This window comes from Rousettus aegyptiacus, unplaced genomic scaffold (assembly GCF_014176215.1).
Source record: "Rousettus aegyptiacus isolate mRouAeg1 unplaced genomic scaffold, mRouAeg1.p scaffold_m13_p_13, whole genome shotgun sequence".
Taxonomy (NCBI): domain Eukaryota; kingdom Metazoa; phylum Chordata; class Mammalia; order Chiroptera; family Pteropodidae; genus Rousettus; species Rousettus aegyptiacus.
The window spans coordinates 69,275,276-69,419,454 of NW_023416288.1; the positions used below are offsets into that span (position 1 = coordinate 69,275,276).

Here is a 144,179-nt window from a genome sequence, read left to right on the forward strand (position 1 = left end):
ATTGGAAAGGTCAACACAGAATCGTACATTACTACTGTCAGAAACACATAAAACATTAACATTTTTATACCGTATCCTCATCGCAGAAATTGTAATGGGAACTGAAAAAGACACAATATTCGTCCATTCTTATGACCAAAATAACTAAGTTGGAAATGGAATTACATAAATCTTATCTCAGGAGAGGTACCAAAGGGAAAAAAGTTCTATGCATTTTCTTTTACAGGATCTTGAGTTTTCATTCAAGTCATCCTGTATGTACTCATATATTTTTTTCACAAGAAAGACTCAAACTAACATATGTGTAGTTATGACTTACAAAATAACATCTCTGTTAGAAACAGACCAAGGCATAAAGGAATACCAAATAATAACATTTAACAAATAATACAAAAATAATAAACAGAATAATTAAGAAAGTTAATTAAGATGTACATTTTGCAGTGGGTTGCAATATAGAAATTGATGTAGCAGAGGAACTTGACAAGAAGTATGCATAAATATAAATAATCTACGAATACCATCAAATTTAATAGATGAGATTATGACATTTTAAAACATTCCTCCTGATCTATGTAATTGTATTATTTACAAAAAATTATGAAAATAAAATGTTTTTTAATAAACTTTGTACTAATGTAGACTTTGTATTGTATTATGTGAGATTTAAAAAATATATGCAGCATGTGCATGAGTTGTACATACCCACACACATATGACTAACCATGAATTGCATTAATGATTTAATATGATGGCATAAAACTAGTGGCTTAACAGAGCATATTTTTTTTAGAGATATGAATTCTAAGAAGCAGTAAAAATTTGAGGCCCTTCTTAGCTTTGAAGACAACTTGTGTTCTTTTTCTGCCTCCTGGCAGTTCAACTTAAGTCGAAATTTATGTAGCAAACGTTTTATCATAATTCCTACCTCCGAAGAGACTCGGTAATACTTGCACTATAGGCTTCATTGTTATTTTGAAATACTCTTACTTTGGAAAGAAATTAGACATTAAACTTAGCGTAATTACTGAAGTCATGATATTTATGAAAATAAAAAACATCCAGCAAAGTTTTTGTTTTGGAAAAAAAGATAATATTATTAAGTTGGCATTAAAAGTCAAATGTAAATCAATAAATATTTAAGTGACTATTAAGTACAGCACAGTTTGTTATGAAATAGACAGTAAGTAATGGGGAATACTAGAGAATACTCTCAAGGAGTTATAACCCAGTATAGACATAACAAAAGGCAGGATGCCGTAAATACTATAGAAGACATTAAAATATGCAGTGGAGAAAGTTAGAGGAAAATGAGGTAAACTGGGTAAAAATATCAGAAAAATCCTTCATGGAAAAAGTGAATCAGGCTTAATAAGCAGAAATGTCAGGAAAAAAACTTCAAGGAGATACCCAAAATGAGAAAATAAAAGAAAATATGCAAAAAAATAAAGGGGAGGGAGAGGGAAGAAATTGCGAGCAATCCAAATACATTAGAAAAAGTTTAAGCTCCTAAATGGTACTGAAATATAAAGAATGAAAAATATGATTGGGTGATATTGGCAATAGCCTGACTGTCAAGCTGTGTGTGCTACATTTTACTTGATAGGAAATGGAGAAACCAAAATTTTTTGGATAAAGATATGAATAAGAAAGTTTAATTTAGTAATTGTACATAATATAAATTGTGTGAGCCACTTTGCAATTCATTTATTGTCCAAAGGCTTTTATATGGATTAAAGAATCATCCTACCACGCAAGACTGACTCCTAAATTTGAATTCATCACTTTATACATACACCTCTCATGACACCTCCAATGCACTTATTTACAGAATTAGGTATAGTGTTGATGCCCAAAAGGGAAGCAAAGAAATGTTTTCTGAATGCTTGAAAGAGTGCAGTATATAGAAATGGTTAAACTAGTTTGAAGACTATTGTAATTATCTAATCAAGTAGAAATTAAGGCATGAAATAAGACAGAGCAGAGGGAATCACTACAAAGAAAAAAAACTTAAGGAAAAAAAATCAAAGTTAATTCCAATCGATCTGAGGACTTAAAATAATGGAGAACATGTCATAGACATACAAATGTGAAGAGAAAGTAGTTTAAAAATGAGGAGAGGCACTGGTGTTTGGGAACATGTTAAATTTCAACTGTAAAGGAAAGAATGAGGTAAGCTTAAGTAAAATAAAGTTATAGTCATGAGACAGGATTTCTAGAAAGAAAATTTCTAGAGGTGATGTTTCATCAATAATCTACAATACAGAAATGATTAAAACAATTGAAGTAAATATCACTCAAAGCATAAACTATAAAAGAGAAATTCAAAGATGTTACCAATTAGAAAGCCTAAATTTAAATAAAAGAGAGAAATTAGTAAAATAGAGAAATTAGACTGAAGGACAAAAATATTTGAATGATGATGAAAATGATTCAGATGATATTGCTGATGATGAAATGAAAATAATAGGACATTTAGTTTTTACTATATACTAATCACTGTGCCAGTTATTTTTATTACTTTTTAGATTTAATCTCTAGAACATATATATGATGCCTCTATTCTTATTTTTTCCATTTTTAAACCAAAATATGGGCATAGTGATGCCCAGAGAGTTTAAAAGAAGGGGCAACTTCAGGATTCAAAAAAGGTATTTTGAACTTAAGAACCCTAGATCTTAGCCTTAAAAATATTTCCTTTAATAATAGGAAGATCAAAAGAGAAGAAAAATTTACAACTCTACAATCACAAGATCCATCTTTAATGAAAGTAAACTAAATCTGCAAACATGGACCACAGTATTTGAATATATGAGGCAGAAGAATAAATAATAAATGACTTAGCAAAGAAGAAGAAGTCATACCTAATTGCCTTCAAGTTGGGGTTGTGGGTAAAGAAGTTCTAACGAAAACCCAGCATAACCTTTGGAAAGCTTTAGGAGCTGATGCATTCAACACTGTGAGAGTGTGAGTAGTGATATAAAAATGAAAGTTTGGTGGAAAGTTGGTTTAAAAAAATGTCAGTCTATATTTGTCCCCCAGGTCTGTGCTCCTTGTACGTGTACAAGGTGAAAGTGTATTTTGTGCATTAGATCATTCTCTGACTATTCACTCTTATGCTAAGCATATCCAAAAAAACAGCATCCAGATTTATACCACCCAACGAGACTCACTTGCCTTACAGTGAATTCAATATACATAGAGTTTCCAATCAATTTTTAGTGCCTCATTTATAAATATAAATGAGCTGCCAATGTTTAAGGACAAACGATATAGACAAAGCAAGGAAATAGAAAAAAAGGAAATTGTGACAATGATAGAAGGAAAAAAGATTAGTAGTATCTTTAGAGATACTGAGGAAGATACAACTATTAAACAATACTCAAAATCATTCAAATAAAAAGGAAAGCAGTCTTGGAAATTTTGAATATAATATCTATAAAAATAGTAAAATAATTGGAAGAAAGTCAAGTCTTATCTCTCCAGGAAAAGAAAAGAAGACAAGATGATGTTCAATAGGAGGTAATGTATAAAAAAATTACTAGAGAAATTGAAGTAATCCAAAATCTGGCTGACAGAACTTCAACAAAGGGAGAAAAGTGGAGCTAAAGGAAGTAAACTTCTGAAAGCAGTTAAAAGAAGAAGAGAAAGGATGAGGAGGAAGAGGGGGAGGAAGAAGAGAGTAAGAGGAGGAGGAGGAAGCTAACAAACAAACGAAACTCATCAACAGGTGCATGGGTGTCCTGGGTTCAGAAAATACCTGGCACAGAGAGTGAAAAATAGACTCTTATTAAAATATATTACCATGAAACTTTGCAACATAGTAACTAAAGGGAAGTTCTGTGGGGTGTAAATCCCAATATATTTCCCCTGCCTTGAGAATTGGTAACATGAAGACTTCCTCAAATTGCCTGTGAGTCCTTCCTCACTCCACTTTGCCCCTGCAGATGAGGTCTCCTAGCCAAACATCCCTTCTTATCAAAGAGATCAGGCATAATTCCTTCGTATTCCTGGCATTTCAGTTCCCTGTCAGCCCACAGAATTAATTCAAACAAGCCAATCACACACTCTCAAGGGAGCGGAGGGCACCTCAGCCTTTTGATACTACAGAGCCTGCCTCCCCCAGCCCCTGCTGCTCACTCCGTTCCTAAGTGGAGCACCCTCCTACCCTTGACTGTAAATGAATGTGACTAATAAAATACTGCTAATCTCCTCTGCTCAGCGTCAGGTGTCACATGTTCAGACATCCCTATAACTCTGGAGTGTAAGTCTTTCACTCACAAATGGGGTGAATGGGAGACAAAGCACTAAAATATTCGTTTCGCTTATTTTGTTTTTCAGATTCCAGTATAAGTAAAATCATATAGTATTTGTCTTTCTCAATCTGACTTATTTCACTTGGCATAATACCCTCTAGGTCTATCTATGTTTTCACGAATGAGAATATTTTATTCTTTATTTTTCTTAATTTTTAATATTTTAAAATATTTTAGGCGAGGCAACCCTTGGTGGATCTCACAGATTGCAAGAACCTTGTCAGTTTACAATCCCTTATTTTCTTTATTTTTTTACGCCTAAAGCACCCGGTCTTCCTAGGTGGTCTCCCATTCAAGTACTAACCAGGCCTGAACCTACTTAGCTTCTGAGATCAGACAGGATCAAGCTTCTTCAGGGTGATATGGCTGCAGCTTCATTCTTTTTGTATGGCTGAATAATATTCTATTGTACATATGTACCATATTTTCTTTATCTATTCATCTATCAATGGACACTTAGGCTGCTTAGCTATTGTAAATAATACTGTGATGATCATGAAGTACATATGTCTTTTCAACTTACTGTTTTGGGTTTCTTCAAAATACCCAGAAGTAAGATTGCTGGGTCATGTGATAGTATTATTTTTAATTTCTGAGGAATCTTCATACTGTTTTTCCATAAATTGGTTGTACCAATTTATAATCTCACCAAATCAAACAGACAAACAAACAAATAAAAACAGATACAACAGATACAGAGACAGAGAACATTTTGATGGTTGCCAGATGGGAGAGGAGTTGGGTAAAAAAGGAGAAGGGATTAACATGTACAAATTGCCAGTTATAAAAACAATCACAGGCATGTAAAGTACACCATAAGGAATATAGTCAAGGATATTGTAATAACTATGTATGGTGTCAGATGGTGTCAGACTTACTGGTTGATCACTTCTCAAGTTATATAAGTGTTTGATCACTGTGTTGTATTCCTAAAGCAATATAATATCATATGTCAACTATAATTGAAAAATAACAAAAAATGATTAACAAAACATAAAAATATTTCAAAGAGCAAGTAAGTCAAATACAAGGATGATGACTCAGAGTATCAGATTCTCAAATGCAGTAGGAAAATTTTTTTAATGTATGTTTTAAAAATTCCGAGAAAAACATGTGATAAAATTCTTTATCCATTCAGATTAATACATAGAAAAAAAGTATTTTTAGACTTCAAAATATAGAATATTTGACTCTCCTATATCTTTTTCCAGGAAGCTATCTGGCAATTATTTCTGTCAAAACACAGAAAGAAACCAATATAAAAGAAGTGTGATCCAGAGAACAGGAGACCCAATACCAATAGAGATGAAAAAAATTCCCAAGATCGTGGCAAAAAGGAAGTTTCCATGTGCTGTTTATATAGTAGGCTTAGAGTGTACAAAGACCATAGTAGAGTAAGAGATCAGATGTGTCCACCAGAAATATGGTTAGAGAGATAAAATATGCTTGAAAATGAGATGAATTCTGTGACCATATGGAAATTTTATAATGAGGAAATTTACAGAGCTTCTGAAGTGTGTGGGGTGACTTACTCATAAGTTCAAAAAAAAAAAATCGAAGTGGGAGGAGGGGCAATTTTCAACTCCAGTAAAAAAAAAAAATAATAACTGTAGAGGAAGGAAATGTAATCAGAGTACATTTCTTAGCTCAGCAGTGAACAATATTTGAAAAGTCATCATGGAAATACTAAATTTTTCTTAAGCAAAAATTGAGGCATAATTATACTGAGAGGAAAATCAAGGGTATAAGTGAGCCGAAATAATGAAATCTTACAACAAGAAGTCAGGTAGTGTTTAAATTGGTTATACACAAGATACAGCAATATATTCATATTCTTTGGACCTGTGGAGATAATTAACAAACAAAATATTTCAGTATAAAATGTGTTTGCCTTTGAGGGAGAGGACAGGTCTTAGAGAGTCACAGAATAAACTTTTTAAAATACTCATTTCAGAAAGAGTTTCATTTTAAACCACTTTTATATAATACATTTGTGAGAATAAACATTAATTTTTAAAAGTGATCTGTCTTTACATTTCTGATTTTTGAAAATGTGTCCTAAAGTCATGCTACTAACAAATCATTTTTTACTATTTTTTTTTTTTTGGTAAAAATATGAGCATAATTACTTTCACTATGACAATTTTTGCTACATTAATCCTAAAAAAATTTTGCTTCATTTTAGTCCTTTAATACAATCCCCTACAGCTCACATGGTAAATTAATTGGAATTGTCTTAAGAATCATTATGATGTTCTCATTAAGATTATTAACTTTTTGGGATCAAATTATGTTTAAAATAAAATGATTCTTCAGTTCTAATTTATCTTTAGTTTTTGGCAATTGGAAACCTAATTTATCCAATGATGACCATTCTGAATCACTAGGCCTTAAGTATTGATGGGTACCTAATCAATTTCTGGAATATTGTATTTCTGAAGATTCTTATTATAACTTGAAATACAAAAAGCAAGTTGATGATTCATTAAAAATCAATACAAAGATAAATTTAAAAGCTACTCCTACAGAAAGTCTTTTTTAAATGTCTGATAATTCATTTTGAGTCTAAGTGATATAATGATATAATGAAAAGTCATATTAGAATTGAGATTGTGTTTCTACATTTGGAAACTAAACATTATCAAGATCTGACCCTGCATCTTAATTTACATTTAATGTGATGTTTTAATTCTTTCTATTTTGGCTATTTAAAGATAATCCTACTTTTACTTACCTAAAAAAAAAAAAAAATCAGTATTACATTTGCAAGAACACAAAATTTGCTATGTAGTTCTAAAGTGATAGTCACATAACTTTATAAATACATGTGAGTTTAATATTATGGTTGAATCCAATATAAATCTGCAATTTGGCACTGTTTTTAATAAATGAGGGGTCTGCGTATAGCAGTACCTACAGAGATAATCATTGGTGGTAATATAAATTATGGTAAACTCCAGAGATCTGTGCCCCACCTGAGAATATAACAGAAAGATGATAAGCTGTGCAAGTAAACAAGTAAACCTAGGGGTATAAAATAGCAGTATATATTTGAGGCTGTTCAAGGGTAAAGAACATGTCAAAAATGAATCCTTTAACTAACATCTCATTTTCTACAGAGATTTCCTTTTTTCTGACTTTTTTAAATGATTTTTTAAATTTAGAAAATCAAAACATTTTATAAATTAGAAAACTAACACTTTAGTCATGAACACTTACATTTGAGCTATCGAACAATTCTCATTGATTTTCAAATTAGTATTTGCTAAGCTAAATGAATTGAGTTTCTCTTTAATGCTGATAGAACAGGCTATATACAAAATTGTTTGATCCTAGAGGAAACTCCTGTCAGATAATTAGATGAAGTAAATGAATACTTAATAAATATTTAAGATATTTATTTCACTCAATTTATCCTTGAGACAAGATGAACATTTAAAAAGCAATTCTGAGTAGCATAGCAGCTAGCAGACAAAATCTGTTTACAGAAAAACTTGAAAAAAAGTCATATAGATGAATCCATAACCTACATACAAATTAAGATATAAAAATATCTATTTGATATATTGAATTATTGATTTTGGTTAAATATTAAAAGAAATATTACAATATTGAAATCAAATATCAATAGAATATAAGTATACAACAAACATTTCAAAATAGCCTTTTAAAAACAAACACACTGAGAAGTACAGGTATAACAAATAACAATAATATAGTTCATGCATTTTACATCTATTAAATCATTCCAAGATCCATAGGACCTAATAAACTAATTCCAGATACTTCTATAATCTGTGTAGTAATTCTCATCACTTCAAATAAGATATCCAGGCATGCACGTTTAGCTTTATAAATGTCTAGATATGTTTTCCTTAAAACCAGTCATAAGTTGTATGAATGCTTTTTCTGATGTTTCCTTGTTTAGTTTCATCTATACTTAAGGTTACTAAACTCTAACAAGCTATAGTACAAAATAATTGGCACTCTGCCATAACAGATGAAAATAATGTGTACAAGAAAGACAGCTGATATAAAATTAACAGCTGAAATCTGAGATTAACACAGGAATCATCATAAAGCCTAGTGACTTTGAATCAAAGAAATTTATAGAGGTCACATGCTCTTTATGTTATTACATATATATTTCTGCAATTTGTGAATGAATTTAATAAGGATATTTGTCATATTTCTGTTTGAGGACATGATGGTGTCCAAGTATAATGAAGATATATCTATATATATATATCTATAGATATATAGATATATCTTCATTATATATCTATATATACATATATATACAAATATATGTATATATATGACATACAAATGGCCAACTGCCATATGAAAATATGGTCAACTTCATTGACTATTAGGGAAATGTAAATCAAAACCACAACGAAATACCACCACATACTTGTTGGAATGGCTATAATCAAAAAGACAATAACAAGTAATAACAAGTATTGGAGAGATGGTGAGGAGAAAGAAACTTTCATATAATGCTGGTGAGAATGTAAATTCGTAGAGCCACAATGGAAAAATGTATCAAGGGTCCTCAAAAAAGTAAGAATAGAATTATAAAAAGACCCAGTGATTCTTTTTCTAGATACCTACCCCCGAATATGAAAATATTTACCTGTAAAGGTATATGTACCCCAATGTTTATTTCAGCATTATTCATGATGGCCAAGACATGGAAACAACCAATGAGTCCTTCAAGTAGATAATCGGATAAAGAAGATGTGGTGGATATATATATAATGGAATACTACTCAGCGATAAGAAAAGATTAAATACTGTCATTTGCAACAACAGGAATGGAGGCATGGATCTTGAGAATAAGCTAAGCAAAATAAGTAAGACAGAAAAAGTTGAGAACCATATAAAATCATATACGGGATATCCCACTCATATGTAGGATATAAAACTGAAAGTAATAAACGAACAAAGCAAAAAAAAACCCCAAAAACTCATAGATACAGACAACAGATTAATGACTACCAGAGGGGAAGGGAAGATTGGGGAGGTAGATAAGGGTAAAGGGGGTCAAATACATGGTGACAGAAAGAGATTTGACTTTGGGTGGTGAACACACAATACAATATACATATGACATATTATTGAATTGTACACTTGAAACCTGTGTAATTCTATTAACCAATGTCACCTCAATAAACTTATTTTTAAAAACAAATAAATTATAAAAATAATCAAACAAGACATCTTTTTTACAGAGCATACAATGCTATATATAGCTAGAAAAAAAGACAGTGAAGAATTGAGGTCACTATTCAGATAACTTATTGATAATGTTTATCATTGGAAACTGGTAAAAACACATATAATACTTATGCTGCTTCTTTTGGTCCTCTACTTTTCATTTGGTGTATGGTCAGAAAGTAAATTTTGACCTGAACATCTATGTGACTATGTTTAATATATGGTTTGTTCTTTCCTTGAAAAAAAATTAAGCTAACTTTTTATTTCTAAATGTGTAGAACTCAGTTCTCTGCTAGGGCACATGCCCCACACTGGCTGCCATCTTACTACAAGAAGATGCCAGGTTAGCTGCCTGAAGGGATGAATAGAGTACCTCACTTTGTCCTTCTGAAGTATCAATCATCATCACTCAGAAAACAGGGGATGTGAAAATGATAGATAACACTACAACAGCAAATTGACATATACTGGCATTGTTATACTCTATCTTACACTAAACCTTTCCCTGTGATATTAAATATTAATTTTCTGTAGATAGAAATTATCTGCAAATAAAAATGTCTCAAATTATCATTCTGTGAATAGGTATGGAGTTTATTCATAGTTTCAACTGATGTGATCTTTAGAGGTTCTACAAATGGAATAATAAAGAGAAAGCATAGTAAATAATAGAACATCTGAGCATTTTATATTTCAGAATTGCTTTGTTTCTCTCAGACAAAGAGATTGTAGAGGTGAATTTGTGGAAACAGAGATGGCAGCGCCCTGATGGAAAGTCTGACTGTCTCTAGGTAGGCAAGATTTTGAGATTAACGACATCCTCATGATGAAGATTAGTTTGTTTTACAATCTATTGCTACCAAACAAACTTCGACACTCCTCAGGAGAGAACACTAGGAAGATGCTGAAAGGAAGAGGAGAGGAAAACTTATAGTATGAATTAATGCAGGTGGAAGGAATAAAACCTAAAGGCCAACATTCATCTTCAAATCTTACCAGAACTATGTTCTTAAAATGTGTATAAACAATGATTTATTTTTTTTAAGTATAGTACAAAATCCTACCGTGCAACTACTAAACATTACTACAAGCTAAATTTCTTTGTATTGTGGGTTACTAATTTAATAGGGTTTCAAGGGTAAAAATCTATCTTGGTAATGGATTGCATTGAACTAGTAGAGCTAAAGACCTAATCTATCTTTTTCTTGGTGATCATGCTATCATTTTGTTGGAGAACTAAACCTGGAAGATTTATTTTATTGTTCAAAATGTGCAAATATTCAGACCCCAAAGAGAACTTAAATATATTTACTTGAAATTTTGAAATTTTCAAATGGAATAATAGTATAGAACCATTCATATCAACCTTTCCACTCTTACCTGCCACTTTTTTCTGCTGTAATCACATGTACCACGCTTGTGTAAAGCTGAGAAAGTATCTAAAATGATGTCATATGACCTGATAATTTTGGAAGTTAGTATTTTAAAATATTAAGGAACATCCCATATTTAATTTCATCTGAATATCTGATGTCAGATACCTTTAAGTTTTTGTAAAGAAAACAGTAATCAGTCCTTTTTCAAATATGATACTCCTATTCTCATCCTAGTAATTTTGCTTACATAAAATGTTTGGGTGAAGAAGATAAAAAGGCCACCATTTCAAAACAATACAGTAGGGAATTGTGCTGATAAATAGCTTTTCAAAGACATGATGACAGATGCCATTAAAAGCCACAAGCTGTTAATCTAGAGTCTCATATGTGCTTTGTTCTTGATTTCTAAATTTATCCCAGGTTGTTTTCAGAACTTAAAACACAGTCATGGGAGGTTGGTGATTAGAGAAACTATTTGAAGTTTCACAATCAGAACAGCTGGTCCAGAGATGACAGAAGATGATGCTGAGTTTATGAAGCAAATGCAAAATAGTAACTGGGGAATGTTTTGGCAAGTAATAAGAGAAACCATTAGAGACTTACTGCAGGTGTCAAATCGCATTTAGGTTATGTATGCTTTTCAGACCCAAGGTTTCAATTGGCCCTCTTACCTCTTAGTGAAAACGCTGTGTGATTACTTGAGAACAAGCATAAAAGTAATGTATGGAATGAGTATTGAAAGGACAGGTCACAAGTTTTAAGGGCATAAGATCACTATAATCTCTTACCCAGACTACTATAATCACTCCCTAACTAGTCTCTTTGAATAAATCTTCTTCTCTTAAAGTTTATTATTCATAGAGAATACAGAGTGACCATTTTCGATTCAGGTGATCTCATCATACTATTCTAATCTGCCATGGCTTTTCATCACATTTAGAATAAAATTTAAACTCTTACCCTTCGCCTGAGTAGTCCTGTATGATTTGGCTCCTCACTGCTTTTCCATCAGCATCTGTTTATTTCTTCCTTAGAACACAGTGGACTCCTTACTATTTATCAAACTTGCCAATTATTGATCCATTTCAAGATCTTAGCTCTTGATGTTTCTTTCTTTTGGAATATTCTTCCCCCAGAAATTTAAAGGCTGGCTCTCAAATTTTATTCAAATTTATGTTCAAATGTCATCTTCATGCCACCCTATCTGAAACAGCATGTCCAATGGCTCTGTCTTCTTATACTACCTTATTTTTCTTCATATCTCATTACTTATATTTTATTATGCATCTGTTTTTTTTTACTCATTATTTGTCCTGTGCCCTTGAATATAACTCTATTAGGTTAGATTTTTGTCTGTCTCATTTGTTTTTGTAGCCTCCAGTGCCTAAAAAAGTGCCTGGTACATAATAATACTAAAAAAAAAAGAAAAAAAAATCCCAGTAAGTAAAAGTTAATAAAGATATTTTTGTATCATTTACTGTCAAATTATTCTATTTGGTTTTAAGTAGTTAGAGTAATTAAAGCTGAGCTTATCCAAATATGCCAGGCCCTTTAAGAGGTTGGGTGTGCATGCTGGGGGAGAGTTCTTGTTTTATCTTTGATGGTACCATTACAGAATATATTTATGGTCTGGGCTTTATCTCTTCACTTTGATGTGGCTCTGATCTATTAATATTAATGTCAGATATTAATACCTTCTCTTGGACTATTACTTGGCTATCTTGGTATCTCATTTTTAATTATATTCATTTCCCAGTGTTTGTTGTAGAAGATAATAGACTTCTAGTTGGGTCTCAAACATCATCTCATTAAGCAAAATGTATATGACATCAGTCCTCATTTTCACCACAGTTCTCCCCTAACTTCTGTCCAAAATACATACCACACCAGCTCCATGCCCTAATTTGAATGAAATCTTCAACTCTGTCCAGCAGAGCAGAACAGCTCCCAACTGGATCTCATCTGACTAGACCAAAAACAAGGCTTCATTCTTACTGGCTTATGCCCTTCTAAGACACTCCAAGAAGCAGGAAATTTTATTATTATTGGCATAATGCTTAATTTATTTAGAGTGACATCTACAAATATTTAATAATTAAAATATTTCTTACTCTCTTAAGCCAATTTGTACAATACTACCTCAAATTCACTGCATATTCTAAATATCATACCCATATTGAAACCGATCAAGTCTCTATGATACTTCTTTAAAAAAGAAGCACACCTTGACAATTCAGACAGATAGAGTGGTTCCTATAGCTGAAAGAGAAGAGGTTAGCCTGAGACATGTAAAATGCACAATTTCCTCTCCCTGGTTAGAGGTTATACTTTTGTTTTCACATTGTATTTCTTGAAAGTTTCCTCTTGGGTAAGTAGAAAGGCATGTTTCAATAGCCTAACTCTATTGTGAATCTATTTTATTAAGAGTCGAAGATATTTCTAAGGATGGCTTACCAAGAGGGTTGAATATAATGCAAGACCTTGAGGTTTACCTCTGGTTCAATATCATCAGTGTCCTCACTACCCTCTATTTTTGCTGGGGCATTGATATGCTGTCTCAAAGATGAACAGTTATTATATAGGACTGTCAGTTTTGAGGCTTAGTACCATTTCCCATGTTTACTATCATTCTTTCATGGTATCTCAGCTGAGTTTATTTTGATTGTCCCTCGAAATACAAGCTCACCCTTTTCCATTCTACTTAATGCCTTGGAACTAACCTTTATGGATTTCACATATGAGATCTTTTGTGCTCCAGTTAAGACTAGAGAATGGAGAGTACTGTTATAGCACCAAAAGTGGGCAGAGAATAAGGCAAGTCCTGGTTTTATTCTGTGGGGTCTTCTCTGGCAGGCTGTGTCCCATGAAAGTTCTTTCTCTTTGTGGGTTTTATAAATCCCTCCGCTCACCACTTGGGCCTCAGCATATTATCATTGAATCGTTGGTAGAACTAGGATACTCTTTACTACCTGTGTTTTTCTTATTTGGCTTCCTGCCCAGACCTTTGTAAAATAGTATATTTATTAAACTTTCCTCCAGTTACTCAATTTGAGGGTCATGTTAGAAACCTGACTGATACATCATCCAAAGTTAGAGAAATCATGGGGTGGTGGGGAGAGGGGGGTGAGGCGAGGAGAAAAAGGTGAGTCCTGTGCTTGCCATAGAGTTTTAAAAGATTATTTTCAACGATAACTTTCCCCTAGGAGTTTACAGTTGAATGTGAAGCAGGAATGTTTTCACATATGTATAACAAATATAAACTAGGTTTAAGGAAGTACAGATAAGTAACAGAGAAAGAGATTAGGATACTATTTGGTGAGATACGTGCTTTGGCAAATCTTAGCCAGTTTAATTTTTAATCATCTTTTGATATTCTATTGTCTTGCTAATTCCAAGCAACTTTGGGAAAGTGACCTAAAAAGTAGTAATTTGAAGGTATGCTCTTTCTCCTCTCTCTGTCTCTTCTTGAGGACTCTGAGTTTAAGATGAATTGTAATGTGAAATGTCTGGAAAGAATATTAATATTAATTTGAAATATTCAGGATGCACAAATTAGTGTGGAAAGGACAGTTTTCTCTTTAAAAATATTTTTATTCACTGGTTCAAATACTCTACATTCTGCCGAGCTGTAACAAAGTCATAAATTTATTTGTCAAAAATACTTTTTTCTTATTTAATAAAATTATCTATTTTCAACCTTTTTTATCGGTAACTTTTAATTTTAAACTTTTATTTTTAATTTCTAGATTTATTTCACTTAAGTGAAAGGTTTCTATCTTGGGGATTTCTCTGAGGTTATATTTGTCATATAAAATAGGATAAATTGTTACTTATTTTCCATGGAGGCAAACTTGTATGCTTATACTTTATGAAAAATAAAATAATTGAAAGAAGCTTATTCAATAACCCCTTTCTTCCTCCCTGAGTTTTGAACTAATTCAGACTAAGACAAATAGTAACCAGACAGAAAAGTACTGACTTTATTAATAGATACTAAATTAGAAGACATAAATTACTATAAACTCGATAATTTACTTGCTAATTCTTTCTTTGCAGTATAGATTATAGAATAATCTGTGGACTTTGAGTCTGCAGAGCAGAGAAACTCACCTATGTTCATGTCTTCTACAGGCCTAAGTGAATAATGAAAGTGTCTAAATTGGCATGGGGAATAAAAACATAAACATTTTATCTAGCTTCTCAAAGTAAGAGTTCTTCAAAACTTAAATTTACATTTAAAAAATCAGATAAAATCTTAAATTTAGTAGATGGTCCTTTTTTCCTATAGTATACCTATTAACTTATTTCTCTATTTTTATTTACTTTTTAAATAAATGAAAATTACTTTGTCTTATTAACAAAATAATAAAACCTATCATTAAAAACTCAAAAAGCATAAATTAATATCTTTCCACGTCAAATACACAAACTCACTCGCTCATCTTAAAAAGGTAACCATGGTGAATTTAATGTCTAAACTTTCAGATATTTTCATGTGTATTCATGTATTCACATTCACATGCATACATAGACATATGTAATCTTGCGTTGTATATTTTTCATATAAATTTCTTTGCAACCTATTTCTTAACACTTTGGTTGAGAGATTTAGTTGTTCATTGGAGAAACGAGGCACAATTTCTTCTATGATGTCCTTCTACAGTAAAGCAGAGCTCCCAGACAGTGAAGAAATGATGTGCATAGGTCTGGTATTGACTCATACATGGTCATGGAATTAGAAATTATAGCTATGGGTTGTGTTTCCTCCTAGAAACATGAACTTTCTGATCAGGCTGTTGAGATCAGCATTAATAACCTTTGCCACTGGTATTTGCTGTCCACAGTCCAGCTGCTAATGGACATGATGCCATGTTTATATAATTATTTCCTTTTTCTTTAAGTTTACTCTTTTTTAAATCCTTTTCTCTAATACTAAATAGAATTGCTCTCTTTTCCCAGTTACATTTCTATTATTTTTTATGGTTATGTAGTTATCACTCTTCGCCAGAGTAGTCCTTTGAGATTTCAGCAAATAAAACCAAGAAGAAAGAGTCAAGAAGGTTCAAATTTCAACTGCTTGCTTTTCAGCTAAGTGTTGTTTTCTATTTTGTTCTCGTGCTTTATTTGGCCTACACTGAAGAGGATCAAGGAGAAATAGCCAGCTCTCCTTTTCACCATCAGAAATGAAAGGTGTACCATTGTATGTGGTGGGGAGGATCAGTGTCTCTGACGTTCTCAATGTAAGGAAGTAAACAATTGCAACAAAACTTTAAAATAACCTAAAGATATTGTGAGAAAAAATATCATGCCTGGTAAACATTTTAAAGGGCTAATACATGGATGTAAAATAAAATAAAATTTGAAATCTTCTGATAAAAGCTAAAGGGGGGTTAAAGGTACAAACCTTTAGTTATAAAATAAAAAAGTCATGGGATTTAATGGACAGCATAGGGGATACTGTTAATAGTATTGTACTAACTTTGTACGGTGAGAGATGGTTACTAAATTTATTGTGATGATTACTTTGTAAGGTATATGTATGTTCTATAATGATATTGTACACATGAAACTCAAATAATATTGTAATTCAATCACTTTAATAAAAAATTAAAAATAAAAAATACATAAAATACAATCTTCTGATCTTTCAGTCTCACCTTTCAGTTTCTGTGGGTAGCCACTTTTTGTTTTCTTATATATTTCCAGAAATATTCTGAACATAAACAAGTATATGTAAACATATATTTACGTATAACACATCTTTTATACAAATAGTTATATATATACACATATATAATATACAGTTTTAGACATATATACATAACACTAGTATGCAATTTGCTCTTATCATTTTATCTTAGATTTTTTTCTCATGTCTATATGCCTAGATCTATCTTATTCTTTCTAATTAGTAAATGATATCTTATGTATGGGAATATTATAATTCAACAAGTCTATCGATTTTACATTGATTCTAGTTTTGCTATTAAAAACAATGCAACAGCATGCATATATGTGTAAATCTTCTCATGCACTTGGGTCAGTATCAGCTTTGTCAGACTTAGTAGTAATTCACTCTTCATACATTTATTAGAACTTCTGTCATATATAGTAGTCAGAAAAGGTTACTATTTATTAAAGGCTTCTCAGGTTTAATATATGGTTTGCAAAAAAACATACATCACTGCTTCCACCAGCTTTTTTTTTTTTTTAATATCTAGCATTTCTCATTGTCTTTTAGGAGATGTCTTTGCTTGATTGCTTTAACATATAAAAGAGAAGGCATTAAACTACTTATTAATATTCACACAGTTACCCCTGTGTGGACACCATTCTACTTCTATTTATTGCATTGAAACAAGAGAGGATTTTAGATAACAATGTCATATTTGTATCATGGCTATCTTTTTCAGCTCTAAAAAAGTTCTTCCTAAGGGATCATAATAATTTGTTTCCAATTATAAACTTTTTTGTATGAGAATGAATTCCCAGATTTCAATATAAATATTCTTGTAAAGTAAATATAAATATATTTAGAGTTTTTAAACATAATTCTAGAGAATTATTACTTAAACTCCCCTGAGTCATTCCAAAAAAGAAAAATGCTGAATTTGAAAATGAAGTTTCTTAAATTTTCAGCTTCTGTCTCTAAATTCTTTCTTCCATTCCTGGGCTCTTGTTTTTTAAGTGTGCATTCCCCAGGGGTATGTTTTCCCAGGCTCACCCTCAGATTAAGCTCTTGTTCTGCCCCTAACCTATATTGTTTGCACTATCTCCTTCCTCTCACAAAAGATTTTTTTCCTTTGGAGAAGTGGGGGAAATAGTGATTATGATAATTTTTATTTTGTGAAAATTTGTGTTTTTATTGGAGACTTATTATTTACCAAAAGCTTATTGCAAATATTATAGTATTTAATTCCTATCCCTAATTTGCCTAGGGAGAGATTTAAGCTTAGTAAAGTTGAATACCTTTGTTTAATGTTTCTATAGGTTCTCTTGTAAACACGAATCCTAACCCACAAGTTACCAATTGCCCTACTTTAACAGTGAGTGAGGACAGAGACTGTTGATTCAATTCTAGGGATTCTTAGAGGCAAAACTCTCATTTGATTCCTCTCTAGAAGTGATATATAGACAACTATGGCATTTCATAAAGATTCTGTTTCTGTTTGGGGAACAAGAAACTCCCCTTAGTTTTCATTCTCCGAAGGCCATAGTAGATTGTCTCTGGCTCACAGCAAAGTAAATGATCCCATACACAGACCATACATCAAGAACAAGATAAGCTCCACATGTCAGCCTTGATTTTGGCTTGATAAGCTAGTTTTGGGGAATATGTAATTTATGAAGTACGTATTTTCCCTGAAATAAAATAACAGTGTATGTTTCTACATGCTCTTCAAATTAAGCAAATACATATCCACATATATACTATATAACTATAGATAAATTGATAGGTATTAAACAAAGATATAGACATAGAAATAGACATAGATAGCATAGAACAGGGGTTCAGAGTTCGGTTTCTTGAGTCAGAATGCCTGGATTTGAATGTTGGCTCTGTGAAAGTTTTCTTCATTTCTAAATTGATTTGATATCCCATCTGAAGTGCAATCTAAAGGTAGAAATAAACATAACACAGTAAGAAAACAAATCAAAAAGAAAGAAAACAAAACTTTGATGCCTAATAGCTTGGATTCAAATCATACCTGCTGCTCTCCGCTTACTAGTGGATAACTTATTTTATGTCTTTGTTCCTCACTTTACTAATCTGTAAAGAGAGAATAAAATTCAAGTCACTTTATATAGTTTTAATAAATAAAAACTATAGAAATATTAGCTATTATTGACATTTAGTCTATTCAGAAACCAGGAGAAAGAAAAGGCTACTATTTATTAAGGGCTTCTCAGATTTAATATATGGTTTGTAAAAACCATAGATCATTACCTCCACTAAAATTGCTTTCTTTCTACTTAAGTATGAATGAACACACAAAGGCTTAAAGTTCTCTGAAATTCCAATAGTGAATAACATAACTACTTATACAACCAAAACCAAAAAAGATAAATGAATTATAATACCGATTGAAAGCACAAGAATAAGTATGAGCAGAAATAATTTACATGAGTGACTAAGATACTGTTTCTATGAAGTAGGAGAGCCAAACACTAAAAACAGATAAAGTTTTATGTCCAACTCCTGTATTAGTTAGTCTGGTTTTAAAATTTATGATTTGTGATATTCTATGGAAGCAGAATTTGGAAAGTTAATGTCAAAAATAAATGGTCTCCAATAAGAATGTGATTATCAGAAATAACCTAAGAGTTTATATGTTTTTGACTAAGTGATCACCATAGGGCTCCAATCAACTCCCACTGATAAGAATTCATAATAAACTCTATTAACTTTTGATCATTTTCCCCTTAAGTTAGCAATTCAAGATAAATTTTGAAAAATGTACATAATCATAGCATGAAAATTATAAGAACATAATATAATTTTACAAAGAAATGACATATCCAGTAATAGTAATTCAATACTTTTATTTTCCCATCATTTAAATTTTTTAAAAATATAACATTATGGAACTTATCATTGCAGGTAAAATTGCTGCTCTAAAATAAATTTTGGAATAATTTTTATGTCAACTTTTTAATATCTTACCTGTTTCAGAACTAAAATAATATAAGCAAACTAGCAACACACCAATATATTCTCATTTTATAAAGAATAGCTAAAAATTAAGTGGCATACATAATAAAAAATGAAAGCTCTGCTTTAATTCTAATCATTCAGCAAACCATAGATTGTAGTCATGAAAATTTAATATAAATATGCAGAATATTTTTATGCACTTTTTTTGTGTAGAGACATAGCATATATATTTGTTTTAAACACACATAGGGTGAAATATCTTTTCTTATACTTAATTTTTCAAATTACTATTTTTCTCTTTTCCTAGAACATAATTTTAGATCTCTGCTCTTAATAATTATATTTAAGTGTTCATAATTTTCTTTAATGTAAGTCATAATTTAATCATTTCCTAGTAAGTGTATAATTGTATTAAAAATATATGGCTATTTTAAACAATGTTGTAGTGAACATTCATATATATACAAAATATTTTTAATATTTCTGTAGAAATAAACATTTTAGATAAAATACCACTCTAATATCGATAGTACTGTTATTAATGTTATATCTTTAAATAATTTAATAGATGAACAATTTAATATTTTTTTCATTAAAATTTGGTTGTTTTGTTGAGTATCTTTTCCTGTTCATTGACAAATTATAGTTTACTTTAATCTCTCCTTTGTCCATTATTCTGATTAATTTTCTATACTCACTTTAGGAAACCTTTATACATTAATCTTTTACCTTATATATTTGTTGTATTTCTCTCAAAATGTTGCTTGTCTATTAATCATATTTGTGATATTTTTAATTGTCATTTTTATGAAGAAAATCTATTGGCCTTCTTGATAGCTTCTGATTTTCTTTTATTGGCTTTTCTAAACAAAATTGAGTTGGGCAGAGCTCTAAATGAAATAATTCAGAGAACACCTTTAGAAAGAAACTATAAATTAGTGAGTGAAATTATGTCTTGAAACATTAATATTATTTCAAAGGCATATCACACAGCTAGAAAGAATATGGAGACTGAAGGTGTGCTGTCAATTGTGTTATCATTGAGGATTAGACACTACTGTTTGAAGATATGTCTATGAAATCTCCTAATGGCTCTGCTTTACCACTTTGGAATAATAAATATACTTTTTACATAAACTTTATTGTGTTCTTTCTCATTTAAATTGATTCATCTTTTGATATGCTAAGGTTTACCAGAATTATAACCAAACTTCATTAAGACAATACCTTAGTTTTTAGAGACATCTCTTTACAAAATATTGGAGAATAATTTCTAGACCAAATTTATTCATATTCTTAATTATTCATCACCAAGTCTATCCTTTAGAAAAAAAACATTTTGATACGTGATAATGATAAGTAATTATAACGTGCTGGTTTAGTTTGTTTGAGTTGCTATAACAAAAATAGTGCAGACTAGGTAGCTTATCGAGAACAGAAATTTATTTCTCACAGTTCCAGAGGCTAGAGAATCCAAGATTAAGGTGTCAGGAGATTTAGTACCTGGCGAGAGTCCACTTACTGGTTCATAGAGGGCTGTCGTTTTTCTGTGCCTCCATGGAGAAGGCATGGGAGAAGAAATGAGATAGCTCTCTAGGATCTCTTTTATAAGGTCACTAATCTCATTCATGAGGATTCACTTTCATGACCCAAAGTTCCCATCCTTAAATACCATCACCTTGGGGATTAGGTTTTAGTATCTGAATTTTGGGAGACCCAAACATTCAATCTATAGGAAGTCCTAGTAAAATATATTGCTAATGTTTATTGGGTGATCACAGGAAAAAGATGAACTACATCCTTTAATAATTTGAAAATAGGGTAATTGAACTCAAATACAGGTTACCTTCTTTAAATCAGATATTTTTATTTCTCCATCTTTGTTTTCCCACTATGCAATAAAATAAGCTAAGTTAAAGTCTCCTTCATAAATTACTAAAATGACTTGAACATTGATTTTGTGAAAACAAAAATTATGCTGAACAAGTTAATCAGACAAGGAAGACTTTATTTCAAGGCTAATGCAATAGCAGGCTAGAACTAAGTCTAAACTCAACTCTGATGAAGTAGAGGGTTATAGGGTTTCTCAGGGCTAGAGTGTGCTAGTAAAAATTTACTGGAAGATTTTATAGGTCCTTTATGTTTGTCAACGAGCTTATAGAAAGGAAAAATAAGCTTGTCATATCTATATGACAGAAAGTAGTTTTACAACTCAGAGCACGGCATCTGCAGAAATTAGTTTCCTACTCCTCCACAGAAACTGAGAGAGAAGAGTACCATCATGTTTGATGATTACCTTGCAAATAAATGGTTCTCAGTTCCTTGGGGGAAAGAAACATTCCTGGGTTCTAATACCTACAAGAGGCTTTTAAAAAGATTTACATCTCAAAAGAGAAGAGAAAGAATTTACCATTACAAGTGTTCCAAAGTAGATGCTCTAAGTAAAGGAAGATCAGGGGTCTATGGTCAGGAAGAAGCTTGTCTAAAATTTAGTGAAGCTGAGGGAAACATTAAGGCCATCTTGATCAATAGAAATTGAAAATTTCAACCTAAAAGTAGATATTTGAAAGGATGCCACTTGTAGCCCAGCATGAGACTCAAATCCCTCTGACTGGATGTTCAAGTATTAGCTACATTCAGAGAAACACGTCTTGAATTTAAATAACTAGGAGAGTGTCAATTTTTTTCTTTTGGATTGAGTGATGTATTTTATTATAATTAATCTTTCGCAGTGATATATATATATATAAATTTGTATATATGTTTATATATATAAATTTATATATATAAATATATATAAATATGTTTATATATATATATATATAAAGTTGCAAATCATCTTTCAATGTCAAATTAAAGAGTAAAAAACAGAATTTACTTTTCCACCCCGGAGTTGTGCTTGGCCTGCAGGTCTGTGGCAAGCCACAGACACAGGTCTCTGTTCCTCAGAATGGAGTTTGCTAAAGTTGTCAAGAATAAAGCCTACTTCAAGAGATACTAATGAAATTTAGATGACGACGAGAAGGTAAAACTGATTACTATGCCCAAAAACGTTTGTTAATACAGGATAAAAATAAGTAAAACACATCCAAATACAGGATGATAGTTCGTGTAACCAATAGAGATATCATTTGTCAGACTGCTTATGCCTGTATAGAGGGAGATATGACAGTTTGTACAGTTTACGCTCATGAATTCCTAAAGTATGGTGTGAAGGTTGGCCTAATAAATTATGCTGCAGTATATTATACTGGCCTGCTGCTGGCCATAGGCTTTTCAATAGGTTTGGCATAGACAAAATCTATGAAGGCCAAGTAGAGGTGATGGGAGATGAATACAATGTGGAAAACACTGATGGTCAATCTGGTGCCTTTACCTGCTATTTGGATTCAGGGCTTGCAAGAATTAATACTGGAAATAAAGTTTTGGGGGCTCTGAAGGGAGCTGTGGACAGAGGCTTGTCTGTTCTTCACAGTACCAAATGATTCCCTGGTTATGATTCAGAAAGCAAGGAATTCAATGAAGAAGTACACCGGAAGCACATCATGAGTCAGAATATTCCAGATTACATGTGTTACCTAACGGAAGAAGATGAAGATGCTTACAAGAAACAATTCTCTCAATACATATAAAACAACGTAACTCCAGACATGATGAAGGAGATGTATAATAAAGCTCATGCTGCTATATAAGAGAACTCAGTCTATGAGAAGAAGCCTAACACAGAAGTTAAAAAGAAGAGGTGGAACCATCCCAAAATGTCTCTTGGACAGAAGAAAGATCTGGTAGCTCAGAAGAAGGCAAGCTTCCTTAGAGCTGAAAAACAGGCTGCTGAGAGCTAATAAACAAAACTGCAATTTTCTTTTAAGATTTTTTTCATATAAAGATAGTAAAAAACTTGTTGGGCAAGCGCCTAAAAAAAAAAACAGAATTTTTCTTTCTAAATTAAACAAATATTTTATCCTAAATTAATAATAACTTAGATAATTTATCCTAAATTACTTTTATCCTTTATGAACAGTAAAAACTAATTTATTATCCATTAAAGTCTTTGCTTAGTAAAACTATATAAGATCTGTCATTTGTATTTGCTTTGATAAACCAGGTGGCTGTAGAATTGTACTTTTAGTAATGTTAGCCTATTTTTTTCTTAAAATTGCTTTTTAACCAACTAAAAATCTTCAATTTATTTTAGGCTATTTTATTGTCATAGATATTAAAATCTAAGTCTCTATACTTTTTTATTAGATCTATACATTAGAATGATATTTTTTATTGATTATGGATGATTTAATAAATAATAAATAACTCTAGAAATATATACTCAATAATAAATTTGGCATTCACTGGCAAATGCCTAAGAGATGCCATATCAAAACTAATGTGTTAGAAATGACACCTCTCTAGGGCACTGCTTAACAACTGAAAGTTCACAGCATTCATTGTAGCAATTACCATAATGATTGTGCCTTTAAAGGTGTCTTCTCGTAAATCTTTGGGCAATTAGCTTTAATGCCAACATATTTCTACCTAACAAACACCTCCGCATTTTTCTAAATTATTATGAAATCCAAGCGCCTTAGAGTGAAATGATATATATTAAACCAGAAAGAAAGGACAATAAGTTGATACATTCATATCTTGTAATGTAAAAGAGATAAAGATAGTTAAAGAGACAACAACAATAATAATTAATATTTGAAAAGGAAGCCAAGAATACTTAAAGGACAAAAGACAGTCTAATAATTGGTGCTGGGAAAATTGGATATTCACATACAAAAGAATGAAACTAGACCCCTATTTATATCACTCAAAAATTAACTCAAAATGAATTAAAGACTTAAATGTAAGACTTGAAAGCTAGAGAAAAGCTTCTTGACATAGGTCTTAGCAATACATTTCTGGATAGGGGGCATGAGAAGGTACTCAAAATCACTAATTATTAGGCAAATGCAAATCAAAAGCACAATGAGATATCACTTCATACCTGTTAGAATGGCTATTATCAAAAAGCAAGAGATAATGTCACCTTTGGGGCTGAATGAAGTTCGATGTCGCCCCAACGGCATGGGAGAGGAGAGGGATAACGTTGGCGCAAAAGTGTAGTTAACATTTTCCCTCAATTCTTCCTCAAGTGATGCAGTGAAAAATCACAGGTCAGTGAAGTTTAGAAAAGATTTATTAAAAGTATATTTTAGAAAGACAAAGTATGCCCCAAGGGGCCATATGGTCCTAGTGCTGTAACTAACACCAAAAGGCCACAAAAGAAGGTGACCCAGAAGTGGGAATGTCTGCATTATATTTGGATCATGATGGGTGGTTCCAAAAGCATTCCTAGGTAAATGGCAAGTGAGGTCATTTTGATTGACATCTGGCTGCTATGTAACTCTTTGCCTAGTGCGCATGTGCTTACCCAGAATAGTCGGTTATAATTAGATTCATGAACTGCCGGCCACAAACATAGTATCATAATGACCTTCTGCGCAGACGTCTATAGCCAGATTAGGCCAACTAAGACTATGACCCTCCCTTCCTTTGTCTCTGGGGATGCAGGAGGGATTCTCTAACTATCAATAGGATGTTTTTTGGGCAGTCTCTAGGGTGGACCCCTATTCTTTTGTTCCCCCTATCGCTTATGTCTGACCAGCTACCTAACAATAACAAATGCTAGGGACAATGAGGATTTGTTATCAAAACTTCAATGTTGTTTTCCTTGACTCAGTCTGCCTGTTCACCCTGGTCCAAAGAAATGCAAGAGCAGGAATTTGCAGTATAGACAAAAAAAAAAAAAAAAAAAAGCTTAATATCTAATTGACCAATGCGAAGGTGAGAAATTTATGCTCTAAAAACTTAGCTCTCCGATGGCTTATAGGTTACACATTATAAAGGGCAAAATCACAAGACACCATGGCTTAGGAGTTCAGGATTGTGCTGGGAGCTGATTGGTTGGAGGTGAGGTAAGAATAACAAATCCTTTCTTCAGGTCTTGAGCAGTTCTGAGGACTTTTCTGGCATCTTTCTGACCAATCTCATGGGAAAGTAGTCCAGGAGTGGTTCTACCTTCAAGGTTAGGAACCAAAACATAATGTAGGTCAAGATGTTTAAGTTGAATGGCACATTAAAAAATAAATAAAAAAGAATTAATGGCTTTCAAAAAATAGTTTACAAGACGAAGTTAATGTAAAATTTAAAACATCGGCAAATTGAGGTGTCTTCATTCCTGAGCTTTTTATAAAAGAGTATAAATTCTCAATTAAATAAATGAAATACTCAAGTTTTTGATATGAATAGTATTAATAAGCAATAAAGAAAATATTGACAGAAGCATAACACCATAATAACTATCTAAAATGTACCATATGTCAAATATACAAAAATATGCATTAGATAAAACTGTCTTACCTATCAGATTGTGATGTTGATAAATGATAATATAAAATAATAACAAAATACATATTATTGCTTTAAAGATCTCAGCCAAAATTTGCTCCTGAACAGATGTTGGCAGAGTTGAACTATATCACAGTATCATTTTCTTTAAATATTAAAATAAATAAACATTAAAAATAAAATCTTTTTAAAAATGCCTGTTAAAGTAACACATGATTCTAGAAACTGGAAAAACCACCTAGAGTGCTGAAAGTAAAGATTACTGAAGCATATAAACTGGTGTGGAGGTGGGGAGGGCATAGGATAGGCAAACAGAGGCCATACGATTTTTAATAACTAGCCTCAAATATGAAGAATAACAATCCGAGGCTGTGTCCCGATACATTCATTAAGATTGATGAGTTCTAGAAAGGGCCACCTGCAGGAAAGGGGGTGGAACAGCTTAAAGTGTATTTTTGTTCGTATTTCTTCCCTTCACTCAAAGAGAAGTATATACCTCTTTCTACTGGTATTTCTAGTGCCTCCTCCATAATGGCAGATATATTTTTTCCTCAATATCAGGCTCTGCCAGGTGCAATGATTGAGCTAATAAAATATGAGTGAATGCAACAGTGTGCCAATTTCAGTTTTATGTAGCATTGAATGAGTCTGCTAATTCTAACTGGAGTATGAATTTCGAATTGCACAATGAATAGAGGAAACAATCTGTTGCAGAAGGGTAATAACTATCTAATTACATGACAGGTATTTTGATATTTATTCCTTCTTTCACTCAATAATCATTTATTGAGCATCTACTAAGTGCTAAGTTCTATGGAAAGCATTGAGAACACAGAGTGTAGGCATTTAACATCATTACAGAAACCAAGGCAGAGCTTGGGTTTTCTAATAACGATTGCATACTGCCTCACTCAAGCTTTCTCCTTTACCTGTCATGCGGTTAAAACAACAGTAAAATGTGGTTAAAACAACAGTAAAAATAAACTTGGTATTAAACAGTAACAAAGCAGGGAAAGCAAATGATATAGATATGGTGAGAATATGGTCAGGATATGTCAAAGAGCAAAGAAAAGATCTGGACAAAGTTGCATAAGCAGGAGAAAAAAAGAGAAACGAAGAAATGGAAATGGTAACAATGCAAACTAAAACCTGTAAATAAAAGCAAGGATTATATTATGCAGGATGGAGACTAGTTTATATAAGTTGAAACAGAAGAAAATTTGCTCAAACAATTTGAACACTGAAAATAGACTAACAATTTTTTTAAATTTAATAAAACAATACCTCTAAAACAGATTGTAAAGGGAAAAATGAGAGGTAAATTTAGCTTGCAAACTTAAATAATAATATCAAGGACAAAAATGTTATTTAAGAAAATAAAATTAATTTAAAATAGCAATAAATAAAATAGACAAGGCAGAAATAAAATTATATAGACTATGATCCTTTATATTATATTATAGAGAAACATTATAGAAATTCAAGTTTGAGGAAATAATTATTTCAGTCACCAAATGAAAAAAGCTTATAAAAGGGGGGATCGTCAGCACAGCCTCAAACTTTTCTCTAACACCATAACATTCTTGAAAACACTGTAGTGATGACTGAAAGGCTCTGAATGATGGGAAGTGTAACCTAAGAATATTGTACTCAACTTCAGTCTTTTTTAAATACAAGATGTAGACAAGTGTCAGCTCACGGATAACAGGATAACGACACATCTGAGCCCTGCTTGAAAAATCTACCCGAAGACAAAAATCAACCAATTAAGAAACGTCCTAGGTAAACAACTCGCAAAGAGAAAAGCTTATTATCTGCATGCATTTACAGTAAAAGTAATGTAAATGTTTACCTAACAGATTGAAAATGTTAAAAGGTGTTACAATATTATGGTACTAACAAACATTTTTAAATGAAGATAATTTACATGACATTTAAAAGTCCTAATGATTTAATCAAGTGATGATTTCTAATATTAAAACAAAGTTAAAAATTATCTAAGATTCCAGTCCTAATGTGTTCCACAATTAATTTCCTGATCCTTAGAATGATCTAGAGATCAACAGGTTTTGCAGTGAAGATTTTTTTATGAGAACATTTACAACATCTTTACTTTTACTTTCCTTTTTTTCTAATATTAGGTTAAAGATTAACGAATTTCTTTAAGTATAGCACAGAGATTTTGAACTATTTTAATAACAATTTATATAGATCAATCTATCTTTTGATCAATATACATGCATAGAATATAAAATGGATGATGTTTTCAAAAAATTAATGATGGCATGTTAGCAAACTGAATTTATCATTATATAAAAAAATACACATCACAAACAAGTGGGATTTACTGAAGATGCACAATGCTAGGTCAACATTTGAAAATCAAATAATGTAATCCACTGCATGAACAGTATAAAGAATAAAAACTATATAATCATATCAACTAAAGCAGAAAAAGTATTTGCCAAAATAAATATTCATGAGTACATTATGATATAAATAAATAATTGAATTTTAAAGATGGAGAAAGAGAGAAAAATCTCCTGGGCTGAAGAATTCTAAGTAATTTAAATCCATATTACCTTCTCAAGGAGTTTTAGCATAATTCTCCGCTCAAATGTGGGCTTCCCAGAGTGGCTTTCTTCCAAAGACTATAGTATGAAAAAGGGGAACAAGACTTATATAACAGTGGAGAAATCTGACGAATATAACCTCAATAAGGTAATCAAGGTCAATGTTAACAGTGATAATTAATGTTGATGGTAGGTATCCTTAATGTAATATAATGAAAATGGCACTTTACCTCGGTGAACTTTCTCCCCGCAAAATATTACCACAGTCTGATCATCAGAAAAAACATTAGACGGATTCTAATAGAGGGATGTTTTAAAAAATAACTGACTGCTAATTCTTACAACTTATTCAAAAGCATAGAAAATCTGAGAAATTGTCACAGCCAAGAGAAGCATAAGGAGATATAAAAACTAATTATAATGTGGTATCCTACCTAGATGGAATCCTGGAACAGAAAAGGGACATTAGCAAACAACTAAGGACACAAAATGAAGCATAGACTTTAGTTAATAATAATGTATCAAAATTCATTCATTAAATGAAATGGCTATGCCATACTAATAATAGGAAAAATCGAGTATGTGTTATATGAAAAGTCCTTATCACATCTTAAATTTTCTGTAAATTCTAAGACTATTCTAAACAATGAAGTTTATTTTAAGAAAATTAAGGATGGGTACAGCTGTGAAATGGATTTTAGGAAACTTTCCCCCATTAATGCTTTGCTAAGAGGATTTAACTTATATGAAAATAATACAGTATTTTCTTAAACAAAGACCTGACTTTGGAATTGTAGATAATTTTGTAATATTGTGTGCAGCTGTTCTCCTGATTCTGCCTTACATTGCTATAATTTATTTTCTTTATTTTATAAAGTATTTAAATGTATTTTATAATGTTCTATTTTATCAATCACTACAAACTAACAAATCCCTTTTTAAGAAAAGACATGATGTACAAACATAATTATTTTATTTTTTCGCTCATTCATAAAGTATCTGCTGAATACGTCCATATTTTTTAGTGTAGATGTTGAGAATGGAAATAGTGAAAAAACTTGAAAAATTTAAAAAAGAAAAATTATTGCCATTCTTATGGACTTTACCCTCATCATACATCCCTTGAACCTTTTTTGAATTTAATCTGCCTTTTCTTTATAATAAAATTTATTTAGGGCATACAAATTAGATTTATCAGGAGTTTCCCTACAATATTATATAGTGTATTTATTACACACAAACACCCACAACTAGGATTTCTTAAGGTTCAGGAAAGTCAGGTGTTGCACGTAACTACTTTAATACTCTTCAAATGTCTTCTTCTAAGACAACTTTAAGATGATTGGCAATAATTTTAAGTCTATGTGCTATCAGGTATTTTTCAAAACATGTTGGCATTGTTTTTGTCTAGTTTTTAGTCTATGGTATGAGAAGTACTGGGCTCTTTCCAAGTTGTGCTATTTCTAAGAGTATACGACTGATACTTTACGTTATTTAAACAAGTTAATGAAAGCATGATTATATAATATTAGTTGATTAACAAGATAATGTTTCTATAAAGTGCTGTCTTGACTTAGGTATTTTTCAGTCCATAGAATCATGCAGCTTACTTGTGATGTCACAGTTGTTTTCATTTATAAAAAAAAATTTTGCTCAAGCTTCATAAGTCTTTAACTGAGGTATGATATTTAAAAATTAGAGAAAATAAATATACTAACAAAGAAATCCAAAATTTTTGTTAAAAGTTTTGTCTTTTTCCCTCTTTTTCTTCTTTTCTATTCCGCTCTTAAACATGAACACATACAACTTACAACTTTACATTTTCTTATAGTCTAGAAATACATTGAATTATTGAACCTTGTGGATTAAAACAATACTTGAAGACAAATAACCTCGACTACAACATCTACCATTCCACTAAAATATCTATAAATTCATGCAAATGATGAAACTCAAAATTCTAAAAATCAGAATAAACAGAATTATATAATGTCACAATCTTGTAGTATGCTCCTATATCCAAGGCTTAGCAATTCTGTTGTGAAGAATTTACTGAGCTTTCCTTCATTACATAAAATATTTCTTTTGTTTTTCACTTCTCTCTCTCTCTCTTCCTTCCTACATAGGCAGCCTGGAAATGGTAGAAAATGCTTAAGATTTTTCTTACTGCCTGTCCACTGAGTCAACAAATCAGTCTTGTATGACATGAAAACTGAGCAACCAAACTTTTTGGCTGTTTGCTGATTCTCTTCTTCCAGAAAAAGTACTGACCTTTCACTTACCTACTATTTTGCAAAATCACAGAGGAAAGGATAAATGTGTACATATGTGTGTGTGTATATATGTGTTGGCCGAATACTAACAATGGCATTTTAAATTCTCAACTGTACAGTCCTCATAAATAAAGAACTAGAAAGAAATAGTAGAGAAGTAAAAAATAATAGTTCATGCTTGAACTATAGTTTAAAAAATCTTCCTCATTTCAGAGGTACAAATAATCAAACAGTAGGTTCACAAGAGGATGCTACCTCATTAGAGGAGAGATGTATAAGGTAAGAATTTGAGAGAAATTGTGTACTACACTTGTAGCTATAGATGATAAATTGTCTTTTATATATAAACCAAAAAAGGAAAGATGCAAATGAACAGAAAGCAAAGTATAATAATAGCAATTATATAATATACTTATATTTATATAAATTTGTTATTTATATAATATATAATTGTAAAAGTATTAATCATATAAGGTAATAATTATTATTATAAAACAATACCAACAATAACAACTACTAAAATTTCTAAATATTTTTCAAATCTCAAGTACTGTTTTAAGGACTTTACACATATGATATTATTTAATTCTCAAAATAATTGAGAAGCAGTTAGTATCATTTTCTCATTCTATAGATTGAGAAACAGAGATACAATGTTATTTTAATTCACCAGGGCCAGGCCACACAAATGATAAATAGCATTTGAAGTGTTAACATACTAGTATACAGGTCTTAAGTTTGTTGCAAAGACCTCAAACTGTAGGCCAATCCTGGATTATTGATAGGAGATGCGATTTTGATTTTTAAAAAACCCACTGTATAAAATATAAATAAATATTTTTATTAGGAATTATACTACATAGCCATGAATTATTTGGATATGAACTATATTCTAACCTGAATACTGCAGAAATTTGTTTCATAATCTCATTTTGTGAGGACAGAAAATTCTGTATTCCTTTCCTAAATACTTTATTTAAAATATTCTAAGAAATTGTACAAATCTTTACAATCCTAGGTCTTGATTTATTTCATCTTTAAATAGGGAACTGTTAATAAGCTTTCTCTCCCTGGAGAGTTATCTAACCTGAAACCCAAGAATGCCATAACCTTTCTGGAAGTGTTCTAATTGATTAGCAATTACAAGTAATTCAATTAACTGAGCTCATTTTTATTTTAATGAAGTTGTTACTGTAATAATTACTTTCTGAGCACTGTACCTTAAGCATCTAAGCTGCTACTTCTATTTGCCTAAATACTTCCTTCCTTTTGAAAATTAAAACAATTACTCTTTTAATACTTAATCTTCCCCTCACCAGGAAGATGTCAATAAATAATTCTTTTGGAAACTTTGCAACATTCAGACACTGCCATAATATTTTCAGATAAAAACAATTATTACTTTTTTTTTTTTTTTTTAATAAAAACGAGATAGTTTAACAGAGATGTGGAGGATTACATGGTTGTGTAGGAGAGCAAAATTTGTTATCTTGAAATGTGTCTCCCTGGCATGAGGATTTGGCTGACTATTTTTTAGAAACAGAAGTCTAGAAGTTTTCTTTGTAACCATTTAACTTCCTAAAAGAATTTAGATAAAAAGCTTGTTCTCAGAATAGAGCTATCACCAGAGATATCTGCAAAGAATATGGGCATAGTCTCGTAAGAGAGACTTAGCAAGGCTTAGAGATCAGAATACACTCTGTATCCCATTATCTCTGCATGGACCAACAAACATTTATTTACCAAACATTTGCTTTTTCATCTCCATGTGAATTGCCGTCCTCCCAAACCATTACCATTCTTTTTCCTTAGTTCAAAATGGCACATAAACCTTAACTATCGGATTTGTCCTTGGACCCATATTTTCACGAAACCATTATACCTATACATGTAATTATATTTATATATTTGGTTATTTTCTTCTGTTAATCTGTCGCTTGTCAATCTAATTCTAAGGCCAGGCAGAAGAACCTAGAAGGCAGAAAAAAATTTCTGCCTCTCAGGCAGTTGCTAGTGTCATTTCCAAAACAGTCCAGCTCCACTTAATAACAGGTATGTGTTCTAACAAAGGCATAAAGTGATTCTGTCATTGCACAAACATCATAGACTGTATTTAACAGAAACCTAGATGATACCAAACCTAGGTGATACTACTGTAACTGTATATGCTATACTTTTATATGGCTGGCAGCACAATAAATTTGTTTACATCAGCATCCCCACAAACACATGAGAAATACACTGCACTACGATGTTACAATGGCTATGACGTCACTAGGCGATAGAAATCTTTAGCTATAGTATAATCTTATGAGGTTGCCTGTCTTGCATGTGGTCTATTTTTAACCAAAACATCATTATGTGAAACACTGTATTAAAAGACTGTCTGTAATGATAACCCTAGCCATAGAAAAAAGAGCTGGGAAGCAGTTGAGATGTTAATTAGTATACTTATTTTCTATATAAATGTTATGAAGGACTAAAGAAAGAAAGCAAAGCGTGTCTTGATTAAAAGCAATTACAATACAAAGAGGAGAGGTAGGAATTTTAAAAATCAGAATGTTTCAAAATTAAAAATGTACAGTTAACTTACATGCTTTCTTTGAGAGAGAGTGATTCTAATTAAAGAGAAGAACTTAAGCAAATCTGAGAGTTAGAGCAGAGCTCGGGACTTTTAAGATATGTATTATATTTCCTACATATATCCATATCTCTCAAATATGTAATTATATAGGACACTAATATATTCAGGAATGCATTCTAATGCAAAGAGGGAGACCACAGTATGAAAAAAATCCAGAGATGCCATCTGAAATAAGAGAAGCAAGTTAAAGAACTGAATAACATGCTTATACTAGACCAAAGGAAAGTCTTATAACAGCTGTAGGTATTTCCAGGGGATTTAAGATGAATTGGTGATTCAGGTGATTGAAACAAGGTCAATTTCCTCTATTTATTGAACCAGGTAGACGAGAAAGAGTGATTAATGGATTACCTTTTCCAGACAAAGGGAGCTGAAAAACGGTATTGATGATGGGAAGAGAGATGGGGTGGTGATTTAACTCAGTTTCCTTAGCTTATTTCTTAGAGGATGAGGACAGAGAAGTTATCTTTCAAGAAAGGGTCATAAATATCTAAAAAAAAAAAAAGTTTCCTGGTCCTTTAACTCTTTCAGAAGAAATGAATTTCCTAGCACTTTTTGTACAAGGAGAAACAGTTCAGTGGACTAGATTTTTAGGAAAAGTTATCCAGTATGTTGAGTGTGTTCAATGATGTAAGACTGGATCATAGCCAAAGATGCGCAATACCTTCTCTGAATGATTTCCTAAAATTTGAATCACACAATACTTCATTGAAATATTCTGAATACTTTATCTGACTTCAAATATGAAGACAATTCCTGTGAAAAGGGAAGTATTTATGATTAGATATCGGAATATAGACATATTGCATATTGAAAATGAGAAAGGAAAATCTTTACAGAGTAATAAAGGAAAGATCTCCAAACAAAAATACTCAAAAATGAGGAGGAAAAAAAGAAAATATAGACAACCTTCAAAGATTAGATTACCTATAAGGGAATAACAGTTTGTCATTCATAAGAGGAAAGAAATATATATATATATATATATATTTTGATTTATCTAAGAGTACATAAACTTTCAGAGGCTGAATATTTTCAAGAAGGGAAATTAAAAAGTACCACAGAAAAAAAGTAATGAACTACAAGAACAGGTAAGCATGGAAATTGGTATATTGGTAATCCATATATCTATATTTTTAAAACACTGTAATTAGAATAATGCAACTTGATATATTAAAAAGCAAACTAGAATTAAAATTTTAGTTACTGATAATATAGATTTTAACAAAGAGAAAGTTATAAAGAAAATTAAAGCAAGTTTTTAATTTACTGAAAATATGCATGTATTTTTCCTGGTTGTTTAAATTTAAGGAAAAAAACTAGATGTGTATAGATGTATATATTATTCAAACTAATAAAGTAAGAGAAATGGAGTCAAATAAATCCAATTAGTTTAAGAGAAGTTAAGGAAGGTTAATGAAGGAAGCACAAAAGAAGAATGTTAAATACAAAACGGAATGGTATGTTTGAAGAAATTTCTAATAAATCAGCAATTATCATTGATATTAATAGATTAAACACTTCTTTAACAGACAGAGACTCCTTTTGGACTGAGAAAAAATGAAAGCTATCAAGTAATTCCAACCAAACCAGTAATCATAAAAAATATGAAGGTATTATAGATCTCTTAATAAGCACAGGTTCTTTTTCATTAAAAAAAAAAAAAAAAAACAGAAATAGATGAAATGTTTTGAAATGAATATGATCAATTAAATGGTAAGAGAGAAATTGAAGAAAATAAGTATAATCATTTTCTTCAAAGGAATTTTGCTGTAAGGTAGAAGAAAGAAGTAAAATATAGCTGGTGGGAAAGTAGGAATGAGAACTTTTTTTAAGAAGAAAGAACAGTAAGATTGTGTGTTCATGGAAATGATCCAGTAAAAAGCAAAAAAAATTAAGGATGAAGGAAAAAATATGGATAATTACTGGAGCAATGTTTTATACAGGAAACATGGGTTGTTTACAATTTACAAATCAATAAGTAACATTTTAATATAATAGTTAAATCATGAAGATAACCCTTATATATATATGAGCTAAGTAAGGAATAATGGTTAAGATGCAATGTGCTAATTCATGATGGTACATTACAGTACTCTTAAAAATTAATAAATTAATACATAGGCTCAAGATAAATAGAAACATTTTGTGCACGCACACACACACACACACACACGAGAAATATAAATACTAGCAGAGCTAAAAACAAACTTTTAGCCCTGGGTGTCTTTGTGAATGAAAAAGATTAAGGCTTTTATTTTTACTTCTATATCCTTTCAGGCCGTTTGAAAATTATTACCACATATTTTCATCATCAATATAGTAAGGAGAAATCCCTTATTTTTATGGTAACAGTTATGGTATATTTTATCAATGGAATATATAAAGATACAATTACATAGAAAATAATAAATCTGTACATGTTGAAAAAGCAAAATGTTTCAAGATATTATTATGAAAAAATTCCAGATGCAGAAAAATGTGTATTACATTTTAAATACACATATTTCGATATAGGATTAAATTGGAGAGGGAAAAGAAAATCTATTTTCAAGTCATACTTTTTAAAAACTATAAACATGAATTACTCAAATAATTATGTTCATAACAAATAAGACTTAATAACTAATAAAAATTGGAGAAATATAAGGTTTCTGAGAAATATTTGAATTGCAGTATAAGATTCATGCCATTTTGGAGGATAAAATTTTCTTCTTTTGATGCTGTTCGTTGTAAGGTCATAAAGCCTTCATTAATTTATATCAATTGGAACACTTTTAGTAACATCAATTACTGACCATTAAGGAATGAGGACCTACCTTTTCATTTAGAATTTCTAAAGAAATAAGGACAGTAGGTCCAATCTTACCCTTCTGCACTGACTCTCTGTGTAATATTTGCTATAATCCTGAATCCCTACACATGGATTATGAGTTTTGATTGTTTGATACAGCCATCACATGTATTTAAATGCCATTAGTTTGTAAATTTATATTTAACTTGTTTTTATTTTAAAAGATCAATGTTTTAGATATTCCAAATCAAAATTGTATAATTATTGCGATGCTATAAAGCTGCCCCATCTATTTTGAAGTTAAGTCTAGCTGTATAGCACAGACTTGGAAACCAGACTCAAGAGGCAGAGGAAAACTGAAATTTAATCTTTCTTCTAATATTTATCAGCTGTGAAATTTATATATATAAAAAATAACATACATGTGTGCTTCGGTTTCCCCCTGTGTAAACAGGAATAAAAATGGCACTTAATTTATAGGGTTATTTTGACAATCGAATTGGTCAATGTAAAGTGCTACGAAAAGAGCCTGGTAGTTGGTAAATGCTATATAAAACGTTAAGCAAATCAATTAAAATCTGAATAGGAAAAGTAAAAATTAAAGTCTAACAATGTAATACATGATATTAGACATGGTCCTCTTTTTATTTATTAGTCCATATCTAGTCACAGTTTTCAAATTTTTAAAAAGTCAAATTAATTTTATGACAGTATATATTGATTGAATGGAAACACACATACGTATTTATTCCCATGTGCCTTTATGAAATAAAACCACCATTTTCCCATCTCATGTTAGAACAATGCTGACAAACCCATGCTGTAGGACAATAGCTGTAAATTGAGAAAAGAAACCTAGTATATTCTAAATATCGAACACGTATTTGGATGAACCAAAGCATCAAGTAACTGGTTCAGAGTCGTCTTTAAAATATGGTTCCAAACCTAGATGGTCTCAAAGATGATATGAGGAGCTATAAAAACATAGCTACTCAGATCCTATCACAGTTACATGATCTGGAATCTCTAAATCTCTAGGGGTGGCGCTCCAGAATCCTTTTTCATTAAGAAAATCAAAATAGAACAAAACAAAAACAAACAAAGAAAACCCTCTCTAAACATTATAAGTACATGAAGGAACCTCAGGCTAAAATATTTTTTAAGGAGTCTTTCAAATATTTACTTCTATCTTCGTTTTCATGTAGGAGTGTGAATCTGTGTGTAAACTAACCACCCATTACTAGTTTAGTGCCAAAAAACTTAAATAATACTTTCTTTGCCTAGCTATGTTGCCCATTCTACCCTTAATGATCCAAGCATTATCAGTTCAAATCAGTGTATACAGTTGTCATGAGTTTGCCATATGCTCAATTTGCATGGTAGAAGCAATATGACTCAAACAGAAACAATGGGTTCAAGAAGAAGATAAAGGAAACAAATTTCCATTGCAGTCACAAACTAAAAGTATAGCTTTTTTATAGTTCAAAAATCAACATCAGATAATTAGGTCAGTATTATTTACATTTGGATATAGCTATATAATATTTTATATAGCTATATAATATATAGCTATATAATATATTAGCTATAGAATATTAAATTTTTTTAAAGGAAATAGGTTCAGAATGGGCCAGGTGGCAAAGCTCAAATGTGTTTGGGGACCATGCAATGAAAGGAGGAAAAGAATGCACACTTTTACATGATTTAGCAAATCATGATTTCATAGTGCTGTTATTTATTTTCTAGATTAAAAAGACACAGCTACATTGTTAATAAAAATAAGGTATGTATCTGTCCAGAGGTGATTTTTTAAAAGAAATATTAGGTACAATATCTCAGTAGGCAGATCATATAACTCCTCTTGCTTGTTGCATTGATTTGGCACAAATTACTGGTAATGTGATTCATGTAAATTATATGCAGATGTTTTACTGGGAGGAGTTCACACTGAAGTGTTGACAAACATTTCAAAAAGACTGCCAGGGTTCATTTAATAGTGAAATCAACTATAATTGTCTTTCATTAACCAATAATAGGTCTAATTAGTTTTAGATTATAATGTTTTTTTATCTCTTTTCCATGAAAGTTCTAGAAGTATCTTGAAAAGGAACATGGATAGTCCTTTCTTTCCTTCGGTCTTCATTCACATAGTGATGTTTAACAGTAACTCTACGGCTGCTACTGGTTTCTATGGGGATAATATGTGTTCACTAAAATGAGTATATACACAAATGGACATAGAGTCTTAGATGTTTCCATCTACTGCTCTAAGATGTTTGTCAAGCTAAATGAATTATTGTTTGTTACATGTCATATTCTATGGTTCAGCAATTTATCGAGGGTCAGAAATTTTATTTTTGTTCAGCCGTATGATTTTCTTGCCTCCTATCTAACTTTTCTGTTCAGAAAATATATATTTTTAAGTCAACGTGTTGGCTCCTTCTAAGTTGTATTTTCCAAATCACCAAATTAATTCAATAAGAAAATCAAAGATTCAAACTAGTTGTTTCCTGACATGTTTCAAAACAGTGATATGATTAGATTGTTCACACTTTACATCGACTATATATATGGCATGACAAAGGTAAAATTGACATGGGCACTTTATTATAGTGCAATTAACTTGTTTTGATACTTAGTTTTGATATCGCCCTTCTCATAGAGCAGCATGGAAAACAATGCTATTTTAATCTTCAAATACCTCACTGGGCTTACTCAAATTCGCTACTCAAGCTAAATAAAAGTCTGGGAGTCTCGATTAGGCAGAAGAGAATCTGGTTCCAATAGGCTCTCGAAAGTCAATCTTACAAAATTGTATATTTTGTTAACAAACATTCAATTTTTTAAATGCTTAAATGGTATAATTTTAGAAGACAGCTAAGAACCACTCATGATTGTTACATGTCTTTCATAGCAGAACAATGTATCTGTTCCATCATAGATGGACTGTGACTGTGGACATGCTCCCTACAAAATAAGGAAATAGTGATTATTTTATCATGAGAGGGCAAACTTGGGGTGATTCTATACGTGTTATAATAAATAAAAGGCATGTAGATAAACCCTAGGAAATACTTTGTTTAAATCTCTCATTATTTGAGCACCATATAGAAATTAGAGTTCATGAAATCTCTATCATTTATGTGATAGTTGAAGAAAATACCTATCAAAATATTTTTATTTTGCATTAGCTTGTAGCTTCAGTAAATAAAATGATCAATAATATATCTGAAATTTTAATAATCTAAAAGGATTTTATAATTATATCTTTTGGTTGTGAGCATACATATATTATTAATGCAACAGTAACTCTTTCAAATTTTCTCCTACTTAAAATAGTGCAGTAGATACTTCATTAAAAATAATGCAGTAGACACTTCATTTATTATTTACATATTTATTTATTTTGGGGCCTTTGATGATTTGCCAGAAGTGGATTAGTCAGTGAGTGGTAATTGTATAATTGCTTGCAATGTCATTGTTAATGCTCATGCTTTTTAAAATGTAAGTGATTAGGTACTCTGGCAAGTACCTTCTATATTATACACATGCTGTAGACCACTGTGAATTATACCAGTTGAGTTTTAAACACTGCACAAATATAACCTATAGGTAGGCCGAACTTGTGCTTGCTGTGGGAGCACAATAATAGATATGAAAACTGTTCTGAAATTCTAAAGATGAACAAACATGGAAAGAATATAGAACACCAACTAAAAAAAAGAACTGAAGAAAGCACATTTCTCCATTTCCCAAAAAAAGTTTAAATGCAAACATTCAGAGGCATCTATAACTATTAATATTTAACTATTTTAAGTAATAAGTAGAATATTAAAGATTCACTTAATTTTATTTATGTAACTAAATATATTTTCCTTGTAAAAACAGCTACATTCCTGAAAAGGCATACGTGTATCAATAGAAATCTAATAATATTTCTTGACATTTTACTATAATTTAAAATTTTCTGCAGAAATAATCTTATCCTATGATTTGTATGAAATCCATATTTCAAGTAAAACACACATGCTAAAGAGTAAATAAATATGCTAAGAATTGGCAATAAAATTAATATTATTGAAAAATTCATATTTTACATTTAATAACATTTGTATTTATCAATAAGTGTGTGAAAACAGAGATTTCACCTTAATAAAGAAAACCCCATAGTATCTTTTGGAAATGAACCAGGTATCTTGAATATAGGAGAAATGTATAATAATGAAATATGGTGTATATTTTGGTGCTAAAGACAAAAACTAGATCTAAACATTGAGTAGCAGATAGAGCTGTACCCTCATCATCTTGGCCCAAATCCCTAGAAAGAATTGAACAATATAAAAAGTAAGGTATATTTATATGAAAAAGCATATGGATTTGAATGAAACCGTGGCTCCAAATGAACAGGCCAAATGAACAGGACAAGACTAATAGAAAACATAATGGACATAATTTGCTAGTTACTCCTGACTTAACATTTGGATCAATGTTTGGAGTGTTGCTGTAAATCCACCAAGCAAATCAATAATTTGTTAAAAATGACAGGCAGGTAGTTGAGCTACTGATCCTCAAAAGTAAAATTAGCAAGTGTGAGACCCAGGGAAAGAGGCTAGCAGAGCTGGCTCAGTGTGTGACAGAATCTAGATGTATGGGGAGGCCCTCCCGGGAATAGTTACTGTCTGCCCAAAGGGACTAGCAACATGAGCTAAATAACAAAATGGTAACTACCTCTCAAAAAAAACACTAGTGACCCCATGAATCTGTTCAAATTATAATGTCCATTCTGTGACTGTTGTTTTGTTTTGTTGTTGTTTTCAAATCAGCACTCATACTCTCTATTGCTTTTTATAACAATATCTTAATTTAATTGAATTTAATTTTTTTATTACATTTGGGTATACAATGTATTCGTTAGACATTTATCTAGTTTATGAAATCATCCCCCTGATTACCCTATCACCCATCTGGCTCTACACACAGCCATTACAATACTATTGACTATATTCCCTATGTTGTACTCTACATCCCCGTGACTATTTTTCAACCACTAATTCGTCTCCACTCAGTTTGTGTTTCCCAAGTCTATAGCAACTCCTTCTGCCCTCTCGAGACCACAAGGACAGATATTTTTGAGAAAGGGAACAAGACACTAAAGATCTTAGCTAGATAAGCGATAATAAGAACCAAGTTCTAAGACTTTTAAAGTGCATCAGGTCCATCTGAATAGTCAGCATTACTCTCGACTTTCCATTTAGATGAAGTTATACATGCCCTTTTAGAATTACTTAACTTGCAACAGATGGATTCTAATACATAATATAAAGGAAATAGATAAAAAAAAGGAAAGTTCGAGGGACATGGGTCATTGATATGATACAGAATTTCCTACTTTGTTCTAATAAGAACTCCAGGAAATTATTTTATTTTAATGGAGGAGAATAGAAAATCAAAACTGGTAAAATGCAAAATGAAAAAAAATTAAGGTCAACTAGGCACTAAGTAGGATGAATAAATGAAGGCACAACATCTAGATGTGCCATGATAATACTTTAAACTGGCTGCAATTTAAAAATTTCAAATTTCCAACCGTGGAAATTTGTTTGCTTTGCCTGACTTTAATTTTCAAAGCTATCATTCTTTCTAAAGGATACTCCTGTTAAACTTCTTAGCTCAACAATGCAATTATCTGTCCTAGTTCTCTCTAATATTCTTTAAAGTTTTTTTTTGTTTAATGTCCTTGACTTACATATGCTGTTTGAGAATCTTCTATTCACGTGCATCTCCCCGCCTCAAATATTTGCAAAATTAGGATTCAAGCTCTAAATACCTACATCATTCCAATTTGATCTACTTGTTTAGATTAACAACCTCAGTCCACTCATTCAATTTTCATTTGTTATCTCCTTTTATTTTCAGGCTACTCACTGCTTTGGGTAACCCCCACCTTCCATTTAAACTTCTCAGGCCAGACCATTGGAACTATATTGTGGTTAGTGCATTATCTTATGTGGATAATTTAATTTCCTAAGAAATTCAACTTATTTGATTTCCATATTCTGAGCTACTGGAATCTATAACAACTGGCTTCTGTATATCAGAGTAATGAAGAGTTATTATAGTTTCCTAGTTTACTAGCAACATGTACATTAAACGTGTTTATGAGCATTTTAAGAAATTCTAAAGGTATATTCTGTAAAAAAAAAAAAAACAAAAAAACAAAACACAAAACTATAGGAACTCTGCCAGATATTCCATGATTTGGCCAATGTTCAAGAAGAGCTTTATGAGGTACAATTTTATTACCCCATTCTGCATGACATTGATTTGCCACCGAACCCAACTAAAGTCCATCACTCCATAACCCAAGTTAATGGGAATATAGATAGGAAATTTCCTTACCACAGCAACATGTCTCTCAATATTTTTATTTATAAATTTATTGAATGCTTAAAATCCATCAATATACAGGAGCACTTAAAAAGAATAATAAAGGATGATACTAAAATGTCTATATCGCTTCAAACTGAGTATGAAATAGACTATCAGGAAGTTTCCCACAGAATATAAGCCACAGAATTAAAAAAAAAATTTTTTGCTTATCTGTATTGCATAATTTTTTAATTACCAAGGCTAATACTTTGTTCAAAAAATTCAATAAATTAAAAATGCAATGGTGACAGGTAACTGACTTGCATGTGCTGGATGCCTTAGACTTCATATTCACATGTATTCAGTTATATTTGTGATTGTTTTATGATGCAACTGCTTTTCAATGAACTACCTGGAAGCAATACATTTAACCAAAAATAAGAGAGACTTAATGCTAGATAGTTGAGCAATGCTGCTAATAATTGAGAGCTTTAAAATGGTTCCTCTCCCTCTAATACTCATTTTTGAATGTCGATCTACTAATCAAAGCAGTGATTCTGAGAATAAACTGAATTACATAAGACAATCACAGCTGATATCCCAAGGGATCAGCAGAGTCTACTACAGCCCAACTAATCAACCTCTAGATAATGTGTCTAAGGTCTAAATGTTCTGTAAGAAATCTAAATTGAATTTTCTTCTACACTGCACACTACACTGCATCTTAGCTGACAAAAGAAATCGAAGGAGGAGGAAGATGAGAAAGAGGAGATGAATTTTCACAATTGAACACATCCATGGAATCATCCCTACGTTAATAAACAGAACATTCCTGTCACTCGAGAAAAACCCTGAGTGGTTCCTTTTCCTACCACCACCCACGAGAATAACCACTATGCTGTCTTCTAATAGCATAGATTAGTTTTACCTGCTCTTGCCCTTCATATAAATGAAATCATAAGATATTGTCATGTGCCTGGATTCTTTCACTTAACATTATGTTTATGAGATTCAACTCTGTTGCTACACATAGTGACTCTTTCATTTTATTTGCTATATATCATTCTATTATGTGGATATGCTAGAATTTAATTTTCCGTTCTACAGTTGATAGCCTTTTTGATTATTACAAGAAGTGTTGCTATAAAGTTTTTGATATTTTATCAGATTATTCTATTTTTATTTTGGCATTTCCTGTCAGTATGTACCTAGAGTAGAATTCTGAGCCTATAGAGTGTGCATACATTTAACTCTACTCAATACTGACCAACAGTCATACAAAGCATTTTATACTCCCCCAACAGTGCTTGATAATTGGGCTTGTTCTCCATCATCAGCAATATTTGGATTTTGCTGTTTATTTTTAATTTTAGTCATCCCAGGGTGGAGGTGGAGGAAAGTATATGGAAATATCACCATGAAGTTTTAATTTGCATTTCTTTGATGACTATATTAAGTGAAGCATCTTTGCATGTCATTTCACCACTTGAATATTCTTTTGCATAAAAAACTTTTAAAGGATCATGTCTTTTGCCTATATTTCTACTGGATTTTTTTTCTGTTTGACATTAATTTGTGAGAGTTTTTAAAAGATATTATGGAATACTAGTTGTATGTTATATTAGACTATCTCCTCTCATATTGCTTGTTTTCACTCTCAATGTTATAATTTAATGAACAGAAGTTCTCAATTTGTTTCAACACTTTTTTTCTTTTATGGTTAGCATTATTTGTATCTTGTTTAAAAAACTATCTTAGGTAATGAAGACATATTGGTCTTTCAGTAAATGTTTTCATGTTTATGTTTAATATTTAGACATTAAATCTACCTAGAATTTATTTTTTACAAAGTGTGATATTTACATATGTGAATTAAATTCTATTTTAGTAATTGTTTCCTAGTTTTCCATCTGTTTTTTCTCTTCCGCATTTTTTATTAATTAGTTATTTGTAACACTCCATTTTATTTCTTTCATTGGCTTTCTACGCCTATATCTTTGCTTTGATTTTTTAGTGATCATTTTAGGGTTTTACAGTATAGTATTATCATATTCAATGTTCAAATAATATTATGTCATTTCACATATACTATGTCACAGTATTTTTCAATTTCTCCAAACATTGTGTTTATGTTGTCATTGTCAAGCATTTTATAAAACATGAAGTACATATTTTATAAACTCCACAACGTCCTAAAGTAATTTTTGCTTTAAACTTCAAAATATTTAAAAAACTTTTTGAAGAAAAATATATGTTATATTTACCACATACCTATAATTTTACGTAATCATCATTCTTCATGTAGATGTAGATTTCCATATAGCATCATTTTCCTGCTACCTAATGCTTTCTAAATGTAAAGTTTCTTTCAGATCATGAAAATATTGCTTTACAACATTATGACTTACCTCATTTGCAAAAGAATTCTATCATCATCCTTTGTTCTTCTAGACATGTCTCTCTCTTTCGGACAATGTGTCTTTCCTCTCAGCTGCTTTTAAGAATTCTCTTCCTTCTAGTGCTAGTTTTAGTATAATGTGCCTTGGTGCAGTTTTTTCTTCATGTTTCTTGTTTTTGATGTTTATTAAAATTCCTGGTTCTGTGGGTTTAAAGCTTTTGTCAATTTTTGAAAATTATAGGCAATTATTTCTTATATTTTTTCTGCTGTCTCTACCCTAAACTTCTCTTTCTGGGACTCTATACAAATACTAAGGGGCTTGATGTTGATATTCAGCTCACTGATAGAACATAGTTCATTTATTTTTTTTATTTTGTTATTTGAATGCAACATTAAAATCTTTTTTTTAGTATAATCATTCAGTGCTGTTTTTTTTAATTTTATTCAATGGTGTTTTTAATTTTCTAACATTGTATTTTTATTCCTCTAAGTTTAATATACCTTTTTTCATACTTCTTGTTGTTTTCTTAAAATGCTATTCTATTTATTTAACTTTGAAATCTTTTTTAATAACTGTGATAATTGCTTTATCTAATAATTTTATCTGTGTTATTTCTGGGTCTAGAATTATTTGCTGATTTTCTGAATTATTAAATATTTTTCTGTTTCTTGGCATGTTTGAAAATTGAATATCATACAGTTTGAACTTTATATTGTTGGATGCTAGATTTATTGGGGAGAAGGGTAATATTCTTCAACATAATTTTACCATTTTTCTATGATTCATTTATGTTACCTGTAAATAGTTTGAGCCTTTCAATATGTGTTTTTTACTTTTGCTATGTTTACAATCCTACGGATTAGTATAACCTTTATACCAGGTTTAAGTTGGCTCGACTACTAAGGTAAAATACTTGTATTCCATGATTTGTAGTACACTAATAACTTTTTCAACTCTGGCTATGCTGAGCCCTACTGACTTCTGGGAAGTCAGTGGCAGTGATTGCCTTGGTTTTAGGTAATTTCTTCACAAGTGTTAGGCTACTTGTTATCTAGCAAAAAGCACAGAGTTCTACATGTAGATTTCTTCTCTTAAGTACTTTTCTCTGTGAATTTTTGCCATACTGGTCTCTCCAAACTCTGAAACATCCATACAACTTGGTAAACTTTCTTTGCTGTGGCCTAGACAGTCTCTCCAAGCAATATACTAGATAGACTCCACTGCTAACCTCATTAGCTTTCCTTCTCACAGAATTAATGTCTTTACTATCTATTGTGCAGTGTCTAAAAATTTACAGCATATATTTTTCTTCTTTTTAGTTGTTTTAAGAGTAAGTCTGTTACTTCATCATGACCAGTAGTTTAAATTGCCAGTACAGTAAAATAAATTTCAAAGATAAATCAAATTTTTAAGAATTATCAATAAAAAATATTTGATCAACTAAGTAGGAAAAAAAACAGGATAGGGTTTCTATATTCTCTATAATATTAATAAGAATAATAATAAAATAATAATAACATATTATTATATATAAGTTGATCAAAGAAAGAGAATGTGGAACAAATTAATGTACGGTATGACACATAATTAATATAAATATTTTGGATTTTATTGTGTTTTTATTGTCGACTTTTTGAAATTTATTAGTTGTTATCTGTTTTCTATAAATAAATAAGTACCTTTCATATTTTATGATTTTTAAAAATAATTTTGTTTTTATTTATTTTTTTTACCAAAAGATCTCTCCCAAATTAAGTTTAAGCTCCCACAAAACTTGGATTCACAATTGCCACTTTGTGGAACATATAAATAAACACTGAAAGAAAATTTTACCTGGGCAGCCATTCTAATTTAAAGTTCTGTGTGTGTGTTTGGTATCTTGACTCAATTAAAACTGTATCACATTTGACTTTTTCTTTCTTCCTGCTTTCTTTCAAATCTAAGGAAATTTTCAATGCATTTCTGTGACTTTGAAAAAGTTACTAGTGTTCTTTCACCTTGAACAAATTATCTCTCTGCTTTTAAAAATTCTCTTCTCTGAAATAATGAAAGACAAAATATTTTTATTACTACAGAATAAAACAAAAAATGACCTTGGAATAGGTTTGTTAAAAATAAGAAAACCCTTAGATCTATAATATCAAATAATATGATGATTTATTCAATCTCTATCTGAAATTCCTTCATAATTTATATAGAAACATCTTTATCAATCTACCAATTGTGACATTTTTCAACAATAAAAATGATGCTCTTAAACATACAGCCAATCCTATCTTTTCTCTACTGAGGCCACTTCAGACATAGACAGAACCTTCTTCATAAGAATTCAGTGTTTCTCATGAGTGATGAGTTCGATGATTCCTGATGATTTTTATAAATGTCGAAGCTTATGTTCCTGTGCATCAAAGTCACCAGACATTTCTCTTGTTCTATTTAAAAGCCCCACTATTATTATATGAGATTCTGTATTATTTGCTTTGGGTTGTTGAGCTCTATAAATGAACAACAACTAGCTTTCTGGGATCTCATAAATAATTCTCTTTCCTCTACTTTTATTCTTTCAACCCCCTCAGCCAAACTGTTTCTTCAACGCATCTCAAAATATATCTCAGTGAGTCTGTAAACATAACTCCTCTCCATCATGTAAATTATCACACTTGGGTGGTTTATATTTCCCACTTTACTACTTCTTTATTTTTTCTTTTATTCCCAACCAGTAATCTGAAAGGTCTGAATGGGCCAAAATGTTTCAGGTTTCCAGATAAATTGCTCTATGGTTCTGGCACTAACAAATGAAGAATCTGGTATGTCAAATACTTTGGAAACATTGACCAAACTATATTTGGGTACGGAGATTGAGCAATGCTAGGTAATAATTCTGAAAGTTAACAATCCTTTGGTAATTTCAAATGCCTGCATTTTAATGATGCAACATTTATTTGAATGATATTCTTCAAAATAAAGGCTTGTGCTTTGGAAAGCCCACTGTTTCCACAAACATAACCTAAAAGTAGTCATAAATGAGAAGGGATTATTGCAAAAATAGAAGAAATACTTGAAATATTCCTATTAAACATAAAAATACAAGTAACAAAGCTTACTATTACTTTTGCTATCATTTAATAACTTTTCTAGCAGTTATGAAAAGTTAAATTATTCAACTAATACAATATCTGTTGAAGAAGAAAAAACCCCTAAGTACAGGAATTCTACAAATATAAATGAATAAAATTAGCATCTTTCCTTATACTAGCAATAATAAGCTAGAGAAAATATTTGGGGAACCATTTTTTTAAAAAGGAACAAAAAATGCATATGGCTTATACACATTAAAATAGTATAGAGAAATTTAAGAAACATTTTATAAATTTAGAGATGCAAATCACATATCTTGCTTACAAATATTAATTTATAGGTTTAATATCATTCCCTAAATATCTTAATGTGATTTTTTTAAGTCAAATTAGATGCATTCTAAGAAATGTCTATAATAGTATTCAGGTTTTGATAAATCTCAAAATGTTAATAAATCATTGTGATAATGTAGGATATGATTAATGGATACAAAAATACTCAAAACTGTTTTAATTTAACCTGAATACATTAGAATCAAAGTTGGAATAATGAAACAGACCTGGGTGAGTGTGTAGAAATTAGATTGTACCATAAGAAACTGTAAACACATGCCACCTCTCATGCTTAAGTTAATAATTTCTTTATTCTTCTTGTTTACCTACTTTATTATGTAGTCCTATCGATGCTATATCACCAGATAAGTCTTAAATCTTTCAATTCTTTTCAACCTTTATTCTCACTACTCCAATTAAAAACAACCATTATTATGTAGAACATAAATTATTACAACACCCTTGCAAAAATCTGAAATAAGAGTAATCATGAGAGTCTTGATAAATGAAAGGAAATAATGATTTAAGCATGGTAAAAAGAGTAAGCTTTAAGAGGCAGTTAATATTCCCACTTTAAAAGTTTGTCTTAGAGTAGATATTCTAGTTTTAGACTATGATAGATTTAAAAAAATATGAATTTTTGCAACTCTCCTTTTCAATGGAAGATGGAGGGCTAGTAAGGCAGCAGAACAGAGAGGAAGAAAACATCCACGGTACCTCTGATAATAAGCAAATCAAGAATGAAATAACCACTCTTAGCCATCTTCTAGACTTCATATTTTAACATTATAATTTAGCATTTAGCTATTCTTTCTAGAGATGGACAAGAAGGTATACCTTCATGTCACTGCAAACATTAAAAACAAAGTGACACATTTTAGATTTTAAGGACAGACATAGTAAAATAATAATTAAAACTATGTATGTAAAATTTTTTTAACTAAATCTTCTATAGATTTTTTTTTTAGATTCTTGTTGAAGAAAAAAAATAGCACACACATAAAATAACAAAGGAAGGTAGAGAATCAGTATGTCTTCCTATGCCTCACTTTATTTTTTCTCACAGTTTTGGCTTGCACCTCTATCATAAAATATTATCCCCTGAATTCTTGTCTTTAGTTCTGTTTTCTAGAGGACCAGAGCTAAGAAAATAACCTTTCTGAAAGTTCAAGGGAGATAAAATAAGAAGAGGACATTTTATTCCCATGTCCTGTAATCCAAGATTAGATAATCCTACCTGGAAACTGGTAGCATTGGAGACAATACTGGAAATCAAGATAATATTATTAAAAGTCAAGGAAAATTATAAGATAATGATCAATAAAAAGCAAGATTTTCCTGAATTTATTTAATACAACTCCTCTCATGAACTCTCTGCCTAACATTGTAGAAGAGATGCAGTCTGTGTCCCCAACCCACTCGACCATTATTTTGAGTTTTTCAAGAAAGAGGTTAAAATGCATATAGAAGCCAAGAAGGAGCCAGTGGTCTAAGTGGAAATCATAACCTGAATTCTGATAGGATAAACAGAGTGCAGAAGCCTATTGATTAGAGAGAGAACTTCCTAGACAAAAAGTTAGATCCAAGGAGTATAAGTGAGCAAGATCGCCAGCATTGCTTAGTAGACTGAATTTTAAGCAAAATAAGTTATATTTTGGAAAAAAAAGTTTAAGAAAATTGTATTTTGTAGCCTCTGCCTGCCCATGTAAACCATGCTTACAAGATAGTGGCTGCTAAGGATCACATTTTGCAGAATGTAAGGCCATCTGCATGTTTACCTCAGGTATGTTCAAGATGGGTAAGAATAAATAAAGGAAGTACAGAGGATGTAAAAACAAAAAAAATAACAACAGGAACAAAAACAAATTTAGTTAATTGTCAGTTTAGGGAGTTCTTTCTTGTCTATGTTTTAGGATATATGTGGTCCGTATTAATAATGATGTCAATTACATTTGTTGCTGAATAAATATATAATTTATCAGAGGCAGATGATTTATATCTGAGCTTAACCTCACTCAAAAAACCTAGATATTAAGCTAAATGTTACGACTAAATGAGGATGTTATCAGTCCTATTGGAATCAAGTATATATAGGATATATAGACATGTATGTTTATGTGATATATGTGAATATAGTCATTCAAAAAGCATGAACCCTAAGTAGTCCTTTGATTTTTTGATTATTTCTGAGAGTAAATCCAGTTGAGCAGAAATGCCAAAGGGTCAGGAAAACTGATGTCAAGTAACAAAAAACTCAGCTGTATTTGAACCCAGTATTGTCTAAATTTCTCAGGCTGGCTGATGCTTAAGAAAATCACTGTAATCACTATCTTAGCAAGACAGAATTCTGTTATTGATCTAGCTGATGTGAATTAAAAGTCCTGCCACGGGCAACAAATGAAAAAAATAAAACAAGATAAATAATTTGGTATATTAAGTTTATTTGCTTCCATGGTAATTAATTTCTTTAGTCACTGAGGCTTTAAAAGAACAGTGTAATAATCTAGAAATATCCTCATTTTCCTGTGATCTCATTCATCACTTTAGCGGTAAACAACAATCCACCATGGCTCCCCCAAATATATAACTAATATATTACTTTTCAATGGCATTGTAAAAGTCGCAAAAATGTTTGCTCTCCTTTTATTATATAGAATAAATACTCGAGGGCAAATGATTTATTTTTCTTTAACGTTCACAGAGAACTTATGATAATAATGTGCTTATTTGAATATTTAATATGTTCAAATGATCACCTTTTACACCAGAACAGAAGGCTCCATTGAATAGATGCTGTTGAAGGCCAAGGAAAAAAACAAGATATCTTCATTACAACTTATAACTGTGTCTACCTAAGCCAGCTCATGACTATAACTGAAACTTCAATGCTTACCTTCAAACTCACTGGACCTCAGTTTGTTTTACAGTGAAGGGAGTTTCAGTATTTTCATGTTTACAATAAACAAATTTTAATACATTCTACAACTTGTGAATTATCTTAGGTTCATGAACCAGAAATACTATATTTTGGCAGTCTTCTAATCCCTGGAACTTCAGTTAAACAAGAAATGGTTCAAAAGAACATAAAATTCTAGGGTGAGAAAGGCCAAGAATTTAAATGATTTGCTTGTTTCAGATGCCTTCTCTGCAAAAGTTGGAAGAATGCAAATCTGATTTTTTTTTATTGAATATTTCCACTGCATTTGCTCTCTATCGTACACACACATACCTAGATCATTTTATAAGAATTTATCTAAGCAGTGATTGAAGAACACTTTGGTTGTTTTTATGTCTTGGTCACCATGAATAATACTGAAATGAACATTGGGGAGCATATATTTTTACGAATAAATGTTTTCAAATATTTTGGGTAGATACCCAGAAGAGGGATTGCTGGGTGATATGGTAATTTTATTCTTAGTTTTTTTGAGGAACCTCCATACTGTTTTCCATAGTGGCTGCACCAATTTACATTCCCACTAGCAGTGTATGAGGGTTGAGGGTTTCTTTTGCCCTACAACCTCTCCAACACTTGTTATTACTTGTCTTGTTGATGATAGCCATTTTAATAGGTGTGAGGTGATATTTCATTGTGGTTTTGATTTGAATTTCTCTAATAGCAAGTTGAGAATGTTTTCATACGTCTGTTGGCCATTTGTATGTCTTCTTGGGAGAAGTGTCTATTCAAATCTTCTGCCCATTTTTTAATTGGAACATTTGTATTTTTGTTGTTGAGTTGTATAAGTTCTTTATATATTTTGGACATCAGTCATTTATTGAAGGTGTTGTTCACAAATATCTTTTCCCATTCAGCTGGTTGTGTCTTTGTTTTATTAATGTTCTATTTTGCTGTACAGAAGCTTTTTATTATGTTATAGTCTCATTTATTTTTTTTGCTTTTACTTCCTTTGCCTTTGAAATCAAATTTATAAAATCCTCTCTAAAAGCACGGTCAATGAGTTTAGTACTTATGTTTTCTTCTATGCAATTATTGTTCCAGGTCTTATATTTAGGTCTTTAGTCAATTTTGAGTTAATTTTTTTGTGCGTATGGTGACAGAAAGCAGTCTAGTTTCATTCTTTTACATGTGGTTTTCCAATTTTCCCAGCATCATTAATTGAAGAGGCTTTCTTTTCTCCATTTTATGTTTTTTCTCCTTTGTCAAAAATGATTTGCCTATATATATATATGTGGGTATACTTCTGGGCTCTCAATTCTCTTCCTTTGGTTTGTATGTCTGTTTTTCTGCCAGTACCATGCGGTTTTGATTATTATAGCTTTGTAGTATAATTTGAAGTCAGGCAATGTGATAGCTCTGGCCTTGTTCTTTTTTCTCAGAATTGCTTTGGCCATTTGGAATCCTTCGTGATTGGATACAAATCTGATAACTTTTTGTTCTATTTATTTAAAAAATGCTATTGGAATTTTGATGGAGATTATATTATATCTATATATTACTTTAAGTAATGTGGCCATTTTAACTTTTTGTTCTTCTAATCTATGAACATGGAATATATTTCCATTTCTTTGAAATAAAGGTGTAGTATACGTATACAATAGAATATTACTCAGCCATAAGAAAATATCAAATACTCCCATTGCGACAAAGTGAATGAATCTTGAGATTACCAAGGTATATGAAATAAGTCAGACAGAAAAAGTTGAGAACCATATAATTTCACTCATATGTGAAATATAAAGCTGAAAGTAACAAATGAGCAAGACAAACAAGAACTCAAGGACATAGACAACAGTTTAGTGGTTACCAGTGGGAAAGGGAGTAGGAACGGAAACTAAGGGTAAAGGGGGTCAAATATTTGGTGATGGAAGGAGATTTGACTTTGGGTGGTAAACACACACGAAATATACATATGATGTATTATTGAATTGTACACTTGAAATCTATATAAGTTTATTAACCAATGTCACCCAAATAAATTTAATGAAAAATTGTCTGAAAAGAGAATTTTTAAATTAATAAAAATAAATATTTTCAAATATAGTTTTTACATGTAAAAAATTTTCAGTATAATATTAATTTTATACAAGATAGATATATACATACATAAACATAACAAGCAAAGTAGAGAATGAGTTAGCCACTTGCTAGAAACCTTTTAGTCATGTGCATCTTGGGGAACAAAACTACAAAATACAGGAAACTTTTTCAAGTCTCTTATGAAGCATGGTATATGTTGTTCATTTTTCTTCTATGCCATTAAAATAATATATTACCCCAATGGCACAAATGTTAGTATTATAAAAGTTCAACATTCAAATATATTCAAAGTAACTAATTGCTTTATATTTATATGAATCACAATTAATTGGGGCTGAGGGGGAATTAGAAATGATAGCAGACAGATTTAAGGCCTGCTTTATGACTTACTAGCTTTTAGCCATAGCAAATCACTTAACTTTTCCAATCTGGAATTTAAAATGTTTCCTCACTTGTGCATTTGGAATTAAAAATGTCTTCCCTACATCTTTCTCAGAATTTTGTGTGAAGCTTTCATGAAATTATGATTAAGAACACTTTATAAAGTAAAAATATCATATAAATTTTATGTTCTAATAATATAGAGCAAAATACTGTACTAGACATTATTAGTAAGTCCTCAAAACATTTTGATCATTAAGTATATTCTACTTCACAGATTGAAATAGGAATATTAATTAAAATCAGGAGCATATTTCCTTTTTATTTCCCTTTTTCTTCCCATATCCCACCCTTAAATGAAAGAAGGAGTCTTTCCTTCCCAAACCAAGTCATGAAGAGGAGTGCACAAAAATTGTTCATGGATTTTGAAGACATCAATAAAATTTTAGGCACCTCACTCTGGATCATAGGTCTACTGCAGGGCGGCCATAGGAGTAAGTGTAGTAAGAGATTTCTTGAGAAAGGATAACATATATTCCTGGGAGACTGGATAATGTACAGTGTAGAGAGAGGACCAAAGGTGGAGCCACTAGTCTTTTCTTTGGAATCGCCAGGGGATATGACTGTATGATGGGCTGCCCAGATACAGCAGAAAGTAGCTGAGTCTGAGCTCTCTTGCCAAAATTCTGTCCCAATTATCTGGTTATCAGGCAAAGTGTGCCCGAGGCTGTGCTGCATACTTTGAAGAGTGAAATCTGGAGGTTGTGTATAGTAAGCAGTCACAACTAACGGTATCTTTTGTTGCAGAAATGTTGCAAAAATCAGACTGGCGAGAAGCCAAGCACCACTCGGAGAGTTGGATAACTCAGGTTTATTAAGCCGGTGGTCCCAAAGGAGCTAGCACTCTGACGATCTGACCCCAGAGCTCAGGGACAACTTTGCTTTCATAGGGCTTAGTTAGCATGGGTCAATCGGTTAATTTGTCCTCAGGTGGTTACAAAGCGCTGGAGTTGCTATGGGTTGCAGGAAGTTTCATTTGTTACTTAGAACAAACAAAAGGGAGGATGAATCTTAAGTTAATTTCGAGGTTGCCCTGCCCTATGGCCTATGTGGCAAGCATATCTACAGAAGCAGAACAAAGAGCTGATTATAAGGTTAGCTTTTTGAGTGAAAAGTCCTCTTCACTTTCACGTAAGGAAACTCTTCAGTGTGGAAGCCCCTGCAGAGCCTCTGATAAAACAAACACACAAACAAAATACCTATGTTCTATGAGGGGCAAAATTCAGTACCTATCAGGAAAAAAGATTCAGTCTCTTTAATTTCCTTTCACTTTATTTTTTTCCTTAGCAGGTGAAGAAGAACAAAACAAGGTAGAGGGTGGATGAAGGGGAGTGAAAAATAAGGAGTGCACATACTAGTCCTCTTTCCTATTGCTGATATATTGGCCACAAATCAAGTCTCTGATAAAGTGAAGGACAAAACACTGAGTTCAGTATATGATTAAAGTGATGGTTTTTATACTGCAGTAAACTCAGTTTCATCATTTCAATTATAAAGTGAGTCTCAATTACTATAGGGATATTGTTCTTATTAGCAAACATAAATAGAATAAGAATAGCTGTAGAATAAGCTCAAGATGTCAAAAAAAAAAAAAAAAAACACAGAACACAGGAATGGACATCCAAGGAAGCTTGTTTGAAGGAGCAAAAAATAAAGATGTTTATTCTATAAAGTTCAAATTATTCATCATATTGGTTACCCTCATATATTAGATTTCCTATTACCGCCTTTTTTTTTTTCTTATTTTGGTTTTTCATTTCAGGAAAATTTTTCAGTTTTGAGTTCAACAATACTGATTTCTTTTCTCAATTTCAAAATCTTTAATTTATTATTTAAAAGCACTGGATAATTTCAAACCATAAATTTATCATCTCATCTGCCTTCCTTAATGTTTCTGATCACATATTAGTATTCTTTTCATTTTATTGTATCTTGTTTTAAAATCTTACTTTTAATTTACTTCCAATGATTTTAAAAATGGTCTGTTTTAGGATACATTACAATTTATTTTAGAGTCATTTGTTATGATTTCCTAAGTTTCATATATTTTGTTTTATAGAACCTCATCACAAGAATAACGAATACTAATAGTCACTTTTAATTCATCCAGATACCTTATAAACAGAAACCTACAAAACACAAACAAAACCACTCACACATATAAGTCATTCCTGCTGGGGCAGATGAAAATTGAAATATGCCATATTTTGTCCTATACATTAATTTATAAAATTATTATAATGTTAACATAGTCTAGACCATTGTCTAGGCTGACAGAAAAAATAACTGAAGGAGAAAAAGTAAGCATAAATTAATTGGGATATGAGAAATGCATGAAAAATGATTATATTCAGTTTGATTAAATCTTCAAAAATTCAGCTGTTTGTAAGATTGTTATATTTTTTAAGTTATGAAATGCAATAGAGGGTAATAGAAAAAATATAATTTTTTCAGATGCCCCAACCACAACCACCATTTATATACCATATGATGGTCAATTTTCACGGTAATTTTTCCAGATCCATGAGTGAATGAATTTATATATATTTTTAAATTTATTGCTATAAAAAATAATTTTTAATTTGTTTCTATACAACAAATATCAGTAGAATAGTAGCCATTTTTCTTATAAATAATCAGAACATGCAAAGACTCATTTTCTTACAGAAAACCATTATAAAATCTAGGATTTGTCATTAATGATGTTAAATGTATACTATATTAATAGTACATGTCAAACAATTTTTTTGATAAAATGCTCTCAAAACAATATAACATGCTTCCCAGTCGAATATGAAAATTAATATATTGTAAATGCAAAAATCCTAAAAATAAACAGTATAAGGAAGACATAGGTAAATAGAAATGCAATATTTGAAAAAAACGCTATTTTAGGTAAAGATCCAATGATGGAGAAAGATAAAAGTTATGGAAGTTAACATCTAAAAATACCTCAACAGAGAAAATTTCAATACTATTTACTCAAAGCTATTGATCAAACAACCTATTAATCAAAAGTTGTTATCTCATAAACAGTTTTCCCTGGCCTTCCAAAAAGTTTCCTTCTTCCATGTAGTCCTGCTCTATATTTCATAGTGGTATTTGGAGAATGCTAAGAGATGGCATTATTAATATATAAAATAATGAAAATAACTATTACATTAAGATACATTATTCTAAATATTTTTCTTGAACTAAATGAAAGAAAATGAAGTTTAATAAAGTTAAATGAACATTAGAAAATAAAAGTTTTATAAAGCAATTTATTAAATACTATTGGATATATACTTTAGAAAAAATGATAGTTCCATTCAAAAGGTCTTAGAAAAGAATCATGTCATATTCATTTTTTAAATTAATAATGGTTATATCCCTTGTCCTTTACCTCGTTATTAGAAAAGCTTGAATTTCTGTAAAGAGATGATATCTTGAAAGCTGAAATTTTTCCAAGTATATGCATATATTTTTCTTTAAAATAACTTTAGTATAGGAAACAATGAAAAAATATATTTTACACACACACACACACACAGTCTTTTGTATCCCCATTTTTTATGTTTGCTTCTCAGACTCTACAAAAGAGATTTGATTACTCAAATAATAGCATAATAAATCACCAAATATCTGGGAGCAGAAAGGATTTTAGGAAAATGTTTGGTTTTCCAATTAACTTAGTCTCCATTTCTATCCACCTCCATATTCTGTTCAGCACTGATAAACAAGTTTGATGAGAAAACGGGGTCGTTACTGCTCTACTTCAGGGAGACACTTGTGGTTCTTTATCCTAGATATTTATAGATCCACACCTATGATTCCAAACTTAAAGAAGTAGCTGAAGGTAATAAAATCGAGATTTTCCAAATTTTCAGAATTTCATTGTTTAAAGAAAATTTAGATTATGTTGCTGTTGACCATCCAAATGCAGTATTTGTATCTTTGACAGAGAGGGGAAAAACAAAAATAAGAAGAGCCTTGGTCAGAATCCAAATACTATTCAGTTGAACTCCTAGATGCATCTCTCTCTCTGAATGCTGGGCACCAGGCACATAATAGACACTATATAAAAGTTGAATGACTGAACAAATCAATGCCAACTTCACCTTTCTTTCTTCTTATAAACTTTAATTCTGTTTTCTTGCTTAGTAACTGTGCAAACAAAAGAAAAATTTTACATTTCTGTTCATTCCCAGAATTTAGTTCCATTAGACCTAGGTGGTTCTAATGTCTTGGTAGGCTACTGAAGCAAACCAGAAATTAAGCCAGACTCATAGTACTCAACTCCAGGGAAATAAACTTAAGAATCAATTACAAACTACCAACGAGGCTTTCCAAAATAAGGCAACTATTTAAGCTAAAGTTAATCAAATAATTTCCTTGCTTTGCTTCTATATCTTTTCTATAAATGTTCCTCTCCTAGTTCCTGACTGTAGAGAGCCCTCAACAACCTTTGGTTTGATGCTGCCAGATTAAAATGGATATACATACAAAACTCTTGAAAATTTTAATGTGGCAAAGGGGAATCAGAGTTTGCCACCCAAAATACGCCTTTTGGGATACTGATTATTCTGAGCTGTTTTTTTTTCAATAAAGACTCAGAAAAAAAACTTTGACCTTCTCTCTTATTGCCCAAAAGAATTTAAATAGAGAACCTGTTGCAGGAAGGGAGATATCATCATAAATAATTATATTAACATAAACTAGGTGTGCTAGGCAGGGAAGAACCTAGCAAGGCCTCTTTGATTGAAGTCCTCTCTATGTCTCATTGTTAAAGATGGTCCGTCAAACATTTATTTCCCAAACATTTGCTTTTTAAACTCCATGTAAATTGCCTTCCTGTCCTTTGAAATCCTAAACCACACCAATGTCCCTCCTCCTTAGCTCATGGTGACATATAAGTTTTACCTTCCCCAGTGTTTTGTCCTCAGGTCTCATAGTCTTATGGAAACCAGGTATCTGCATATGTAACAAAATTGGTAATTTTCTCCTGTTTATCTGCCTCATGTTACTTTATTAGTCCAGCCAGAAGAACTTAGAAGTGTACAAGGAAAATTGCTTTTTCTTTCCCGAATACCTCAGTTTTTCTTTTAACAGAGCACATGAGTTTCTGCTTAGGTTTTACACATAGTCAATACATATGATTTTTAAGTGTCCTTTTGGTTTTATGTTCAGACCTCTCTTCCATAAAACATACTTGTTAAAAAAATAGATATGTCTTTTTAAGAAGTTATATGAACAAATGTCTAAATATTAGATATATTTATTTCAAAAACACTTGCTTCAAAGAAATTTAAATTGTTTGAAAATTGTCATATTTTCTGGAAATATTGTCAATCTGTGATATTTTCATATTAATGTAATTAATACAAACAGCTTTGGAGCAGTATGCCTTGATATTACATAAAACTCATATAATAAAAGTCTTTGCATATGTGTTTAATGTCATGTGCATAAGTTTTATATTTAATGTCATATGAATATCATTTTTTACTTAAAATATAACATGTTCTTAACAAGTGGCATTTTGCCAAGATTTTTATTCATTTTGTAATTTCTAATCATGCTTGAATTTCCAGCTAATAAAATTTGCTTTTCTTTCACATCATGGACTATATTCAAATGTCATTTTGAACTAAAATATTAATAATAAAGAGTATTAATAGAGGTTGTATCACTTACTTGGAAACAGATTATTTCGATCTTACTATATTAGCATTGGTACTTGTTCAAAATTACTATGCTTTTACTCCTACTAAAACTGGTTTTGAAATTGAGCATTTGAAGACATGAAAAGGAAGGGAAGTAATATTCTTGATTATATCTTAGGGTCAGGGGTTTAACCCTGGAAGAAAATACTCAAGTTTCTCTGTAAGTCAATGTTTCATAGTAAAAAGGAAAAGCACTTGACTTTTTTGGAACAGGATGTGGAGATACACAAAACATTTGGCAATAATATAAGCAGAGCTTATTACAAGGTTCAGTTCATTGATACAACTCACATTAACTTCTGCAGCAGAAAATTAAAGTGTGGTGCCTGAGAGCAAGGGCAAAGTTGCCTCATAAGAAGTTTTCCTTTAATTGTGTGAAAACTGCTTCGATACTCAAAGCCTAAGGGCATTTTATCCTGGCAACACTTTGAAAATGCTTCCTTCTACTTCTGTTACCAGAGGAAGCCTAGGCTGATCCTAAAAGTATTTCTAGATATTGTTCTTAGGTTTACAATCTATCAAATGCTCTTGGTGAATTTTTGTAGATCTAGGTACTTCAGCGCAAAAGACTATGGGACTTTCTTCCTCAAGCTAAATGTTCATATTTTTATTATTTTAAATATTTATGAAACAAAGAACTTTTACAAAATAAACCATAAAGTAACATAACTGACCATTTGAATTAATATGTCAGAACTTATAGATTCAAATGGAGATTATGATATTGCCAGTAATTTATGAAAAAGTTTTAAAGTGCTCTTCAAATCGTGTTGAAAATCCTTTTACTTATCTTTAACAGAGATAAATACCTAACGTTGTTTTTTGGAAACAGCTGAGCTTAATTTGGAATCAAAATAGTATATAAGGGAAAAATTGAGTTAAACTAAATAATCTTATTTCCAATAATAAAATGAAATAGACTATAAGCTAACACGTATTTCTATTAGTTGTATATTTATTTTCTATGGTTAGGAAAAGGAAAATTAACATGATTCTGGAGGCTCAAATAACTCGACTGTGTCAAAATAAAAATATGTATCCAGGAATTTGATGGTCCAAACCATAATGCAAATGAAATCCAGCTTTATCAAAAGCCAAAGGAAATCAAAGAGTAGCGATGGGCCTATGTTTGTTTGCCAAGTACTGCATAAAACATACAAAATATATTCAGTAAGTAGTAGTTGTACTGAAATAAATTGAACTGAGGCAAAATAAAGGGTTTTTCTCTCCAGAGAGAATATTAGTTAGTATTTGATTAAATGTATCCTTGAATTATTTATTTCCCATTAAGAAATTCATAGGCAAATAAGATAAACTATCTCTTCTGCTTCTGAAATATTGCATTAGAACTCCCCACCTAGATGAATACTAAGGAGATATTTCATAATTAATAAGATAAAGGTTAATCTTACTCTCTAGGTTTCCAGGGTGCTCACTTGAATCTATTTATTTATCTCATTAGAGGACAATTTTTGTTTTCACTGAAAGTTCCTAAAGTAAATGACTCTTAAGGTTCTATGAAGAACACCACAAGATGGCAGTATTTCAGAAATTAATCCATAGAGAGAGCAATCATTTCTATATAGTACCTAAAATAATGTAAAACATTAAGCTGTATTTTTAGTGACTAAAAATATTTAAAGTCATCACTACAAGTGATTAAGAATTAATGATACTAGGATGTCTGTTTAGTAATAAACAAGTTGTTTCCTTTAAGCGGTGTAACTGTCAGTGTGATTGTTCCAAAACATTAGTAAGCTTCATCAACATATAAATGAGCTGATGCTAAAGCAATGCCAGTGGATTCATAAATCTTGTAATTGCTTACATATTGGTCTATAACTATAACCGTATTTCAAAAAATGTTTGAAAAAGTAACATTCTAATAAAACATCACTTATATTTTATTTCTGCATGATTGTTTAATAACCAGTTTTAGAACAAGAAATAGAAATTAACAATTATACCTATTAAACACATCATTTATACTCTATAAAACTATTCTGAATTGGGAAACAGCAAAATTTTTATTGGAACTACCCTCATAAGACTTAAAATTATGGCTTGTAAAACAATATAAACACCCCTCCCCTCAAAAAAAAAAAAAAACTTATCTAGAAAACTATAGGGAATACTTTTTCATAGAAATTATACTTTTCCATTGTTACTCCACTTGTACAGAAGGGCTGCTCTGGCTATCATCTACCCAAGAATCACATATAATTTTTGCCCTCTTGATTCAGGACAGGGCAAAATTTTCCCGAGCTGGGAGAAACCAAACCCTGTACTGAGTGAAGAGTATCATTTGGCAGAGAATGTAGAAAGAATTTAACACACATGCCAAAGTTAGAGTCAAAAGGGAAGTTTTTTTTTAGAAAAGGGGTAACACTCCATAGACAGAATGTGGTCCCCTCTTAGGCAGAGAGTGAGAGGGACACGGAGTGTTCCAAGAATTCAGTTTATATATCATTCTTTAGTTCCCACTTTTCTTGTTAGGTAGTTAGTCAAGCATGAGCAACAGAAGCGAAGGCTCAGCTCCATAACCATAGAAACTTTCCTTTAAGACCTTCCTTAAGCACCTCCCGGAACACACCTCCCTTTTAAGGTTATAAATTACCCCAAATCCCAGAGCACAAAGTCCATAAAAGCTGTTGGCCTAAACCAATGCATGTACAGAAAGTATTGCCCATAACTTCAGCCTCATTATACCATCATTATAATATCATGACTATTTCTGGAAGTTCATGTATCTATAACAGACTGAATTCTGGGTAAGCATATGCTCAGTAGGCAAAGCCTTGTATAGCTGCTGTCAGTCAAGGTGACCTCACATGCAGATCATCTAGGTCCTCATGGCTCAAATGTAAATAGACATTCCCATTTCTGCATTGTTACAGGTTCCTGGCCAGAAACCCACTTCTCCCTTTGTGGCCTGCTGTCTTATCTCTTGGCATCCTAATTTCCACAGGGCTACAGCCTTCTTTAGTACCACCAGTTTCCTTCTAAAAAGTATTTTCAATAAATCTTACTTTTTCTCAATCTCGCCGACCTGTAATTCTTTGCTGCGTAGGAAGGGAAGAACCGAGGAGCAACAACACGATGCCACCTTCCACTGTCCTCCTCCTCCTCACCCATGCCACTGGGGTGATGCAGGATGTCACCTCACCCCCGGGGTGACACTTTGATATGGATATACAGTGAGGAAGGGGAAAAGGATGAGTATGCAGAGTGAAGGGCCTGCTGGCAGTTACAGCCTTTAATCCATAGGTTCCCTCTTGGTTTCAGCCATAGAAACTGAAAGACTTTGTCTATGTAGGGTGCCTCTTAAGGACTCTTGTTTTCCTTCTTCCCCTTCCACAGGTGTGGGAAATGGGTTGTTAGTAATCCCAGCAGAAAGCTTCCTTTGTTCTGCAGGTGGCCTCTATCAGCCTGGCTGCAGGGCTGATCAGCACATTGCAGTCTCTGAATTTAGTTTGATTTAACATTTTAATTCTCTCGCCTCCTCTCTACATCACTTTAATTCATACTCTCTCTCCTTCTCTCTATGTGTGTGTATACATATGCATATGTACATACATACATACATAATACACACACACACACACACACACACACATACCTAATTCTTATTTTTTTTTAGGTGGAGTTATTCCAGGAGAATTTGGAAAATAGCTATCTATATCGAAGAAGGTAAATTTATGCTTTTTATATTTTCTTAACCCATTGAAATCTGGCAGTACTTATAATGTAAGGAGAAGGCAAGAGAACTAAAATGTTAAATCAAGCAATATTCAGGGACTCCATCGTGCTGATCAGCCCTGCAGCCAGGCTGATAGAGGACACCTGCAGAAGAAAGGAAGCTTTCTACTGGGATTGCTAACAATCCATTTCCCACACCTGTGAAAGGGAAACAGGAAAAAGTCTTGAAGTGGTGTCCTAAACAAAATAAAATCGTTTATTCCCTCTGGCTAAAACCATGGGGAATCTATGGATTAAAGGCTAGGAACTGTCAGTAGGCCTTTCACACTATATATTCTTACCTTTTCAGGCCCTATTCTCTTATTTTTTCTCACAGTATGTCCATATCAGAGGAAAATGGGTAAACAAAGTCTTTAAACAGAATTTCTGGCACTCAGGGTCCCTCTCAGTGACTTTACTCTGTCTCTCTCACTGTCCTTGTCTCTGTCCCTCTGAGTCTCTCTCAGGCTCTCTCACACTCTGCCACTGTCCTTGTCTCTGTCCCTCTGAGTCTCTCTCAGGCTCTCTCACACTCTGCCTCTGAGAGGAGGCTTCACCCTTCTTCAGCAAACTTTCCTTTTGATTCTAACTTTGGCACGTGTAGGAATTTTTTAACACTCTCCTCCAAGAACCCTCTTGCTCAGTGCAGGGAATTTGCCTTGTCCTGCATCACTTACATCAATTTTCCATTAATTTCTTTGAAAGATATTTTTTTCTTTATATCTGTTTTTAACAGTTCATTCCACTTCTCTATTACTTGCTTTGTGGTTAGAGGGTTGGTACAAGTTCCACATGAAATGAAACCAGGCTCTAACACTGAAACAAAATCATAATTGGTTTTTTTTTTTTGCGTGTTTTTTTGTTTGTTTGTTTGTTTTTGTTTTTTGGGTTTTTTTTTTTTTTTTTGACCTTTCAGGAGATAACAGCAGGTCTCCTCACAGTACTCCCAGACCACCAGACGAAGCCTGATCAGATCGATCTCAGAGGCTTATGCAGGCACAGAAAGTTGCCGAATGAACTCCAACTAAACCCCAAAGGTGCCTAGAACTAAAATTCCCTTTTCCCAGACCTCAGTAAGAACCTTTGTGCGAATACCCTGGTGGATAGTGTTTGGAAGTAGGAGATGCCTAATAATTTGTGCTTGGTGACCCAGATCTCACCCAATCAGACCCTGTTATCTTGATATTCCATTATACTTTCTCACCTTTCCCATCCCTTACCTTAGATGACTTAGTCCCAAGATTGTCCAATCAATGAATTAGAATTTGGTAAAAACAAGGTGTTTCCCTATATCTCTATTTTTACCCCCTACTTGACACAAGCCAAACCAAGTCAGATACTTACTAATCCAAAGTCTATAACATAGGCAACAGGAAAATGGGTTTCCTCTGCTTACATACAAGAGAAAGAGGTAGTTCCCTTCCAGTACCTGACTGAAGAGAGAAAAGCCTTTGTTTTTTGAAAACAGGATGGGTAAGCTCCTCACTGTGACAGTTTAGAACATAAGTACATTTCTCCAAGGACAAGGTAAACCTAGGCATATCCAGTCTTTAAGACCTAGGAAATGTCTTCCAGTAACTGCTCTCATTTTCTCTTGAAATGGAAACATATATATCTAGATTTAAGTACATCTCCCAAATTCTCTCTCTATGCAGTAGTAAATTAACTTCCCAAGGCTTGATCTTAAGAATTTAATCATATCTTGTGCCTCTTTTCCTACATGTTACTATATATTATCTTCTATTTTGTAGCCAGGCTTTTATTCTCTCCTCTTTCTTAATTACCTACTACTTATCTGCGCCTCCCACACCCCCATCATATTATCAATAAAATATTCTGCTATTAATACTTTGAAAAGCAGCAGAATTTGCCATCCCCAAATATGCCTCTTTGGTGTAAGAATAATTAAATTTTAGGCTGATTATTTTTAAGAAATAGCATACAGAGGAAAACCTCTGAAAATCCAGACGTTACCTTTTTTTTTTTTTAAGGGAAATCCCCACTTGTAAGGGTGTTTCCCTCCCTCTGACAGGAAGAGAAGAATGACTAAATCTCTTGAAACTTTTATCAATGGAGAAAACTAGGACCGAAATTTGCATAACAACTATACCCTTGTTTACTGTGTTGTTGTTGTTGTTGTTTTCTTTTTCTGACAGTCTCCTATAACTAGCTCCCTCATCTCTTAACATCTTACTTTGTGAGATGGCTTGGGCCATTTCAGGAAGTTACTCAGTTTTCCTGGGTCTCTTTCATTAATGTACATAGAAGCTATACGTGCTATTAAACTTGTTTTGTTTTGTTTTGAAGATGGCTTTTTATTACTGGAGTGTGCCAGCAAAGAACCTAGACAGATGGAAGGAAAATTATTTTCCATTCCCTACACCTTCCTTTAAATTCTGACTTAAATTCTGTCTATATAGATTCTTTGCTATTAACACGATGTAGTTATTGTGTATAATGCCCCTTTCTTTGTGAAAGCAAAGAGGACGTGCTTTTTTTATGCTGCCACTATTGCAAAAATCTTTATTGCTCAAATGTGTGATTAACATATGTTTTTGGTGCCTGTTTGAAATCTCATCCAATAATTATTCTTTGTTGTGAAATGAGACTATTTCAGTGACATTTTATATTTCATTCCTAAAGTCAATAGTAATCACCTCCTCTCCTTTCTCTTCAGTTGAACTATGACATTTCCAGTAATTTTCTGAGTTTTCCCCCTTTACCTGTTTGTTTTGGTTAAAAACAAACAAACAAAAACAAAAAACAACTCTATTCCCTGAAGATTTTCTTCGCTGTAACAGTGAAGCTCTTGGCCTCTCTGACTCCATCTTGTTCAAGCTTATTTTATTCCTATAGCCTTCAGGCTAATGGCTTCTGCTTGATCTTTGCATATAGACATGTTAATCATTACAGAAATTCTGCTTGAGATTTGAGTTTTACAAAAACAGCTAATTATCAGAAAGTACCTCTCCCAATGAGAACATAAGGGAAGTACATACAAAAATGGTGACTGTGTATCAAAATTTTTAGGAATCTCATAACTAGACTCACATCAACTACCACAATCTTTCTCAGACTCTGACTGGTGTCCAGATGTCTGCAGTGGTCAATCACCTTTTTGCCCCACCTATTTCCCCTTCCCATGACATAAAATAAGCCTGAATATTGTATTTCGGTAAGATAAATTTGAAAAATCACTAGGTCTCCCATCATCTTAGTTGGTGCCTTCTCAATCAATAAATTTTTCCTTACTCTAAACTGACGTTTTGAGTTTGGGCCTTTAGAAGGGTCGAGCATGCAGACTTTGCTTCAATAACATATTGTTTGTTTAATCAGAAATTTTTTCTAAAAGATATTGTATTATTTTATGATATTTTCCAATTCTTCCCTAATATTATATAAATGAGTATTTACAGGATCACATTTAGTTTTATGTATTTCATATGCTGTTAACTAGTATTAAATTTTCCTGAGTTATTTTCCCCCCTAAAATAGTGTTCTTTGTTATCGGACATCCATAAATTGCTGCTTTTACAACTTTATATTTTTAACAGCTATCCTGAAAATTGTCTCCATTATCCTATCTACTGTCACTTGGAGACTGCTCTTCAGAAAAACTTTTTTACCTCTCTTTTTCATCACTTTTTTTTAACCACTTCTTTTCAATACTGAACTAGTTCAGAATTAGTGTTACTGTTGAGTCTACATCTATCAATTATGCTTTCTTTTTTTATCATTTTGGGACTTATGTGTGATTGCTATGGTTGTATAAGAGCAATTGCCACCCACCTTGAGCAAAATCGGGAGCACAGCCAAAGGTTACATGTAAAGGTTTATGTGACTTCCAGTCTTTTAAATTAGATGAAAGCTAGACTACATTATATTTTCTCCCCTTATTTATTTATTTGTTTGTTTGTTTATAATCTAGGTCTTAGTTGTAATGTAAGACCCTTGGTTTTTCTACCAGGGCTTTCATAGCTTTTTCTGATTATTAATATTACACTAGTGTTTATATATTACTTGTAGAAAACATTTTTCAATTAAAGATATTTTCTTGTTTTTGTTCTCCCTTTTTTCTACTGGATTGTCACTTTTTATTAAGTCCAAATATTCTTTCATGTATATAACAATCATATTTTATCTATAGGGATATTCTTATGATGGATTTCATGTTTTTTTTTCATATATTTCTTCATAGATAATGGCTGAATATATACGTGTGCATATGCACACACACATCTGTGTATATGCATATGTAGTATTTTCTTTTAAATTTTTAAAGCATAATATTTATACTATGCATTTTCTCAGTCATTCTTAAGGCATCTATCAATCTTTCCATTTTTTCTTTTCTGTAGCAGCTATAATGCCACATAATCTAGTTTTGTCCTGTTGGTGGTACAGACATCACTGCTAGCATTTTTGTTTGCTCTGTTTCTTCTACATACAAAGGTAAGTCCTCTATAACTTTCTGCCTGTGATTAGTATATTCATACAATTTTTCCAATAAGGTTACTAATTCGATGGCTGCTGTTTTGTTTTTTGATGGCTTTATTAGACTCAGACCATCAATATTTTCATTCTTTGAACACCTACCTGAGTAGAAAATTGATAATATTTCTATGCTTGACTTACTTTTAATTTTAAATTATATCTGCCATCCCTTGTTTTACTTTTTGATCCACTAGAAAACCAATGTCTTTTTCCTTTAAATAAGTAGGAGCTATGGAGCTTCCAGTTTTCTTGACTCATAGCAGAATACTTTCCCCACATTTTGTAGGTTTGTCTTAAATTACGCTGTGGTCTCTTTGACTTCTATTTCTGGCATTCATTCTGCTTTAGATCTTTTCTTTAAAATCATTGCTGTAGCTACCAGAGACCAATCATCATTCTTTGTCTCAGGTAGACAATCTAGAAATAGGACCACATGGGTTATCATCAGTTGAGCAATTAAGCTTTTATAGTTTAGCCACATTTTCTTCACTACCTTTCTGTCTCTCAAAATTGCAGGGGGTTTCGAGGCTTAAGTTTAGGATACTAAAAGGCAGACAATATGCAGAGATGCCACTGATAACAAGCACACTCTCTTATTGGGTGTAACATTTATAATTATTTTTGTTCTACTAGCTGAGAAGGAGAAGAAAGAGCATTAAGGGCACACAACATTTATCAGAAATGGTCAGATTCTCATTCTCTTTGAATCATAACAACCTTTGAATCACAGCTTTACTAGCAAGATTTTCTTTTTTTTTATCCTGAAAAGGACATTGGATTTGTTTCATAGTTAACACATCACCATCTGCAGAATATCTAATTCTCTATGACAGACATAGGGAGATTAATATTTGGTGCTCAAAATTCAACAGCAGTGCGAATGGACAGGCTGTAATGTTAAAACTTTTACTAAAAGACAGGGTTGGGGTTGGGGGTTGGAGGGTGTTATAAGAGCCAGGCATCATAGCTTAAGTCCTTATTATGGTTGCTCCATGCTTTCTTTCCAATGCTAACATCTTGTTCACATTACACACTTTTCAAGTAAAAGCATGTCTTCTACTTTTTAAATTTCACGAAAACATGTTCAAAAACAACTTCTAAATAAACATGTTTATTACGTTTCTAAGAACAACATATTTACTTTGCAAAGTAAAGTAGAAACCCTACCAAAACTAGTTCACATTTTTTATGAGACAGAAGACAGCCCTTTATTGATGTTCATGCAAATTATACACAATCATATATGCATATGTTATCTATGCTAAATATGTATTTTCAAGATTTAATTTTTACAATTAGCAAAATGTATTTTAGATTTTTTGCATCCGAAAAAAGAAATGTAGTTGCTTTTTTAAGAAATCAAAGATAGATATAAAATATTGATCGACCTAATAGAAGTCATGAGCTCTGTTCTTATTCTCTATTCAAATATCAGCAATTCTACAATATGGAAATTCAAGTCGAGTGATAATTATAATAGTTCAAAATTTTGAAACAGAATTTAACTCAATGAGAAATATTCACATTATCGCAAATTTTAACTCTCATTTATTTTTCTTATTATCTTACTTCACTTACCTCATTTCAAATAATTGAAATTGGTGTGTGCTGTATTATGGTAAAGTTATGTTGGCTTCTTTAAGTAGTCCATATTAAAAAGTTAGATAATGTTATATAGTTTTATGGTAGCTATTTTCTTGGTAGTATTATAACAGATAAGTTTAGATTTAGCCTAACTTCAAAGAAAAAGATTAACTTATTTTTGGCATTATTATTTAAATGGTGGACTTTCATTTCCAAACTCATGTCATTTTTATACCTATAAATGATTTAATTCATTTAAAAAAATTAATTTAGGGACTAAAAATATTTAAGATTTAGTCTAAATTCAAATCCCATTTTCCTCACTTATATGCAAGTTACATAATCTTTAATGCTTAATTTTGTCTTGAAAAAAAAAGTAGTAATAGGTATTACTTTGTTTTGTTCTGAGAAATAAATAGGGAAGTATATGATAAAGTATATACTTAAAATATTCTTCTGTAATTTTAAAATGCAAAATGAAGACTCAGAGAATTTAAATGACTTTCCCAAGGACATTCAAGTCAGTGGTAAAAAAAAATAAATAAAATCAAGTTTTGTGTATTGCCGTATAGACATAATAGCCATCTGGTTGTATTTGCACAATAGAATGAATATTTTTATTGATAAATTTCTGGGATGAGATAAATGTTTCTTACCTCTCTATTGGTTAGCGAGACTGGGAAAAGCACATTCTATTTATCTATTTTTGATTACACAGTTTGTTAACATGACTAGAGAACTTCTGATCAAAGATACAGTAAATAGTGGAGCCAGTAACTGAATGTAGGAAAAAAAATATTGACTTTCAATACTCAGTTGTTTCTAATGCATCATTAGGTTCTATGTTATATAATATTTGGCACTATACCCAATAGTGTTTCTACTTAAAAATGACTAAGTCTATTTAGGAAAAAGAGATAAGAACACTAGCAATTACTGTGCAAGACATGTTATAAATGATATCTGAAGACAATATGAAAGTTCAAAAACAGTACAGGATTAGTTAGAGAGTGAATGGTGTAAATAATATAAATAGTAGAAATTTAAATAAGGAGAAAACCTCTCTGCCTTGCTTCTCCAGACTCAGCTAGCAGTTGGAAAAGCCTGTTTCACAGGCTCATACCAGTTCCCTACCCAGATTTAATTTATTTTATCAGCCATTAACCTCAATATCCTCTGATAATTTTTCCTATGTTTCTAAGAAGATGTTAAATGAACTATTTTGGATTTCAACTTTGATTATGTGCTGTGCAGTCTATGCACTATATTTTTTGAAAATATGCTGTCAATGTTCATCTGCTTTTCTCTCAGGACATTTCCTGACATGAATGTGGTCACTGATTGGCTGATTGTTTGTACTACCTTGTTTAAGAATTGCACTGATTGGTTTCATAACATTATTTGATTTTTGGATAAGATAATATTTGTTTTAAATGCTATCCAATTAATATACTAATAACAAACTATCAGAAAAAGAAATGAAAAAAAATCCCATTTACTATTGTATCAAAAAGAATAAAACACATAAAAATAAATTTAACCAAGGAGAAGAAAAATCAATATACTGAGAACCATAACATATTGATGAAAGAAATTAAAGAAGATACAAATAAATGGAAAGATATTTTATGTTCCTGGATAAAAAAGAATTAATATTGTTAAAATGTCAAAGCCACCCAAAGCAATCTACAATTCAAATGAAATCCTTATCAAAATTCCAATGGCATTTTTTTACAGAAATAAAACAAACATTCTAAATTCATATGGAAACACAAAAGACCTCAAATAGCTAAAGCTATCTTATGAAAGAAGAACAAAGCTGGAGGCATCATGCTTACTGATTTCAATATACATTTCAAAGCTATAGTCATCAAAACGGTATGATATTAGCATAAAAACTCATAGATTAGACACATAGATGAATGGAATAGGGAGTCCAGAAATGAAGCCATGCATGTATGGTCAATTAATTTACTCAAGAGGAGCCAAGATATACAGTGGAAAACTGACAGTCTCTTCTATAAAAGGTGTTGGGGAAACTTGACAGCATATGCAAAAGGATGAAACTTGACTAGTAGCTTACACCATACGCAAAAATCAACTCAAAATGGATAAAAAGCTTGAACATAAGACCTGAAACAATAAAACTCCTAGGAGAAGATATAGGTAGTAAACTTCTTGAAATTGATCTTAGCAATGATCTAACTAAAATACACAGTCAATAAAAGCAAAAAGCGACAAGTGGGAGTACATCAAACAAAAAGGCTTCTATACAGCAAAGAAAACCATCACTAAAATGAAAAGGCAACCTACCAAATGGGATAAAATATTTACAAATCGCATAACTGATAAGGGGCTAATAGCCAAAATAAATAAAGAACTCACAACTCAATAGCAAAAACTCAAACAATCCAATTAAAAATTTGGCACAGCATCTAAATAGACATTTTTCCAAAGAAGACATGCAGAAGCTAACAGGTGCATTAAAGGTGGTCAACATCAGTAATCATCAGGGAAATGCAAAACAAAACCGCAGTGCGATATCACCTCACACCTCTTAGACTAGTTATTATCAAAAAAGATAAAAAATACAAGTCTTAGTAAGCATTTGGAGAAAAGAGATCCTTTGTGTACTGTTGGCGGGAATGTAAATTGGCGCAGCCACTATGGAAAACAGTATGGAAGTTAAAAATAGAACCACTATATGGTCTAACAATTCCTCTCTTAGTATTTATCTGAATAGAAAGAAAATACTAACTCAAAAAGGTATCTGCACCCCCGTGTTCATTGAAGCATTCTTTACAATAGCTAAGACAGAGAAACAACCTAAGTGTCCATTGGTGGATGCATAAATAAATTGTGGTGTGTGTGTGTATTTGTGTGTGTTATTCAATTATTCAGCCATAAAAAAGAAAAAAAAAATCTTGCCATCTCTAACAACATGAATGAATTCTTAAGGAATTATGTTAAGTGAAATAAGTCAGAAAGAAGAAGAAAATACCATATGATCTAATATGTAGCATCTAAAAACAAACAAACAAACAAACAAAATTCACAGATACAGGGGATAGATTGGTGGTTGCCAGAGTTGAGGGGTGGATGAAATGGATGAAGGGTCTAAGGAACAAACCTGGCATTTATAAAATAAATAAGTCACAGAGAGACAATGTATACTATGGTGACTATAGTTAATAATACTGTACTTATATATGAAAGTTGTTAAGAAAGTAAACTTTAAAGTCCTCATCACAAGAAAAAAAACACTTTTTTTTTGTAACTGTATATGTGATGGATGTTAGCTAGAATTACTACGGTGCTCATTTTTCATCGTGTGCAAATATAGAATCTTTATGTTGTAAATCTGAAACCAATATGTAAATTACACTTAAAAAGAAAAATAAAAAATGCTTGCCAGACTAGAATTTTTGAAGTATATACTGTTTGTAAGAGGCATATATAAAATGTATGTATGACTTCCATTTGGGCATAAGCTCTTGGAAGAAAGTGTATAAATATATCTATCTAAACATAAAGATTATATTATCAAAAAAAAACCCATAAGTATCTGTGAGGATAGACGAAGTTATGTGGTGGTAAAAGCTAATCTGAGTGGTGTACTTATTTATTTGCTTTTCTAATATGGATCAGCAGGAAGGTTTTGCTCATCATAGTCTTTCAGATACCAGGCTGATTGAGCAGGCACTATCTCATATGTTGCTGATCACTATGTTAGCGGGGGAAAAAAAAGAGCTCAAGAGTGTCTGACATAAGAATTTACTGCTTCAGTTTGGAAGTGACACATAATTCAGATCACAAATGATTCATCACAATTAGTCACATGGACCAGCCACTAGGATACTAAAGGAAGAAAAAGGGAGATCAAAGCGAGATAGCATATCTGATGATCGGAGCCTCAATGTACAAGAGTGGTTTACCTTTCTCAAAGCTAATTACATCTAGAGATAGAGTTGAGCTAGAAAGCCCTGACCATTTCATATCAGGACCAGGCAACCTTACCTTACCAGGTAATAAAATGCTTGCTTCAAGTTTAACTTAGCCAAAGCTCTGACAAATTGCATCATAGACTGACTTCATCCCCTGATCAATTCTGCTTCCCTGGCCTCTCTTCAGAGATGTTGATCCCTAATAAACATCTCGTACCCCCCAAACTTTGTCTCAACTGCTACTTCTGGTGAAGCCAACTTGTGATAGTCTGAAATTGATTCAGACTTTGTAAAAGTCTTACTTTGTAAAAGAATTTCTTCTTTTATTGTATTAATTACCTAACTTTTCCTTTCCTATTTTTTTTTTATGGGCAAGGAAATACATATGTTTACTATGTATTTATGAAAATGAAACCAGATAAATTTTATTAGCTTAAGGTCAAAAGATCAGTTTTGCCATTTTTCTAATAATTATTTGTATAGCATTAATTAAAATATATAGTTTATATTCCTTTTTAGTATGGAGATTGGTAATTAGGGTTTAAATTATTTTTTGCTTATCCATATGTTCATGTGTGTGTGACAGACACCTAGAGATTTTGTCCCCTATCTTTTTTTCCTTCTTTTGCAGCAATAGAGGCTTTAGGATGGCCAATTTTTATACTCTCTCAATTCTTTTGTAGAATAAAAAACTATATTTCTCACTATTCCTTTAAGATGTGGACACTGACAAATCTATGTCCAATAAGATGTTAAAGAATGTGATATTTCAACTTCTAGGACAAAAAATGAAAATATGTAATTTTTTTCATTCTCTTTCATTCAATTTCTCAGACTATGGAAATAATGGCTTACATTTGTCTATTGTAGACAGTAAGGAGAAATATTATAATCTAGGAATTATAAGAAAAACTGGAAGTACTGGCCCCCAGATGATGCAGATGACATACCACCCTTGCAATGCTTAAATTTGGATTTGTTCAAGAGGGGAAATTATTTTAGTCGCTATTAATTTGAGCCTATTGTATGTACAGCCGAACCTAATTCTTACTGACATATGTAGTTTATTTGTGAGGTGTTTTGCATGAAGGTATCACTGATTCATGAAACTTGTTCAACTAAATGATCATTATATTCACACATAACAGCATGATTTAAAGGTTGATTTTATTTAGTCTATATGAGTTTGAGTCCTGATTCCAGCATCTACTTCCTTTCTAGCTTCAGACAAGTTACTAAGACCCTCAAAGTCCCACTCTTTCATTTGGTAAATTGGTGTTAGCAATTGTGCTTGTCTCACAGGTTTGGTGGGGGCATTGGATGTGGTAATATATGTCAAATATTGAACACTAAGCATAGCACATATTAAAAGCACATAATGTTAGTTACTATTGATTTTATTATATACTTATATAACAATAAACTATGCTCAACATAACTGATGGCCTACTTCAAGTATGGGAAAAGGATAAAAAGAAATAAACTTATCTATTGAAAGATATAGCCATAAGGCTATTTAGTACCAATACTTTTAAATCATGTGGGGACGAATGATTTATATGCTAAAATCAAGTTATAGACAATTCGTGATTTTTTAAAGTTTCTGTTCTCTCTAGCTATGATTGATCTTTTTTTTTTTCTTACTATATTCAAAGAGGTAGTATATCTTCTTTAGTACTCACAGAAACAGGGCCCTTGCTATTGTCAAGAAAAAAATGAGTTGACTCCAAGGGCACATAAAGACCTTTAGAGATTTCCTGATAAATTGTCTCACTTATTTTAATGTCCATGAATGTATGCAATAAGGATTCAGTTCTTTCTGTAATTTAAGTGTGACTAAACGTGAAGTAATCAATTCTGTTCTCTGAATGCTTAGCTTCTTGTCTGTTGTTCTGGAAGAAAATAATCCCGATTGTTCACACTTTATGTTGTTAAAAATAGAAATTTCTTAACTAATTTTGTTTTTGACCACTTTTCCTTATAGTACTCTATTTGCCCTTTAACACATATGACATGTGTGCCCTCTAGTTCCAATTTAAACTTAGTGTATTTTTATTTAATATATTCTTATTAGATATAATCTAATTAAAATGTTTAAATAAGACTCTAGATTACCAGGGGCTAAAATTTATCTTTGGATATATAATCAAGGGTAAATTAAGGCTATTTTTTGCTATTTGATGTAGCATAATAAGCATTGCATTGGGAGTCATGATTCTACCATTACATTGTATGAATTTGGAAAAATTAGCCCAAATTTTTAGGTGTGAAGTTTCTAACAGTAAAATGAGAAAGATTTTCTAACAAAAGAGATTCCAATTTATTACTTCGCTTATTAAATTACCTGCCAAATGTGAATCATCAATATTCTTTCCCAAATAACTGGTGTGGTGAATTATAGCATGCTAGGTAAGAAAATATCAATGTTTAGCATTATCAAAATAAATTCTTAATAGTTAAATAACTGCAGGGCTCTAATAGTAAGCTTTCTATCAATTTGAGTTAAGAAATTTAAATACAGTATTTTTATAAACTGAATTAGTCTCAGTCTATGTGAAGGGGCAGACACGGAATGTCTAGAATACATCCTGGAACTTTATTTTTTCTGTTTCTTGGATTGCACATCACTGCTTATGAACACAAGGCAACATATGTGATATGATTTATAATACAGCTGACTAGGCATTTAACATGAATCCCTGAATCAGCTTTGGCTTTAACTTTAAGTTATCAATTTTTTTTCACTTGTCACCAAGTATAAAAATAAATTCTACATTCATCAAATAATTTTTCCATGAGTAGTTGCTTCGAAAACTCAAGGAAAGTAACATGCAAAATGTGTTCCTATGTATATACGTGTGTGTTGTGTATATGTGCTATAAATTCTACAGAGCAAGCTTTTATGGGTAATAGTAGCTAAAGAAATTAGGGTACATTGTTATAGTCATTGTATTAGAACATCTTTCTTTCAAATAGCAAAAATTGCTTTTCTTTCCCTTTCATTTCAAGGTTAATTTCCATGTGAACTAAAGTGAAGGGTTTGGGCATCAAGCCAGCAACTGTTGTCTGATCTTTTCATTCTTTAAAGACAGAAAAGAGGCAGGTGGTGTTTTAATTTTTATTGAATATTTAGGGAAACTGAAACAGAAAACATGACCTTTTTTCTTGTTTCTCAAAACTCATAAAACTAGTCAACAGTGGCAAACATAATAATGCCTACTGTTTATTTTTATATACTATTTTATCAGAGGCACTTTGCATATATTGTAGTATATTTTAAAACACATTTTAAACCCTTAAATGCAAATCTTATTTTTCCTTAATAAAAATCATGAAACTGAGGCTGCGATATTCAATGACTTGCCTCAAGTCACACTGGTAGTAAGAAGCAAAGCTGGGTTCTTAACAAAGATAGCTGTTCCCACAAACTTTTGAATTCCTCCTCCCAAATAATTGGCTATATTCTTACTGAGAGTTACATTATGTTGCAAATGCTAAAGGAGGCATTATAGAAGTTTACTATTGAGAAAGATAATATCAATGGATCTCCTCTATGATATTTTTTAAAGAAAATGAAATTTTATCAATTTTGAGTTACACAGTAACCATGATAATAAAATATTTCTAATTGGAGCCTTTACATTTGATTAATAATGAAAAATTTCATGTCATGGTTTCCAAATACGCTAAAGTATGCATATTTAGGGGAAGTTTTTTTTTTAAGTGCAATATAACACGATATTATTCTATTTACAATTTTTTAATTTCATTTTAAAGTAATGAAAAGGTACACATTATGCCAACCCTCAGATCACATCATTACAGAGTTCTAACTATTGAGCAAAATTAATGGAATCTCATTTTTCTTTTCTATTCCTTAAACCAGTGTCTTATTCTCTAAAATACCACCTTTGGTTAAGAAGAGCTCTCTTCTGTGATATGAAATCAAGTGGAATAGCTGCTATTTAAGTATCTTATGGGTTACAAATAATAGCTGCTTCATGAGAGAGAAAATCTTTAAAATGTTTATTAACCATTGAGTACTTACACAATAATAACACTAATGATATTTTGCATTTACATTGAACTTCATAGATGGAGCAGTTTTTGTAGGCTACATCTGGTGTATATAAGGCAGCACACATTCTACTCTGTAATATACCAAGGTAGGATCATAAGTGTGTCATTCAAGTAGAAATTTGAATAAACAGAAAGAACTGGCAGCTAAAGTAAAGTTAAATAGCATGTAAACCTAAGCAGCAGAGGAACCATTTCCTATCTTTAAGGGAATATTTGCTAGAGTAAAGAGACAGTACAGTAGAAAGGGAAAAGCATTTCATTTGGATTCAGAAATCTTAACTAAACTCTACGAGCTTGAAGGCCTGATGCAAATCACTTAACCTCTCATCAATTCTGAAAGGAGAATAATCATTCTTGACCATCTTACCATCAGGGTTAATGCGAAGTCAAATATATGAATATGTAACAACACATTTTAAGTGGCAGAGCTGTACAAAATAAGATATTCTTCTGTTAATTGCTACATTTATTGGTCCTTATGGTCAACCAAACACCACAGGAAACTAGTGAAACTGTTAAAGTATTCTCTAATCTTACTATCATTTCATCAAACTCCTGGTAGTTGACCATATTCAAAGTTAGTCTACATGCCAACCAATAAAGAACTGCCAACGTGTAATTACAGTACCAAGATTCATACAAAAGAAACAAAGCAGATTCTGACAGTACACCATGGGCTCTGTGAGGCAGAGACAATTCTTTGGTCAGGACCCAAAAGTCTTGAGGTTAGCTTGTATTTAATATTGATTGAAATGTCTTTTTTTCTAAATGGAATTATTCTCTTAGTATTTTAAAGTTGTTTTGCTGTAATTGTGGACAGAATTAAGCACCCTACAATTGCTTCATAATACCCAGTTATAGAATTGTGCACATTTTCCTGAAAAAAAAAAGAAAATATCTAAAATACTCTTTGCATGATTGAGACTTTTGTCTCTGTAATTTATGTAGATGAGCAATGCAAGAATTATGATAATGTACCACGTACCAACACCCTCCATTGGGCCTGCATGTTAATGAGTCTTAAACTCTTCTCATAATACCAGATGTTTCTTCAGTGACCCTCTCAACACAGCAGCCCAGTAGGTACTGCCAATTAATTGTTATTAAATCCAATTTGCTCTCTCTGAACTAAAGTTTGCGATAGTTTTTAGAAGTAGGTCATGGAAGCATATTTTCCATTCTTAGAGAAACCACTCTTTTACCAGCATTCTTAAAAATCTTTCCTATTTGACTGCAATTCCCTATGTGCTATGGCATAGAATTAATACTGATTATTATTATTAACATAATTATCATTAATTAATTTAAAATTTTTGTTTATGTCAATGATGTCATCATTGCTGAAAACAGTAAAAAATTATTTGCTGGGTCAAAAAAAAGTATAAAAATGAACAAGAATTCCGCTTTCAATCAGAAAGGAAAAACTGGTATATGCAATATAAACAGTCATAATAGTGTTCAAAATTATGACTGTTCTGAAAACATGGACAATAGGTACTATGAGACTGTGATGTCTGCAAGAAGAGACAATAATGAGGTGAGCTAACAATCTCATTCCATGACTTAAGACAATTTCCCAATGTGGCACAGAGAAATAAAATCCAAGCAGAGCATAGTTATCCCGCTGAGCTGAAGATGCAGAAATCAGAATTTGGTGTTATAGTAAACATGTATCTTTAAATCTTATTAATATATCAGAGAAAATTTAGGAGTAAGCACCAAACCTCAGACCTTCCCTAACAAGGCCTAATTAAGCCATGAAAAAGTTCACAGGGAATCGAGTCCAGCAAAGGCAAAGGATCTTGGAAACTTCGAGAACACAAGTTGAAATCGATCGCCCATTATTTCAATTGCCTGCTATACTAAAAATCAAGATTCTTCAGAGGAAAATAACAAAACTCAGAGCTTCTACAATATATTATATAAAATGTTCAATGTTTCATTAAAAATTAATAGACTCATTAAGAAACAAAATTACAATTTATAATCAAAATAAAACACAGACAACAGAAGCTAAATCCAAGATGAATCAGATGATTGTGGATATAGCAGAGATTTTAAAGTACAAATTATATTTAAAAAATAATAAAATATGTTAAAATACATAAAAATATATTCTTGATGAAAATCAATAATCTCTGCAAAGTCATGAAAATTATACAAAGAATCGACAGGAAAATTTAGATCCAAAAGGTACAATATCAGAAACAAAAACTCCATTCGGATTGAAAATAGTAAAAAAAAAAAAAAAAAAAAAAAAAAAAAAAAAAAGGAGACATACCGATTATGAAAACTAAAGAGAAAAAAACTAAAGAGAAAAAAAATATGTTAACAGTGCCTTTGAGACAAATCAAATTGTCTACATACATATAACTGGTGTACCAGAATTAAAAAGTTAGAAAATCATTTTAAGATATAATGACTTATAACTTCCAAAATATTATAACTACCACTAATTTATATATATAAGCAAGATAAATTTATAAACAGAATCATACTTAGGCTCATCAGAATCATATAACTGGACACCAAATTTAAGGGAAAAAAATGTGGAGAAGTCAAAGATAAAAGATAGATGGTCTATCAGGAAACAAAGATAGCAATGACAGTTGATGTTTTATAAGAAAATAATGAAAATCTTTAAAACAGCTGAAAGAAAAAAGAAAAACTGTAATTTCAATATTATGTATCAATATTAAACCTTTTTAAAAATAAGAAATTTTTTAAAGTTAAAAAATACATAATAGTCACACAAAGGATTTGGGATATGTAAATAGGTTTATAGAGTTTAAAGGTTATTACATGTGTAATGTGGAAAATGGGAAGCAGTTAATGAAAACGGGAAGTGGATAATAGGAAGAGTCTAGTATGAATTGAGAAGGGCGAAATGTCAGATATGGATTGTAACTTTTGAAGACTTGATCAAAAATAGAGCATATGAAGGTAGATGCATATTTTTAGGTCTGGCGCAAGTAAAAAATAAAAAAAAATAGTTGAACTAAGGAGACTGTAGAGGAGACAAAATGGAACTGTAAAAACTTTCAATAAACCCAAAAGAAGGCAGGAAACCAAGAATGGAGAAACAAAACAATAAATGGAGAATTGAAAAGCAATTAGCAATATGGTAGAGTTAAACCTAAATATCAAATCTAGAATTAACTGTGTGAACTGAACATCCAAATTTGTAAACTGGATTAAAAAAAAAACATAACTACAAGCTGTTTATACAATGTTAATAAAAAGACAGACATGTTGGAAATAATTAAATGGAAAATGAAACATGTAGCAACAACCAAGCATAGAAGAACTGGCCTGGCTATAGACAGAGAAGACTTCAAAGCAAAATGTATTACACGACATAAGAGGAACATTATAATAATAAAAGGAGCAATTTAGTAGGAAGCTATAATATCTGTTAAAATACTGTAACTCATAAAGCATAAATGGACAGAACTAAAGGGAAAAAAGACAAATTTATATAAATTATATAAATGTTTAACCAATGTATACTTGAAAGTAATAAAATAAAAATTTAAAAAATATAGATTTTAATAGTCCTTTCTCAATAATTAAATCAATATACAAAAAAAATCATACAAAATCAATATCAATCCCTTGAACTAACATTCACAGATTACTACATTCAACATCTGTTAAATACGTGTTACTTTTTTTTAAGTACACTTGGAATGTTCGCTAAACTTGACATTTTCAGGGGTATAAAATAAACTTCAATAGATTTTAGAAGAGTTTCTCACAAAGACACAATCAGAAGTAAATGAACAACCAATAAAAATTTCATGTAAAAAATATTCTTACACATGTGAAAATCCTCACGGTGGGAAATACTACTAATTTAAAGAAACAATAGTCAAGGAGAAACCACAAGAACAATTTTGAAATGATTTTAAATAAATTATTTCAAAAGAAAACAATTTGTCAGTACAGCTAATGCAGTGAATAAAGAAAAACTTATAAATGTTAACATTACAAAGGAGGAAAGACTTAAAATTATTTGTCTAAATGTTTACCCTATTAAACTAGAAGAGGAAACTAACCCTAAATTAAATTGCAGGAAAGAAAAACTAATTATGAGAGCAGAACTCAAAATAATAGAAAAGAGACAAACAATAGGTAAAAACAAAGCTAAAACTGGTTATCAAAAAGATTAATAAAATTAATAGAACCCCAGAGATAATAATCAAAACTAGAACTTCATTAGTCTTCTTGAGCTGCCATAACAGAACACCAGAGAATGGATGGTTTAAATAATAAAAATTTATTCTCACAGTTCTGGAGGCAGGAAGTCTGAGATCAGGGTGCCAGCATGGTTCGGTTCTGGTAAGAGCCCTCTTCCTGGCTTTGCAGATGGCTGCCTTCTCACTGTGTCCCCATGTAGCTGAGAAAATTAGCTTTGGTGTTTCTCTCCTTACAAAGATACTAATCCCAGCAAAGGGACTTGATTCCAATAAACTCATCTAAACCTAATTACCTCCCAAAGACCCCACCTTCCAACGCCATTATATTAGGGCTAGTTATTTGCCTATGGATTTTTGGGTACTACATATAAGCCCATTACAGAAATAAAATACAAATTAACAATAATTGAAATGAAAGTATGATTATCACTACTTTCTGCATAAAAACAAATCTTAGTCATTAAAAGAATAAGGAAATATTATGAAACTTTATATCTATTAATTCAATAAATAGGTAAATTTTAAAAATTTCTTACAAAATACAACTTCCTGAAACTGACAAAATAAATAAAAAATTTGAATAGTATTATGTTAAAATTAAAATTTTGATTAAAGAAATTTCCATTGAGAAAATTCCAGGGCTGAAGTGTTTCAGTAGTCAATTATAATAATTAAAAGAATTAGTGCCAATCCTATACAAATTTTTTAAGACTATAGAGAAAAAGGGAACATATCCTAACTCACTTTAATTTTACAAGGCTAGTGTAATAACTGTAGTATTAAAACCTAACAAAAATATTACGGGAAAAAAGTAGTTCTGAGGAACATGCATACAAAAAGCCTCAATAAAACTGTTAACTCAGACTGGAAAATATATTAAATATAATACATCTTAATCAAATGAGGTTTATCTTAGGACATAAAGTTTGTTCGAACATCAGGAAGTTATCAGTATAGTTTTCCACACTGATAATAAGAAAAAATATGTGATGGATTTAGTAACTAGATATACTCAAAGTCTTTGACAAAATTTAATACACCCATTCAAGTAAAAAATTCAGAAATATTGCATTTAGAAAGTGTGGCAGTCAAACCAAAAGGTGAGACTCGTGGCTTGTTTCTACCCAAAAGAAGACAACAGTGATGAAATATCACTCTCGTGATTATGTTATATTTGACAGGACTTCATTTTGTTAGTAACTGGCTAGAAATTCTCATCGCAGGTTTGAGGTAAGAGACTAGTTAGGAAAATTGACATGTGCAAGGAATGCACGTGGCCTCCAGGAACAACCTGCAAGAAGGTGTGGCTCTAGGTCTATAGCCGCACATAAAAAAAGAATTGTGCCAACAAACTGAGTGAACTTGGAAGTAGATTCTTATCCATTCAAACCTTCAAATGAGGCCACAACTCAATTGAGTCCTTGACTGCAACCTTGTGAGACCCCTCCCCCCACAAAGCGGAAGGCTCAGCTAAGATGTCAGACACTCTCACAATCAGTATAATAGTGTGGTTGTTACAAACCATTATACTGGTGGTAGTTTGTTAGCAGTAATAGGAAACTAATGCAAATTCTGATACTAGGAAGTAGTCTTACTCCTGTAACCAATACCTAAAATGTGGAAATGACTTTGGAACCATGCACAGGGTGGAGACTGGCGGATGGTAGACATGATAGAAATGACCTAAATTGCCTTGAACAGAGTGTTAGCAGATATCTGGATGTGGAAGATACTGCTGGTGAGACTTAGGAAGGAAGTGAGGAAATCGTTATTGGAAAGTGGAAGAAGAGGAAATATTGTTATGTAGTAATTTTTTTTTTTAATTTGATAATACAAAGCTACTTTGTGTTCCCATTATCAACCTTATAGTGTCACAATATATTGTTTGGAACAGTTTTGTTAAACTATTATTTTGCTTAGGACTTTTACATGAATATTTCATGAGGAAAATTGACTTTTCTTATATTTTGGTTGCATTTTGTTTTCCAATTAGGCCAGCCTAATAAAACAAAATGGTAACATTTCCTTCTTTTTCTAATATTTAGAAAAGTTTGGGAAGAATTACGATTACCTATTTCTTCAGAAATCATTTTTTTGAAGAATCATGCCTTACTCATCTTTAACTTTCCCAGATTTTAGCATAAAATTTAACAGAACTAGGAGGTCAATAAATAGCTGTTATAAAGACTTGATATAAGACTCTTTCAGTTGTTCGCTTCATTGGGGAAATGAACTGGACTTCACTTAATTGATAAATAGTGCCTAATATTGTGAATGCAAATAAAGGCCTCACATATATTTAATTTTAGAAGAGCGTTTTGATAAGATATGAGTACTTCCATAAAATTAGAAATAATCAGCAGAAATTATAAAATATTGTTTGAAATTTTAAGTAGACTATATACTAGGGCATCAGAGTTTTCTTTCATACAATGTAGTATGCACAATAAGGCTTTGCAAAAAATAGAGATTCGGCTTCAGTGAACAGAGAAGCAGATTTTTTGGTAACTATGGATTAATTTAAAGATAAACAAACTTGGAATAATAAAATATATCTAAGCCTCGGTTTTATTTCTTAAGAGTAATATGATTTTAGGTAAGAATTAAACTCTCTAAATTTCTGATATTCTTTACCCGAAAAGGGCACAATTATGTATGTAACAGAGATTGAATTAGGTTGCATATTTTAAACACCTGTGAACTATCAAGTGTTATACAAATAGTGTTATTAGAGCTGATTAGATGTAAACTGAAACATGGCAGGTAGAAAAAAAAGTTGATGAGAATATCATGAGATTATAAAATCACAAAAAAACACAAATTTTCATATATGAAGGAATTAGATAATTATTGAAGCTAAATTTTCAAATGTACTGCTCATAAATGAAAAAGGGAAGACAGGCTAAATGGATATTTTAAAGCTATAGAAAAATATTTTCTAATGGATTTTCCATATGCATTTATCTACTGCTTGACTAGAGACAATATACAGCTTATTGGGCAATATTCGGTATAATCAAGTAGCATCCACTGGAGGATAAATGAAAATAAAGTATTAAGGTGATGAAAAAATCTCATCAAATCATAAAATGAGGAAAATTAACACAAAACCTCAAATGTAATAAAATATTCTAAAGCATTGAGTGACATTTAGAAAGCTCGCAAAACAAATTTTACTCAGTATATAAATTAATAGTAAACAGGAAAATAATTATGAAAGGGGTTATTGAACCAAGTAAAGAATATAAAAATATCAGAAAGACTCATATCAGTAGTTAAGATTAAATGAGAAGATATGCTGGGGAATTAAATTCATCTCAAATAATAGGAAATATTGAGAACAAAAATAAAACAACAGAGAAATCAAAAGAAAGGTAGGGGGGAAAAAGAGAGAAAATATAATAGATACTAATCATTTTAGGATATTCAAAATAAAAGATATAGAGAAGTGAGAATACAGGAATTGAGGAATTACATGATGGTGAGTTCCTTGGATTTTTTTGTTGCTTCCTACATCTCAGACTTCTCGGTGGAAGTGACCCAGAAACTTCACAGGTGGGTGGTATTTTTTTAACCTAGAGGGGCAACCCCTTCCCCCCAATTGTGTACTTTCTCTAACCAAAGGACCACTAAAGATTCAATTTAGCAAGATGGAAAACTTTTAGAAAATAACCACTCTATTCCACCCAAACACCAAAGATAAAAACATATCTTAATCCTTACTTATTCCAAGAAAGGCAGCTAGGATATGGTATTAGTCAAGGTTCTCCAAAGAAATACAACCAAGAGGATGCTTTTATATATATATATATATATATATATATATAGAAAGACAGAAATGGTGACAGACAGACAGACAGAGAGACAGAAACAGATTTAAGGAATTGGCTCATGCGATTGTAAAGACTTACCGAATCCAAAGTCTGATGGAGAACACTGGCAGACTGGAGAGTAGGGGAAGAGTTGCAGTCCAAAGCGGATTACTGGCAGAACTCCTACCTGCTTAGGTGAGGTCAGTCTATGTTCCAATAAGGCCTCACCTGATTGGCTGAAGCTCTCCTACACTACAAAGGGCAACCTGCTCAAAGTCCACCATTTAAATGTTAGCTTCATTAAAACAAACCAATAAACCAAAAACCTTCATGGAAGCATCTAGGATAATGTTTAACCACATAGCTGGGTACAGTGGCCCAGCCAAGTTTACATAAAATTAACCATCACAGATGCCTAGATTTTCACTCTTAACCAGGCTATAATGAAGTGAATCACCTGAGGTGGTTTCAAAGAGGCTGAGTAAGGAGCTGGGGTTGTCATCCCCCCAGTGGTAGGAAGATGCATATTTTACTGAAGCATCACATAAATACCTCATTTTACTGTGGGTCACCTTATTGCTCTTTATAGATGTTGTGGTTTTTACAAAGTAAAAGCAAGACCCACCACTAGCCAAAAGATTATGATGCTTTATTTCGATACTCAATACTCACTTTATTGTGGTGGTTTGGAATTGAACCCACAATACCTCAGAGGTATGCCTGTATATACAGAAAAGTTCACAAATTAGATGTCAACATGTATATAAATTCAGCAAAGTGTCTGTCAGTGTAGACCACAAAGAGAGATTGCATCTCTTCCTCAACCTGACAGTAATGAAGCATCTCTTTTCCTCCACATGGGTGCCAGAGGAAGCCTAGTGGAGAGCTGGGGTTGTCACCACCTCCCTGCAGTCATAAGGGGACTTCTCCAGTGGTCTCAGTACAGGTCCAAATGGGAGCTGGAATGTCCACTCCACTCAGGATTAATGAGGAGCTCTCCCTTTTTTAGTATATATGGAGGCTGGACAGGGAACCTGTGTTTCTACCCCACTCAGCCGTAAAAAAGACCACATTCCTTCCTTTTCCCTGCCAGGGTGGCATCAAAACAAACCAGCTGAAAATGTTTAAGTAAGATCAAACCTCTCATAGCATAATATCCAAAATGTCCATATTTTGCTTGAAAATCAGTCATCATACCAAGAACCAGGAAAATATTAAATGGCAATGAGACTATTAAACTACTGAATTTAGGTAAAAATTAGGAATTAAAACAAGAATGAGATTAAATTTTATGCCAATCAGAGAGATCCTCCATATTAATGTCAAACTGTAACACTGTACTCACCTGTTATTAGTTAGGGTCAGGTGAATGTGCTGAAAGTAAACTATCCAGTAGCAATCTCCTGAAGGCCCCATCAGCCTAATTATTTCAGTGAACATAAATTAATCATACAGCAAACTTGCCTTTTTTCTAATTGGTCAAATAATGAATTCACCAAATTTATCAAAATATTGTTTTTCTTAATATCTTAAGAGAGTATTCAAAATATTTAGCATATTTCTGGGAATTAGCATTTTTATGCATTTAGAATCTTAAATGCCAAGCATATCATGATTAGTTTGAAAATAGATTGGAGTTTATGTATTCCAACACATTTTCAATCCATTTTATAGCCTTTCCTGTTTTCTTAATGCTTGAATTTACATTCTTGGATGGGAGAAAAAAGGGAGAAGTTAACAATGTTTCTAAGAATTTTGGTAGCTATTTACATAAAGAATCTCGATAATTCACAACTTCAAATAAAATTAAAATGTGTCTCCTGTGGCATAATTTCTTTGAGAAGTTGGGACACATCTTTATACCTTCCCAAGATCTCTTAAGCCAGTGAGGGCTTACATGCATTTAACTGGTGAAAACATCTTTACCCAAGCATAGTCCACACCCATTTTATACTTCCTGGTTCCTCTTCCAATTCTTTCCTTTTTTCCCCCTAACAGGTGATTTATATTCATTTGGTGGTCAGAAACTAGCTCTTTAATCACTTTGAATTATTACCCACTCTATTTTTTATTTAAAAAACTAGTTTCTGGTTAAGTTTTAGCATTTAACATTTGAAACGGATATTAAGATTTAGAAAACACTTTTTAAAAAATTACTCTGAATAGAGAAAAATGATTCTTGTTTCCAAGACAATTATCTCAAAGTTTTGTTTATTTTTAGATGCTGCAGTAACTTAACTTCAAGTGTGTATGCCTGCCTATTAAAACAGTGAATATAGAAAGCTATCGATTCTTCCTAAATGGTAAAGGAAAAGATAGGAGAACAAAACTTTTTGGGAAACATCAGTCTCACTTTGTCAAAATATTACTCTTCTGAAAAATTATTTGAACAAATACATAGTTTTATAGTAGCAAAGGTAAAAACTAAGTGTCTCATGTCTTTCTTCTATGCAGAAAAGAAATTATCAACACCCAAGAAATCTTTGTGGTGACCAAGAACACTTTCACACCTGACCATCATTCAGTAAGCCAGTAAGGACATTACTACAAGGCATTGTGAAAGAACATAAAATCAAAAGTGCAGTTTGTCCCCCATGAGTTTATAAACTAAAGTGAGAGATAGACATATGTCTAAGTACTAAACATATTGCAAGTGCTTTGCAAGTACAAATACCATGCCATGTTAGATATTAATTCCAAGTGATGGGATTTGGAAAGAATTCTGAGAATCAACTAATATATAATTGAGTTTCAAGAGGACATAAAATACTATCCCCAAATTTCAGTTGAACATTAAGGATATAAATCACTTAAGGTTAAATTTAGGAAAACAAAAAATGTTGAGCAGAATGGGAACCAGTCTTGAAAATGCATTGGATGACAAAGATTCTTAAAATACTACTACAAGTAGCCTAACAAATATATTATAAATTATGTGTTGTATGGCTAGTTTTCAATTGAAATTCATTACCTTGCCACAAAATAAGCATTTCCCACAAGTGATACAATATATCAACTTAAACTATAACAAAGATTGGTTAAATAAGACTGGAAAATAGTATCTCCATTATAAGTCTTCAGTATTCTCACATAACTCACTCATACAAAAATGAGCAATCACAAGAATCTAGTTGCTATGACTAAGAGTGATCAAAAACAACAAACAAGAAATGTAAGCACCCATAAACTTTAGATTTAGTATGATCAAAAATAATATAAAATTTTAAATATATAGTTTCAAATTTAAATACTTACTGGATGGTCTGCACAGCAAACTAGATACAACTGCAGTAACTACTCAGAATTCAGTAGAGAGACACAGAGATTGAAAACATAAAAAAGAAGTTAAATGATAAAGTGACCAAGAAGACAAGAACAAAACTCAATATGCAAATTACTTAAGGTCAAGAAAGAGTAAAGAGAAACTATAGACAAGAGGCAATAATTGAAAACATAATGCTAAGAATTTTTCAATACTAAAATATGAACTAATAGTTATAGATATTATCTTTATTATTAAGAATGTACAATTGCTCAAATATTCAGAAACCAAATAAAAAGTAATTTTTAAAATTCAATAATAAGGACAGATTCATGTACCAAATACAGACAATTAGGCTGATAATATAATTCTCAATATTATGGTGAAAATCAGAAGATGATGTTGAGAAATTTCAATCAATGTACAATTGTGGACTGACCAAATTATCTATAAGACAGAAGGTAAAACATATTTTCATGTGACAAAAACTGATAAATTTGTTTCATACATTATAATGCTTTTAGATTATTTTGTCATATTCTGCCTTGTATCTGAAAAATTTCCTACATTTGTTTTTTTAACTTGTATACGTTAAGGTTTACTATTTTTTGCTGTAAAGTTCTATGTATTGTAAGCAATTAACAAATGCTTAATGTCTCGTGTTCACCATTATAGTATTATACAGAATAATTTTCCTGTACTAAATTCCCTGTGCTTAACATATGCAATGCCCCAACGCAACTCATGGCAACCACTGATCTTTTGGCCATTTTAAAATTTTGTCTTTTCTCAAAATTTTATGTAATTAGAATCAAAAGTATCTAGCTTTTTTTGCATTGCAGAAATAAGACCAGCAAGAAACCAAACACCACTTGAAGAGTTGGAGAACTCAGATTCATTACACCGGCGGTCGTAGAAGAGCTAGTGCTCTGAAGATCAAACTCCGAGCTCAGGGGTAACATTACTTTTACAGGGCTTAACAAGCAAAGTCAATACACCTGTTCTTAACAAGCAAAGCCAATACATCTGTTATCTAGACAAAACAATCAAAGGTCTTTAATTGATTTTGAGATCACTCTGCCCTTCAGCTTAAGCAGCAAGCATGCCTACAGGAGCAGAACAAAGATATGATTACAAGGTAAGCCATTTGAGTGAAAAATTCCTCTTCATTCAGACTGGTCTTTTTCACATAGCAACATATATTTAAGATTAATTAATGTTTTTCTGTGGCTTTATCATTCATTATCCATTACCATTATCCAATTTATTGAAGGAATCTTGGTTCTTTCAAGTTTTTAACAATTATGCATAAAGCTGCTATGAATATTCATGACAGTTATGGTAATAATGTTTTAAATTATTTGGGTAAATAACCTAGGACTGTATGGAAAGACTGTGTTTAATTTTTTAAGACTGCCGAACTGTCTTCCAAGAAAGATATACCATTTTGCATTTCCACTAGCGGTTAATGAGATTTTCTATTGCTCTGCATCCTCACTTGGTAATGTCAGCTCTTTGGATTTTGACCATTCTGATAGGTGTGTGTAAAAATATCTTAGTTGTTTTAATTTGTGTTTTTTTAATTCAAAACAATGTAGAACATCTTTTTACATGTGTATTTTCTATCCGCGCAGTGTCTTTGATGAGATGTTTATTCAGGTCTTGCATCCATTTTTCAACTGAGTTGTTTGTTTCCTTATTGTTGAGTTTTAAAAGTATTTTGTATATTTTCAATACAAATACTTTATCAGGTATGTGTTTAAAAATATTTTTTCTCCTAACCTGTGGTTTTTCTTTACATTCTTTTAACAGTGTCTCTCAGAGACAGAAAAAAATCATTCTAATAATGTCAAACTTCATTTTTTTATTTTATAAATTATTCTATCAGTGTTGTATTTAAAAATTCATTACCAGATCTAAGTTCATATAGTTTCGCTCCTGTGTTTTCTTCAACTTTTACATTTTACACTTCAGTCTAAGATATATTTTGGTTAATATTTGTATAAGTCTGTGTCTAGGTTCATTACTTTGCATATGGATGTTTAATTGTTTCAGCATCATTTCTTGAAATAATTAGCCTTTTCCATTGGGTGTTATTGCCCCTTCATCAAGTATTATTTGACTTTATTTATGTGAGTCTGTTTATGAGCTCTCTAATATATTCCATGGATAAATATAACCTTCTACCCATATTTTCTGTCTATACTTTCAATAATATCATTCTGTCTTGATTACTGTAGGCATATTATACGTCTAAAAACTGAGTAGTGTAAGTTTTCCATGTATGTTCTTCATTTTAAGTATTATTACTTATTCCAGGTCTTTTGCATTTCCATATAAACTTTAGAACCAATTTATTGATATCTACGAAATAGTTTTTGAGATTTTAATTGAGAGTTCATTCAATCTATATATCAATTGGGGAGAATTGACATCTTAACAATATTGAGTCTCCTAATTCAGGTACACAGAATACCTATCCACTTATTTAAATTCTCATTGATTTTTTTTTTACAGTGTTTTGTAGTTTTCCACATATGGGTGCGTTAGAAGTTTTGTTAGATTTATAACTGTATATTTCATTTTTGCTTTTACTATAAATGTTATTATTTTATTAATTTCAAATTCTAGGTGTTCATCCTTGGTATATTGAAAAGCAATTAAATTTTTATATTATCCTTGCACCCGGTAATTTTGCTATAATTGCTTATTAGTTTCAGAAAGACTTTTTTGTCGATACTTTGGGATTTTCTGCATAGATAACCATGTCATCTCTGAATAAAGACTGTTTTATTTCTCTATTTTCTATCTGTAAAACTTTCAGGTATGATGCTAGCTATAGGTGTTTTGTAGATTATCTTTATCAATTTGAGAGAGTTTCCCTTTATTCCTAGTTTCCTAAGAATTTTAAAAATCATGAATGGAAGTTGGATTTTTGTTAAATACCTTTTCTGCATCTATTGTTGTGATGTATTACAATAATTGGTTTTTAAATGTTATGCTACCCTTGCCTATTTCAGATAAATCTCACTTGGTCAGGATGTATTATTCTTTTTACATATTGCTGGATTCAATTTGCTAATATTTTTTTTGAGGATTTTTGTATCTATGTTCATAAGAGATATTGGTTTATAGTTTTCTTGTTATATCTTTGTCTGATTTTGGCATTAGGATAAAGTTGGCCTCAGAATAAATCAGAAAGTATTTTCTCTGCTTCTATCCACTAAAACAGATTATAGAGAATCAGTATAATTTCTTCCTTAAATGTTTCAATCATTGTTATTTCAAATATTCCTTCTGCTCCAGTCTCTCATTCTTCTATTGCTGGTATTTCGATTAAACATGTATTGTATCTTTTGAAATTATCTGATAGTTCTCGAATATTTCGTTCTGTTTTATTTACTTATTTTTATCTTTGCATTTCTGTTTGTAATATTTTCAAGGTTTTTACTTTGTTTCCTTGGCCATGTCAAGTCTACTAATGAGCTTATCAAAGGCATTCTTCATTTGTTAACAGTTATTTTTTTTTAATATCTACCATTTTCATTTTATTCTTTTGAGGGGGGGTATTTGTATGTCTCTTTTTTAAATTACCCAGTTGTTTCTATATGCTGTCCCCTTTTTCTATTATAGCCCTTAACATATTAATCATCTTTGTAAATTCCCACTGATAATTCCAACATCTATGTCATACGTAAGTCTTATTTTGATGGTTGTCTTTACAAACTTTGTCTTTTCTTGACTTTCATGTGCTGTATAATATTTTGTTGAAATTCAGCTTTATTTTGAGTGATAGTAATTGAGATAAATGAGTCATTAGTCTGAGAATTTATGTTAATCTGTCTAGAATTTGAGCATTGTTTGTTTGTAGTGGCTATATATTCCAGAGACCTTACGTTCCTCTAATGTTCTTTTCTCATCAATTATTTTGATTTTGGATTCCCTAAGTACTCCTCCTAAGAGAAAGTCTGTGTTTTGCGGCTCTTTCATCTGCAATGAATTTTTATACTGGAGCTCTGTTGGTGTGATGGTAAGGTGTCTGGGAAAGAAGCATTCTATAGTCTTCCAATCAAATCTCAGTCCTTTATTGACTACTGTTTCTGGTCTATAACATTGACATGTGTTCTTCTTAAGTAGCTTCTCCCTCTCTCAGGCCCGACTGGAAGGCTAGCATGGGCAGGAGTGATACAAATGCATTGAGACAAGTTGCTGATAAAAGATTTTCTCCTGAAAATAAGCCTTTGTCACAGAGAAGGCTTTGGGAGTGTTTCACCATAGTTAACTCTCCTCCTGATGGAGCCACCAGGTGATTGTTCCTGAATTTTCACCGTGAGTTACCTGGTAGGATTCTCATGGTGAAGCTAGGTAATATATCAGGGCAGTTTCTCACTCTCATGCTAACCTTTCATCGAAATCGCCATTTAAGTGTACCTATGTGTTTATGGTTCCAGCTCCAGTGGCTTTTGCTCCAGGTGAACAGTTGCAGCTGTGACTCTGTATCTACCAATGGAAACTTCTTTCTTTGGCTCAGGAGGAGTCACTCTTCTTGGTTTGTCCAGGTTTTTCTTGTTGTAAGGAGGGGAGTAATAATTTTCAAATTCTTTGCATGTCAGAGCTGAAACTGAAAACCTAGTTTTTAAAACTTGTTAATAAGAACATTTTAAGGAAAATGATATAAAAGAGGAAATCTTTATAAATTACCTTTGTCTAATTTCCATGTTAGATCTGCTTAATTTTTAATCCCTGAATCTATGTATCAACTGAGTGGTTAGTTATACTTTCATGCTGATTTAATAAAATCATAAATGCAAAAGAAAAATAGTATTTAAATAACTTTGCAACTGAAATCCTGCAATTAATAATTTATATTCTCCTTGTCAAAGATAGTCAAATAATTAAATCATGGATTAATCTTGTTGCCAGTTACAATTCAAAGAACATTTGGGAAACAATATGGCTAAAACTTAGAAGTTAAAAAAATATATATATTTTCCCTTTTACTTCCTCATTTGTAACATTCTACTTCTCTATTTATTTAGTATCTTCACATTTACAATCAGATGTAAGTAGTGTTTCTATTTTGGTTTATTCCTTACACGAGCTTAATCAAGATAATAAAAGACAACCGATAACTCAGATTTTCTAAATTCTCTTTTGAACTCTAGAATAATAACCCCCAGGAACACTATGCTACATTTTTAAGGCGAAGCATTAGGCCAGCAGCTGACTTTGTCCTTATTTTCTGCCTCCCCCACACTGCCGTTGGCGTTCTAGGCTGTGTGTTTTAGTCTGTGATCCCTATCATTAAAGGGTTGGAACTGACGTAGAGCCAGTTCCACCCACTGCACAGATGCAGGAACTGACTGGGGAAAATGAGGCTGAAAATAAGTACCTGTGATTTCAAAGGAAATATAGTCGTTTTAAAGATAAAATGTCAAGGCATCGTGAAAGCAAAGCATGATACAAGTGAGCTATGTTGGGACACTGAAATGATTTAATTGGCTACACATCACAGCCAAAAGCTGGCTTCCTAATGGTTTTCAAAAGAAAATCAATGATTAATGATATAGTATTCATTAAAAAAATGTTTTCTTATTGTTTTTAACGTTAGTATTAGAAAAATGAATTTCTCTTCATCGAAGTTCATATTTTACCATTAAAAGAGGACCAGAAGTGATGGATTCTGAACATTTTCCAAGGAAATAGTCTTGGTAATTAATTCACGTGTGTTGTTTTCCTGCTTTCTTTATATAAAAATAGATAATAATTGGGACTGTGCAAAGCTTTGGAGATTGGAGATGTAAAATTATTCGACTGCTTTTAGAATTGTGGGTTTTCATAGATATATTTTTGTTATGACATTTTGTTTAGCTTTATGACTTCGCATAAAGTCTGTGCTATTGAACGTTAAGATCAGTCTACAGAAAAGATTCACTAGAACAGTTTCAAAAGCTTATCTTTCTTTTACTCAAGAATAAACATCTCTGCATAAAAATTCTCAGTAACATTATTTTTCCCTTTCATGTGTTGCTATTACCAGAAACAAATTAATAAAGAAAAATTGCCCTGCAGGCCAAAGTTTTGCTTGCTCCAACTCTCCAATTTTGGCATCTTCACACTGGTTTCCCCAGAGCATTGCTGGTCTCAGTATTTCTGTAAAAGCAGATCATCACCGAAGCCTGAAGACAGTGGAGACATTGGTTGCATTATGAAGAAGCAAAGCATTTTCCCAAAGTGGTTAGCGAGCTGCTTGACAATGAGATAAATTCTCATGGAAAAGATTAATGAAGTTCAAAGAGAAGTCGTGAGTTTAGTTCTTCTTGGTAAAATGTAAAGCTTTTTCTTTTTCCAAAGACAAAGGCATTCAGTTCCCACATGTCATCTTTCCCTTTTTAAGCTTCAATAGCCACTTCATTAAGTGAAACAATGCCATCATCAGCCATTATCTGCCAGGCCTGAATTCTTAGTATAGCCTGGTACTCTGCAATCTCAACAGGCAGGTCACAATTTCCATCTGCATTTGCATGTTACTCTATGAATTCACACAATCCATAAATTTTCTAAGAATGTGAAAAGCTCTGGAGTTAAAAGAAGGAAGTGCATGTTTCTCTTTTCAATTCAGTTTCTAACATACTGCATAATTCTTTTCATATTTAATTTTTTGGAAAGAGATCTTTGTCTTTTGGTTAACTGAAGTATTCCAATTTCCAACAATATTTCCTGATACATAGTAGTCCCCCAATATCTTTGTTGGATGGATTGGAATAAAAATCTTATACTTAAAAACCCAGATATATACTAGTTATTTTCATAACAATTCTATAAGGCTAATACAGTGTGTATTAACCAATGAGACCATGGACAATATATATAACATAAAATAAGTTTAAATTAATAAAAAATGAAAAATTCACTTTTGAAATGAAAAATGAAAATAATTACAATAAAAATTCTTAAATAGGAAAAGAATTTCATGATACATGAATAATCTGGATAATCATGCACAGCCTGCTGACATATATTAGCAGTTTCTTTCTACCTCTGCTCTCTACTTTCCTTGCTCTAAGAGGCAATTCTGTTATTTCAAGTTTACATATAGTTTTTGTTTTTCATGACTAGACAGTTGTTTCCCTGGAACATTTCAAATGAAGAAAAAAGGATCTAATTTGAGTTATAAAGCCTAAATCTCCTCTTCTTTCCCCTGACTCTACAAATATATAAATGCAAATAATTAAAGATTTGAGTATGCAACTATTTGCTTATTCAGTAGTCCCCCTTATCTGTGATTTTGTGTTCCTTGGTTTCAGTTACCTGTGGTCAACTGCCATCCAAAAATATTAAATGAAAAATTCCAGAAATAAACAATTTATATTTTAAACTGTGTGTTATTCTGAATAGTGTCTCCATGTGGTGTATGCAACCTTCCTGTTCCTCACTTATTAGTCATCTTAGTTATCAAATCAGCTCTGGAGTATCAGAGTGCTGGTGTTCAGGGAACCCTTATAGTAGCCTAAGGCTACTCACAATGCCTGCATCATTCGCCTCACTTTATCTCATGATGTAAGTAAGCATTGTATCATCATCTCACATCATTGAAAGAAGGATGAGTACATTATACTTAGGTGTTTTGAGAAAGAGAAAAAAATAACAATTACATAACTTTTATTACAGTGTATTATAATTGTTCTATTTTATTCTTAGTTATATTGTCGATCATACTGTGTCTAATTTACAAATTAAACTTTATCATAGGTATGTATTATAGAGAAAAAAAAGTATATATAGGGCTTGGTACTATTCTTGGTTTCAAGCATTCACTGGGGGCCTTAGAACATATTCTCTGTGGATATAGGGGTACTACTATATACCCAAAGTATTTAAGGTGACATTTCTGAAAGCTTGCAAGAAGGAGGACATAATACTACACTGTTCCTATATTTTAGTTGAGGATAAATGGGAATGTAGAATAGTTTAATTATTTATATATATTTATACATATTTAATTATTTATATATGTGTGTGTATATATATATGTGATGTGTGTGTGTGTGTATACATGTATGTATATAATGTACTAAGTTTTTCACTCTGTGACTGCATACTCATAGCTATCATAACCTTTCTCTGGACATCTCCATGTCTGACTGAGACCTTTACTCATATCCAAGAAACTGATCATGAGAAAAGATATGTAAATGCATTAAAGTATTAGAGCTTCATTTAGTCCATTGGAAAAGGTAGAGTATGACGAAGTTCAATCCCTTGAAAGACAGGAGATATAGTCTGCTTTTGAAATAAAAGGAAAAAGATACTACGTTCCTTTTCTAGTGACATGGTAACAAAATACCACAGCTTGGTTGGCTTAAACAGGAATCCTACCAGTTCTGGAGGTCAGTTCTTTCTGAGAGTTTTGAGGGAAGAATCTATTCTAGGCTTTTGCCATCGGCTTCTTAATGGTCATCTTCCCACTGTGTCTCATCGTATTGTCTTTCCTCCATCCAGTCTCTATGTCCAAATTTCCCTTTTTATAATTATACTAGTTTTCTTGGATTAAAGTCCACCCTAATGACCTCATTTTAACTTGACTATGTCTTTAACAAACAATATCTCCAAATAAAGTCACATTCTGACACAATGAGGGTTAGAATTTCAACATGTGAATTTTCAGAGGATACAATTCAATCCATAATAGGTACACTGAGCCTCTCCTGGATGTAGGCTTCAGAAGCCCTGTGAATTCAGGATCATATTCTCTAGCATCCTGCATGATGACAAATGAAACTTTTTTCTTTTTTTAACTAAAGAAGGAAAAAATGAATAGGATAATTAGTATGTATTATTCTACTGAGTATTTTCTGCTATTGCTAATGTTATTGCTGCATACAAGCTGCCATATTTCTGAACCTAGTCGAGTCTGAAACTTTACATGTCATGCCAGTGGCACAACACAAGTCCTTGACAAAAAGAGAAAGAAATAAAACATCTCATACACTGGCTTCTTGATATCCTGCTCTCTTTCATGTAGAAATCAGGAAGTGTTTTTCTCCTTTCTTATGGAATTAAAGTTTAACTCTTTGGTATTAATTCATAACAAAAGTTTATATATATTTTTGAGGTATATGTTCTAAGGCCTGGCACCAGCGCGACATCTGTTTGTCATATGCATAAGTTTTTCTTATGATAAGAATTATTAAACACTAAAGCCTGAAAAAAAAAGGTATATTTGTGAAATTGGAAAAGTGGAGAGCATAATATTAAAAGCATGTAATCTCTTTCTCAGAGAGCACCTTTGTTCTCTGCTTTTGCTACTATTTGTCTTGATGGGACCATATGACTTCAATAATTCCTTTCTAGAATAAATACTGTTTTTTCCTAACCATCATTTTACAACCATTTTTTTTTCTGTACTCAAAGTTGGAATCTAAGTTTTATTGTATGTAATTATAGCTGTATATGTGTTGGTAGTAGAGGATATCAAAAGTTTAACAAGCTTTTATTTCCATCCACACTAAACAGGTGTCATGCCTTATAATAAATGATAGTGTTTCCTGGCACCTCTAATGAAGGGTCCCTTAGATCTTTGAAGTTCATGAAACTGTAGATTTTTAAAAATAATTTTTACTTTTCAACTATATTTGACTGACAATATCATATTAGTTTCAAGTATACAACACAGTGATTAAACATTTGTATACCTTATAAAGTGATGACTCTGATAAATCCAGCACCCATCAGGTCTCCTGTTTCTGATCATGGTTTTTCTTTAATTGTTTTCGATCAGATACTACATAGTATTTACACTATTACTGACTATATTCCCCATACTATACTCTATATCCCCATGACTATTTTGTAACTCTCGATTTGTACCTCTTGATCCCCTCCCCATTCACCCATGCCCCCAAAACCTCAAATCTGGCAGCCATCAAACTGCTCTCTGTATCTATAAGTTTGTTATTGTTTTATTTTATTGTTGTTGTTGTTGTTGTTTATTTATCCTGTTACTAGATTGCACATATAAGTGAATTCACATGGCATATATCTTTCTCTGTCTGACTTACTTCACTCAGCACAATATCATTTAGGTCTACTTATGTTGTTCCAGATGGCAAGATTTCATTCTTTTTTCTTATGGCTGAGTAATATTCCATTGTGTGTGTGTGTGTGTGTGTGTGTGTGTGTGTGTGTGTGTGTAGATAGATAGATATACACACACACATATATATATACACATGTATATATATGTGTGTGTGTGTGTGTATATATATCTACACACACACATACATTTCTTATGCCTGAGTAATATTCCATTTTATACACACACACACACACCACCTCTTCTTTATTCATTCATCCATTGATGGACATTCAAGTTGCCTTCATAACTTGGTTATTGTAAACAATGCTGCAATGAACATATGTAAGCATATTTCTTTTTGAGTTAGTCTTTTGGGTCTCTTTGAATAAATATCCAGAAGTGGGATCACTGGGCCCTTCTTTAAAGTATTCATAATCAAGGAAACATTTTGAATACATTTGTATTAAAAATGCTTCTATTTGATATGTCTCCTGTTTCTGATCATGGTTTTTCTTTAATTGTTTTCAAAGTATTATGGTATTTGATAGATTCATTTTAAATGGCAGTTTCTATTATTTCTGTGATACACTTGATTTCTACGTTCACTGACAGATGCAAGACAATAATAGTCTAAAATAAAATAAAGAAGCAAATAGAGAAATATAAAGCACTAGTGAGATTTGAAGTTGAATATATAAAATTATGTTTTTAATTATATTGAGCAATAGTCTTATGCCATATAGAACAAATTATAAGTGGCTCAACAAATATGACTGTAGTACTAATTTCCCATAGAAAATTCTCATTCGTGTTATTTTGTATGTTTGGTGAGTGTCAATGATATTAATTCTATACCTGAATCAGTGTAGAATGAATGTTTGCTGTTGTTTCCATTTGTTGTGGTTAATTTAGTAGAAAACAGCTAACCCCTTTGGGTGTGTCATAAATTATACCTATTTGCTGTTGTCCAATGTTTGAAGGAATGCACCAGGCAAAAATAATTTAGAAACTGACAAACAGTGCCCAGATACTCTCTCTGTAATAGTGTCAACTTAATTCAATTTCGTATTTCTTTGTGCTATAAATTTTGTCTCTTCCCTAAAAGAGAAATTTATATACATATATTTCCCCCTGAAACATACAGCACTTCTGGTGTATTTAAACCAGCACGCTGGTTATTTAAAAATGCAATTACTAATTGAGGGTCATTCCTTTTGTGTTCTATTTTCATATTATGAAAGGAAGGAAAAAGTAAAACACTTTCCATCAGCATTGGGTGTTCAAAATGGTCAAAAAGCACAGTGGGACTGACACTTTGATTTTAGGGTCACTATCCTGAAGTCTGACATTTAGAGAGGAAGGCAAGTCCACTTCGTAATGAGACCCACATGGTTTGAGAGGAGCCCTGTGTTCTGTGATGGCAATTGTGAATTCTGCAGGGAAGGACTTCAAAACAATGAGAGAGTCTCACAACAAATTCAAAGTGAAAGAGGCTTTTATCCAATAAAAAATGTAAAATAAAAACAAAACAATGGAACACAAGGAAACTTTGGGAGCTGTTGAGTATGTCTGTGGAAGTAGAGATAAGAACCATGAATTTACAAGAAAAGTGTGAAAATTTTACTTCATGCTTTCTGATTTTGGCGAGACAGTTATTCTGGAAGGAATATTTTCAGCCACAATTGTTCTGATTAGACAGACAGGGTATAGTGGCTGGGTTGTGAGAAACAGAGATTCTTAGAATGTGCATATGAAAATCGGATAGCAGGAGAGAGCAATCTATTAATCATCATATTGATTTCCTAAGGCTGCTGTAACAAAATACTTCATTCTCGGTGAATGAAAACAACAGAGATTTATTCTGCCACAGTTCTGGAGGCTAGAAGTCTTAATCAAAGAGGTTGGCAGTACCACGCTCTCTTTAGCTTCTCTAGGGAAGACTCCTTCCTTGCATCTCCTAGCTTTTGGTGGTTGCTGGCTATCCTTGGCATTTCTTGGTTTGTAGCTGCATCACTCTTTACATGACTGTCTCTCCTCTGTGAGTGTTTGTGTGGTCTGCAAATCTCCCTCTCCTAATAAAGCACCTGTTATTGGAATTATAGTCCACCAAATCTTGTATGACCATGACTCGATTACATCTGTAAGAACCTACTTCCAAATAACGTCACATTTAAAGGTAGCTGGGGTTAGGGCTTCAACAGATCTTTTTGCAGGACATAATTCAACTCACAGGAGTAACTATATAACAATTAAATCAGAAATGTAAAGCTGACAGTTATTTAGGAGAAATATTTTGGAAGCCTGAAGAGTATGAATGAAATAAGAGAAAGTGCCCCAAGGTATGCATTTATAAAAATGAGAAAAATGTTTTTAAAACTACAAAAATATTTAAATAATAATGATAGCTACATTAACCTAATGGAAAGATAGCTTATAGTTAACACTTCTATTAACCTATACATATGTGTCACATATACTTCTATAGGATAGATTCCTAAAAATGAAATTTCTGCATAAAAGGTATAGGATTATATATATAACCCACCCTCCTTTTTAAATGAAAATTTTCCCTTATAAGAAAAAAAAAATTATTTTCCAATTCCACCAAAAAATGCCTTCTGTAGAAAGGTGAATAAATTATATCCTAATGTATTTACACAAAATTTACTTAACCATAGAATGTATGTAATAGACTACTTACTAAAGGGACTGCTATCTTCCTGAGATTACTCCTTTGAATTTCATTTTACTAGTTTATTGAAGAGTTAAGTAAAAGATAGAAAAACAAACTGAGTTTACAGTACTGTGTTTCAAATTCCCCCTTTCTGAGACTGCATTGTGTTACATATCTTGTACTCACTAATATTTCAATTGCTACTTTGCTCCATTGAACCCACAACTCATAGTTCAAGTTTTTAATTTTAAAGATCAGCTGACTTCAAATCTTTTTAAATTTTAATCATTTCTTACAGTTTACAATAGATGCAAAATAAAGCAGTACTCACTGATTAAAAACAATAACAAAAACAAAACCCTAGGCCTCAAACATCTCTACCAGTTACAAGGTTGGATGAAACTTACTTTCCTTAAAGTAGGAAAAATATGAGATTGTTGTAAAGATTAAATGGCAAAAACCCAGAAATATTAGTCTTAATTTAGCACGTGATAATCTGTTGAATATGAATGGGTAAAATAAAAATGGATCATGCAATTGTCCATATAACAAAATCCAAAATAGAAATTAAAAACATTTGCATCAGTTAAGGTATCTGGCAATGTCAGTTAAAAGTTATTTTACTGCTAACGTCTTTAGATAAGAACTAGAATGCTACATTTTCTTTGGCATACTTTTTTATCATCAGGCCTGTGGTGAGTAATTTATGAAAGATTAAAAAGATCAATATCACAAATTCATACAACACTCTGTTTGAACTTTTTAAATGTATTTTTTTTAACATTCAGTATTTTATTTATTTTATTTTTTTAATTAAGTTTATTGGGGTAACATTGGTTAATATAATTATATAATTTTCAGGTGTACATGATAAATTGACATCTGTATGTTCTATTGTGTGTTTACCACCCAAAGTCCAGTTTCCTTCAGTTACCATATATTTGACCCCCTTTACCCACTTACCCTCCCCCTACTCCCATATATTTGAACCCCTTTACCCCGTTTACCTTCTCCTCACTTTCCTCATCACACTAGTAAACACTAGTCTATAGTCTTCTGGTAACCACTAGTCTATAGTCCATGTCCATGAGTCTCTGTTTGTTTGTCCTGTTCATTTGTTGCTTTTAGGTTTATATCCCACAATAAATTGATATCATGTGATTTTCAACTTTTTCTGTCTGGCTTATTTCGCTTAGCATAATTATCTTGAGGTCCATCCAGGTTATCGCAAATGACAGTATTTCATCTTTTCTTATGGCTGAGTAATATTCCACTGTGTATATGTACCACAGCTTCTTTAGCCAATCAGCTATCATAGGACACATTGATTTCTTCCATGTCCTGGCCACTGCAAATAATGCTGCTATGAATATCGGTGTGCAAATATTTTTTTGGATATGAGTTTTCAAGTCTTTGAGGTAAATACCCAGTAGAGAAATCACTGGATCATATGGTAGGTCAATTCTTAGTTTTTTTGAGGAACCTCCATACTGTCTTTCATAGTGACTGTACCAATTTACAGTCCCACCAGCAGTGTATGAGGGTTCCTTTTTCTCCGCATCCTCTCCAACATTTGTTATTACTTGTTCTGTTGATTATAGCTATGCTAACAGGTGTGAGATGGTATCTCATTGTGGTTTTGATTTGCATTTCCTTAATAGTTAGTGATGCTGAGCATCTTTTCATATTTGCCATTTGTATGTCCTCTAGGGGAAGTGTCTGTTCAGGTTCTCTGCCCATTTTTTGATTGGATCATTTGGGATTTTTGTTGTTATTGAATTGTATGAGTTCTTTGTATATTTTGGATATTAGGCCCTTATTGGAGGTGTTGCTTGCAAATATATTTACCCTTTCAGATGGTTCTCTCTTTGCCTTGTTGACGATTTCTTTTGCTGAGCAGAAGATTTTAGTTTGATGTAGTCCCATTCATTTATTTTAGCTTTTCTTTCCCTTGATTTGAGGTCAAATTCATAACATTCTCTTTAAGTCCAAGATCCTTGAGTTTAGGTTCTATGTTTTCTTCTATGCATTATATTATTTCAGGTCTTATATTCAGGTCCTTAATCCATTTTGAGTTAATTTTGGCATGTGGCGATAGACAACAGTCTAGTTTCATTCTTTTGCAGGCGGTCTTCCAATTTTTCCAGCACCATTTATTGAAGAGGCTGTCCTTTCTCCACTGTATGGTTTGGCTTTTTTGTCGAAAATTATTTGCCCATATAAATATGGGTTTACTTCTGGACTCTCGATTCTATTCCAATGGTCTGTGTGTCTGTTTGGCTGCCAATACCATGCCATTTTGATTATTGTCACTTTGTAATATAATTTGAATTCAGGCTGGAGGCACTAATCAATTTGCATGTGTTAAACTATTCCTGCAACTCTGGTATGAAGCCCACTTGATCGTGGTGTATAATATTTTTAATATGTTGTATTCAGTTTGCTAGTATCTTATTTAGGATTTTTACATCTGTCTTCATGAGAGATATTGGTTCATAGTTTTCTTTTTTGTGTGTTATCTTTACCAGATTTTGGTATCAAGGTAATATGGGCCTCATAAAATGAGTTGGGAAGTATTGTCTTCTCTTCAATTTTTTGTAAGAGTTTGAGGAGAATAGGTATTAAATCTTCTTTGACTGTTTGGCAGAATTCACTGATGAAGCTACCTAGTCCTGGACTTTTACTTTTTGGTAGGTTTTTGCTGGTATTTTCAATTTCCATAATGCTGATCAGTCTATTTAGATTTTCTAGTGCTTGATTCAGTCTAGAAAGGTTGTGTTTTTCTAAGGACTGATCCATTTCTTCTAAGTTATTAAATTTGGTGTTATATACTTTTTTGTAGTATTCTCGTATGATTCTTTGTATTTCTAAATCAGTCATAATTTCCTCTATTTCATCCCTGATTTTGTTTATTTGTGTCCTTTCTCTTTTTTCTGTAGTGAGTCTAGTGAGGGGTCTGTCAATTTTATTAAACTTCTCAAAAAACCAGCTTTTTGTTGCATTTATTTTTTCTATCATTTTTTTTGTTTTCAATTTCATTTATTTCTGCTCTAAGTCTGTTTGTTTCTTTCCTTCTGCTGACATTAGGCTTCATTTATTCTTTCTTTTCTAGATTTTTAAGATGAAGTGTTAGGTTGTTCATTTGGGCTCATTATTGTTTTTGGAGGTAGGCCTGTAATGATATAAACTTTCCTCTTATGACCATTTTTGCCATGTCCCAGAAGTTTTGATATGCTCTTCTATCATTATCATTTATTTCTATGTATCTCTCGATCTCTCTTTTTATTTCTTCTCTGATTCAGTTATTTTTCAATAGCACATTGTTTAATCTCCATGTATTTGTGATGTTTCTCATTTCTTTCTGCAGCCGATCTCTAGTTTCAAAGCATTATGATCAGAGAATATGGTTGGTATAATTTCAGTCCTCTTATATTTGATGAGGCTATCTCTGTGTCCCAGTATGTGGTCAATTCTTGAGAATGTTCCATGTGCAATAGAGAAGAATGTATTCACAGTTGTTTTGGAATGGAAGGCTCCATAAATGTCAATTATGTCTAGTTGGTCTAATGTGTCATTTAAGGATGTTATTTTCTTATTGATTTACTGTTTATCCCTTTACTTCTGTTAGTAATTGCTTTATATATTTCGGGGCTCCATGATTGGGAGCATAGATATTAATAAGTGTTATGTCGGTGCATGGTTCCCTTTATCATTATGAAGTGTCCCTCAATATCTTTCTTTACCTTTTTGATTTTGAAGTCTATTTCATCCGATATTAGTATTAGTACTCCCACTTTTCTCTGAGTGCCATTTGCTTGAAATATCATTTCCACTCTTTTACTTTGAGTCTATCTTTGTCTTTGGAGCTGAGATGTGTCTCCTGGAGGCAGCATATGGTTGGGTTTTATTTTTTGATCCATTCTGCAACTCTGTGCCTTTTTATTGGTGAGTTCAGTCCATTTACATTGAGAGTAATAATTGAAATATGAGGCCTTCTTATAGCCATTTTATCTTTTGCTTTCTGGTAGCTCAGCATTTCCATTGCTTCCTTGCCTTGTGTTTCTGTTTCCTTTATTTCAATTGGCTTTTGTGGGTTTTCTTTCTAGTCCTTCTTGTTTTATGTTATATACTTCAGTTCTGAATTTTTGGCATGTAGTTACCATTATGAATATTTAAAGATAGTTATATGTGTGTGTGTGTGTGTGTGTGTGTGTATATATATATATATTTATATATATTTATATATATATATAAAATCTCCATTCCATGCATTATCTCCATTCCCCTTTGTGAATTTGGATCTTTGAATACCCCTTTTCAGTCATTGTTATGTATGCTGAACATTCATTACTATCTTGTTATAACAATTCTCTTATTATTTAAGCTTACAATGCCCTGTTCTTAGTAAAGGTTGCATGCCTGCTTCTATTTTCCTGATAGTCACTTTATTCCTAATTATGTTCCTTTTTTTTTTTTTTTTTTTTGTAATTTTGTTTTAGGAGAACTGACCCCTTTCAGTATTTCCTGTAGTGCAGGCTTCGTAGTGGGGAATTCTCTCAATTTTTGTATATCTGGAAAACTCTTAATTTCTCCTTCATATCTAAAGGAGAGCTTAGCTGGATACATTATTCTAGGCTGGTAGTTCCTTTCACTTAATAGTTTAAATATCTGATTTCTTTCTGGCTTGTAAGGTTTCCACTGAGAAGTCCGAGAATAATGTAATGGGTTTGCCTTTATAAGTTAACGTTTTTTTCCTCCCTGGCTGCCTTGAAAATTCTGTCTTTGTTATTGATTTTTGATAATTTTACTATAATGTATCTTGGTGAAAGCCTTTTTGAGTTGAGATAATTGGGTGTTCTGTTGATTTCTTGAATTCCAAGCTCCAGCTCATTCCTTAGATTTGAGAAGTTCTCATCAATTATTTACCTGAAAATACTTTCTAGTCCCTGTTTCTTTTCCTCACCTTCGATAATGCTCATTATTCTTATGTTTCCTCTCCTGATGAAATAAGCTAGTTTTTGAATTTCTCTTTTATTATTTTTCATTCTTCGGTTTCTCTCTTCTTCTTTCTGATTTATTTCTAGTTTTCTGTCCTCGATATCACTGATCCTTTCTTCCATTTGGTCGACTCTATTTCCCAAGCTTACTATTTTATTTTTCAACTCTTGTAGTGTGTGTGTGTGTGTGTGTTTCATTCATTCATTCATTCATTCATTCATTCATTCATTTTGCTTCCAGAAGATCTATTCTGTTCTTTTTTTGATGGTTTCAATCTCCTGGCTCTGATCCTCTAGTTGTTTTTTCAATTCCCGAAATTGTTAATAACTCGTTTTGGAACTCAGTGAGATTTTTTTAGAAGTACCATCCTGAATTCTTTGAAATTTAAGTTGCATATTTCGATGTCTGTAAGCTTATTTTCTAGAGATTTTTCTCTTTCTTTCTGAGCTGTCTTGTCACTTTGATTGTTCATGGTGTTTAATGGATTATTTCTCCACCTGGGCATTAATGGAAATGTATTCTGCTTTTTTTCCAGAAATAATATTTATTATATAAAGGTCTCTCTTTAGCCTGTTGCAAAGCAGGCACTTGTCTTTTGTTTTCCAGTAGGTGGCATCTAAACCTCTTTGATCGCTGCTTTATATAAAGCTTTAAAAATGCCTTTTTCTTATGATAGATATTTAATCACACTTGCTACTCTCAGTTTCAGTACTTGTCAGTGTTAGCAACAGTTTTGGTAGCGTTTGCTCATATTCCCGTGGGGGTCCACAGTGTTCTGTCTCAGAGGGTATGGAGAGAGGGGCTCTCTGGGTTGAGGGTTGGGGGTAGCATCTCAACCTTGGTTTTGCAATTGCTTTTGGTAAAAATCAACTATTGTTTCTCTGCCATCCCCATTTCTCTACCTTCTGCCCATATGACTGGGCCCTGCCGCTGGCTTCATGGAACTCACAATTTTTCTAAGCAGGGCTGTTCAGGAAACTCACCGCTCCTTCTCTCTTTCCCCTCCTACTGCAGGAAGCTCTGGCAGCTATGAATGGCAGCTTCTTTATTTCTTCCAATTCAATGCCCGACATCTGGGATTCTGACCTGTGGTAGCTCTTATATGTAGATCCCATGCTCAGATGTGGTGTAAAGTATGGGTGTTTTTTGTTGTGTTTTATATGTTCAACTTATTGTTTCAAGGAGAGAGATCTGGGGACGTCTCTCACTCTACCATGTTTCCAAAGGTATATCTATATAGCTTTTTAAAAATAATTTCTTTCTAATCACTCCTATAGTATCTGATGCTATAGACATGTTATCAATATTATTTCTATAAGAATGTATATAAAATTTTTGTGTAATGAAAATAAGGTATTTTGCACACAAAAAGAAAGCAAAAAGAAACAAAGAGGTTATAAACCAGGAATAAATTTGGTTATCAATAAATGGGCAGGTGAAAATAGGTTTGAAATTTCTTTGAGAAAGTCTTCTTATATTTTTTTGCCTTCTGAGTTATATTAGAGATTTTTTATTTAAATTTAAAAGGAAAATTAAATACACAGAATAAAAAAAAAAACTAAAATTGAATAGAAATGCAAAACAATAAATATAGCTTTATATAAAATTGATAACCATGTGGAAGAAGGAAAAAAAATTTTTTCCCAGTATCTTCAACGTGGTACTTTAGAGATTCTTTGCCAGATGTTTCCTAAGGACAAGAAGATCTGTAAGATAATCTTGAAATTAGTTACTAGCTTAGTTGTTGATAGTGAAATTTGATCAATAATAACAAAACTATTTTTTCCAATAATTTATAAACAAGTAAGTAAGTTAATAAACAAGTAAGTAAGTTTTTTGGAATTAGGGTTTTCACTATGGAAAAAAATATATACTTTTCTGATATAGCACACCGTTCCACGTAAGGAGAATCTCTACCAAAATTTATTAACCTGAATATAATCATAAAGGAACAATCATATATACCTTAATTTAGATTTTAGATTCACTCTGCAAAGCAATAGCTTTGATTTTTTAAATACATTAATGCCATGAAATATAAAAATAGAAAATAAAAAGAGGGGACTATCTGGAATAAAGAAGACTGAAGAGTCTTGGCAAATAAGTGCAAAGAATGATCCTTGTTTGTATTCTGAATTAATTTTCAGAAATTTGAAACTTGGTATATATTAAGTAGTAAAAATGATATGGTTAAGTTTCCAGAGGTGATGTGACTATATTATGGTAGTGAAGGTAACTGTCTTTTATCTTTGGAGATATGCACTAAGTATTTAGAGGTGATGTGTAATGATGTATACAATTAGCTTTTATGTATTTTGGTGTGAGTGTGTGTGTGTGTGTGTGTGTGTGTGTGTGTGTGACTGTGGGAGGGAGGAGGGGTAGGCAAGAGGCAGGAAGACAAAGAAGAAATGGGAAGAAAGTGGATGGGAGAAAGTGAGAGAGAAAATACATAATTCGTGAATCTAGATGAAGGTCATATATTTAATTTTTTAAAATAAAAAGTTTGGGTAAATAATTCTTTATGGACTTTTTCATAATCAGTTTTATTCTAGCTTCATTAGTTCTATTAGAAATATTTATTAGTTTTTCATTAGGGATATTTCTACAAAAAGGAGTCTGGCAGTCATTACTAGACAAAGTAAAACAAAGAAACATGAAATTTTTCTTGGACATTCTAATATAAATGTTAGAGAAAAAATATAGAAAAAATTAAATAATTAAAACAGAGAGTTCTCATTTTTTAGAACTTGAATTTAATTGTAAAGAAAATTATTCCTGCGAATTACCTGTCACAGAATAAGTAAAAACTGAAACATCTGAGAATTAGGTTGAGGCTTAGTATCTTGATTTCTCCAGAAAATGACATGCAATCTTGTTTTTAACATAATAGAAAGAAAACAGAAAATAATTTGGAATAAGGCATTTCCAAAATTACAAATATTTTTGTGTTTAAATTGTCCCAAAAGAGAGACTAATGTATTCCTTAAAGAGAAAACCCCACTCTTCTAAGGAGATAGAATTAGAACAAATCTTTAATTCATTATTTATGTATTTCATAATTATTCACTATTTAAGCCAGAAGCAAAAGTAAACTTAAAAACAGTATCTGATATAGTACAGTTTACATTTTATAACATATCAACCTTAGCAGATACAAGAGTGAAATTGTTGAAATGGGAAAGTTGAGAATTGGTAGACATGGCAAACAAGGGAAGTTGAGTTGAGTCAGGAAAGTGCTTCCACTCAGTTGCAACTAAAATTGTTTTATAGCTGTGGATAGACTGTCAAACCTAGTATACACATCTAGTCTACTTGATCTGTTACAGTCTTCAGGAACATGTTTTTCTGGACTCTTGGAGAACTGGACAGAGACATATGGTGCAAAACCTTTCTTGATAGAATGAGGCTTAAGAGTTTTTATATAAGGGGTGGGAAGGGAGCATGACAAAACCTCTTTAACGTATTAACTTACATGAGAAAAAGTAACCTATGTTCTGAATGAAGGGTTAGAAAAGACTTTATAGGATTTCACAGCATTTTATGAGTGTGAAGTAAATGTTTTTATAATTTTCTTTTTTAATTTCAGGTCAATGCCATTAATTGAAAGGAGTAGTCTAATTCAAATAACTATGTTTCTTATGTTCCAACATAAATTCTTTATATGAGTGAGAGGAATACACATTATACACAAATGTAGTATATAATTCCATGATTAAGATTTTTCAATGAACCTGAAAGTGAGTAACAACATTCAACAATAAACTGCATTTTATATGTATCTTCTAATTCTCATAACAGATCTTACAACCCCATTTTCCTGTAATAGGTTAATGGATGCTTGCTACACTGAATATACATCCAGGTTTGCCTGGGACTATCGTAGTTTATTCCTGCCTCTCAGTGCCCCATCTTCTTAATACCCGCTTTCACTCTCATAATTGTCTGATTTGGGCAATGATTTATATGACAACATTACTTATATGTCCATGTACTCAATGCTGCTGCAACTTGAATTACATACTTAGAAAGAATGTTATCTTTTCCATACCAGCTGTTTGTGCAAATTATACTTATTACTGCAATCATATACTTTAAAAAACATATTAACTATAAATATTAATAAAGAGTTCTTATTTTAATGAAAATTGGGTTGAATAATTTGTAAGACAATAATAACTTGCTATTATTACTATCCAATAATTATGGGTAAAAACCATAAAATATATTTTTAATTTTGAAAATTGATATCTATGTTTATATCAGATAGGAATACCTATATTTTAATATTGTATTTTTTAAAAAATGTTTAAGATATGGGTATTTATTAGTCACTACTGGGCCATAATTTTTAAGTTAATTGTCTAATTTTTAGTCACTATATAATCAGAGTTCTGCTACATTAAAAATTAACTTTAACATATTTTTAAAGATTATTAAATATAATTTTGCTTTAAATTAATACAAATAACAATAAAGCCTGGAACTTTTACACTATTTTCATTCTTTAATAACAATGTACTCTTTCTCTCTTTTTTTTCCAATTAAAAACAAATTTTAACACAGTACCTTCTTAAAATTCTGTGTAAGTATTGAAAATCTCTAGGCTTGTTGTACACTTTCTTTTGCTAAGGTTTTATTTGGGATTTTTTTTTTTTGATGGCATAGCATTTTCATTCTGCTTGAATATACTCAGCTCTCTCTAGTTATCCTGTCTCAGTTTCTGAGCATAGAAAAAAATTGGCTCCTAGTTTCACATATCTTGATTTACAGGGAAGAGAAAAATATTCCCAGTCACATTGTATCTGTACCTCCTACTGTTCTTTAATAAATGTTATACTTCTGAAGGAGAAAAGGAAATCTGCTCTCCCATTAAATATATCAAATTAGAGTATTTTAGTTTATTTATGGGATAGATGCTGCCTATAATTGATATATTTCAGAACCAAATTATTTCTAGTAAATCTAAACTACTAGATTTTCCTTTATAAATTGTAAAAGATCTTAGAAGATAAAATTATTTTTTTCTAACAAAGCGAATTAGTGAATCCTTCTGTTATGTAACACTGTGTGAAATGGTTTAAAAGAACAAATAAATAACAAGACTTATCCACAGTTGTACTATGAATTATTCGGGAATGTGCTCAGCCACAAGTAAAAGAAAACTTAACCTTCATGACTTAACTAAATCGGATTTTATTTTCTTCACTTACAAGAAGTCAGAAAGAGGCAATTGCTGATGTTGGATCAGCTGTATAGTTGATGCCATAGAAGAAGCTCTTAAAACTTTTGATTCCATCTGAAGACTGTGACCCTCACTGTCTCCAGATGTACTTGTCATTCCAATCATCACATCCCATTTTAAGGCAATAAAAATAAATAGTTGACATGATAACCTCAGCTGTATCTCTACTTTTTTTCTAGGAAAGATAACTTTCCCTAGAACTTATTACAGAAGACATCTGTTTATATCCCTTTGCTAAAATTGTATCATACGTCAACCCTTAAATGTAGAGGGAAGTTGAAGAATTATGCATTTAACTTCCAGTTTCAAGAGTTGTGTCAAGAAACCAGCAAAAGCATTCTCAAAGACAGAAGGAAATGAGCAATTTAATAATATGTATGTAAACTATATCTATAGCTATGTGAAAATGGATGCTATAGGGAACTAATAACTATTTAAATTGTCAATGAAGTTTTATAATATGGAAATGGGTTATTGTTTTAAAACTGTTTCATAAAAACCATTGTTGATAACTATTGTGATTCTAAAATGGTGCATGTATACAAAATTTGTATGTCTCAAATTTTTCCTCCATTGGTTTACAATCTTTTTCAGCTCTAAAGTCAATGATTCTGTAACTGTGCTTGCTAAAGTTTTTGGGTTTTTTTTATTGCTTATCCTTCTTATGTCTAATTTCTCCCAACATTATCTTTATTGATTTACCAGACATTTATTCAACACCCATTATGTGTCAGGCACAGTTCTAAGCATTGACTTCATATTTATTTGCCATTCTATCCATTTTATTTATAGTCAATGAATATTTGGATAATATTATAATAGTACATACCTAACATAATAAAAGTCATAAGTGATGAGTGTTGAAATGGAGATGATACAGAGAGAATTTAGCAGTAAATAAGATGGCATGATAATGGAAGGGAAGAAATGAGGTGGAGAAACTAAAAGCTCCCTCAGTGTGGAGAGATATATCTTGGAATATCGATCAAGTTTATTTTTGTGCTCTCCTACCCCATTTTTCATCCCACTTAGACTTCAGGGATTTTCCTGTCCTCTAGTCTCAAAAATATTCAATGAAATTATTTCCTTTTCAAAACTTAATACATCATTCAATTGTATATGAGGTTCTTAGCTAATGGAGCCAAAACTTTTATAGTTTTTCTATGTATACAAAAAAATGTGGAATCAGAAAGCAGTGAAATTGATTTAGAACAGCCATTTGATCTAAATGAAAAATAATGCTTCACATAATGATATGTAATTGAACTTTCTGCAACTGCATGTGTTAAACTATCTTCTTAAAATGACTACAAACTTATAAAGTAGATGGTGATGTTTTTTAGGAAGATTTGTGACATCTAGTTTTCATGAATAAATATCATGTACGCTCATATAGAATGGTAAATGTCAAAATATCAGTAAAGGCAACTTATATGTCCATCATCAAGCTTCTTGAATATTATAATCTGGTATTTAAATCTACATTAAATATGACTTTCTCATTTTCGAGGTAATTGGTATCAAAAGATATCATTGCAAAATAAAAGTGTTTTCAAATAACAACAAATAAATAGTAGATTCACTCTACATAAAACTAGGAAATCATTATAGCAAGAACATTCAGACAACTCTCTATTTATTGCAATTATTTCACGTATATTTACCATGTTTTCTATTGACAATGCCAACTGATTTGCATAGAAGCATTAGCTGGCCAGCCATGACATGTTATAAGTGGCTGGTACTCCCAATAACCAGGCAAGAAGCCCTCCCGTCACCACCTAAAGTTGGAAACAGCTGTCTCTAGCCATTTGTATCTGAGATGATTCATTTTTCAGCAAGTGTTCTTCATGCTGAATTCGAAAAGTAATTATCAGTATCTGTGCTTGAAGAGATTCAGAAAATAGAGATAGCTATTTGCTGGCCATCTTTCAAATTTGAACATACGTGAAAGTAAGAATTCTTTTATTGTGTATAGCCTCACTAACTAATGGATGATGGTAGAAGAGAAAAATTTATTTGAAAAAATATTAGTAAAAATAATAAAATCTTAAGAAATACTGTTAGGACAATAGTTCAAAATTATTGCTTAAATCCACATATATGTTTACCTTAATTATACCTGGTTAAAAACTGTTAAATCTTCCCTTATACTTATCTTTATTACTTTTTTTTTTCTGGATAGGTAGTTAAAATAGAATTAATATTTTTCCTAAAGGAATTGAAGTAAAAAGCACATATATATATATTTTTTTCAAAAAGCAAAGAATAAAATTAAATTATGAGGTCAGAAGAAACAGTATTTAATATTTTCATTGGGCTGCAATAATTAGCAGCTATGCTTCAGGCTCTCAGAATGACATAAAGGATTATCATAGGTATTGATAATTCAGGGCTGTGGCTTGACGTTTAAGGAGAGACACAGACAGAGTGGGTTGCTCAGGAGAGCCTGCTTTCAGCTTATCTAATGTGGGGACTGTTTTCTTTACCTTTATAATAGTGACTGACAGTTTATGCCCTAAATAAATATATTTTTTTAATGGAATTGAATTGAACTTTAAAAAGAAATATGTGATTTCATTTATGTGTGGCTGCAACAGTTATAGACCAGGCAGAGAAGTAGAAACTGCATTAGGAATTCAATGGAGGGGACTTTACATAGGAAACTGGGTAATAAGGTGTTGGAGGACTGAAAGGGCAAATGAGACCCCTGTGTAAACCCAGATATAATAATTCTCTTCTAGGGAATAATAGCCCTCCTAAAGCCTGGGAGCAACAAGGAGGAGGTAGGAGTTAGCAGAACATAAAGTTTAGATAAAGGACCCCACAAGGCTTGGTAACACTGGCTCTCTCTAATCTCCACGATCATGGTAGTAGTGTTAAATGATATATTCATAAACTAAAGGTGTTTAAATGCCTCTCAGTACCTGGTCTGAGTATGTACTGCTTGTTTTTATTTTATTATCATTATCGTGACCATCATGAAGACCACACAGTACAATGAGCAGTGCCTGGTAGGTAGTAAAATCCCACTCAATATTAATATTTTAAACCTCCATAGAATGAAGTATAGAATATGAAAATACACTATAAAACAACATGCAATGCTGTTTACTATTAATGTATTATAAATCTCCATTGCATTAATTTAGGATGATAGCGCATGTCCTATAAGAGAATTTAAAGTCAAACACTGTTTCTACCTTTAGTTATTAGATTATGTCATTTTAACTTTTCTAATATGAATAATGTTTCAGTATGATCCCTAGAACATATAATCTAAAAACTGAACCTCTGTTGAATGTAAACGTATGTTCTCCCCTTCTGTGCTTTTCAACAAGTTTATTGGTACATGTTATGTTTCTGTCTTTTACAAGGATAATCAATCTTAGATTTTTCAGTGTGTCTATTTCCCACATTACGGACTTCTGTAGCAATAAACTCACACTTTATATCGATATAAAATCCACTTACACTGTGAAAAAGGGGCTGTTGAGAAGAAAATCATACAAACGGGTATATGTCTTCTCTGCACAGATGGTGTTTTCATTTCATTGAGTTAGCTCTTGTCAGCACTACAACACATGCATTTTTAGTTATGGTATAAGATAAACCTGCTCACTTCTTTAGAGTAGAATATCACTTTTTTTGTTCTTTAATTAAATGGTTAAAAATGCACTCTTATAGTCTAACTGCTATAAGGCAAAACCCAGAATTTATCAATGTTAATGCAGTAATATATTTTCATAGATAGGCAGCAATAGTGAAACCATTTATGTATTGTCAGCCAATAATGGAGCTAAACTAAAAGCAAATTAGTTCTGACATAAATTCAGTAGTTATAAATACACTTTGAAGCAGTGTCCCTTTTGTGTTTGTCACTTATTAGTGGAGCTCTTTCTTAAACACTTTTTTTTCAGGCCAATTATCTAGAAAGCTCAAATTTTGTTAATTTTTTAAAAGTCTAAAATAGTAGGGTGTTTTCTATTTCTGTAAAGAAATAGGCACTAAAATTCACTTTAAAAATTATTTTAAAGTAGTGATAAATAACATGTTTATTTTATATTTGTAAGGCAATCATTTAATAAGTATCTTAACTGTATTAATTATTTTAATTCTCAAACTAAACCTCTGAGGTAGGTACTAGAATTAGCTTTATTTCATATAAATGCAAATGAAGAACTGTATTTGCAGTCCTGCAACTGTCCACTAGCTCAGTGATTGACTGGAAGGAATCACGTGGCTCTTCATAAAATCGTACTCATGGCTACGATTTATTACAGGAAATAATACAGTGCAAAAGAGACCAGGCGACGATGTGCATATACATAGGCTGAGGCTAGAGAAGTCAAAAGGGAACTTTCCTATATTCCTCTGTAGCAACTGCATTAACACACCTTTCTCCCCAGCTGCAAACTGCAGCGATGTGTGAGTTAGATGTCTTTGTCCAGGAGAATCCACTTAAATCTGGGAGTCAAAGACCAGTGGTGGTGCAAATCCCCGAAACAGGCAGTAAGTGCATACAATGCACTTTCATATTCTGCTTTAAACATGCTAACAACATGATTCATCTTGTTCCACAGCTCTGCGTATGTAAAAAACCATAATTATCATGTAATTATTAGACTATTCCAGTAGTTTAGTTTTATTGTTTGACTAAGTATCATCACAATGGTAACAGAGATGATAAGGACTGAAAGAAACAGATGTGTTGTGCTAATTATTTTCTCTCAAGGGCACAGAGTGGTTGAGTAACTTACCTAAAGTTTATAGCTAATAAATTTCAGAGTCATGTTCAAATTCAAATACGATGGCTTCAGAGCCAACACTCTTAATCACTAACTATTGGTTCCCTTCTAATACCTCATGCCATAAATTAGAAAGCATATGTTCCAGGATTTCTCAAAGGTTTAGTGATGTCATCATGGACCTAAGCAGTTTCCCTTTTTCTATTCCACCACTCAGTGTGCCAGTGACTATTTTGTCATGGTCACAAGAGGGTTGTGGCTGCTCTAAAATCATGGCCTCATTCAATAACACCTGTGTATCTGACTGCCTTAATATCAGAGTTAAAAACAAATAGCTTACCCCAAAAATTCACTGACATGTTTTCTTTTGCATTTCACTTAAAAAATCTGGGTCACTTTAATCATATATATAATGTAAGACTCTACGATTCTTACATGAGGATATATATATATATATATTACATATATAATATATATTATATATTTTTATATTATGTATTCATATTTTTACATTATATGTCTATATCTTTATATAATATATATTCTTAATTATATATTTTTAGAAACAAGCAAATGTTTTTAAAATTTATGCCTTCAGAGATTTATATATCTACCTATCTATTTGAGCCCCATACTTAATTATCTAATAGACACCTCTAATTTAACATGTTTAAAGTATCTCTCATGTAAGACCTTCTTTCTCAAAACAGTTCTTCTTTACGACTTATGTTTCTCAATGAATGTAATCAAATAGTTTTGTAAATCAAAACTCTAAAATCCCCCTTCGAAATTTCCATTATGTTCATCCCATAAATTCAATTGTCGAATTAGTTATTCAAATCAATTTTACCTTCTAAATATTTCATGATCCTAAATATTTTATGAATCTGCTCACCATTGATCATTTACAGAAACAAAAGCTTATTTTTATAGACCATCATCTCCTCCAATAGGTCTAATAATATATCAAAGTGTATAATATTAATTACATTACCATGTGTATATGATCTGCCTACAATTTCAGACTCTCATCTTCTACTACTCTCTATGTTTAAGCCATGCTGACTTTCTAATATTTCTTCGAATATTTCATTAACTAAGCCACACCGATCTTCTGTGTCTCTATTTTCTTTGGCCTAGAAAGCTTTTCTTCCATGAATTCTCTATATAATTATTTCTAAATATCGTTATTTAAATTTCAGCAATATGACTATGAATAGAGTTCTCAAATCACCCTGCACACTTACTTCGTAGTATTTATAATATAGTTTAATGATATATTTGTGTGGTACTTTGAATAATTCCTTTCTATTGAGGAAGACTGTGTGCTCCATTGGGTCAGAGATCATGGTACTTTGAATAATTCCTTTCTATTGAGGAAGACTGTGTGCTCCATTGGGTCAGAGATAGTGTCTATGTTGCTTTCAATCCCATTAATAAGAACTATCATAGTAAGAAAGAGTCATCTGAATTCCATAGAAACAGTGTTTCAGTGTAAGGGAGCTACTAGGGAAAACTTTTAGAGAAGAGATGTTAGACGCATAGAATAAAATAAATATTTCCTAATTTCATTAATGATAAAAAAAATTGCAGTTAAACATAAGAATTTTCTAAAGACTGTGATTAATTACCTAATAGTAAATTGATTTCTGTTTATAAGCTCCCTCTGCCTAAATGTGCAAATAAATTGCTGCATAAAGGTCTAGAGAAATAAATTAAACTTTTACCTAAAAGAAGGAGAATTTGCAGGATCCAGAATCCTTTCCACCACTGTATGGCTGAATTGTGTCCTCTCAAATTTATATGCTAAAGCCCTAACTCCCAGGACCTCAGAATGTGACTATATTTAGAGATAGGACTTTTAAACATATGATTAAGTTAAAACAAGGCCATTAGTGTGGGCCTTAATCCAAACTAACTAGTATTTTTATGAAAACAGGAAATTTGGAGGGGGAAAAAATGGTGTAGATGGAGGCTCTGTTAATTACTCTGGCAAACAAATCAAAATTGTGACAGAAACAAGGAGCAGCAGCAAGAAAAAATGGCCTGGGATCTAAATGAACAAGCCACACAACTAGGGAGAAATCCAAGAAAGCACCTTGCAATGGCAGAAGGTAGGACAGGGTGAGGATGCTGGGCTACCTGGTCACAGGCGGCTGAGTGAGATGGAGGCAGCAGCCCTGGCAGCAGCAGAAGCCTCTTAAAGGGGCCCAACTGCGAGTGGATTTTCGCAGTGATAGACCTCCTTGCTCTGAGAACCAGGGCCAACTCAGCTGCATGCAGCGGTTACCAAGGACTTACAGGGAAACATTGTCGGAGTGAGGGTCCAAGCAAGACTTGCTTTGTACACTAGTGCCGGTGGTATCCATTGCTTCCTGTTGAGCCCATCCCTCTACCAGTGCAGGGCACAGGGCAGCCATAGCCATGACGTGATCAAACTAGATAACAGAGATTGTTCCACCCAGATGATTCCCTGAAACTCCACCTCCCCCCACTTGCGGCCCCACCCAAACCACATCCAGGTTTATCTCAGGGAGTCAGGTGCTCCTTGCTGAGCAGCTTCTAGACTCACACTGGAGAAAGCTGGTCTTGGTTTCTGGTGTGGCCTTTTGAGGCGACTATAAACACAGCATCTGTGGATTGCTTGTTGAATCTTAACAGGTGGCCCCGGAGGGGTAGAGGCTTGGGCTAAATTTGGCCTGCAGCTGAATCCCTCTCAGGACTGTGCCACTGGAGACCTATTTCACAAATTCACACTAAGACCAGGATACTTAAGACCTTTGCTTAGTACATAGAAACAGACACAGAAAGGCACCCAAAATGGAAAGACAAAGAAGTAGAAACCATATGAGAAAACAGAACAGAGAGCCAGATATAATGGAGTCAAATAATCTAACAGATGCAGAGTTCAAAACACTGGTTGTAAAGATGCTCAATGTACTTTTGGGAAATACATGTAGACAAATTCAGTGAGAACTTCAACAAAGAGATAAAAAAAAAAAACATAAAAAAAGAAATAAAAATTACAAAAGGTAACCAGTCTAAAATGAAGAACACATTATCTGAGATGAGAAATATATTAAATGAAATAAACAAAGTGAATAAAGAAAAGGATCAAATGTCCTATCTAGAGGATGGGAAAGCCAAAGACTCTCAATCAGAATGGCAAGAGATAAGAGGCCAAGACTATGAAAATAATTTAAGGAACATATGAGACACTATTAAGAGTCCAAATATCTATATGATCAGTGTAACTGAAGAAAATCAAGATGTTGAACAGTTGTTTGAAGAAATAATGATGGAAAACTTCCCTAATCTTGTGAAGGAAATGGAGATAAAACCTCAGAAAGCTCAGAGAATTCCAAAAATCAGGGATCCAAAGAGGCCCCACCAAGACACATTATAATTAAAATGCCAAAGGTTAAATAAAAAGAAATAATATTAAAAGCAGCAAGAGAAAAACAGATAATTGCCTATAAAAGAACACCCATAAGGCTGGTAGTTGATTTCTCAAAAGAAACTATGCAAAATAGAAGGGCTTGGCACAAAATATTTGACAGGATGAAGACCCATGATCTATAACCAAGAATAATTTATCCAACAAAGCTGTCATTTAGAGTTGAAGGACAGATAAAGAGCTTTCCAGATAAAAAATAAGCTAAAGGAATTTATTAGCACAAAGCCAGTATTACAGGAAATGTTGGAGGGACTTCTTTAAGAAGAAAAATCACACATCAAAAACAGGAATAAAGAATGGTAACAACTACATTCCTAACAATAAGTACCTCAACTGAAAAATAATTTAGTGCTTTAACAAAAAAGATAGAGTGGCTGAAAGGATAAGAAAATAAGAGCCCTACACATGAAAAGGAAGGGGATAGAAAAAGATATTGCTTTGATTGACCTAGAAGATATTTAAGTCAGACAGAGAAAGATAAACACTATATGATTTCACTTTTATGCAGAATCTAAGGAATAAAAAGAACAATCTAATCAAAAACAAACTCACAAATGCAGTGGGCATTTGGTGACAGAGGGTAGGGATGTTTGGGATCTGGGGGAATGGGATGAAAAGATAAAGAAGTACAAATTAGTAGCCGATGGATGGTCATGGGAATGAGAAGCATGACATAGGAATGCAGTTAGCATTAATACGTTGGCTAGGTGGAGGGTCAGGGGAGGGAGGGAACAATTGGGAAGATCCTTTTACGAACCATATAGAAGTCTAACCAATGTACTATATACTTGAAACTAATTAAAATAAATTAAAAAAATAAAAAATAAAAATAAAAAAAGTGGAAATCTGGACACACAAAGAGACACCAGGAAAAATTTATGTGAGGACACAGTGACAATATGGTCATCTGCAAGCCAAGAAGAGAGGCTTTGGAAGAAACCATATCTGCTGAAACCTTGAGCTGGGATGTCTAGCTTCCCAAACTGTGAGAAAATAAATTTCTGTGGTTTAAATACCATCTGTAGTATTTTTTATGGCAGCCCTAGTAAGTTAATACAACCACCATATCACAGATTAATTTTGAGAATTACCCCTGCCTCTTCTCAGCCTTCGTATTAAAATGGGCAGTCAAATTAATAAGGTTTATCAAGTTTATTCAAGACCAAGAATGTGTTTTTCTCAAACCATCTCTAGCTCCTAAAACTAGAATCAAAACAGATGTTTTGCAATGAGATTTGTATTCTTTAATAAAATATTCAATTAAATGTTAAATTTTTTTAAAGACAGTAGTCTGACTTGATGGTATATTTTTGTATTTTTGCAGAAAAGCCTTTAGATTAGAAATATGGAAATACATATTCTCAGGAGCAATACCAATTGGTTATTAAAAATTCAAGAAAAAATACACCTTTACATCTTATTTATTACCTTTATGATGTTACAAAAAATAACTACTTTATAGAAGTCATTTTCAACTTTCTGTATTTCGTTGCTGTATAAATAAATCTTTGCCATGATATCTTTACAGTATCTTGAGAAAATATGAAAGTTAGTTGTCAACAGTTTACACATCAACCAAGACAATAAACCAATTATATAACTTATTTAATTATTTCATTATTAATCCAACTACTATAATTAAACTGAGAAGTAGCTTTTAATGAATTTTATAATATCATAATTTTGAAATAATTATCATTACATTGCATTTAGTAATTGATATACTTTAAATAAAAAAAATAACAACCCTTTTCTAAGTAGAGAAACAAGTCTACAAAGAAGAAGAAATAATTGGACTTTCACAATTCATGAAAATATCCCTGAGGACTACAAATGTCTGACTTCCATTTGATTTCTTCAATTGCCTTTCTCCTTAAGGATATTCAACAAAGTCTGCTGCAAACATTGCTATTTCAGGGTCATTCAGTTCATATTTCTAAATAAGAAACAGTTTCAACAAATTGAATCTTACACGTTGAAAACAAAAAAGAGAAGAAAAAATTAAGGAAAATATCTTCATGTGGCATTTCATGTGTAAACTAAGATACACTCTGGATGACTAAACTAAAATAGATACAAAAAATTGGAATTTACTATATTATTTTAATATGTCATTGCTTACTGTATTAGTTTTCTGAGCTGCCATAACAAAATACCGCAGATTGCCTGTCTTCAACAAGAGAAATCTATTGTCTCTCAGTTCTGGAGGACAGAAGTTCAAGATCAAGATGTTGGCACAATTGGTTCCTTCTGAGGGATGTGAGGGAAGAATCTGCTACAAGCCTCTGTCCTTGGCTTGTTAATGGCTGTCTTCTCCCTATTTCTCTTCACATCATCTTCCCCTCTATTCAGTCTGTGTCTAAATTTCCCCTATTTATAAGAGTGCCAGTTTATTGGATCTCCTTACGTTATAGATGGTTGTCTTTTCCCTGTGTCTCTTCACATTGTCTTCATTCTATTCATATCTATTTTTCAAATTGTCCCTATTTATAAAGACACTGGTCATATTAGATTAAGGCCCATCCTAATAACCTCATTTTAACTTGACTTCCTCTGTAAAGACTCTAGCTCCACATAACATCACATTGTGAGATACTGGGTGTTAGAACTTTAACACATAAATTGGAGGGTGGGAGGGGACATAGTTCAACCAATAACACTTACTCTGACATTAAAATTTTAAAATGACTTCCTTAGAAAAATGGACCACTTTTAAATTTAAAATTATGAATTAAGAGTTTATCATATGTTCAGTCACATTTTAGAGAGTATATAAATGTAGGACTAGGTGAGAAACATCCACTAATTTCAAAGAGTTTAAAAAACGCTTTTAAAAATGAAAAGCCCTTAGAACATCATTTAACAATAGACAGTATATAAAGATCTATACACAATGAGTAATATAGACATTTTGACTCTTAGTTGTACATACTAGCTCCTTTAAGCAATAACAATTGGCAAATCCAGTAATATCTCTGTTAGGTTATTCTTGTTTTCATTTCAATACATTTCTACAGATCCTTTCTTTCCATATGCTATATTATCTAGTTGCTTATGTTTTAATTCAGGTTTTAGGTCTATTTTTCCTGTTTTCTGTTTTGTCATGGATTTATTCACGCAGTCATTCAAAACTGACCAAAAATCCACAATGTTCTAAGTGATGTGCTGGGCCTAGGAAGGCATCAATGAATGACATAGCTCTCTATTCTTAAGAGGTTCAAGTTTAACTGATAAGAAAGAGAAGCAGACTACTGATGATAATATTTAACTTAAGTACTAAATAGGAAGCATAGTCTCAGGAAAAACAAATCCTGCTTGAAGACTTTGAGAAAGGTTTCATTGAAACTGAATCTAAAAGGAGAGTGGAGATTTCATTTGGCAGAGTACAAATGTGATGCGGAAACGTGTGTGGCATCTGGGTAGATGATACGAGTTAGACTTAGACTGAAATGGAGAAATAGAATAGTCCAGTTGGAGAAAAGAGTATGCAAGAATGGCCTGGTGTGACCGGGGAGCAGAAAGGAATTAGGCTTGGAAGGAGAATAGAACTCAGGTGGGAAACTGCGACATGAAACGGGGGAGACAGAGAGTAGCCAGATCTTTATGACCCTTGTAAGTACTTGGACTCCAAATCTTAACTTCACCCAATTTCAGAAGGTATGGCCTACAAAATGTGGGTTGCATCAAAGTATTTTTAATTTTATTAGATTTCTATAGGATTAAAAACTACCTGAAACAAGAGGGGTGAAAAATATTTTTTTTCAAAGGCCTTCACTTTTTTTTCTGGTTTGTCTTGGGATTTTAATTAATGTACTAATTGAAACTGTTATTGTGTTCCTATATTTTGTTCTTAAAAAGAGAAAAATGTTTTATTAAATCTATATATTTTACATTTATGAAAAATAACTTAAATCAACACAAAAGTTGTAAAACCATGTATAAAAGCTAAATAAAAAATTTATATCATATTTTTCACTCTCACATTATTGATCTGAAATGATTGGGCAATTGTGTTTGTTCTAGATTTCCAAATGTCTAATCATAATATATTTTTGGTAGAACATGTACTGTCTGTTGACTTATTTTATTTTTTTGCATACTTAAATATTAAATTAATAGTTCAATTTCTATGGCATAAATTTGCTAGGAAAAAAAAGGAATTCTGCTTGCATTAAACACCCACAAACCTTTTGGTTTAATTACACAACTAGCACAGTGGGGCCACTATGAATGAATCACTCCATGGGAAAGGAGAACAGATTTGCCCATGTAAATGTTGACTTAAATATAATGGCTTAAATATAATGTTCCATTGTAATCACCTATAGTCTTAAAAATGTCTCCTAAAAGGTCTATATTAAGTAATATGAATCTATCCAACAAATATTTATTGAACAATTTGTATGTAGCAATGTTACCAGACTCTGAGGGCACAAACACAATTAAGATAAGGATGCTGTCTTCTAAAAGGATTTTAAAATATACTAGGGAAGATAGGCACACAGATATATTATTACGAAACAATGAGTTAAGGTCATAATAATCCCATTCATTCATATTATTTTATAAATTATTGTCTATTTCTTTTTCTTTACCTTGCAGCCTTCCTTCTGTCAAGTCCTCTCTCTATATATTTTTGTTTAACTTTTTTTTTCCCCCAGCAGTATAGCTAGGCACAGTGTACTTAAAAACAGGAAGAATGGCATCTCTGTATAATGAAAATGGAGTAAAGATACTAGAATGGTTGGGTACAGCAAATAATTCTTTAAGGCTAAACATTATAAAATGCATGCTAGAGACATCAAGGGAGGAACCCTTCTCTATTAGTACACATGTACTTCTTTTGGTACCACCTTTTCTCAGTGACCATCATCTCTAATGATTACAGAACATGAGGTGTCATCTGAGATATCAAGGCTTTAATAGGTAAAAACTGCAGTGATAGACATGACTGTTGCAGTCCTGGTCTATGTGACCTGACTCCTTTCCATCCCTGCTCACTCACCAACGTTGGCAAAACACTGAGTTCTTCTTCCAACTTCCAAAGAAATAAAATCCAAATAAATAAAATTCTAAAGAAATAAAACGAAAGCTATCCAAAGTCTATGGGCTCACATAGAGAAATAACACTGAGCAGGATACAACTCTGGGTAAATTCCCATTAAACATCTTTCTTCCTGGTCTCTTTTCAAGTTCTTCTAGCCACAGAGTTTGTTTTCTCCAACACCTATCCCTACAAAAAGGTTCAGTTCCTTCTTCTCTCCCTTTCCTATTTTAAAATTAGTTTTATTCCCAGAATATTATTAAAAAAATAAAACAAAACAAAAAGAGTACATTGACATAGTAAAAATGTAAACAGATAAGATGCTATTGTATTGGTAACTGTAGTATCCAAAGAAAAATTAATTCACCATCTACCCCAGATCCTTAGTGAAGCAATTATCATAAACACATTGTATATTACTTCTAAAGTGGCCAAACATAAACAACCATTTATATAAACACATGATTTATTAATATGTAAATAGGATTTTAGGGTGTACATCGTCCTGTACTCTTTAAATTCTAAATCTAGACACATTCAAGAGTTCTTATATTAATTTAAATAAATGTTTTATTTATTTTAATAGTTTCTCAGTGTTTAATTTTTAAATTTCAGTTAATTTAATTAATTTGGTGAATAGTTAGAACATTTATTTACTTACTACTTCTGCATGAAACTTGAGTGACTGATTCTCAACTGGCTTATATTTATGAAAAACTTATAATGTCAATGCTCTTCTAAAATTAATCACAATATTTGCTAAATAATTTCTTCCATATTAAAAATGCATCTTTAATTTTGATGAGGAGAGATTATGAACATCGTTTTCTGAATCAAAATGACAATAACCTAAAAACTCGAAACTCAGTGTTTTTTATCTGTATCAAAATCAACCTCATATTTACCTTTTAGTGGCCTATAGTTCATGTGTACAGTTAAATTCTGTGACTCTGTTCCTAATATCACCTTAAATAGATTTCAGCCTTTCTTCTCATCATTCATTCATCACATGACTTATTTCAAACTCCTAATACAAATGATAGTATGTTATTTTTATATTCTTTCTCTACACCAACCAACGCCAGGCAAGATCTACTACATATGGTTTCAAATTAAGAGAATATTTGTAAACTGAAGTATGGTGTTTCAAAAAAAAGCTCATGGATTACTGATAGACTTAAAAACATGGGAAAAAATCAAAGCAAACTTATGAAATTGTGCTCTTTAGATTCCAGACAAAAATTATTAATAATGTAAAAATGTTTAAAAATATTTAAAGTATTCAAATATAGCCAGACCAAACATCTTTCTGTGTACTCACTTCTCTATTAGAATGCCATTTCTCACCTTGTCATGTGGTTTCTCTTTCTTAACGGAGTATGGGGTCCACTTTATTTCCTTTGTTTACTCTCTCAAGTTTAGTTAGGTACCATTTGTTTTCTTGTCCTACCACCCCACTCATACCTCTATGTTGTACTTAATCTATTGTATTTTAATGACTGATGCTCCTATCTGTCTCCGACATTAGACTATTTAGGATATGAGTTCATCGTGCACATTTGTATAAGTTATTTGGCATTCAATATATGTTTATGTATTAAATTAAGTAGAAAAAAGTTAAAATTTGTTCTGTGTGAACTAAGGCAGTTAAGCTGATATAAGATGCAAACAATTCTTATTGTTTTGATTTAATATAAGAAAACACTTGTAGCAATTGTAGCTAATGATAGAATAGACTACTTTGGAGAATGAGTTTTAAAATATCCCATGTATGAATAAATATGAGTAAGTAGTAGAGAGAATTCATCATCAAACAGAAGTTTGACATGGATGCTTTTTATCTCTCAGAGGGTCATTATTCAAATTTGCTAAAACCAATTTATGATTATATAATGCTTTCAAATAAATTATCTTATAGTACAAACAAGTTATCATTTAGATTGAGAGTGAATTAGCTCCATTTCCTTGACAAGGCAGCTGAGGCTTCGTTAGTTAAAAGCTGTATTGAAGCTTAAAAAATTATCCAAAGAAAATGATACTGAAATGAATATTACTCAGTTCAAAGGATAGTATCTTGTTAGGCCACAGTCATTCAAATGAAAGAATATAGGGATGACTATTCATGGGTGGTAGGTCATTCAAAGTCCTTGCAACACAGAACAGCTCTCTTGGCACCAGAATGAACATGCTGAGTCCTCACAGGGACAGATGGATTTGATGACAGCAATACTGCATAAAAGCTTTTATTAATAGCCTTTATTTTTAGCCTAGCATATGCTATTCTTGTATAAATGTTTAATCGTTTTGGAAACTTACTAAGTATTTTATCTCTTATAATATCCTGTTGGAAAAAATTCCAGTTTAATTATATATTTCTCTATAAAATATTACAATAGTATGGTGACCTCTGAGTGTCCCAGATGAAAGAGAGCTAGTTTATATGTCAGACGGAGTTTTCCTAATCCTATTGTAGAAATCATGTCTTATAATAGAAGATGAGGCAGTAGAATAGAAATTAAATCTGTAAATTTATCAATGGAATAAACATAAAATTGCATTACATGTAACCATATACATATTAAAAATGTACTTTCAACACCTGGTGCATTTCCTTTCAGCAAGCCTAATAAATTGGTAAAGTCACCTAAATTTCAGCTTATTATTTATAATCATGACACTGATGGCAGCATGACATGGTGACCCTTCCTAACTGTTTATAATACTTCATGGTACATGATGTAAAAATTCCAGATCATGGAGAATATAATAATTATCAAATATAAATCAAAATGAGGTTTAAACAACTACAGATAACTAATTATTCCAGACTTTGTATCTTATCTAAGCTTTTATTTATCCTCTTTGAAATGCCTCTTTGATTGTTTTCCCAAGCAAGTTAAATTGCAGAATGACCCAGATGTTATTTTTAAATACATCAAAAGAGAATATTATCCAGTGAGCCAGATTCTAATTCTAGTTCTTCCACTAATTAACACTATAATTTTATATAAATCCCCTTTGCTCTTTTATATAATTTAGGGGTTGAAATAGATGATTCTGCTGCTTTCCATCTTTAAAAATTCTGCAAACATATGAGTCTAACCATAATTGCCTCTATTAATATCCAGGAAAAAAATGTACATTTTAAATATCATTAACAATGCTGTTTATAAAGTTCAAAATGTAGGCAAGCAAAAGTTTCATTTTATAAATTACAGATCTCTCCAAAAAAGTTTTAAATAATTTTTATGAAAGTATTACTTTTATGCACAAAATGTACAAATGTTAATTGTACAGCTTGGTGATTATTTACAAAGATTAAAAAAGTATCCTCTGCATAACAATTCTCTAGATAAAGAAATAGAGCTTTACCACTGCCAGAGATTCCTCCCTTGTGCTAAATTATAGTTATTTATCCCCATAATAGGTTAAAGAATAAATTAACAGATTTTAAAATGTAGAAGAAGAAAGGGCAATATAAAAATCTCTTGTACTAAAATGTTAAATATTAGAATAAATTAATAATCACAATGTTGTTGAATTAGAGTTTAGATGTGCGTGCTTTGTATTGTTAGTGTCATGAAATCAGATCAGTTGCTGATATTAAGGTACCTTTATATTAACAGTATTTATATCAACTATAAAATAAATAAATTAAATAAACAACAAGGAAGATAGAGAGGAAGAAACAATATTTGAAATATAATAAAAATTTAAAAACAAAAGCAAAACTATTGCAGTTTTGAGGATTTGTGCATTGAAGTAAAAAGCAGGGAAATGTTTTTGTCCACTGGGGCTGTTATAACAAAAATCCACACACCGTGTTATATATAGACAGCAGAAATTTATTTCTCACAATTCTAGAAGCCGGGATTCAGAGCTTAGGGGCTAGCATGATTGAGAGAGGGCCTCCAGGTTGAAAACTTCTCAAATTTGACATGGTGGAAGAAGCTAGAGAGTTCTCTGGTCTCTTTGATAAGAACACTAATTCATTCATGAGAGCTCCATCCTCACGACCTAGTCATCTCCCAAAGGCCCCGCCTCCTAATACCAAAACATTGGGCATTAGGACTTCAAAATATAAATTTTGGGAGGACACAATCATTCAGCCTATTACAAGAAATATGCCTTATAGAACTTGAATAACTTCCGGGCTAAGGCTATCAACACCTTAAGAGCCGTATCAAGTTGTATGTGTATGTAAGTGTATGTGTCTATCAAATTGTATGTGTATGCATATACCAATTATATGTGTGTCTGTATTTGTATATGTATGTGCAAAGGCATACTTCATTTTATTACCCTTCACCTTATTGTACTTCACAGATGTTGTGTCTTTTACAGATTGAAGGCAAGACCCTCCACAAGCAAAAAGATTACAACCAGATTTATTGTGGTGGTCTGGAACCAAACCCTCAATATCTCTGAGATATGCCTATATTATCTAAGGGAGAAAGTGATTAACAATAAGTATAAAAGAAGAGTTTATAAAATTACTTTCAATATTTCCTTCATACAATTACAATGTTGTGGGTCAATATAAACCAAGCAAAACTCTCATTTAGTTTCTTATGTAGTCTGTATGAAGAGAATGTGCTGGGCCAGTCAAGTGATCTGCTTGATTATATATCTTATGAAATAATACATCTTATTTCAAGATTTGTCCATTTAATTAATGAAGTTTTAAGCCTCCTCACCATCAACCTCCAGATCTTAACAAAAATAACTTTTAAATATTCAAGGATGATTGCTATCACATGGTAATTACTTCATCCTTGGATAATTCTGACTTACTATTTACTTAGTAAAAATCTATCTGAAGTGTCTTAAATTTACATTTAAATCTCTAACATTTATCAACTGGGGAGTGAAGGGAGAAAAAAATGAAGTCTTTTCTTTAAAACAGAAAAACAAAATAAGTATTTAAAAATGAAAGCAGATATCTAACTCTATTTCACCTATATTTTGGACTATGTAATTTTTGAAATTAAAATGAAGGTTAAGAAAAAATATAAGAAATGAGTGTCTTCTTGTATAGGGCACACTATATAAGAGAAGAGCTACATATAAGGTGAAAATATCGGTATGATACGATGAGAGTAAAAATAATTTGGCTGAACATTAGGAAAGAAAAAAGAAACTTAGTTAAAAACTAGAAAAAGGTTGATGTATCACATTGTGGTTATCAAAATTTCTTTATAATTTGTAAGTATCTATGCTTTAGTTTTTCTAATTCAAAGGAATGACTAGTAATAAAATATGTTGAGTCTTTGAACATCTAATGCCAGGAGAAGAGGATTGGAGAGGAAAGAAGTCCGTTTTTATCTTGTCGGTACATTTTTTTTTATAATGGAGATTTTTTTTTCTTTTCTTTCCCTCCCCACTCCCAAGCTTCCCTTTCATCTAAGTTTTGAGACCTTGAACTTGTTCTTCTAACCACTATCCTACTTGTTCCTGCTGTCACTAAACGACATTTTCTAACGGCTTTAAAGTTTGAAAGTGGGTGTTCCATCAATGCTTTAATTTTATACAGTAAATCAGAAATTGCCCGTTATCATTATTATTGTGGTATATACTTTTACCTGGGATGTTCAAAGAAGCTTCAGTTAAATAGTCAAACTCATAAAACTCAGAGTGTAGGATGGTAGTTTCCAGGGTCTGGGTGGAGAGGGACATGGGGAGGTGATGGTCAAAGTATCCAAATATTTAGTTATGAAAGATAAATACGCCCTGGAGACTTGCTATACAGCATAGTGCTTGTAGCTAACAATATTGTACTATATACTTAAAATTTGCTAAGTAGGTAGCTCTTATGTGAATTGTTCTTAAACACACACACACACACACACACACACACACACACATACAGGGAGCAGGAGGAAAGTTTGGGAGGTGACAGAAATTTATGGCCCTGATGGTGGTAATGGTTTCATGGCTGTATACTGTGCTTATTTCCAAATTCATCAAGTTACATACATTAAATATGTACAGCTTTTAACATGTCACCTATACCTTAATAAAGTGGTTAAATATATATAGATATTTCACTCACTTTCTGGGCTATGTCTGCTTTCAACTTTTGGGTTTTTTTTTTTTTGGGATGTGATTGTTCTATCCATAAGTGTATATCCCAGAATATCCCAGATCTGGATACTCTTCCATGTTATTCTGAGAGAATCTGATATACTTTTCATTTGTTTTATATTCTTCATGTGCATATATTACTGTTTCCCATCAAGATTCACAAACGTGTTGTATAATTCCTGAGGCATATTTTTGATCTTATAAAAGTAGTAAGTGGATTAGCTAGATTTTAAATAAACACACATTTTCCCAAATGGAGAAAAAAATCAGAATTCCAACTGAAGAAACATAAGTCAAGTGAATGCCACTACATGCCAGGTGTTATGCTAATCACAGAGTTAGGATGGGGTACTGGGGGGTAGCTAATTTCCAAAATAATAACAGTCAAATAAAAAAATGGCTGACATTTTAAGGGATTTATAATATAATAACACATGTACATAAACATATATACACATAAGCACAAATACTTTACACAAATAATCATATGACAATGTACTAGAATCATAAAACAAAATGTATTATAACCATATTGAATCAAATATACCATAAAAATTATTTTAAATATTACATTTAGTGCAAAAACTAGGGTGGAGAAAATCCAAATAAAATGATTAATATCTTGGACGATTACCCTGTTCTATTGCAAGGGTTTTCTTATATATCTTCTTGTTCTAATTAGACTTTTAAATCTAAAATCCTGCATCTTTTTGTTAACTTGTCTGCTTAAGCACTATTCAACTATCCTAATATATATATATATAAATACATATTTGAGATTACAATTTTAAGAAATCATTAGCTTAATAGAACTATGCTATCAATGAGAGAAATATCATTGTAAATGTTTACAAAATTTATGGACTAAAGTAATAGCATCCTTATTTTAATTTATGGTATATATAAGATTCATTTCTATATAGAACTAAATGAAATACCTAAATTTCCCTATAATTCAGAATGATAAACATAACTGGAACATTTTAATATACATTAAGTTTCATACATATAAAAAAATCACACACACATATATGAATTTTAATGAGCTACTGAAGGTAACTAGAATACAAGTACATTCACTCATTCATACATAAACATTAAAAAAAAGAGGACTACAAATCCAATTTGGCTAATCAGTAGCAGAATGACACGAAAGGATAAAGGAAATAAGGAAAAGTAATAGTGAGTCTTAGATATTTTTAGGAGAAGTAGAACAGTATTCTCTTGTAATTAAGCATAATATTTTCCATATGCTGGAGGAATTAAATTCTTAAAAACAGGCTGTCAATTTAAAGCTTTAATAGTGGAGTAATTACAGTGGTATATTTGCATTTCTATATACTTATCATTGTAAAAACATTTTTTATAATTCTTTAGTTAATGGGTATGCACCTTACCTGCAGAAATATCTTACATACAGAAATTTATAGAGGAAGATTACAGAACAATGTGGAACTAACACTAATTCTGAGGGCGGAAGACTAGAGCGGAAATCTTCAATCCAATGCCTTTTAACTGAGTGAGATCTTTAAAGCCATTAGCCTTTCAGAGTGCTTGGTTTGTCATCTAGAAATGAAAATAATAATATTCCTGCCTCAATCACAGATAGTGATTATTAAAATAAAATGAAATTTGCGTGTAAACTAACACATTAACAAAAAACTATAAATAAGAGATTTTTGCTTGTAGTTTAAAAAATGTTCTCCTATTCACAAACACACACATATACACACACGCTCTAAAAAAGTCACAGTAGTTCTTTGGTAAATTATTTTTAATTAAAAAATAGTCTATTTAATTTTGCTGTGAGTAGCAGGGTCAGAGACAATCTCTAATAATCAACCTTCAAATTTTCCAGGCATATCTTTTCCTCAGGAACACAAGGCATTTCCAAGAAAAGTATACTCAGGTTTCCATGTATTTACTTCCTTCTGTACTTTAGGCCTTATTCAAATGTCAACTGTGAGGCCATTATGAACTATTCTACATCAAGTCATAAAAAATGTACATACTTTCTAGCATGTTTTCCCTTTTACCATTGCATTTATCACCATCTAATATATTATTTTATTCATTTTTACATTTATTTTATGTCCTCTTCCTCTTCCTAAATATAAGCTTTAGTGTAGCAGAGATTTCTATTTGATTTTTTTCCTGCTTTTCTTCAGCACCAATAGGAGCATGTGACACAGGATAGGTGTTAAATATGTATCGAATGAATGAATAATAAATTATTCTTCATATACTGGGCTATGAAGAAAGCTGGCAATTCAAAAGACATTCTGAAGATTAATAATTCTCACTTGATTCAAACAGGAAAAAATTTATAACTGATAATCAAAGTGCTTCAGATACTTATATAAATTGATAGGAGAGGGAAAACAGACCCAGAGATGTGTAAAGAGTATTTTGACCTCTACTTCTGAATGAGATAGATTTAAGAAACTGAATTTACTCTCCATCATGAAACAACCATAAAACAGAAAAAAAAAAATAAATGAAACAATGGATTGCAAGGCACAGGGCATCAAACAATGGAAAACAGTGTCCTTAAGAGATAGAAATAAATTAAGGAAGTCTTACAATTGCCATGCCCAATTGCCTTGCAAGATTTTTCAGGTTTTATCGCAAAATACGGGAGGCCCAGTCAGAGCCCAGAAAACAATTCAACTTTAGGAGGCAGGACTGAGAGTCCAGGGTGACAACAGTGACTAGAATACACAGGGAAGAGCAAAAGCAGGAGGGTTGTACGGAGAGCTGCGGAGATGTGCAGGTGAATACATAATAGTCCGCTGAGTACTTGTCAATCAATACATGTTTGGGAACCGTGTGGGGGAAACAAGAGTATGAGTTCTTATGAATCAAACACTGATAAAACTGCAAAAAGAAATGAAGAAATCCGAAATTACAGCAGCTGTCAATTTCTCTCTTTCAGTAAAATGACATAAGATAGGGAAAATCAGGAAAGAAATCTTGATATCAACCAAATTGATATTTACAGAACATTTTGTACAATAAGATAATATATAATTTTTCAACAAAATTTCTAAACCTCTAGTGTTATTGGAAAAATTATCTAACAATGATAATACAAATGTCAAGAGGGAAAAAGTATATCATTGTGAGATTCACTGAAGGTAGATGATAATACATTAAAGATATATACTTTAAAACCTTAAGCAACAAAGTAGTAGGAAGAAACATCTGAAGTTATTTTTTTCCTGATTATGATGATAGTTTTTAAACCTCTATAATATGTATCATATTAACTTAATTATGTACAGTATTTTATGTTGCTACACCTCAAGAAAGTTTTTTTTTTAAGGTGTCCGCCTCTTAGAAACTAACTTGTCCGTTGGTATAACAAAACTTTTTATGAACATTTCTTATAAGGTAAGTTTAGCGAAAGGTCTTTCTACTCTTTGGGCTCGGAATAAATTGTTAGACCTAAAGATATGTCAACTGACTAGATTCTAGTTATTTTCATTTCCAATAAGAGAATTTCCTGGACTTATTCCCAAAGCCCTTTAGAAAGAAGGTGAATCTCATTCTCTGAATAAATTTAGAATGTATGAACTCTCAGAAATTAAACTATAAGAAGAAATTGACACAATAGGTCAACTTTTCTTTCTATGTAACAGAAACAAATCTGGAAGTTTGTACTATAGAATCTCCTTTAGCAAGTGATATTGCACTTGCTGAGGAGAGGCATTTAACCTTCTTTTAAAAGAGAAATTTGTTTCAAGCAGTTACTATTAATTAATCAACGTACATACATATACACATCTATATACTTACATGTAACAATAATCAATCTACTATGTGTATATGTGTTTCTGTATGTACATATATATGTGTTTTTATAACTATACATCTGCATATACATGCATATGCATATATTTAATAAAGGGACTACTTTCCCATCTCCCTTGTCAGGAATTTCTGAGAAGTAAACAATAGTGGCAATAGTGGCTACTGTAATTGATACGGGCCATTATTTATAAAATGTACTCACATAACTTCTAATCACTCTTTTCAAAGTTTTTTTTTTTTTCCACTACAAGTTTTGCTGAGACATTTTATTTTTCTTTCTTTTTTTCTTTCTCTAGGAAAGAGCTCCTCTCCCTCTTATTCAGATAATTACCCTGAAACTTATAACTCTGGTTATTAAGTAACTCAGGTTCTCTGGTTATTGACTCAAGTCCTCTGGTTTTTGATTAAGGCTCAATGAAGCTTAGCATTCTTTTTGGTCCATTGTAAGCAGAAAGTGCCTTAGGCCAGGCAGGGCCATTGTAGTCTTGGGGAGGAGGGGATCCTTAACCCAGGGCTTTCTTTCTTTAAGTACTGTGTTAACATAGTCTGTTTTCCTTTACTCAGTTTATTCTTTTCGCATAAAAATAATAATAATAATAATAATAATAATAATAATAAATCAATAGTAAAATAAAGCAATTATGTATATGATTTAAATAACGAGTTTGCATCTTCCTTTCTCCCTTGTCTAGGGAGACAGGGGCAGCATTTCGGTGGTATACATCCTCTGAAGGACAACCCAAGTTCTAACTGAGATACAGAGGGCAAGAGATCCATGAAACCCCAATAGGCAGGGATTATGACCCTCTTCAGCAGGAAGCAGATACAGAAGAGATGTTCTGCTCCTCAACATCCATACTAATAAGAAGGGGTTCATAGCTCTTAGAAAAAAAGGTAGGCAGGAAAGACAGAAGGTTTCTGGCCCGCCTGCAAAACACTGAGGCCATTCTGTTCTAGAGAAGGCCTACCACAGTCTGCCCTCAATTAAGTAAGCTAAAAGGCGTTTTGGGGCTAAAAAGTAACTTCCATAAAGAAATAGGCAAGAAATAAGCAAAAAAGAACTAGATACCAGTTTAAGCTCGTCACTCGCACCTGTGTAATGAAGAACATAATCTCCAGTTCACTTGAGCTTCACTATGCCATCATTATAATATAATGCATGTGAGCAGAAATTCATTAATATCATTATAACAGACTGAATTCTGGGAACGAACATGCACAGAAAGTAAATGATGAGACACAGTCCTGTCAATCTTAGTTGTCAATCAAGGAAGCCCAGATCTCTAAGAAAAGTAACCACTCACAGCAAATAGGGATAAAAACCCCAAAGGCTTTGTTACTAGGCCATTGGAATACTGTTTGGCTGCTGTTTCAACTGTATTACAGCTAAACCTCTTCTAATTTATCATGGTCTCTCACCCCTGAGAAGTGTTGATCCTGATTTACTCCCCAACGTACTTTCTGTAGGCAAATTTCTATCTCACCATATGTCTGCCAGGACCAACTTAAGTCCTCTGATTCATTATTTCTTTGATTGTGTCTAATATGATTTAAATTTTAATAATTATAATTTTAAATTCTAACAAATACTTTAAATCTCATCATTTTTTTGTCATCACTTATTTTTCTTAGGTTTTCAATTTCTACTTGCATTTGAGAACATTAATTAAACCAGGAAATAGGTGGCCAGTCTGAAGATTTAGACTTTTTCTTTTTAACCCCAAGCAACTTCTGCCAGAAAGATTTTTTTTTGTACCTCCAAACCAACCCAATGTGATTTTAGCCATTCTAGAATTCTTGTTTATGATATAGCCTCATTCACAGCAACCCAAACTGTAGTTACAAAGCTGATCTTGACTGTTTGAGATAGGATTCTATGCATCTATTTCTTGATGCCTCAGGCACAGCTGTAGCTTCAGAGATTGATGACGATCTGGTTTTTCTTGCTACTCATCTCGCTCCACCCTCTATATTTCCATACTTTCTTTTAACCATAGCTGAACATGTGAAATGAATATTTACTGTTGGTATTCAACATCTTCTGGTGTTGACTACAAAAGGTTTTGAGCATATCTGTTCTGAGATATGATATAAAAAACATTTTTAAAACATTGTTAACAGAGAGTAACAATTTTTGAGATAAAAATGGGAAATTACATTTAACTGCTATGAGCTAAAGAAGTGGATCACAACACATTTTAACCCATTAACATATATTTATATGAGCAATATTGAGTTAAAGTGTGCACCTTTCAATAAATATAATGTATGCACAAGGTTTTTTAGTTTAATATTTGAAAATAATATTCTTTTTTCAAAAAAATAACTTTTTTGTGCTGTCAGATTCTTAAATAACAGTTCTTAAAATGATTAAATGTTGGCATTGTTTTTAAAATTATTTGATTCAGCTGTTTCAATATCTTTCATTGCTTCCTTTGGTTAAATTATCAGAATTGAAATTACTGATTCAAAGTATATAAACTTGATTGATAAGCTAGACTAAAGCAGTATTCTCTGGCTTTGAATTTTGACTGATTTGGATTTAAATCTCAACTTTATCAACAGTTGTGTGAGCTTAAACTTTTCTAAACTTCAGTTTGTTAATCTACAAAACATGAATAATAACAGAGCCCATGTGGCAGAATTGTTGAGAATACATGAAATAATTCAAGTATATATTTAGTAGGGTAAGAATGCAATGCATGTTATTATTATTACTGCAACCTGTATTGTGATTCATTTCTCTTTATGGACTGCTTTCGCTGTGTCCCACAGATTTTAAGTTATTGTGTTTTTTATTTTCATTTGTCCTAAGATATCTTTCAATTTCTTCTTTGATTTCATTGTTAATCTATTGATTGTTTAGCAGCATGTTATTTAGCTTCCACGTGTTTGTTATTTTTTGTTTTTTTTTTTTCTTGTAATTGATTGCTAGTTTCATACCATTGTGATTGGAGAAGATGCTTGATATGATTTAAATCTTCTTAAATTTACCGAGACTTGTTTTGTGGCCTAACGTGTGGTCGATCTTGGAAAATGTTCCATGTGCTCTTGAGAAGAATGTGTATTCTTCTGCTTTGGAGTGAAATGCTCTAAAAATATCAATTAAAAACATCTGTTCTAGTGTGCCACTTAAGGTTGCTGTTTCCTTCCTGATTTTCCATCTGGAAGATCTATCCATTGGTGTTAATGAGGTGTTAAAGTCCCCTAATATGACCGTATCATTGTCAATCTCTCCTATAATATCAGTCAATATTCACTTTATATATTTGTGTGCTACTATGTTGGGAGCATAAATGTTTACCAGGATAATGTTCTTTTGTTTGATCCCTTTATCATATGTAATGTCTTTCTTTGTCTCTTAATATCATCTTTGCTTTAAAGTCTATTTTGTCTGATATAAGGATTGCTACCCTAGCTGTTTTTTCATTTCCATTCTCATGAAATATCTTTTTCCATTTTTTTACTTTCAGTCTCTGTGTGTCTTTCAATGGAAAATAGGTCTCTTGTAGACATCATATACATGAGTCTTGTTTTCTTATCCATTCGGCCACCCTATATCTTTTGATTGAAGCATTTAACCCATTTATTATTAAAGTGATTATTGATATAGGTACATAGTTACTGCTATTTTATTATTCATGTTTATTTTCTTTTTAAAGAGTCCCTTTAACATCTCTTGTAATACTGGCTTGGTGGTGATAAATGTCTTTAGCTTTTTCTGCCTGGGAGACTCTTTATCTCATCTTCAATTTTAATTGATAGCCTTGCTGGGTAGAGTAGTCTTGGTTGTAGTTTCATCACTTTGAATATTTTGTGCTAATTCCTTCTGGCCTGTAAAGTTTCTATTGAGAAATGCGCTAACCGTCTCATGGGAGCTCTGTTGTAAGTAATTAGCTGCCTTTCTCCTGCTGTTTTTAAGATTCTTTCTTTGTCATTAACCTTTGGCGTTTTAATTATGATGCTTTCTGGACTTATTTGTTTATTTTCTTCACCAGGTTAGTGAAGTTTTTCATCATTATTTTTTTCAAATAGGTTCTTAATCCCTTGTTCTCTCTCTTCTCTTTCTGGCACCCCTATGATAAGAATGTTGTGACACTTGATGTTGTCCCAGAGGTCCCCTAAGGCTCAATACAGGCAAGGTGGTGACTGCCTGTAGGCTGCACAGAAGAAGGGTTCAACAAAGGGACAATGGCAACTGCTTCTTCAGCCCTTGCCCTGAAGCCACACAACTCAGTCCTTCCCAGTTTTTCTCTAACACCTTCTGAGCTTCTGTCCCTTTGCTTGAGAACCAGAATGAGTGCCTGCAAGCAAGTGAGTCTGTATGTGAGGGCCCATTAAGAGGACATTTGGGTTTCGGCTGCCTTCTGTCTCACTGGGAACACTGGGAATCCCCACTGATTTTCACAGCCAGATTTTGTAGGGACTCTTCTTCCCAGCACTAGAATGTTAGGCTGGGGAGACTGGTGTGTGGCTGGAGCCCCTTACTCCTCCAGGGTGACTTCTGCAACAGAGATATCCCTCCCAATGCTCAACCACTACATGTGGGTATGGTATCAGCCTGTTTTGCATTCTGCCCTTTCTACCGGTCTTGAAGTGGCCTCCTCTTTATATCCCCAGTAGTAGGAGTTTTGTTCAGCTAGACTTCTGATCATTCTCAAAGTTGACTGTTTCATAATTTAGTTGCAATTTTAATGCAGTCATCAGAGGAAGCAAGAACAACATTTACCTACTTCACCATCTTGACTAAAAACTCAATTTTATTAAAGATGAATACTTCACCAGTTCTGTTTATTGAAGTTACTGTTATTAAACTTTCCTTTCCTCTGTTAAGCCTGCATTCATCAATTATAAAGCAGTGTAGAATATATGTTGAATATTTGTTAATAGTCACTTTCTACTTCTACTTTCTATTAATAGTTGTGGAAGATCAAACCTAATTCTAATGGTAAGAAGTGGCTTGAAAACTCTCCCTAGTCTAGCAGTTAGAAGAAGTATAGGCCTTGTTAAACCCTTTATCAAGTCATATACTAGCCTCAGAGTAATTGGGCTAATTGATTCCTATAAAATATTTGTGAGTTATTTGTTACTTCATACATTTATATGACAGATTTATTTTTAAAATGCTCTCAGTTGAAAAACAATTAGGTTGCCTGTATAAATATTAAAACAGCACATTTAATGATGCCAAGTAGATAACACATACCAAACAACAGCAAAGGTTCATCAGGAAGTTTTTTGAGTGATGGGAGTAATATGTTACTAACGATATTGGTGGCACAGGGGAATGAAATTAGCTAAGCTTAGCCAAAGCAGCTGATTAATAGACACGAATTAATAGACATGAGTAATGCCTTTGGTCCACATGAGGTCTAATGGATATCATTATATAAATGATTGACTTGTTATCAGCCACAAAAATTGTGGTAAATTGTGGTAAAAGTCAAGAAACATCATTTAGTTTATGTTATTAACCAAAATGGTTTGTGTTATAAAGTTATGCCCATTTGAAAGTCTTGTGATATTTGATACAAATATAACACTTGAAAATTAAGAGTGCCTCAAACATGCATTCGTTCAGACTTCCTAGCTTTACTGTATGTTTCTTCCACAAGAAGGCAGTTTATTTTCTCACCTTAAAACCATCTAAGAATAATAAAATTACACAAAAAAAGATAAATCATCAAGCACCATGCAAAAAGTCCTAATAAAAATTTATAACTTGAGAACAGATTTTTTTTTCCCTTCATAATTTTGAGGATTTTTTTATATATAGATGAATGTTATGTTTGGAAGTTTTAATTAACTTTAAATTTTATTATAAAATACTTTAAACCTAAAGAAATTTATAGAACTAAAATAGATATCTATACAATTAAATAATGTTATAGAAGTAAAAAAAGAAGGTATGTAATTGTATAGTAGACAAAAGACCCTCTTTATCAGTGAATTCCTTCAGTATTTATAGCAGTAGATTCCCAGAAGACACGCTTATAAGGAAAAAAAATCAATTGATTTTGTAAGGGGTAACTTTATTTTGAAAAGGTTATCTAAAATCTTGTAAAGGACTAGAGCTAATCAGCTTGGGGAAGAACACGTTAGGAAACAGTACCAGTTGCTTGTTCCTTTCTCTCTCTTCTCCTCTGCCTTCTTTCTTCTCCTTCCTATCTTCCCTCCTCCCCTTCCCCCTTCTTGCCTTTTCTTCATTCTATTTTGCTTCCTTCTTTTTTTCTTCCCTTTTTTCTCTTCCATTCTCCTTCTCTTTCTCCTTTCATTTTAACAAAAAAAAGTGTTTGGCAAAACCATCCTTCTAATATGTGTGTAGGTGTATGTGTGTTTTATTTTCATTCCTCAGTAACTAGAAAGCATAGATTAGATAAATGACAATATAATTACAAACAATAATTGGAAATGTTTTGGCTTTTTATGCCTTGTATTGAAATGTTATGTTAGAAAATTTGTTTACATTCAAAATGAACTGGAGTAATATAAAATCTATGGTACAGAGTAATAAGCAAGAATAGTATTGACATCTTAAGAAAGAAAATATGTGTCAGACACTATAGTAGGCACATTTTAACTTAATACGTTAAAACTTCATACTGGCAGTATTAGGATTATTATCCTAATTTCTAATCAAGTTAATGAGATTAACTATATCAAAATAGGAACTTCAGTTTATCAAAAGTCACCTTAAAGAAACCTTAAGACAAATTTCAAACAAGGAGAAAATGTTAGTAAAAAAAATTAACATAGAGACTTATGGGAAACTATTGCACATGTGCATAAAGAAGAATTCAGAGCTTGAAAATACATTTTTAGATTTACTTATTCATGTCATAAAACAGCGTATTAAGAAAAAAACAAGGGCACAATCAACATAAAATTCGAGATAGTGGTAAATATAGGAGGTAGGGAGGGGTTAATGGGAGAGATGGAGGGGTGAGAAATGAGTTACCAACAATGTTTTTATGTTTATTTTTGGCGGTAAATTCCTAAATTGTTTAATTAAGAAAATAAATAATGGAATTCACAAATGAGTAAAAATAAATACATACAAATAAGTAATCCAGAGCAATAAAGAGTCCCTCATCAACAAAACACAATAACATAACTTTAAGTGTCTTACTAAAGATCAAGCAACAGGCAAATGGTGGAGCCACATCAGAAACATATTTTTCTTTGTCTTACATCAACATTCTGTCTTTACCAAGAAACTAATTCAAAATGATAGTGAATGCAAAACCTTCTAAGAAAACAGCTACCCAATAGGAGAAAATATTTGCAATCATATATCTGATAAGGGGTTAATATCCAAAATACATAAATAACTCATACGACTCAATAGGAAAAAAATCTGATTAAAAATGAGTAGAGGATCTGTAGATATTTTTCTAAAGAAGATGTACAGATGGCAAATATGCACATGAAAAGGTGTTCAACATCACTAATCATCAAGAAAATGCAAATCAAAATCATAATGATATCACTTTACATTTGTTAAAATGGTTATTATCACAAGAAGTAAGTGTTCACAAAGATATGGAGAAAAGGGAATCCTAGTGTATTGTTGGTAAGAACATAAATTGGTTCAGGCCTGTGGAAAACAGCATACAGGTTTCTCAAAATAATTAAAACGAAACTACCATATGACACAGCCATTCCACTTCTGGGTATTTACCCAAAAGAAAAAGAAAACACTAATTCAGAAAAATACCTGTACCCCCATGTTCATCACAGCATTATTTACAATAGCCAAAACATGGAACAAACTGAGTGTCCATTGATAGATGAATAAATAAAGAGAATACATATATATATATTACACAATCATAAAAAGAAGAAAATTTTACCATTTACAACAATATGGATAGACTTCAAATGCATTATACTAAGTGAAATGCATCCAAAATACAAATATGATATGATTTGATTTATTGTGAAATCTAGAAACAAAATGAACACACTTTAAGATAAAGGCACTATGATGTACCCTCCTGGTTAAAGCCCTCTTGCTGATTAATAGCTGTCTCACTCTCTGCTTTGTCCCCAAATGGTGGAAAGGGAGAAGAATCTCTCTGGTGCCTCTTTTATAAGAACACTCATCCCATTCATGAAGGTTCCACCCTCATGCTGTAAGCACTTCCCAAAAGCCCAACCTCTTAATACCATCCACTTTGGGTGTTAAAATTTCAACATGTAAATTGGCGGAGACACATTTAGGCAGAGCATTAATCTAAGTCTCCTTTTTTGCTGGATCATATGATTTATTAACACGTAGTAATTTCAACTATCTTAAAACAAAACAAACAAAATCCTTCTCTTGATCTCACTCCTCTCCAATTACACTCCGTCTCTTTTATTAGAACCAGCTTTCTTGAAAATGTTATCTATTCTTGCTTTCTCCAATTCTTTTTTTCCCCTTAAAATTCCATTTCAACAGAGCACTCCTTAGCACTTATCTACAGCAGCCGCTTTCAAAGTTTTCAGTCAACTCCAGGATTCAAATCTCAATCTTGAGTGAACTATAAACTTAAGCATCACTAGCATGATCATTGCTTCCCCCGGAAGATCTTTTTCTCTTTGCTTCAGACATCATTCTATTTTTTACCTCACTGTTTCTCTATTCATTTTCTACTTTTTCATATTGGATTCTCTCATTGGCCCACTTTTCAATATACACTGATTTCTTTGGTGATCTCTTGGCTTCTAATACAATTTTTTCAAATACTGATAATTCCAAAATGTATACCAACAACTTGAAACTTTTCTATGAACATCATTTTAAAAAAATATAACTAGTAATTAAATATCTTACTTATTTTCACAGACAGACTTCTAATTCTACCTCCTGGTGATCATGCCTTTGTGTAGTCTCTGTCCCTTAAGTGCGAAAAGAACTTGTGACTTGTTTCTAATTAACAAATATGCAAAGGCAATGGGATGTCCTTCTTAATTAGGACATTTTATACATGAAAGGTGATGGGGGAGCACTTTACATTTGCATGAAGACATTATATGATATAAGACTGTCTTAGCTATCTGGAGACAAAGACTCCTTTGACAGCTTTGAAGAAAGAAGTTGACCTAAGTGAGATGACCTATAGTGAGGACTATGCAGGCCACCTCCAGTAGCTGAGCATCTCAGTTCTAGAATTACAGGAAATAAATTCTGATTGAATGAGGTTGGAAGCAAATTCTTTCCCAGTCAAACCTCCAGATGAGAAAGTAGCCCTGGCAACACCGTAATTATGAACTAATAAGTTCCTAAGCAGAGAGTCTAGCTAAGTTGCATACAGACCTTGCATCTATAGAGAATGTAAGATAATGCATATATTTTATTTTTATTTGCCATATGTG

General features: G+C 32.0%; 1 long non-coding RNA gene and 1 pseudogene across 1 annotated transcript; one reads left to right on the plus strand and one right to left on the minus strand.

Moving 5' to 3' along the window:
• Positions 1-17,499: 17,499 nt before the first annotated feature.
• LOC107503208 lies at positions 17,500-85,584 on the minus strand. The gene is made up of 4 exons (XR_001595167.2): positions 85,519-85,584; positions 28,544-28,612; positions 18,625-18,686; positions 17,500-18,530 (listed from the first exon to the last, which is right to left on the minus strand). It is a non-coding gene; the product is annotated as an uncharacterized LOC107503208 (long non-coding RNA).
• LOC107503207 lies at positions 22,510-23,413 on the plus strand (annotated as a pseudogene).
• Positions 85,585-144,179: the final 58,595 nt, after the last annotated feature.